This window comes from Agelaius tricolor, unplaced genomic scaffold, assembly GCF_023055355.1.
Source record: "Agelaius tricolor isolate 1412-34295 unplaced genomic scaffold, bAgeTri1.0.p SCAF_13, whole genome shotgun sequence".
Lineage (NCBI taxonomy): Eukaryota > Metazoa > Chordata > Aves > Passeriformes > Icteridae > Agelaius > Agelaius tricolor.
Window position 1 is genome coordinate 3,195,999 of NW_027269273.1, and position 139,865 is coordinate 3,335,863.

Genomic DNA, 139,865 nt, shown 5'->3' on the forward strand with positions numbered 1-139,865 from the left:
CCCCTTTGGTGTGTAAGGCAAGAGCAAAGTGAGTGACTTGCATGCCAAGTGCCAAGGGATGCCAGCAGGCTGGACCTGAGCTGGAAAACCTCAGTGGGGTGGAAAGCAGCACAGAGTAGCTCTGCTGTGCTACACAGGAGCTAAAGGGGTAGGTTTTGTGGTGCTGAGGCTCCAGGGAGCAGTTTCCTCTTTTCCCCACATATGTGCAGATGTGGGAAGTCCTTTGCAGGATTGCTCAGGCAACCCATAGCTTCTGGAAGCAGCAGTTAACTAAATTTGGAGTAATTTGGTTTGTCCCCAGCTTAATGAACCTTGCAATTACTATGAGGCTGAGAAAGAATCATCATCCAGACCTTCCAAATAATGGGGCTTAATTGTAAGCCATGAGGTTGGGGCTTGTGTTTATCTGCTTTCTGGTTTTCTTGGTTTTGTGGGGGTCATGTTCTTTGCACCCTCTGATGCTGAAGAACAGCAACTAGTTCAAAGAAATAAAAGCCAACACAGCTGACTGATGCTCAGGTATGGGGAGTTGAGGCACAGAGCATCTCCATCTGCCCCAGGAGTGTTCCCATGTGAATCAGGGGAATGTGAATTCCCCTCCTTTGCTGTCCTCTCACCTATGGCCAGGGTTGAGAGTCCAGACCTGGCTGTTTGTGATCCTTAGCTGCTTAGTTCACACCTTACAGAAGTACTGCCTTGTCTTTGGAGGGATTGAAGCCTGGAACCCCACTGGCCTGTGCAGTGTCTTCAGCCCTCAAATGCTCAGTGTGGTGAGCAGTGCTAAAACCTTTCCAGAGGTGGGGGAGTGTTATCCGTGCCTTGATGAAGGGATGGGACTATTGTTGGGCTAAAAACGATTTACTGCTCAGATAAGCATCAGCCTCAGAGGCTGTGGGATTTTAGAGGAGTAAGAAGTCGGCCATAGCTCAGAGTAGTCACAAATTCCTCGTTACAAGGCAATATATAACATTCCAATCCAATGGAAAGTTGCTACAAAGTTTATTTTGTTTTTCTAACCAATCGCCTTTCCTTAATTCTGCTGCATTGGGTACATTTTTATCCACTGGGTTACTACTACATGTACACACACGTTTGTATTTTAACTTCTAAACTCTTAGCTTACTCTATACAATTACATTACTACACTATAAAACCTTTCACAATTTTACTCAGTAGTTTCTTACTTAAGGCATACTTACAACTCTAGAAACAAAAGTTTATAGTTTTTCTGCTTAATGTTTGTGTACTTTTATTTGTGCATCAATCCAAGCTTCTCCCAAGGCTGCAAATCAAACCCTTCAGTGTCTGTGGGAGTTTTTATCTTTCCATTTCCTACAGGGGATTTCATTAAAAAGTAGCTCACCCTTGCCCTGGAGCATCTCCAGAAGAATGGGCCAAACCCCTTGTTAGTCTTCCTGCCTTAAACATCTTTTGGAAACACGCTCCGCTCCTGGAATGCTGTACCAGGAGCATAAAAATCACTTTTTTAAAGTGTACAGTGCTCTGTCCACGCATGGAATTGCCTTTCCCATGCATGGAATGAGCTCCCCTCAAGGCATTCCAGCTAATCTGGGTTTTTCATAGGGAAAACCTGAGAGAAAGCATCCTGGCTGGCTGTATGGTAGTGCCTGCTTGCTGTGCCCCCTGGCAAGGTGAAATTGCATATAATGTGGTTAAACTTGTTCCACTGAATTGCTCATCAAACTGATTTATCTGCTGCTTTTAGAGTTTCTTAGTAGCTTCTGCATTAAGTTCAGCACAAAGGAATGGTGATTTCTCCTGTGCAAGTACTTGGTTTCCTACTGGAATGGGAGCTTTCCCTCCTCAGTCAGAACTGCTGGCAGGAACTGGGAACTTAGTGAAAGAAAGCAGCATCTCTAATAAACACTTTGCTTTGAGGATTGTGAAAGGAAAATGCAATGTGGGAGAAAAGGGGATTGAGCATTTTCCAGACACCTAAAAATAACCCCAGCAAACACAACTACAACTTTTATTTTTTTTCCTACAAAAGTAGGAAGCATCTATCAGCTGTGTACATCAAAACTATGTGATAAGATTGAAACAAAAGAATCCCCTCATTGTACAGTTCAATCAGAATGCAGACTTGTACAGAGCAGTGAATATTTAATGAAGAAATTGGCAAATTGGGGAAAAAAATCTTACCCACAGCCAGGAGAGCTGATTCACCGAATTACTTCAGTCAGCTGAGACACTTGGGCAACGTTAAATGGGGCCAATAAGATTAGAGCTCAATCAAAATAGCTGCAAGTCATCAGGTGTCACGTTCAGCCTCCAGTAATTTGTCTTAAAGGACAGTGCCTTTCAAAATAGCCTGCTGAGATGCTGGTAATTAATTGGCTGCTGAATTGATCCCTTCCAGTAAAGCAGAAAGGCAAGCCCAGGGCTGGCTGCTGTGGCAGTGGGAGACTCACAGAAGTGCAGAGCTGCTTGCCTCTCCCTGGCAGCCTGTGCACAGCTCCTCCCAGGGCCCCAAAAACAGCACCTGGGCCTCGCTGCTGGCCTGGCAGGGCAAGGAGGGCTTGCCAAGGGTTGGGAGTCCATAGGGATGTCTGGCTGCCCTTCCAGCTCCCTGGCAGGGGGGAGCTCATTCATCCCAGTGCTGGTTACAGCATCAAAGCTGGTCATGTGCTCCTACCCTCGCATGGAGCACTTTAAAAACACCACACATTTAAATATTGCAGCTCTCTTGCCTTGCAGGGACTGCTACATTTTCTCCAGTGGCTTTTACTCTGTCAAGTTCATTCTTCCTGAATGCCGTGCTCAGCAACTGAAGACAAACCCAACTATTTGCAATACTTGTTTAACCATCTCTTAATTGCTCTTGACTATGTCACATGAACCCCCTCCTGCACCAGTGTAGACTTAATTCTTTAATATATTTGGGGGATTGTGATGTGTGCAGGTTTTATTTTCATTGCACAGAATGAAGTGTGAATCATAGGATATCCTTGTCTAGTGATGTTCTGAACTTACTTTTTTCTTCTTGTAGCTTAAAGGAAATCTGAGACTGTTGTTTTTGAGTTTGGAAATATGTTACAATGCAAATGACCAGGGAGCTAAAGGCCACTTCAGTGATCTATGACATTCTGAATTCACTCCCAAGTCACAATTTTAGCAGACAAAAAAACTAAATGTCCTACTCTTGCATATTCTTGCAACAGTGTCATATTAAAGAGCAGTCCACTGTGAGTATTTTAGCTGTCTGATTCAAATTCCTTGAGTGCCAGAGGGAATGCTTTGAATTCCTTTTATTTGGTCAAAGATTGGTTGAAAACCACTCAAGTTTGTGTCCAGGTGTTTTAAATGAGCAAGCATTCCCCTCAGCGAGGTAACTGAAGGGGGTATTGTGCATGTGGGTGGCGTTTGGGGTGTCTGAGCAGGAGGAGATAGATAGTAGCACTTGTAAACCACATGTAGAGGCAGCTCCAGTGACATAAATCCTGTGGGAATTGAGCAGTATCAGGCAGCATTCAGACCAAAAAGAGCGAGGTCTGTCTCACCTAGTGAAGCAAAAGCTGTGAATGTGTCGGGTTACTTCCAGAGTATTTATAGAAAGCCAGCACCCGAGAGTGAGGAGAGTGGTTTCAGATGAAAGACAGGGCTTAGCAGATGACAGATGGATTGAAAACAGGAGCAAGCCTGGCTGGGAATTAAAGATAGTTTCTGACCAGCAGCAGAGGAGGAGCATGACTGAGCAGGGAATTACATCTGCAGGAGAGCTCGGTCAGTCTGTGCAAGGGATTGGTGACACTGCTGGGCACTGGGATGATTCAGCTGAGCCCCAGTGCCTGTGCCACACGTGGGCTCCAGCTGTGAGCTCCAGCTGTGCTGGTGGCAGGGCCCTGTGCCTGCAGCAGGGCAGCCTGGCTGCTCTGGGGAGCACAGCTTGCTCCTTAGCTTGGCAAACAAATGAGCAGGAGTAACACGTGCAGAGCAGTGAAATGCGTGATGAAAATCTCTCTGAGCTTGGAGCCAGAGAAGGAAACCCTGCCCACCCTGCCTGCAGTGACTAGGGCAGTCTGAAGGAGGATGTGTCTGCCAAAACAGCTCTTGATTTTGGCCATTTAATTAAAGCAGCACTAAAAAGGAAGCCGGAAATTCAAGAGGCAGATTTTTAATCACTTCTAGTGTGGTAGACAATCTGTATGCAAATCACACCTCCTCCTTTGCACGGGTGTGTGTTCCTGTTCCTGTGCAAGGACAAGGTGCAGTCAAAAGCCCCCATGGGCTGCTGACAATGTGTCACTTGACAAAGGCCTTTAGCTTTTTTTGGAGGGGCCCTGTGTCACTTTGCTTATGTGTGTGTGGGCCCTCAGAGCCCTCATGGTGGTGGATGACTCCTTGGGGCGCAAGGAATGCGCTCCAACATGGCAAAGCTGTGGGGAGGAGGAGCCGTCTCCATCGGTGTATTATCATAGAATCATAGGATATCCTGAGATGGAAGGGATCCACAGGGATCAGAGTGGGATTGCTGGCCCTGCACAGGATCCCTGGAACAATCACCACAGTACACCCTGTGCCTCCTAGGTGTGACCCCGCCATGTCAGCCGAGGCACGGCATCCAGTGTCACGTCCAATCTTTCCTCACACCTCTCCAGGGAGGTGACTCCACCACTCCCTGGGCAGCCCATTCCAATGCCTAATCACCCTTTTGCTAAAGAAATTCCTCCTAATGCCAAACCTAACCCCCGCCCCCCCCCGGCACAGCTTAAAGCTATGTCCTCTCGTCCTGCCTGCTCCCCTCGTGGCCACAGCCTTCTGCCAGGGCGCTGCAGAGAGCGATCAGGTACCCTGAGCCTCCTCCGGGCTCAACACCCCGGCTTCCCCAGCCACTCCTGGCCAGATTTGTGCTCCAGACCCTTCCCCAACTCCGCTGCCTTTCTCTGGACACGTTCCAGCACCTTCCCAAATCCAGGGGCCCAGAACTGGGCACAGCACTCGAGGTGCGGCCCCACCAGTGCTGAGCACAGCGGAGAATCACTGCCCTGCTCCTGGCTCTGGTTCCTCTATCCTCTGCTTCCTCACACTATCCCTGGCACAGGCCACGATGCCACCGGCCTTGGCCACCAAGAAGGGCTTTTTGTCTCCTTTTTTCCCCTCAGGGAAGCCCTCAGCCGCCCGCCTCCATGGCGGCTGTGGAGCCCCTCAGGGTGACAGCGGGGCGCTGCCCTCCTCCTCCTCCACCTCCTGCAGGCCGGGCACAGCACGGAGCCGCTGGGCGCCCGCACCCGGGCGGGGCCGGGCCGGGCCGGGGCCGGGCGCTGGAGGAGGAGGAGGAGGAGGAGGAGGAAGGGGCGGCGCTCGGCTGGGCTGGGCTGGGCTCGGCGCGGCCATCCCCGGGCCCCGCATCGCTGCGTGCGCGGAGCCGCCGCTGCAGCCGGCAGGATGATCGCCGCCCAGCTCCTGGCCTACTACTTCACGGAGCTGAAGGAGGACCAGGTCAAAAAGGTCAGATGGACATCCCTCCGCCCAGGGCCGCCCCCCGCCCACGCCTCCTGTTTTTTTTTTTTTTTAATTTTTAAAATTGTTTAAAAAAAAAATTAATTTTTTCTCCCCCCGCACGGTTTCGTTGCTTTGTCCCCAGAGCCACCCGGCTGCGGGAGGAAGGAGGGATAACCCCGCGTTTAAACTCTCTAGAGCATCGCCGGTGGAGATGGCAGTGGGGTGTGGGTGATGGATGCACAGCGTCCGGTCAGGCAGGACCTGGGGGCTTTGGCAGTGAGGGATGGGGGCGATGGCTTTTCATGGTTTTCGTCGGCACCAGCATCCCCGGAAAGGGGATTTCCCCTTCTTTCCGAGGATGCCTGGGAGCATCCCCATTCCGGCAGGCGAGGAGCAGGCAGTTTTTGAATTATGTGCCGCTGGAGGATCGGAATTTACAGGAAATGGTTGTCGGCTGTGCTTAAAAAGAAGCATTTCTATAGGCTTCTTTCCCTCCAGCATTAGGAGGTTGCTGCTGTGTGGTTGGCACAGCGCTGGGATCCAGCACTGGCACAAGGAAAAGGGAGCGGGGAACAGGATAAATAAAAACATGGCAGTTAGGTCCTGGCTGAGCATATTGCAGAGCTGTAGGGAGCGGGGAGCCTGGGGCTAGGATGTGGGGACACGAATTGGGAAAATAATTGTAAATGTCGGTGAGTCGGGCTGACGTCAGGAGAGCGAGGCTTCCCCTCTGCCACCTCCTCAGGCGTGCCGTGTGACCCACCTGGGCGTGTGGCTGTGGGCATCCTTAAAATATTTCGGGAAAGCCTCAATGACGGCATTAGTAGTACTGATTTGTAGTGTTCTTGGGGCTTGAGCGTCTCCCCAGCAGGAGGAGAGCGCCTCATCCATCCCTTTGGGCTGCTGCCTGTGCCTGGGCTGACCTCAGCTCCAGTGTCTGGGTGACCCATCCTGCCCCGCTCGAGGTGGGCTCAGCCGTGCCCGCTCCTCCCTCGGAGAAAACCCAGCACAGCTTCCCATGGTTACTGCACTTACTCCCTTGCTGCCACACTGCTGGAATTTGGGCTCTCATGAGGAGCCAGAGGCTCAGCCTGCAGCATCCTGCACCTCCTGGCCGCACATCCATGCCTCTCCTATTGCCAGGCCCACTGTGCTCCTTTGCCTGCAGGATTTGTGAGTGCTGCTGCTGGTGCCAGGCGTGCCTGCCCGGCCAGGGCCTTCTCTGTCTCGCTGTGTGTGTTATATTTAGAAGGCCAAGATAAGCACGAGTGTGTGTGGTGGCCGAGGGGCGGCAGAAAGGCTGTGGGGAAGGCACAGAGAAACTCTGTGGTGTTCTGGGGGTTATTTATTGCAGGCTGGTTTGGCACCATGGGGCTGCTATTGTCTGACAGTATGGGAAACCATTTGGCCAGGGAGCTGTAAAGCATTCTTATGGATCAAGCTGGTTTTGTCTGGAAGAGCCAACTAAAAAAATAAAACCCATTTGAAAAGTCGAAAAAGCAGGCTACTGTTTTTAGAGGCTGTAAGACATCTTTTCCTGTTTGTGTCCTTTTGGAACGGATATTGAGCCTCCTCGGTTGTGGCTGTCCTGCGGGGAGGATGTCTGTGGCAGCCAGAGGCTCCGCTGCCCGGCAGCTGCTGGCAGCTGGTGGGCTCCATTCCCTGCTTCCCCGTGGGGCAAAAGTGCTCTTGCTCCACCTCAGCGTGCTGCTGGAGAGGTTTGTGCTCCATCAGTGTGCAGCTCCTAGGGATACGTGCAGGCACGGCTTCATTTCAGGTCCCTCCCTCTCCTCCCGGCTTCCGGGAGAGCAGCACTTTCTGCTGGTACGTGCCTGTGGCTCAGGGCTGCCAAGCAAGGCGTTGTCCCTGCTCTCCCTGCTGCCCCGTGGGGCTCCTGGATGCCGAGGCTGCTCCTCTGCCTCGCTGGTCTGCCACAGCCAGGCTCAGTGCCTGGTGGCACAGCTGGCAGGTCACCTTCAGGATGCTGCTGTGGCTCACAGGAGGGCTGGAAACGGGCTAAAAGTACCGGCGAGCCAAAGCTGAACCTTCTTCCTCTCTTGTGACCTTCTTTTCCTTCTTTTTTTTTTTTTTTTTTTGAATTCCCATCTCTGAAATGCTCTGCAGCTGCCTTTCCACGGTGGGAAGCCTGTGGAGGGGCATGGATGGGGCTGGTGGTTTCAGGCCCTGAAAGGGATAACCTGCATCTGAGAGCCAGTGCTTCTGTACTGGTTCTGCTGGGTTTGTGGGTGCCCCCTTAAGTTTCAGTGTGGTTTTTTTTTTTTTTTTTAATGTCATTTTTGGGATGTTTTTCAAGATGAGTCCTCGCAAGGTGGAGGTGTAGAGTTGAAGGAAGGGGTTGCTCATCATGTGAACCCTGTGGCCCCTGCAAGGGAGCATTTTCCAGAGAAACCACTCATAATGGCACTTCCATGCCACCTTAGTGTGCAGCAAGCTGGCAGTGTGTGACACCCTGTGCTGTGTGAATACACATGTGGTCCAAGCAGCTTAAATTATCCAGATGTTTTTGCAGACATCTGTCACCTGAATGTTTGTGACATTCTGAGGACAGCAGCAGGAGCTCAGCAGCCTGCCTCAGACAGGGGACTTGGCCCAAACTCAGCTGTGGCCCTGATTTCTCTGAAGGGCTGGATCCCATCCTGAGGGGTGAGGGAGACACGGAGGGTGCCTGGCAGGTGTGCCACTGCCCTGTGTGGGGAGAGCTTTGTAAAACTTTGTAAAACTGCCTTTTGTTCCCAGCAGGTTTGTACCTGCCGTAGCTGGCCCCGGCAAAGGGAGCCTCTAGGTGTTGCCTGGTTTCTGTCTGTCAGGGGAACAATATGTTTTTGTTGTCTTACCTGAGTGAAGAAAAGGATCTTGCAGTCCAGGAGGGACATGTAGATGTTTAACCTTGAAAAAATGTGTTGGAATGTAGTATAAAATGTAACAACTAGTATCCAGAAGATCCCTGTATTGGTGACCCGCCCCTATAAAGGCTTTTTAGGAACCGATCTGATAAATCATCAGTAAGCGCAAACAATTTCCAAATGTCTAAACTACTTGTTTTAACCTGCTTTGGCTCCTGATGAATCTTCCTCATGCTGAAAGGAGTATGATTAGCTCTGCAGAAAAATGTTTTCGTGGTGAAGAGTTTTGGCATGAAGTCTGTGTCGGTAAAATAGGTGCTAATGATTTCTGAAATCGTTCTGGGTGTGCTCTCTTCTTGGATACCACTGACTGCTGTCAGTGTCTGGGGATGGAGGCATGTGTTTAAGGAATGGCCCTTAAGTATAAACCTTTAGTGCTGCCTGTTTCATTTATAATTATTCACAACTGCTGCAGTGGCTGGATTTTCAGAAACTTCTTTTCCCCAAGTACAAACTGTGTCCTTCCTGTGTGACCAGGAAAAATAACGTGAATGTGGTTCAGACGATGAAATCCTATTTTTAAAAAATTGCTCACAGATTCTGTCTCTGGTTTGTGTTGGTCTCCTTTGAGAAAAAGAGAAAGAAAAGTGACTGATCTCTTGGAGAATTCCCATAGTGGCAGTCTGGGAAGATGCCCTTCCTCGGGAGGTGACTCTGAGGTGGCAGCTAAATAAAGGAGTGTTTCTGCTCCTTGTCTGGAATTGTTCCTGCCCTCTGCCATCCCCTGGGAAGGGCTGTACCTGTCTCCCATGGGAGCCTCAGTGGGGCTGCCCCTGTCTGTCCTGGGCAGCCTTTCCACAGCTTCCCCGTGCCCACGGCTGAGATTTGCTTTCTGATCGGCTTTTATTGCCGGCAGAGCAGGGAGTTATTAAACCTCCATCCCCTAATCCAGCCTCCAGCCCCCCCTCCTCAAGTTATTTATGGCTGTTTGCTGGGAGTTTTCCCTTGGAGGGCTGCACTTATTCCCTTGCTGCCACACTGCTGGAATGACTAAACCTCTTCCCGCCAGGGAGAAAATAAAAACCTGCCTCTTTCCCCCCCCCTTTTTTTTTTTTTAATTTTTTTTTTTAGTTTTCCGTGGTTTTGGAAGCTGTAACACGTAGGAGTGACTTTTTTCAAGCAGAGGCTCGGTGTCCCCGCCCCGGGAATCTCTCTCGGCGGTGGAGATGGATGGCCCGGGTGCCATGCAAAGCCGTGCAGGGGATGCTCCCTGCGTGCAGGAGAGTCCAGCCCAATTATGTAAGGGCGCTGGCAGCGCTCATTGGTCTCTCACGGCAGCAGAAAGAGCCCTCCCTCCCTTTTCCCTCGCTGCTGAGGGCAGCACAGGGGCAGAGGTGGGGAGAATGGGCTCGTCAGTCCTGACTGTGCAAACGCCACAACCTGCGCTCACAGCAGCGCTTTCGGTGAGCGGGAACCCTTCCGCCCTGCTTTTGGGAGGAGGATGCAGCAGTGGGGCTTTGTAGAGGGGTGTATTAGTCTGACTGTGAGTGGTGTTTACTGTAGCTTTCACTGGGAGAGCTGGGGAATCGTCCCTCTGAGCGGCAGCGTGGGCTGCTGAAAGCTCAGCCTGAAAAAGAGGTTGGTTCCTCCCCTCCTTTTAAAGGGAGTATCCTCATGCTCTGACATCATGGCTTTACACACTCTGCTAAAAAAAACATGGCAGGGTTTGCCATGAAGGAGAGACCTTCTTGCTTAGCCAGACTCCGGCCTCTGCGTCAATCCCCACGGCGTTTGGGGCTGCAGAGAGGGCACATCCCATCCAGGATTTGATTCTTGGAGTGAAAGGATGCCTGTGACTGGCTGTGGTTGTTGCTGTGAAGGGGCTGCTGGCCCATGAGGGCGGCACAGGACACAGCAGGGATGTGGGGATGCTGCCCTGGGGTCTTGCATTTGGCCTCTGTTGCAGAGAACCTGAGCTCAGCTCTTCTACCCTTCAGCTGTACGCCTGCACCGTCACGTCACCGGTTCGTGGGGAAAATGCACGGTCTCATTTCATCGTGGTGTTATCAATCATGGTATTGTTCCTCTGCAAGCAACGACATTGAAAAGTTCACAGCTTGTGCAGCCTCTGGCTGTGTCCCCTGTGGTCCAGGCTTGCCTGGCCCCCAGCCCTGTGGTTGGGGATCAGGCTGGATGCTGTGCCCAGCAGCACTCTCCATGCCTTCTTCCTGTCTGTGTAAATAAGTGCTGGGTCATGGCAGGAGGGTGTCTGGCTCAGGGAGATACTGTCTTTGGGGAGACCTTGAGTAGGGTGGGCAGGAGTGCTTTCTGTATGAGCAATTAGATTGGTGCTGGTTTTATGGCCAGTTTAGGCTGTAATGAGATTTTGATTGCATTTCCTTTGTGAAGGGCATTATTCATCGCTTCCCGTCTCAAAGTCCCTGGTATATGGAGTGCTTGTGTGCCTATGGTTTACATAAAGTGGTTTTTTGTGGCCTTGGTCGTGTAAGACACAAATGCCAGCTTGGAGATGAGCTGTTCTCAGGGCTTCCAGAGCAGCCAAGGAGACACAGGGAGCCTTGGCACAGAGCTGGCCTGGGGTTTAAAATGAGGTGGCTTTTCCAGTTTTGCTGAGGACAGAAAACATGGGCAGGGTTTTATTTTTTGTCTTGCTAAGCTGCAAGCAAAAGTGATCCCAAAGGTGTGGCTTCGATCTGAGCCATTTGAAGAACCAAATTTCCAAGGCAGGTAAAGAAACAAGGCAAGAATAGACTGGCAACTGAGGTAAAAAGGGTGGGAGGTGTGTTTGGCAAGAACCCCTCCAGGCCATGTTGTATTTTTCAGGCATCAAAGCATCTCTCAGTCTTCCTGACAGTGAAGGTGGTTGTAATATTATGGAAAGCAATATTGTTGGAAAACTAGAACTGCCTCCTTTTTCCAAGGAGGTAAAACAAGTCACAAAGGAGAAGTCAACAACTTTTAATTTGATGTTTTGTCATGAGAAGGAAGGTGCCATCTGCTCACAGTCAAGTCTGTCTTTCCAGACCCTCTGGTCATTATAGCTTTGGAGTGGGATAGGGATGGTGGTCTGCTACACCAAAATAATTTCTCAGCCTGTGATGTAGCCCCAAAACCCCTGTGGCAAGTCCTTCTCAATGTGAGGCTTTAAACACAAAACACCCCTGACACCCACATCTCCCCAGCTGGGACAAGGTGCCAAAAGAGGGATTTTTAGCTCCAGCTGTTCAGCTCGTGGACACTCAGGAGACCTGAGAAGTTGGGCAAGGGCTGGAGGTAGTGGTCTGAGGCTGTGGGCAGATGGTTTTGTGTGGGAGTGAGGAGGCAAAGTGATGTGGGGCTGTGTTGTGCCGTGGGGAGACAGTAGGAGGGAGCTCACCTCGGAGGCCTTAGACTTCTGGAGCATTCTCCATGACTTTGAGTCAGAAGGCATGAGGCTGTGTCCTGAGCTTGGCCAGAGCCCTGGGGCCGTGCTGGGGCTGTACACCACCCTTGCAGTGACAGAGAGGGCAGCCCTTGACGCTGGGGTGCTGTGTGTCCCCCCAGATTGACAAGTACCTCTACGCCATGCGGCTCTCGGACGAAACGCTGCTGGACGTCATGGCTCGCTTCAGGAGGGAGATGAAGAACGGCCTCTCCAGGGATTTCAACCCAACAGCCACTGTGAAGATGCTTCCCACCTTTGTGAGGTCCATTCCTGACGGTTCAGGTAAGCAGCTGAGGGTTTGTTTGCCATAGTAAGCACTGTGTGCTTTGTGGGAAATGCACAATGTCCTACCAAGAACAAGAGGGATTTGCTTCCTGGCAAGCCCAGACAGTATTTCAAAGGCAGCCTCCTCTCTGTGCAGGTCTGTTCCCACAGATGCTGGGAGATTTTGTGATTCCTTTGTCAAAGCCATTTTGATGCCAATGGAAGGGCCCTTCCTAGCAGTCATTCACTATCCCTCAGTACATTTAATCTGAGACCTGTCTGCCAACAGTCAGTACTTCACACAGAATGATTTTTGATTCATGCAGTTCACTCTCATGTGACCTAGAGTCCTAAATACAGTGGCTTTTAGTGATGTGCTGTTTCCTTTAACATCTCCTCTTCTTATTTTTTCCCCAGTGGAATTGTGTACCATTACAGGCTGAATTTGAGTTTCCAGGCATTAATTTTGCATTTTGTAGCTTCCTCTTCCAAACTGTCTTGGTGGAAAACTCACAGAACTTGAGGAGGATGTAGCATGTGACTGCAAAGCTGCTGCTCTGGTGTGCTAAGCTGTTTCCATCTGGATGCAAGGCTCGTTTTTTCCATGCCCACTGTACCAGATAAAAGTGGCACAGACACCAAAAAGGTGTTATGTTGGTAATTGAGACCAAGACTGCCTCTATTGCTTGTTACTTAAAAATTACTATGTGTTTGTAAAAAATACCATATATAGAGTATCTAAATGTATTTATAAACATTATATAATAGTGTTTATTATTTAGTAGTAACACTGGGTTTCCCTCTCATGTAGCATGAGTTGGTTAACTAGTGTGGTGCCTACCACAAGTTAACTGTGCAGAAATTGCAAGAACTGCATAACAGAGTTATTACCTATTTTGAGGCTTTATTTTTTGTTTGAGTTAAAATTGAGAATTTATTGGTGAAAGAACATGAGGCCAGGTGCTTTGTGTAAATTGGTGCTGCTGTCTGGCAGGTGAAAGTCTTTGATAGCTTTGCTTTGCTGTTGCTTTCTGCCATCTCAAGCTTTTAGTTGAGATGTTATTTGCTGTCTGAGGAAAACCAAAGGGAGAATGTATGTGAATCCTCTGTTTCCCTTAATTTAGCACTGCTGGCTGTTATGTTGAAATGTTGTGTTGAAATTTGTCAGCTATTGAGAAAACCAGAAGCTGCCACACACAGCTGGGTCACAGGCAGAGGTTGCACTCAGGGTTTGCACATGAGGTGACTTGAGGGCTTTTGTGTGGAATCCCAGCATTTCTACTGGCTCCAAAATCCCTGTTTTTTCATTGATTTGAGTTCATTGGAGTAGTGACTTGTCCCCAGTTCCCTGCTTCGTCAGGCACTGCACAGTACCAAACCTGAGCTGCTTGCAGTGAGTCAAATAATTTTGAAAATTGTTCCATTGTACGATCTGGGAATGCTTAGAGATGGCCCAGGAAAAGGGGGATCTGCACATGGCCAGAGAAGTGTGAGAAGTTGCTGAGCACTGCTGGGCCCCAGGAGGAGCCAGAGCAGTGAGCAGCCCTGGCTGTGTGTAGGTGTTTCTGTGTGCCAGGGCATTCATTTCAGATCATGCACTACACACCTACTTAAAAAAGAACCTTGTGTATTGTGTCCAGGGCACTCAGTTCCTGCTCCTGAGCCTGCCTGGCTCCTGCCAGCCTCTCCAGGCTGGGCACACTGCTGGCAGTGCTTTGCAGCATGGATTACAGCAAGGCAGTGCCTTGCCCAGGACAAGTTCTGTAGAACTCAGTGCTGATCTGGGTGTGTGGGTGGCTAGAGCCCCTTTGGATAGGTGTTAGAAAAGCAGGCAGAGCCATTCCATTCTGCCCCTGAAAGGGCATGTTCTGAGGCTGGGTATGAGCAATGTTTGCTTTGAGGGGGTGTTGTGGCATTTCTTTTCCTGACTCACCCCTGTGTGCCTGTCATGCCTGGCACAGCCATGGCACAGGTGCTGCCAGGACAGGTGTAGAGCCCTTTCCCTCTTCCTCCCAAAGGTTCTGGGGGGCCCTCATGGATGTGGCTGTGTTGATGTGCCCAAAGATGGCAATTTCTGCCTTCAGCTGTCCCTCCGGAAAAGCCAGAGGCTGAAAGCCTGCCCTTTTCTCTGGCCTGTCTCTAATTACTGCCTTGTAAGCTCTTTCCTCTGAGTCCAATTATTATTATGGGAGCTGACTATTCAGAAAAATACTGTTGTTTAGTTTCAGATCTGTGCTTGTGTTCTTTTTCAACAAGGAGTTTGTGAGCAATAATTCTAGAGACTCTGGAGGTGTTGATGTTAGCAGTTTTTTTCCCCCCTTCATTCAGAGTTGTTTAATTTACAAAAGCCATGAGGTTTTTCAGTCCCCAGTGCCCAGAATGGTACCTCAAGCTAATTCAAAATGCTTTCAAAGTCCAGATAAATTCACAGCAGGTTTTGATTGTGCCTTGGTGTTACAAAGCACAGATTAAATGCTGCTACTTGGGTTTAATTCCACAAGTACACTAAGACAAAACTCTAGTTGCATGCAGAATGCTTACACTCTAGTTCAGAGACCTTCTAAAGGGTGAAGGATGATTCTTCATAATTTTTTACCTTGCAATGAGCTTGATGGTGCTGGAAATCAAGCACCCTAACCTGTTAATTTATTTACAAGGAAGGTATTTCAGAAGTGTAGTGTTTGTTTGAGGTAAACACTAAAAAGGGCCATCTGGTCCAGTGTTGATTTTCCCATTAGTTCTTGGAGGTAATGGCTTGCACTCAACAGATGATACCCATAACTTAAAGCTTATTTGGGTATTTGGCTTTTAATGAGAAACTTGTGCTCAGTGTTTGACTTCCAGACTGGCTGTGGTGAAGTGGGTTATGAATTTTTTATGCTGAGCCAAATAAAGGGAACTGCATCTCCAGTTTGTGTGTGCTCATGTTTTAAATGACATTTGTACTGGTGCAAAGCAGTGTTTAAAGCCACACTGCTCAGAAACAGGCAGGGAAGCACTGCAAGATCTGTGTTTTGGCAAACTCAGCTTGCCCATGTCCTGAGCAGCAAGAAGGACAAGTTGCATTGCAGTGCAGTAAAATTAGGAGGTGTATTAGAAGTTGTGGGCTCCCACTGTAATTTTGCTGTGTTTTTCTGTATGGTGTTTATTGTTCTTTGTGGTTTCTCACATGACAGTGTTTTGTTTCTGTGTTACACTGCAGCCTTGGAAAACCAAAGGGACATTTGCAGTGTGTTTTTGCCTCTCCTGGTCTGTTTCTGTTAAAGATCCTGTCCTGAGGGCCACCTTGTGCAGTTCATCAGCTTTGCTGACTGGGATGAGGCTCCCAGAGGTGCATGGGGTGATGAGGAGGAACAGCTCACTAGGTCAGATTTATGAGTTTTGATATGAGATTGGACAGAGTAATCTCAGAGGCAAGTATGGCTCTAGAAATCCTCATGGATAAATTGCATACCTGGAATTTTCATGACAGCCTGGGGTCAGAAGGCTCTGGGAGCTGAGTGTGTTTGAGATAACATGTCACAACAATCATCCCAGCTGCTAGAGCTTCCTCCACTTTGAATTTAGGTAGAAGTGGAAAAATGGCAGTGTTAGGAATGGCCTTCAGAAAGTCACAGCTGATGAGGAAGATGATGAGAAAACACCACTGCCTTTGCTCTGCTGCCCTCTGAGCAGCCTCAGTCAGCCTGGGGATGCCATGCACAGACACAAATCCTTGCCAAGAGCCCTGGTGATTATCTGCAGCCTGGACACACGCTCCTGTGTGAGAAAGCTGTGCACTCTGCTTCCCTAAATATTATCTTTTTGCAGACTTTGACAATCACTGTCTTTGCTCCCTTTTTTGTAGGGCATGAGATAGCACGAGGAGGTCAGGCAAATATGTTTGCCTTGCTCTCCAGGGGTGCCAAAGGTGTCATTCCTCAGATAGCCAGGCCACGTGCCTGGAGTCTGTGACACTGGAGGTTCTGGATTGCCTTCAGCTCTCTCCAGCACAGGGGGAGATGGAGGTACCCCAGCTCTTTCCTCCTGGGCAGATGTTAGGAGCTCTGTGCAAGGCATCACACCTGCTGAGTAACTCCTGCAGCAGTACAGGGCTGCTGTACTGGGGTTAAAATAAACAGGGCTGTTTTTTTAAGCTGTCCCTTCTTTGACTTCTCTTATCTGTCTGCAGTTTGCAGGGAATTTCAGCCTTTCTGGACATGAGATGGGGAGTGATTCCTACTTTCATTACATCAGTGTGTAATTTGTTGATTTTAGAGCAGCCACCATCCACTGTTATTTGCCAAAATGACACAGGTTTATTTACAGCAAAAGGCAGCTTTTCAGTGGTCTGGCATCCCTTCATTTTACTGTCTCTGCTTTCAACATCTCTTTTGGGTCTCTCCTGAGATCTTTGCTCTGCCATCTTCATCATGAGATCTGGATACAGACTGTTCACTGTTTTGAATTCAACTTCATTGCAGTTGCCTGTGTATCAGTGGTGGTTGGCATTGCCATTGCACCAGCTTCCTGCTAAATTTAGGGAATCAGACTGATGGAATCAGGTTCAGGTGGGTGCCCTGCAGCTGGCACTGTAGGAACTGGACATTTGCTTCAGTGCTGCGCTTAACCAAGCTTGATATTTCCCAGATTTGTGTAGCATACGATTTTTAATCACTTGTGTCTTGTTTTCCACATAGAGAAAGGAGATTTCATTGCACTGGATCTTGGTGGTTCTTACTTCCGAATCCTCCGGGTGAAGGTGTCGCATGAGAAAAAGCAGACGGTGCAGATGGAAAGTGAAATTTATAATACCCCAGAGGACATCATGCATGGGAGTGGGACACGGGTAAGCACCTCTTCCTTGGCACATCTCTCTGCAGATTAGCTCCTTAGAGTTTAGAAAATCCCACGAGACTGAGCTTAGCCAGTTGTACCTGCAGCATGCAGACTGCACCTCAGTGTCAACACTGAAAAGGAATAAGTGAAACAGAGCATGCATGGGTGCTGCAAAGCTGCTGTCATCATGTGGGAGACTTCTGGATAAGAGAGGGGAAAATGGCTTAGAAATAAAAATTCTGGCTTTTATAATGAACTTACTTTCTGTTAGTACAAATGGAGAGCAGGAAAACAACTTAGTCTTTGTAAGCAATGAACATGACCAGCCCTGCAATTGTAGTGTTAGATGAGGGGTAGAAATCACCATGACAGCCACATCTCTGTGCTGGCAGTCTGAGCAACTCAGCATTCATGAAAAGTACAAGTACATTGTAAAAAAAATTACGGGAAGCTGATAGAATGTTTTGGCACAGCTTCACTTAAGTTTTGTTGAGTAATTGAAAGGTTTGTTTTTTGGTTTTTTTTTATGTCTTCCCTGTTCCAAGAGTAGAAAATATTTGTATCCATTCACTTGGATTTCAAATTGAGTTCTTTGAAAGTATTTTTTTTTATGAACAGGAAGTGGATTGCACTGGCAGATTTGTCTCTGTGTCAGCCTAAGGCAAAACAAGTAATTTTCATTGTTGGAAACAGCAAGGTTTCTACACTTTTTATTAGAATGAGGTGCTGTTCAGGAGTGTGAGACCTGTAGGAAACTTAAAGCTTGTTTCAGAAGAATAAGCAAAATAGGAGAAAAAGAAAAATTATGGGAACAGCATTTCTACCTTTCATATATTTTCTGTAGTCACATTAGTACCTTTATTGTCTGTACATAGTGAGTGTAAGATGGCACTCATGGCTTGTCAGTAGAACTGATAAAAGCATTGCTGTGATACCTGAACCATGGCAGTAAAATAACCTTCTTGCAAGGACTTCTCCTAACCTTTTTGCTTTGGTTTTGGGCCAAAAGGTCATGCAGTGGCTTTCCCACAGGGTGGTTTTGGAGCTGTGGCTGGCAGGGGCAGGGAAGTTGGGTGGGCTGCTCGGAGGCAGGGGGGCAGCAGGGGTTGTTTGGTTGTTTGTCCGTGGATGGGTGTCAGGAGCTGGAGGCTGACAGGCAGCAGGGATGTCTGCACACCCCAGTGTCTGCCCTGGGGAGGCAAGGCAGGCTGGCTTTAGGGGATTCTGGATGGAGACATGGTAAGGGTGCTAATGAGAAGCTGGGAAGGGAGACATCAGGTCTGCTTTCTTTCCATGTCTTTGTCATATCTGTGTTTTAATTTTTCAATATCCAAAGGCCATTTGGCTGCTGGGAAGCAGCAGTGTGGAGCTTAGGCTGATAGACTTTGTCATGGCTTTTAGGCTGAAAGAAAGGTGAGCAAGGCTTCTGCTGACCCCATGGGCACGGTATTGAAGTACCAGGAAAATAAGAGCAGAACTTGGAAGCATTATCAGAATAGCAGCTGGGTTTGAAATTGTTCTATGATGATATCCAGTGCTTGCTGTGTGCCTTCAGAGGGAAGCATGGGGGATGCCCAGGAGGCAGACAGGCAGCTGTGACTTGGTGCTTGTGACTGATGTCTACCCTTGAGGTTTTCTGAAATGTCTGAGCCAGATTTGTGGAATACTTGGACTGAGCTGCCTGTGTAGGGTAGGCTACTAATGATTTCCAGCAAGCTGTGTCATTAAGTTTGCTGAGTTACACTCCCAAAGCTTAGTGCCTAATCAGCTTATTGAAAGATTGTGATTTATGGCTTCACATCTCACTTACATGGTTCATTTTGATATTTTCTACATCACGGCATTCAAACTTCCATTTTTGTCCATCTGTCAGGCATGAGCTCACAGTTTTACCACTCAGAGACAGTTCCCCATCAAAGTCAAGGGCAAAACTCTGATTGACTTCAGCAGTGTAATAGCAAGTCTAAAATTTCTAAGAATCCTGTCTCCTGTGCCAGCTCAGTGAATGGGAATGTGCCTGAGACTTGATTTTGGTGTTGCTTTTTTGTGTTCTTCCACTGGAGGTAACTTACAGATTTGTGGCTGTTCTCTGGATCTGAAACTGTGGTTTCCTTGCTCCTTAAATCATCCCCATTGAGGGGCTTGGCTCTCCAGTTGCTTGTCCAAATCTCCTGTCTGACAGCCAAATGCATCCTTGTGGAGACCTCAGAGCCCAGCTTGAGCAGGCAGCTTCTTGGTCAGGGGAATTAAACCTGATCTGCTGCTCAGGGTCTCAGGCTGTATTGCCTCAGGTCTATAAATCAGACTGGTCCTTTCCTCGTGGCTGTGGCCACTCTCTGTCCCTATTTTTGACATATGATAAAATATTTGGCTCACACTGTTCCCTACTGCAAATCTGTGGGTAAAAGAAGGTTTTGATTTTTCCTCAGTGCACCTTCCCTGCTTTAATGAAATTTTACTGGATCTTTGTAATGTTGCCTCTACTGTCCAGTCAGAGTCACTTGGCACTGGTAAGGTTTGGATGTTAGTATGGGCATGGGCACACAGTGTGTCTTGAGTCTCCTTAGGAAAAATTTATGAGTGTCAGTGGTAGCAAAACTAATAAATGCCTGTCTTTTTTCTGCTTTTGAGCCATGCCATGCCTCTGTGGTTTATGAACAGCAGTAGCACAGCCAGACTGTGCATCACTGACTAGACACAGCTCCTGTAGTGTCCACATTATGGCTAATGGTTAACTGCATTTGCATCTCATTAGCTGCCCTCCCAGTGTGCTGCTAACTCACACAGGTGGTCTTCAGCAGGTCCTGCCAGGCCTGTGTGGGCAAACACAGCAGGTGCATGGAGCTTTTGGAGTCTGTTGGGAATGCCCAGGATTTTTTTTGCATTTAGACTTACAAAGCAGATCCCGTCTTTTCTCTGTGCATTTGTAGTTTGTTGCATGAGAGGGATTTTTGTAACAACACACACAGTCAACATTTCTGCTTCCTGCTCTCTGAACTCCCAAGGGGTTTGAGGTTGGCCCCTGGGTTTTGTTTGTAATCCTGGAAGCAGCTGAAAGTTTAGTAGGACTGAGTATTCAGCAAGATACTTTCAGATGGGAAGCATAATCAAAACACAGACTCCTGCTGTTTCTGTGTTCCTCCTGGAGAAATTGCCATATTTTATTATGTAACTAGTTCTTTTCCTAGTTCCTCTGTCTCTCATCTGGACAGCTGAAAATTGTCTTCCAGAAGTGCAGCAGAGTGCATTGCATTCCCAAGTTGTTTCTCTGCGTGGGCTCAGAAAAATGTCTTTGATTTGCCCAGGGCAATGAATGGCAACATTCTCCCTGGGAAACCACTGTACTTTTCCTTAATCAAATCTGACCTCATTTAAGGCATGAGTTTAAGGTGTTCAGTTTAATTGTAACATTACACACACTGCTTCTTGACCTGCTTTGAAGGACAAAATATTCCTATTCATCCTTTGTAATTGCTGCAGTCTGTCTGTAATACATTCCTGTCTCTCCAAGACTCTCAATTGTTCTTAATAAAGCTGTGTGGGCTAATTGGAACCAACAGATGTCTTTGTGTACTCCCTCCCAGTTATCCCCAGTCTTCTAGGCAGATTACATCCTCTCATCCCACCAATGCTGTAGATAGGATTTGTTTCATTTTCTTTGGGTTTTTGTTTTTCAGGGAGTTAAAATGTGAGGCACAGTTATATCCTGGGGCAGGCAGTGACTTGTTAATAGCTTGCCATCCATCTGTGGTAGAGGTCAGTTGAAGGCATGTCTGGCTTTCTGGTGCTGGTAAATACAAACCTGTGTTTTTGTTGTTTCAATTGCTCAGGCTTGATTCCAGCTTTGAGCATTGCACTCTACCTGAGGGGCTTCCAAGGTGGCTCAGTGTGTTTTGTGCCTGCCTAGTTCCTGGCCTGGCTGACAGGGACACAGAGTGCCATGGTCACAGGTGCCATCTGGGTGGGAGTTGGTACCCACAAGCCTGGTGCAGGCTGCCTGCATAGTTCAACCTTTCAAAAAATGCAGAAAATATCCCCATTTTGGGTTGTTTCTCAGAACATGGAAAATATTTAGATGAATCCCTTGGGTTTCCTTTTTGTTTGTTTTTTGTGTGCTTTAGGCTTAGATATGAGATGATGTTCTTTTGGGTGGCTCCTTCAAAGTGCTGGTTTCTCTGCTCTCAGCAATGCTTGAGTGAAGCAGATATTGTCTTCTCTACATCACTGTAAAAGTGCTCAACCTCCTCTGGGACTGGATCCCAAATGTTCTTTGGACTGGCTCCTTCCTGTTATAGAAAGGTTAAAAGAGCATTTTTGTTCTCATCAGATGTTAAGTGGAAGGGTTACAGCAGGCTTGAGAGCCACGAGCCTCTTGTTTCAGGAATTGTTTTTATATGGGTGTAAAAGATGCCTGCAGAATTAGGTGTGTAAAAGGACAGTGCTTTTCATAATGTATTAATTATTAAGCTGTTAATATACCCTGCTTGAGAGTACTTTCATAGCTATGCCATTTATACATCCTTTAAAATCTGGAGAGCTATTTTCCCCTTTCCCCTCACTCAGAGCAGTTTTCATATAGAGTTTGAAACATTTTCTCCCTGAAGCTGTATCTCTAATCACGGTGGTTTAATATTTTTCTTACAGCTTTTTGATCATGTTGCTGAATGCCTGGGAGACTTTATGGAGAAACAACAAATCAAAGACAAGAAACTGCCAGTCGGGTTTACATTTTCCTTCCCCTGCCGACAATCCAAGCTAGATGAGGTAAGAAGATTTCACAATTCTCTTAATACACAGAAGAGCTGCCATGTTATTAAAGCAGTATCCCAGACAGGTCTCGTTTTGGGGATAAATGAGTGTTATATTTCACTGTCAGACTGTGTTTGTGTTTATGTTTTTGCCTGGGTAACAAAAGAGGAGGAGACAGCAATGTTTTGTGCTGAGCTCCTCAGTGTTATGGCTTGCCCTCTAAACATGGCAGTGGTTTTCCCTGCCTCCTGTGCAGCCTTTTTCCCCTCTCCCCAGGGTGTGGTTGGTGTGAGCCAGCCCAGCAGGGTTTGCTGGGTTTTGCTGCCCCTCACGAGTGCACAGAGATCTGAATCCAGGTGTCTGTGCCAAGCAGGATCCTGATCCTGGGCACCAGGGCCACTTGGAAAGGTCACCTGGAGCCAGCCTGCTGCCCAAAGGGATGGGGATAAGCAGCCTGTGCCCTGACTGGTGAGATTCCCATGGCAGGGATGGGGATAAGCAGCCTGTGCACTCACTGGTGAGATTCCTATGGCAGGGATAGGGATAAGCAGCCTGTGCCCTGCCTGGTGAGATTCCTATGGCAGGGATGGGGATAAGCAGCCTGTGCCCTGCCTGGTGAGAGTCCCATGGCAGGGATGGGGAGAAGCAGCCTGTGCCCTGCCTGGTGCGATTCCCATGGCAGGGATGGGGATAAGCAGCCTGTGCCCTGACTGGTGAGAGTCCCATGGCAGGGATGGGGATAAGCAGCCTGTGCCCTGACTGGTGAGATTGCCATGGCATGGATGGGGATAAGCAGCCTGTGCACTGACTGGTGAGATTCCCATGGCAGGGATGGGGAGAAGCAGCCTGTGCACTCACTGGTGAGATTCCCATGGCAGGGATGGGGAGAAGCAGCCTGTGCCCTGACTGGTGAGAGTCCCATGGCAGGGATGGGGATAAGCAGCCTGTGCACTCACTGGTGAGAGTCCCATGTCAAGGATGCTGTGGTGTTTTCCTCCTTTTGCTCCTGTACCACAAATGACTCAGCAGGCTCCCGGTACAGCATTGCCATGGCAACAGTGTAGCAAAGAGTGCAGGAAAGTTAAATCTGCACAAAACATGCAGAGGTTGCCCTGTTAAAGCATGACCTGCTTTTCCAGCTTGCAGGTCTCTAGGTTAGCCTGGTGCAACAGCCCCTCAGATGCTGGTGCTCTGGAGGGCCAGGTGAGGCATGATTTTCATTACATTTCATACTTCTTGGGCAGTGCTGAGAGCTGAACCCAAGGGTGCTGACTAACTCAGGGTCTGAAAGCAGTTCAGAGCAGAGAGCTGCCTTTATCTGCATCAGATCAGAAGAGATGAGTTGATCTTGGGGCAGCTCTCCCACCTGGCTGTGGTGCATGGTGAGGCTCCGGCTCCTGACCACAGCAGAGCCGTGCTGGGGTTGTGGTTGTGAAGTTGAGTTGCCCTTGGGAAGGTTTGCTTAGCTGCATGATGAAAGGTGCTTGTTTGTGGGCTGGTTTGCTCCAGGCAGCTGGGATGGAGTCCTGCTTGTGTGGGGCAGGCAGCACGAGGGGAGCCATGGGGACACCTGAGCAGTGGCAGAGTGGAGTGGGGTAGTAACGAGACAGGGGTGGGTGTCTCTTGAGGAGAAAAGCCAACAACAAAAAAAATTACTGACAGTTATGCTGATGTGTTTTGAGTGTTTGAAAAATATGTTTTTTCTGGATTCTGTGGGCCAGGTTTGTTCTTGGATTGCTGCTTCTGTGAGGCTGTGCTTGCCTGGGTGCTGTTTTCTGTGCTTGGTGAGCAGAAGGAGACAAGGTGGTCCCTGTTTGCTCCAAGGGTGATAAGATGGGCACTGCATGGTTGGGCCCCACTTAACCCTGCTGCATTCCAAGGGCTCCTTTCTGCTGCCAAGGCTTTGCTGGTGAAGGAAAAATTCCTTCCAGCACAGTGGCCAGTCACGCTGAGAGGAGCTGCTCTTTGCCAGTGTGGTTTTACCAGTTTCTTATAAAAGTTTTGTGAAACAAGGTGCCCTTTTTGCCCATGAAAGCTGTGCCAGCTTTGCCCACAGTTTCCCTGCACAGCAGCACGGGGCTTTGCTGGGTTTCTAAATGGTGCCCATGAGGGCAGCACATTGGCAAAACTTACACAAACTGAGTTTGTGGTCGAGGGGTAGGAGAGTATCTCCTGGTCTGGAAAGAGCTGCCCTGACCCTCTGTTCCCTGTAGCTGTCTCAGTTTGGAGGGAAAATTTGATTTTGAAGCTGAGATATGGGCAAACATACACTTGGGCAATGGCTGCTTTTGCCTACAGGCTTCAGCTTTTCTGGGTTTTAGCTTCTTGGACTCCTGTTGTGGCAGATGTGAATATTGTGGTGGGTATGGAAAGCTGAGCTGGTTTGAGTTGTCTTTCTGTCAGTTGATTACTGTCAATACTCTTTTCTTTCTTTGATTATTATTTACCTGTACACTGAATGCTCTGATTCACACAGGAATTATGCAAATAGCAAAAAATCAGTGTAGTCATTACCTTGGGGGATTTGCAGGCTCTTCATGATGATTTTCAGACAAGGAGTTCAATACCAGGATTTCCTTTTTGATCTGTGCTATAAAGTAGGGACATGCATTGTTACATCTCCAGTTTTTTCATTTGCCTCAACCCATAAACACAATCCCACATTTAAACAAGCTCAGACAGATGGGACTCCAGGCAGTGAATGTGCAGCAGCCTGATCCCCACTGCAGCTGAATCCTGGACATGCCAACATCATATCCCTGCTCTGTAGTCAGTCCTGTACAGTCAGCTTTTTCTGAAAGCAGTCTATTTCCATGGCCCAAAAGGATTAAATGGTTTTCCAAGAAAAACTGTCGAGGAGTAGCAGGGAGAAGAGTAGGCTGAAAATACAAAATGCAAACACACCATTTTCTAGCAAGGGAGGGGAAAAGGATTTTCCATCTTTCATCTCACTGTAATTAGGCTCTAAGACCACCAATTGTCTCAGGTTGGGTTGTTGGAGGACATGTGAGAAAAGAGACCTGAACATTCATTTGAGGTATAAAGTCTTGTTTTTAAGGAAAAAGAAAGAAACCAGTGTGTGTTTTATGTTGAATGTTGCTGTGTTGCTTTCTCAGGGTTTCCTGATAACCTGGACAAAGCGCTTCAAAGCAAGCGGAGTGGAGGGAGCAGACGTCGTGAGGCTGCTCAACAAGGCCATCAAGAAACGTGGGGTAAATTGCACTTCTTCTCTTTTAGCTGTATCTCAGCTTTGGCAGGGACCACTCTTCATGTCACTCACTTGAGCAGGTGTTCTGAGTGGCGGTGGAGCTCTGCTTCCTTGCATGAAAATGCGTGGGTTTGCTGGAGAAATGAGGCGGCGGCAGAGTTGCCGTGTGGAAGCTGTGATTTTCCTCACAGCACAGAGCTGAGTTGCTGTGTCGTGGCTTTTTGCTGGCAACCTTCAGTGATTTTATCACTCTTCAAAAATTGAAGAGGTGCTGTGTAGCAGTGCTGTGGCTTTTCAGTGATACCAACACGTTCCATTCCTGAGGAACTTGTTTCTTGTGGACTGGACTCAGCTGAGTTGTGCACCTGCTGTGCGTGGGAGCAGGAAAGGAGCTGAGCAGAGGAGAAGGGGATTTCAGGCTCAGTGAGCTCTTGCTCCCTGCAGTTTCTCTGTGTTGACTTTATAGAGAGTGAAGGTGACCAGGTTGCTGATTTAAACAAATAAAAAGGCACTGAGCGTGAGAGGGAATGAATTTGGGTTTGCATAATGCTTGCAGCCAGGTCATATGTTGATTACTCAGCATCCAAAAATTCATTGGAAACTGTGAAGTATTTGCTTTCTTTGGGCAGTTGTGGACTCAAGCAAACCTGAATTTTGCCCTCACCAAACAACATTACTGGAGTCAGTTACTATCATTAGACTTGGCAGAATCTCACACACTGGAAAGGAATTTAATTTCATTATTTTTGTATTAAAATCTTCACTTGAAATAAAACACATTGATGTTTTAAGTGAATCTATAAGAAATATTTTCTAGATTGACACCTCAAGCAACTGCTTCAAATCATTCCATGATGTTTCAGTGCAAATCTCCTTCTCCCTCATGTATGGGCCTTTTCTTTCCTGCCTGTGTGAGAGCAGGGCTGTGCTCTCTAGAGTGATCCTGGTGCTGTTTTATTGCTTGCATTAGTCTGCTCTCACTGCCTTCTTGGGTACGTGGGATGGGGAGCTGGCAGACAGAACAGGGAATATTTTAAAAGATGAGCTGTGGTATTCAGACAGATTATTTGTCTCCTGTTCCTTGTGAAACTGGTGAGGAACAGGAGCAGCGTTTTCCAGAGCAGCCCTGTGGCCCAAGCTGTTGGAATTTGAAATGTAGGGAATTCTCAGAACTTTTGGTCTGTAAGTCAAAGTTTAAAATTAAACACAGGATTTGATCTGAGACCTTGAGAAAGGCTCCTAAACTAAGGTGCTAGAAGTGAGAATGTGGATTTATAGTTTGAAGCAGAAACACCTTAAGCTAAGTGGAGGAAAGTTTAGAGTTTTAGAGTTTAAGATATAAAATAAAAGTAGCTACAAGGGTAAAGAAGAAGTTTAGAATGCAATACTGTAGGTTTGTGTGTTACATGAGTCCATAAGATGAAATATTTAAAGATTGAGTCAGAAACATATATAGTGTTTTATTAGTCAATAAATCCTTAAAAGATCTTGTAACTAGGGGTCCTGTGACCTGAGCCATGCAGTGAAGATGTGAGCCTAACTCACCCTTCCTACCTACGTAGAAGATAAAAAAATAAACCCCATCATCAAAACCAACTCAGAGCTCCCATCTGTAACTCACTCTAAACTGCTTCCAACATGCCCCTACCCCTGTTGCTCCCCAGGACTACGATGCAGACATCATGGCTGTGGTGAATGACACTGTGGGCACCATGATGACCTGTGGCTTTGACGACCAGCGCTGCGAAGTCGGCCTCATCATTGGTAACGCTCCGGGCGGGCGCGGGGCTGCTCTGCTCTGCTCTGCCTGCCCGGCCCCCTCAGCACCTCCTGCTCTCCTTCCCCCCAGGCACGGGCACCAACGCCTGCTACATGGAGGAGATGAGGCACATCGACCTGGTGGAGGGGGACGAGGGCAGGATGTGCATTAACACCGAGTGGGGCGCCTTCGGGGACGACGGCTCGCTGGAAGACATCAGGACCGAGTTCGATCGAGAGATTGACCGTGGCTCCCTTAATCCTGGCAAGCAGCTGTGAGTCATTTGTGGACGTTTGTTTTCTGTTCTGTGCCCCATTTCCCTCTTGTGTTAGCAATTCTGCAGCTCAGTAAAGCTTTGCCTGTGGTGAGGCAAACCTCTGGCTGGGCTCTGCTTCCCAGTGTTGCCCATGGATTCGTGGGTGACTGCTGTCCTTTCCTGCAGGTTTGAGAAGATGGTCAGTGGGCTGTACATGGGGGAGCTGGTAAGGCTCATCCTGGTGAAGATGGCCAAGGAGGGGCTGCTCTTTGAGGGGAGAATCACCCCTGAGCTTCTCACCAAAGGGAAGTTTGAGACAAAGCATGTTTCTGCCATTGAAAAGTGAGTAATCTATCCCTTTTCACTCCTTGGGCTTCACAGTGACTCTGAATGTTAATTTTCCTGCTCTTTTTGCTTTGTGGGCAAGCATGCTGCACTGGGGGTGTCTGCCATTCCCCCAGCAGACACTCTGTGCCCTCGTCCCCAAGATTTCTCCCTTCTTCTGTGTTGGGAGAACTCTAAATTCTGCCTGCCCGTGCAGCTTTCAGGGTACGAGCTGCAGTACCTCTCTCACTGCTCACAGAGTTGCTACCCTGCAGCTAAACATGGGAGTGAGTTGGCTTAGTGCCTCCTAGCAAATGCTTGTGCTGCTCCTTGCTGTATCCCTGGGATTGCTGGGCAGAAGGAAAACAAGTGTGACAAGGCAGAGCATTCAGTCTTGTAGGCAGGGCCGGGTGCTGCACAGTGACCTCTGAGCTATGTGCCAGTTGGTTTCTTAGAGTGTCATCACCCCTTTGGTCAGTACTCACAGGCTCTTCCCCCCTGTGTTTTTAAAATTCACATCACTGGGATAATTTGTACCATAGTCATTGGGCTGGATTTTCTTTTTGAAATGGCAAGTACAACTCCAAGAGAGCAGCCAGTAACTTCTATAATGCCTGTTCCTCCTGCCACAGTTTACTCCTCTCCCTGCAGACCATGTTGTCTGAACAGCTTTTCATGAAACTTTGGCTTTTCATTTGTTTTAACCACAGAGGTCTATGTTATGGACCAAGGTAATGTTGAACAGCAGGGAGAAAAATGCAATTGTTGAGAAATTCAGTTATTAAGAGCAAAAATTTGCCCTGAAATCCCACCTTACTTCCTGAAGAGGCAGTTTGCTTATAAGTAGGGGGCACATGCCTATGCAGCTTCCAATTTCTAGCTGGTGCTAGCAAGATGCAGGAGTCCTTAAAAAGATGTATGGAGTGCACTTAGGGATGACAAGACCTGTTGTACTTTTGTCTGGGAAATGGCTGAGCTGGACAAGGAGAAGTTTGGCCAGATTTGCTCTCAGGCTGGATGCTAATGAGAAAAAAAAATGCAAGAGGCAGAGATTCAGTAGGGTTGTAAAAGCCTGAAAAGAGACCTGTTAGGATGAAATTGCTTAGGCAATCTTTGCTCAGGGTTTTGTCTTTCACACTGGGCTTAATTTATCAAGACAAGCAAGGGAATGAGTGTGAGATTACGTGTGTGCTCAGGCCTGTGCTGAATTGTGGGGCTGGTGCTTCATGCTTGAGAGAAGCCATTTGCAGTTTAAAGCATCACTGTAATAAAAACACATTTTAATTCCTCCAGGTCCTCCCCGTGGTGCTGCTGCTGTGGTACCTGGAATTGCATTGTTTGTAGGTGGCATGTTTGCACCAGGAAACATGCTTTAGTTGGAAACATGCTTTAGTTGGAAACATGCTTTAGTTGGAAACATGCTTTAGTGGAAAGCTTTTCCATCTGTGAATGAATGCACGTTCAGAGCGTTTTATTTCAAGCCTCATGGAGCGTTCTAGTCCAGATCTCTAAGAAATATTCTTTCTAACTTTCTCAAACCCCAGGCAGGCAGGGACACCCCTGTTTGGACGTTCCTCAGTCCTGCAGCCCACTGAGGAGTCCCCTTTTGCTTTGCAGGAGCAAAGAAGGTCTGAACAAAGCCAAAGAGATCCTGACGCGGCTGGGGGTGGAGCCGTCCCACGAGGACTGCATCGCTGTGCAGCACGTCTGCACCATCGTGTCCTTCCGCTCGGCCAACCTGGTGGCCTCCACGCTGGGAGCCATCCTCAACCAGCTGAGGGACAACAAGGGCGTGGGCCGCCTGCGCACCACCGTGGGCGTGGATGGCTCCCTCTACAAGATGCACCCACAGTGAGTGCCCCCGCTCCTGCCACTGGCACTTCTCCTGCCATGGGCTCTGCTTTGCAAAGGGGTCATCCCAGGGCATCACCCAGATGGGCTCTGCTTTGCAAAGGGGTCATCCCAGGGCATCACCCAGGTGGGCTCTGGTTTGCCTGTGGTCCCAGGGCATCACCCAGGTGGGCTCTGGTTTGCCTGTGGTCCCAGGGCATCACCCAGGTGGGCTCTGGTTTGCCTGTGATCCCAGAGCATCACCCAGGCAGGCTCTGGTTTGCCTGTGGTCCCAGGGTCACCCAGGTGGGCTCTGGTTTGCCTGTGGTCCCAGAGCATCACCCAGGTGGGCTCTGGTTTGCCTGTGATCCCAGAGCATCATCCAGGTGGGCTCTGGTTTGCCTGTGGTCCCAGGCCATCACCCAGGTGGGCTCTGGTTTGCCTGTGGTCCCAGGGCATCACCCAGGTGGGCTCTGGTTTGCAAAGGGGTCATCTCAGGACATCACCCAGGTGGGCTCTGGTTTGCAAAGGGGTTGTCCCAGGCCATCACCCAGGCGGGCTCTGGTTTACCTGTGGTCCCAGAGCATCACCCAGACAGGCTCTGGTTTGCCTGTGGTCCCAGAGCATCACCCAGGTGGGCTCTGGTTTGCCTGTGATCCCAGGGTCACCCAGGTGGGCTCTGGTTTGCCTGTGGTCCCAGAGCATCACCCAGGTAGGCTCTGGTTTGCAAAGGGGTTGTCCCAGGCCATCACCCAGGTGGGCTCTGGTTTGCCTGTGGTCCCAGGGTCACCCAGGTGGGCTCTGGTTTGTAAGGGGGTTGTCTCAGAGCATCACCCAGGTGGGCTCTGGTTTGTAAGGGGGTTGTCTCAGAGCATCACCCAGGTGGGCTGTGAGATGATGAACCCAAACTGTGGGCATGGGGGTTCAGGTCTGAGCTGGGGAGCTTGGGGGAAAGGAGAGAGGTCTTTTAAGTGAAGAAAAGAAGCAAAACCCTGAGTAACTGGATACTGCAATGTCTGAGATATCACCAAGAGACCTCTTGGGAGGAGAGTTTCTCTGTATGAAATATTACTTTGTGCCCATTGATTGGGCTGTGAGGAGACCTGCATTAATTCACCTTCACCTCCATTTCCAGTTCAATGCCCATTCCTAACCCTATTTCTGCCAGTCTTTTCTGAAGATACACTTGGAAACCAGGGGGGGAAAAAGTAGTGCTTAGATTTCTGTGGCCTTTAAAAAACCAGCTTTGTCCTGTTTTCCCCATCTTGAAAGTTACATTTTTAGATTTTTAGTGAAACAGCTATATAGATTTATGTAGAAATCAGAAAATTATGTTCATGGGGAAACTTCTGAAAGGAGAAGTATGCTTAATGTTTCATTTTCAGTTTCTCATTATTTATTGAAAAAGATATTTTCCTCTGTTAAAGAAAACCATAGAACAGAAAAGTTTCCAAGAGTGCTGTTCTGACTAGCTTTTCCAGACTGGGCAAGGTCTGGGGATTGTTAAGATAAGGAACATGGACAATTTTGGTTTCCTACACCATCTAAACCATCGAGTTCAGGAGAGGACCCCAGCAGAGGGAATTGGAGCAGCATTGCAGCCAGGGAGTTTCTCCATCCAAGATCAGGTTCAGGGGATGAGACTGATGCTCTCCCCTGCTTTTTGCTGGTTTTGCTTAGAAATCAGGGAGGAAGAAATTAGAAATTCAGGAGGAAGGAGAAGTGGGGAAGAACTGCACTTCCCTGGCAGTTTTCCTACTTGGCAAACTGTAGTTAGTTTGAGCATGGTGAGTTTGCCCGCTCCTCTTGCATTGGGTTGGTGTTGGCAGTGCAGATTTTGGGGGGCATGCAGTGCAGATTTTGGGGGCATGCAGTGCAGATTTTGGGGGGAAGGGCAGCACAGATTTTTGGTGGGAAGGGCAGTGCAGATTTTGGGGTGGATGCAGTGCAGATTTTGGGGCTGGGCAGTGCAGATTTTGGGAGGATGTAGTGCAGATTTTGGGGCTGGGCAGTGCACATTCTGGGGGGGAAGGCAGTGCAGATTTTGGTGGGAAGGGCAGTGCAGATTCTGGGGGGGATGCAGTGCAGATTTTTGGAGGGAAGGCAGTGCATATTTTGGGGGGTAGGGTAGTGCAGATTTTTTGGGGATGCAGTGCAGATTTTGGGGGGGGGGGTGGCATTGTAGATTTTGCAGGGAAGGTCAGCACATATTCTGGGAGGGATGCAGTGCAGGTTTTGGGGTGTGGGCAGTGCAGATTCTGAGGGCTATGCAGTGCAGATTCTGGGGGGATGCACCACAGATTTTGCAGGGAAGGGGCAGTGCAGATTTTGGGGGGGATGCAGCAGAGATTCTGGGGGGGCAGCAGTGCAGATTTTGAGGTGGATGCGGTGCAGCTTTTGGTGGGGAAGGGCAGTGCAGCTTTTGCGGGGGGAGCAGTGCAGATTCTGGGGGGGATGCAGCGCCGATTTAGGGACTGGGCAGTGCAGAGGCCGGGCTTGCAGCCTCCCCTCCCCTCCCCGCAGGTACGCCCGGCGCTTGCACAAGACCACGCGGCGCCTGGTGCCCGACTCGGAGGTGCGGTTCCTGCTGTCGGAGAGCGGCAGCGGCAAGGGCGCGGCCATGGTGACGGCCGTGGCGTACCGGCTGGCCGAGCAGCACCGCCTCATCGACGAGACCCTGGCCGAGTTCAAGCTCACCCACGAGCAGCTGCTGCAGGTGAAGAAGAGGATGAGGGCGGAGATGGAGGCGGGGCTGAAGAAGAAGACTCACGACACCGCCAAAGTGAAGATGCTGCCCACCTTTGTGCGCAGCACGCCGGATGGGACAGGTAGAGCGCGCCCTCGCTGCAGTGGGGATGCTGGCTCGGCTGCAGCCCCAAAACTGGCTCCCATTTGTCAAAGCTGAGCAGATCTGGTGCAAGCAAAGAGGAGCCTGAGCTGTGCAAAGGAGGAGATCTCAGCGATGGCCCCTGTGCCTGATCCTGTGTCCTTGCCTCAGGGTGCAAGCAAAGTCACAGCTTGAGGGGGGAAAACCACAGCTGGGATCATAAACCCAAACCCATGTGACCCAAACCCAAAGTACCCATTATTTGGGTACTTTGCATTTCAGGGTGGCTGGCCTTCAGCTCTCTCTCAGGGAACAGTTGTGTGAGTCCTTTTCCCCTTGTTGATTTAAAGGAAAACAAAATAATCAGAGCAGCATCTGAAGGCCTCCTTTGATGAAGATCTTCCCAACTGAGTTTTTAGGAGATTTTCTATCAAAAAACTTTGAAAGAAGCATTTCTTCAGATTTTACTTATGGTTCTTCAAATATACATACACATTCTTTTACAGAGAATGGAGACTTTCTGGCACTTGATCTTGGAGGGACAAACTTTAGAGTTTTGCTGGTGAAAATCCGCAGTGGTAAAAGGAGAACAGTGGAGATGCACAACAAGATCTATGCCATTCCCATAGAGGTGATGCAGGGAACAGGAGAAGAGGTATTTGTGTTTTTCTTTGGCTGCACTGCTGCTTTTTAAGTAACTCCTTAAGAGCACATAACATGTACAACTTCAAATATTATGACTTTTCTCTTCAAAGCTGTTTGATCACATCGTTACCTGCATTTCTGACTTCCTGGATTATATGGGAATAAAAGGAGCACGTCTTCCTCTTGGCTTCACCTTTTCCTTCCCTTGCAAGCAGACCAGTCTGGATGCTGTAAGTTCCTTAATATCTTTTCAATCTGCTTCTGTTCTTATGCCAGACCTGGTTTCTCTGCCTTCATGTCATCCACGTGACACTTACAGGAAGGTCATACAAGGGGAAGGTTCCTGTGCTGACCCTGACCAGTACAGCTGCTCCTATAAATAGTTCCTTTAAGGGTGGTAGTGCAAATGCTGCCTGTGGCTGTGATAGATAAGAGCATTTAAATTTTCCATGGTGGTCATAGCCCTTCTATAAGGCATTCTGTTTTTTCCAACTGTGTAAACCTGCTGGTCTGTGACACTTCTCTGATGCTGCAAGCAGTAAGCAAAAGTCCATCCCTGCTGCCAGTGCCTATTTCCAGATGATCTTGTCTCACTGGATGGAGTGGTTGCACCAGAGTCTGTGGGCTGTGTCACCCTAAGGGTGACAGTGTGGCCTGCAGCACATCCCTGACAAATGACCTTGTGTTCTTTGCATTTACGTGTTCCATTTCTTCACTGCCACATCCTTACACCAACCTCTGCAGCTGTTAATAGTTTCCTGTGTACTTAACTGGGGTTTCTTTTAAGAAAGGCACATTTTCTATAACACTTATTTGGGGTTTTTGAGTTTGTTGTTCCTGTCACCTCTTTTTTTATTTTTATTTCTTTTAGTTTGTTGCATTGCTCTGGAAATTTAGAGCCCAATTGCAATTAGTTGTTTTAGATGCAAATTCAACATACTGAGGAGATTGAGGAGATAGTCCTTTTCACAGAAACTCTTCTGTAAAACATGACACTAAAGTGATGCTTTACAGAAGAGTTTGAGTATTTGAGATGTTAAGTATACAGAATAACATCTGAGTCCTAACAACTTGATAACCTCTTTTCTTGCTTTATAGGGTATCCTTCTCAATTGGACAAAAGGCTTCAAAGCTACAGACTGTGAGGGAGAAGATGTGGTATATTTACTTAGAGAAGGAATTAAAAGAAGAGAGGTGATTTTTCTTTCTTTTTTTTCCTCATTCTGTTCCTGTCCAGACTTGACAGACCTTGTGGGTCAGGCTGGCTCCCTCTCACAGGATCTGTGTGCCTTGTAGACAGAGGCTGTGCCTCCTGTCTTGCACAGAAAATTGTTTTTCCCCAGACGCTTCTGACTTTCCACATTTGCCAGAACTTTCAAGGCTTCTTTCAAACTCTGTGGCAATTTCCCCATGCATGGAGAAAGCAGGAGTTTTCAAAGTGGTGACTGTAGGAATGCACCTTGGTGCACCCTAAATGACAGTTTTCTCCTCCTCTTCTTGATCTTGAAAAAGCCTCAACCTGTTTAGCCAAAACTTTCTAGGAAGGGAAGAAAAATAGCCTGAGAAAGGTGTTAATTTTGCAGAGATTTTATCAGCCAGTAAAAAGGAAGTCTTAAAAGCTTTGTTACTGGAATTGCCACACAACTGCTGTGATACTGAATGTTTATACCATGTGCCTATGTAAAAGATGTGTGCTTAAACATGCTTAAGCCAGGGATAAATTTCATTCTGAAGACAGTCTGTCACAGGTAGAGCACATTAGATTCCTGTTTTTGCATGTGTGAAATGAGGCTGGTGATTTCAGTTGTTTCCAGTGTGTTTCTACATCATCCCCTTTGGTGGGAGGGACTCACTGCTATTTTCTCACTGCTATTTTCTCTCTCCCAAAGGAATTTGACTTGGATGTGGTGGCTGTGGTGAATGACACAGTGGGCACAATGATGACTTGTGCTTATGAAGATCCAAACTGTGAAATTGGGCTCATTGTAGGTACGTGTTAGAGCTGCTTTTTATTAAACAGCACGTCCACACATCTGCCTGTGTTCTCATGGAGGCATCCCTGTGGTTAACTGAAAATAAAGCTAGGATTTCTAGGAGTAAAAGAGAGCAAAATTCCACAGCCAGCTTACTTCTGTCCACAATCAGCCAAGATGAGCAGAGGCTGTGATGCACAATAAATCCTGCCTGTTTTATCTGATAAAGGCACGGGAGGAGAGGGGAGGAGAGCAAATATGGGCTGAGGGAGCCTCAGTAACTCCTGTTAGAGTTACTGTCAGAGTGTCCCTGCTGGGGTGCTCTGGTGGCCCACAGCTTTCTTCAAGCCAGTGGTTGTCAATAGAGGACACAAAACAACACAATGTGTTCACACTGCTGTTTTCAAGGTGAAAAAAAGGAAGTTTCTTTTCTGACTCTAACATTTATAGATTTTCAGAAGTGACAGTGGATTGGAGGGTGAAAGTGCCACCTCTCGAATGACACTGGACAAACAGTCAATCAAATTTTTCCTTTTCTATAAAAGAATGCAAAACTATAAGTTATTTACAAAAAGTATGTGAAAAAAATTTGTTACAAGATCGTAAACATCAGAAAGCTTAGAAAATCTTAAAAAATCAGGATGACAAGTGGTCTCTCAGAATAAAGCTGCAGAGTGCAGCCACAATTCCCAGATGGCATATGCTGGAGAGCTGTGACAGCCTGAGCACAGTGACACAGCTCCCTTACCTGTCTCACAGCAGTGAGACAGCTGAAGGAATTCCATGGGCTGCTGCCTTTGCAAATGCCACGCTTGGGCAGCCTGAGTCATGGGGCAGTGATGAATTCCCAGAGCTCTCCAGAGGAATGAATTTTCCATGGGAAGGAAGGGGACAAGGCACCTGCAAGCTTTAGGAGTGCTCTCAGTTGGAAGGTGGCTTGTAGGAAAATCAAACCCCACCAATTTCTCCTGCAGACAGCTGGAAAGTGTCCAGGATGAGTCAGCAGGGTGCAGTGTGGGTAGGAAGCCGTGCCTGAGCAGCTCCACGGTGGCTGTTTGCAGGAACCAGAGCTCCCTGCAGGAAGGACAGCGTGTCCTTGGGGTGCTCACACACCCCCTGGGGACTGTCCACTGCAGCCCTGCCAGAGCTGCTGTGCAGCCAGCGTGTCTGTGTGCAGAGCAGGCTGTCACAGGGGCCTGGGCACCGCTGGGATAATGGCAATGAGAGCCCCAGGCTCTGACAGCTCCCTCTGCCCTGCCTGGCTGACAGCACCTGAGGGAGCCTGGGCACTGCTGGCAATCTGCAGTTGGGTTTGCTCTGGTTTGCTCCTGCAAACCTGGCTCTCAGCCTGCAAACCCAGACATTCCCCCTGCCAAGCCCTGTGCTGGGGCTCAGCTCTCCTGCAGCAGGGGAGTACTGTGGGAGGATCTATTTTAGCTCAGACTGTATTGATGTAATTCCCTAAAAACATAGCAAAGGAAAACAGACGTGCTGTAGCAACTGGTATATCATCTGGGATGCAGGATTTGATGAGAGTTTAAGTAACTTCAAGAGAACTTTTGCCCTGGTAGCAGCTAAAGCTGCCTCTCTTTACTAATAAAGCTTTTCTCCCTAAAGACCTCTGTGTATGTGGAGCACTTTGCCACACTCCTTAGGATCATTTTTGAAGAAATATCACATATGGCCTCATCTCAACTTGGAAGTAACCTTCCTGCTGGAGAAAATGAGCAATTAAAATCAGAAAACCTCCCAAGCAATCAGCTGGTAAAACCCCTGCTGCCTCAGAACTTGCTGAGGTTTCCAGTTCAGCATATTTTCCCCTGAATTCTGTGGATGTGTGGGCTTTGTGGAAGGTGTTCCCAATTGCAAAATCCAGCTGTCTGCTTCCTGAGGTTTTGGACTCAGAAGTGTGTGAGGTTTTGTGTGCTGAAAGGGCTGCCCTGCTCTTCCTCCCTGCAGTGTGGGACCCTCAGCCCAGCTGGCCTGGGTGAGCTTCCTCTCTGAGCCTCCCTGAGCAATGCACCACAGGAGTCCTGTTCTCCTTCAGTTTAGGGCTGTTGAAGAGTCGGGGTTTGGGTTTTTTTGTGGTGTTTCATATGATGATTCAACTACTTTTTTCAGAAAGAACCACATTCAAGATCCACCAGAAGGTTTGTCAGGTGTGGCTTTAGCATTGTTTTGTTCCAACCAAAGATAACCTGAGTGTGTGTTTGTTTCAGGAACGGGCAGCAATGCCTGTTACATGGAGGAGATGAGGAACATAGAGATGGTGGATGGTGAGCAGGGCAGGATGTGTGTGAACACGGAGTGGGGAGCCTTCGGGGACAACGGCTGCCTGGACGACATCAGGACAATATATGACAAAGCAGTCGATGACTTCTCCCTGAATGCTGGCAAGCAGAGGTACTGCAGCACAAATGGGTGCTGGGCCTGTCAGCCAGGCTGCCTTAAGTGCTTTTAAGACAGAACTGGTTCTCCCAGCTGAAAAAAGAGAGGTTGAGAGTGGAAAATGACTGCAGTCCTGCTATCCTATGGGATCTCCCCTTTCTGTGCTTTTCCTGGACACTGTTTTTTTGTGACTTATTTGCTGCCATGGGACTCCACAGCAGGGCTTTTGGTGAGGACTTCAAAAGTCTTGAAATTATGAAGTGACCCTTTTTCTTCTCATCCTGTGCTGTATGGAGGGGGATAAGATGGCTAGTCATTCTTTTTCTCTGGGTCTCAGGTTAATCTCTTTTAGATGAACTCTCTTTGTAGAGGGCTGTGCCTGTGGCAGTCCTGAACTCACACCAGCTGGTGTGGTTAAAGCTTGGAGCTGCTCACTGGAAAGCAGTCAGGAGCTCTCAAGCAGTTGCAGCCAGCTCTTGTTTCAGACAATTTTCTGGATGGGATAGGTCATGTTAGAGGGCCTGCCTTTTTTGCTTCTGGAGTTTGGTCCCCTTTTTGGGGCTCAGCTTTTGTTTGGGCAAGTGCTTCCCTGTCCCCTTCAAGAAAAACTTGACAAGGAGGTGTACCCAGTACCTAGCACTGATAAAACTGGGCTGAGACTGTTGCTTGCTAGGACTACAAACTTTCATCATTTCTTTGCAGCAGTGCTTTGATGCCAGGAGCTTTTAAAAAGATTTTGTGACTAGAATAAATCTGCCCACAAAAACCTGAGGAATACAGACAAGCTGGCAAGTCCCACGGGAAGCTCTTTAGAAGCTGAGGCTCAAACAGACCCAGAGGGGCAGACGTGGAGCGAGCCTGATGCAGCAGCAGAGTTGGCATGGAGTAAGCAGCCAAAGGCAGTACTGGAGACTGCCAGGGGAATAATTTATTCCAGAGATAGTCAGGCACTCAGGAGGGAGGACACTTGCTGGGTACAAGCGGGTACAAGCTTGAGAGAGCTCAGGGTATTAAATGGACTGCATGGCCTGCTTCCAGCAGGATGGCGTGCTGGGCTCTGCTCAGTCCAGGGCACAAACCCTGCTGTGGAGCTTCAGGAGGTGAAATAAAGGATGCATCACTGAATGCCCTTCTCAGGAAATTGGGCTGTTCAGTTCTTGTTGGTAAGGACACAACTTACAGACCCCAAAATGCTCCATTCAAAGCAGGAGAGGACGGAGAGCAAAACATAGCTGAGACCTTCTGACAGAAAAAGCTCAGTGGCTCCATACAGCAAAATTACAGGGAAACCACAAGGTACAGCCACTGCAAATGCAGTGTTTTAAAGGGAGTCCTGTGCTTAAAAACCATCCTTGTGCAAGATAAAGGATGGGAAAAACCATATCCAGCGTGCTCACAGGACCACTGACCTGCAAGTTGGCAATCTGGTGGTCCAGGGTTGGTTTATGCTCCTCAGTTAATTCAAGCACCTGGTTTCCAATAGGCAACCAGTTGTCCCAAAACTGTCTTGAACCCCTCTCAGCCTCCAACTCTGCACACAGGACCCAAGTTTCCCACTTCCAGTCTTGCCTCAGGGTAGAGAGAGGAAATCTCTTCCACCTGCAGACCTCTGTCTAGCACAGGATAAGGAGAGTCCCAGGAGTGATGCTTGGCCCTGGTACCTGCAGCCCTCTGTGCACAGGACACCTGGCTGATAATGATGCTGCCTTTGCAAACATGGGTAGGCTCCCTCTGAGCTGGACTGTTGTCTTTGCTTGCAGGTATGAGAAAATGATCAGTGGGATGTACCTGGGGGAAATAGTTCGCAATATTTTGATCGACTTCACCAAACGGGGTTTCCTGTTCCGAGGCCAGATTTCAGAGACACTGAAGACCAGGCATATCTTTGAAACCAAGTTCCTTTCTCAGATTGAGAGGTAAGAGCACTGCAGGGGAGGTGAAATAGTGTAGTAGTGTTCATCTGGTGATGCTGCTGGATGGGAAGGAGAGCTGGAGAGCATTGCTTGCTTCTCTGGAGAGAATTTGGGTTTCAGCCTGTGTGTGTGTGCAGGAGGATTCTTTACAATATCAGCTGAATTTCTAGCAATGCTCACTTCTAAACCCTGGGAAGGGCTGTCAAGGATTCCCTGATGCTATCATTTTATTTCCTTGTTTGGAAATCAAGCCATTTTCCTGGGCCCCTTGTGTGTGTTTAGCTGCAGTTGTGGAATTGAATGAGCACTAGCTGAGTGAGCACTGCTTACTGCATGTTTTTGTGCTTTTATTGCTTGGACTCTGTATTTTAAAGCAATCTCTGAAGCTTCATGGGGGAAAAACACCCCAAGGTCACTGCTAAAAGTATTTTCCTGGAATGCCCCATGGTAAGAAAAGAGAAGGGGAGGCAGTGCAGAGCTGGACTTGGAGCCTATGTTGCTGCTTGCCCCCCTGTCCTGCCCTGCAGCACAGTGCAGGGGTGACTGAATTTGCCTTCCCTGGGGTCACTTGTGCTGTCAGGAGAGGCTGCTGCCTGGGGTGGGTGCACCATCAGTGCTGTGGGGTTTATGGCTTGACTGAGGGAAAGCTGTGACACGGTGTTCTCCTCCCACAGTGACAGGCTAGCCTTGCTGCAGGTGAGAACCATCCTCCAGCAGCTAGGGCTCAACAGCACCTGCGACGACAGCATCATCGTCAAGACAGTCTGCGGGGCGGTGTCGAGGCGAGCAGCCCAGCTCTGTGGGGCTGGAATGGCTGCCATTGTAGATAAAATTAGGGAGAACAGAGGGTTGGAGCGCCTGGAGATAACGGTTGGTGTGGATGGAACTCTCTACAAACTCCACCCACAGTGAGTGTTTGCCTTCTCAGCTTTTGTTTGTGCCTTGCGTGTGCGTCCTTTCTCCTGATGCTCCCAACTGGACCCTCTCACTTGCTGGGATAAGAGCCAGGGGAAACAATGTCTTAATCAGGGGGCTCAGGGCTTTCTGAAGGGCAACGAGAGGATCAAGAATGGCTTGTGAAAGATTCTTGGGGTGGTGACAAACTGCAGGGGACACAGCTTGCCGAGTGAGTTGGAAGCTCTGTAGCAAGGAAGGGATCTCTTGGCTCTGGATAGGCAATGACAGAGCAGTGCTGAAATGCCTGGTGCCTCTTTGGAGGATGTCTCTGTTCAGTGTCCAGCGGAGAAGGGCTGCTGCAGAGCAATGCAGGTGAGGGCAGGAGTCTAAAAGAGCTGGGGGCAGGAGCAGAAGAGAACTAGTGTGCATGAAGGAAGATGGGTGGGAAGGAGAGGACTTATGTGGTCTGCTCTTTTCCCTTTGCTGTGGATTAGTGATCCCAGTTAACCTCACACAAAACAGGCGGGGCTGGGATGCAAGGGCTTTTTTCCTGTAACTCCTACTGCTCCCAGGCTTCAAATCCACCCTGGTTTCCAACATTTTACTTCTTAGCCCGATGAAAGGGGACGCAAATGCCCGTGGCAGTGCTTCACAGTTGCTGCAGGACCTTCCTCACTCACTGCCCTTGTTTGCTTTCACAGCTTCTCGAGGATCATGCACCAAACAGTCAAAGACCTGGCACCCAACTGCGACGTGACCTTCCTGCTGTCGGAGGACGGCAGCGGGAAAGGGGCAGCGCTCATCACAGCCGTGGGATGCAGGCTTCGTGAGGCTGAGCAGAACTGAACTCCACAACCCTGGCCTCAATTCTGTCTTGTGTTTCTCATAAAGCAGCGACTGCATAGTCAGAACTGGTAAAAAACTCAGAACTCACTGCTTTATCGGGGGAAAAAAAAAAATTACAACTAATGACATAAAAAAAAAATAGGATACAAGATAGAATGTGTGCTCTTAATAATATCTCCTGTTTCTGGACCCCAATCTGCATGTTTCTTACTCACCTTGTTGGTACCTTCCCCATCTGTAGGTCATGGAAAAACAAAACAGTCTATAATTTCTGCAGTTGTCAAAAATCAGTTGTTGTCTGAGATGAAATTGCCCCCAAGTGATGTGCGTTGAGAGCTCCCGTTGCATCGTACCAAATGTGTTCTTTGCAGCATCCCTGTTAAGCACACTGCCAGCACGCTGACCACCAGAGCTGGGTGTTGATGCTTTTAAGTGAAGGGGAAGCAACAGTTCCCTCCTGCATTATCTACCTGCTGTTGTTTCGTCTCAAGCGGTTGTGAAAACATTTTGGTGTGTCAGCACCGTGCACGCACGTAACTCTGTAGTGGGACTTGACACCACGACTTACTCGCTTCCTTGATGCCTCCTGTCATGGTGAAAGTAAACACCCTTGTCCCACAGACCTGGTTCCACTGGTATTCCCCATTGCTTCTGTGAGTAGTGTTGTGTTCCTGGGCGAAATCCGTCACGTTTCGGCGAGAAATCCCTAAAGAGAGGTTGGTGACTGGGGTAATCCAAATCTCCAGACCTGCCAATTCGATAGATCTGTGCTCCCTACACGGCTGTGCTGTGTTCTTCTGTCAAAGGGTTCTTAGAGAAAATAGTTCCTGTCTCTTCTTGTTAGTCTAGGTCGGGGCACTGCAGCTGCCCTTCCACCAAACCTGCAGCTCAGCCGCGTCCCCCGGATGCGCCTGCTTCCGTCTCTCGCCTTAAATGGGTATTTGCTTCCACACAGAGCTTTAATCTGTAATGCTGTCCAGCAGTCACTCAGAACACAGACACCCAGCCAGAGTTAGTGCACAGAAAGGAAGAGGAAGGTTTGATCTTGTGTTTTGATCTTGCCTTTGAGGAGCTGGGTGCGTAAACAACCCAAAAAGCCAAAATTGGGTGCAGCTTATTTGAAGGATGAAGGCAACAGCAGATCATTTACACATGGTGTACCCTGTCCTCTGTCCAGTCAATGCCATTATTATATTTCCATCACTTAAATTGAGAAGCAGTTAGGAAGGTACATCTTGAGTAACATTTGTAAGTCACGCCACTTTCTGCAAGGAGGGAGACCACACAGTTAGTCCTTAATTCCCACTCTTCTACCAAAAATGAATTTGAGATGTCCACATGGTTTTCCCTGCTGCCTTTTCCTGCAGAAAGTAGATGGAGATTTGCAGGCTGCTCTTCTCTGCTCTCGTTCCACTCCCTAAGATTTGGATTGCCCCTACCTATCGATAACATTTCAATATGCATTATGGTGCACCGTGAGTGAATGTTGTAAAGTAACCTGTAAGTCACAAACAGTCATTGCAGCTTTAAGTGTGTGTCTACCTGAAAAATTGCATGCCTAACTGGTTTTGCAAAGGTAGAGGGTCTTTTTACTTTGCACACTAGTAGCTCCGGTACTAGTGTTACGTGATACTTGTGAAAATATTAAACTTTTTTGATGTGCGTTAACTGGTGTTTAGTGGTTCTTTCTGGAAGAGGTGCTGTTGGCTGGTGGCTTAGTGCTTTGGGAAGAGCTATTGTGTAGGGAGAGCTGCAACCTAATCCCAGTGGTGCCTGTGTTTTGTGTGTGTGTTTTTATTCCCGGGCATTCGGGGTCAGATTCACACAGGTCCCCGTGCCTCGTGTTTCCTAACGTAGTTCAGCAGAGGCACAGCGCTGACAGCGCCCAAATCTTAGGGGCCCTGTGGCTTGTCTGGGTGCCCCTGTCTTGTGCAGGGGGATCTGTGCTGCAGGAAAGCCTTGGGGTGCTGCACTGAGGGCGGTGTGGTTTCACTAGGCTGTGAGGGACTGGTGAGCTCCCTGTGTGTGTAGGGTTAACGCCGGCTCAGTCCCGGTGTCAGGTGCTCTGCAGCCCTGGCTGGCACAGCCTGTGATGGGGCTGTGCTAGATGAAAGCCCCTATTGCGTACACTAAAGCTGTGCTTCTCCAATAACACGTTTTATGTTACAGCTTGAATAGTCTCTGACAGCCTTGATGTGCAGCTATGACCCCAAACAGGAGACAGAAGAAGGTGAGAAACTTTTTTGGGCACAGGGGACACGTTGCATTTGAATTGCTTGGAGGTTTGCAGATCTTGTGCCTGCCGCCGGCAGTGCTGTAGGGGTGGTGTGAGCCGTGCCTGGGGACCTGGCTCTGGAGCTCTTTGGCACCTGAGGGCCAGGCTCAGAGCAGGATAGAGGGTGAAGGAGAAGTGGAAGTTAAACTTGGTCTCAGGGTGACTGTGGATTTTGGAGATGCTGGCATAGGTCGTTTTGTTTATTGGATCCAGCTCATAACAAATAGGGAGTGAGTTTGTGTTTCTAACTTTTCCTACCGTGGACCATAGTTGATGTGCTTGGTAAGACAAGAATGGCAGTTCTTTTCCAAAGGGAGACATGGTGGGATTTCCATTTCCAGACTACTTCTTACCCCTAGGAAACTGTTCCAAGTGAATCACAAGCTATAACTGTCTGAAGAAATGTCTCCAATGTTACCCAATCAATGACTGAGATGTCTTTCTTAAAGCTTTTAGGCTTGGTGAATAAAATCACAGTCCTCTTAACTGTTAAGCTGTAATTACTGCAATATGAACACAAGAATCTTATATTTCCTGGGGAAAAGACCATTTGCATACCACTGTTGTAATGTCATCTGCTCCTTACTCCTCTGGGGTTCTCTCAGAAGCCTTTTGAATGGGTTTTAAAACAAGCAGACCTTGTTTTGTTTTGTTTTCTTAAGAAAATAGCAGAAGGCAAAATAAAGTGTTTCTGAACTTCTGAACCCCGTTCTGTGCTTTTTGTTCATTCCTTTGCCATATAAATGAGATTCTTCAAAGTGTTTTTCTTTACTGACTGCAGGGACTCTTTGCTACTTAGAGCACAAGTGAACATGCAGGGGAGGGATTTATTGCCAACCTGGAGGTCTTTACTGCTGTGTGGCATTTAACCCTGTCTATATTTATTAATGGAGAATTGCATGTACTTACCATGGGGCATGACTCATGTATCACAGGAATAACGAGGCCTGCCATGTAACAAGGGCTTGGAGCATCTCTGCTTCCTTAACTGTAGCTGTTTCTATGGGATAAAACCTCAGGATCTGCACTGTGAGTCCACCAGGGCACAGAGAATTCCTTTTGCAACCTGAAGAAATCATCCTCTGCTTTCTGCTCCCAACAAGAGATGCCTCGAGTGTCAGAAAACATCAGTGCCAGCCAGGGACTGCACAGGGATGCACTGGCAGCACGTGTGTGACTCTGGGGCATCTGGAACAGGCTCTGGCTGGATGTTCAGGTGTGATGGAAGAGGGAGGGGGAAGCTGGGATGCTCAGGATAGGCCTGTTTAATCTAAAAAGCTCTGCATTAGAAAGCTGCAGAGTTTAAAGGCCTTAGACTCACAGCAGCTGGGCAGGGGGAGTGCAGCTCACATACATCAGATACTGAGCTCTGTGAGTAGCTGTCCTTCAGTTCCCCAGAGAGGAGTCTCTGCCTGGTCCCAGCCATGTGTGCCTGGCAGAGCATCCCTCCCAAAGGGTTTTCAGTCCCACTGGCAGAGTGACTTGGTGACATTTACCAATTTTTGGTGGCTGGCCTAAATGCCACCAAAAATTGGCAACTGCCTCTTGCTGCTCTCCCTCTGCCCATCACACACTCCAGCTGGGCAGCTGTGGGAAGAGCAGGCTGGCCTGGGGAGAGGGCTGGCCAGGTGGACTGGAATGATTTAAAATTGTGAACCTTTTCAGAGGAACCTGGGCTCTCTTGTCCAAACTGTGGGACAAGTTTGTTGAAATAATTGTTCTCCACAGGGCCAGGGAGGTGGAGAAGTGAAGAACATATATCTCATACCTGTATTGGAACAGGCTTGGGAAAATCGTATCCCTGAGTACTCTTTAGTTCAAGCCATGAATGCTTTCTCTGGATTTACTGCAGAATTTAAGCCTCGCAGCACTTTGTAGTTTGGCTTTCACTGAGCAAAGCAGAATATTTCAAATAACTGGATCTTGTCAACCTCACAGGAGCTTTTTAGTTGATAAGGTATGGCTCTGTGATATTATTTACAAACCTGTCATGAGAGGTGAAGGTGCTAACCTATCACACCATTATTAAACGCTGTATTACTTTTACATAATGTTTATATTTCAGCTTCTCCTGGTTTGTGTGCCTGCACATAATGCCTCAGGCTGGGAAGATGACATATTCCAGCTTTTATTTTCATACCTGGGAAGAGCAGTGAGGATAAATATGGGGTAAGTCTGGAAAGGGAGGCGAAGGGACTATCTGGGAAAAGACAGCAATGGACCACTGCTGTTAGGGCTAAAATGATGTAAAGAAAGTGGATCCTGATTGGACCCATGAGCCCTGACCAAGCCAGTGGCCATCCCTGGCTACTGACTCTTCTGAGAGCCTCACTCTCCAAATTAGGCACCACAGTTAATGTGAAAGAGAAATCACTTTAGCATGGTTTAATAGGAAACCAACATCATATTTTGGGACAAGGGTTATAGAAATCTAATGACAACATGTTTCTGCTGGTGAAATTGCAGGCATGAAAATCCCAGAATGCAGAAAATTTTGAGGGCAGGCTGGATTTTTCAGTCTGGGTGTGTTAGTGTTTGCCTTTGTTGTAAACAGGCTTTGGTCCACAGTGCCTTGGGGCTGCTGAGCCCTGGGGCTTGGCTGCCCACACAGCCCCAGGGTCCATCCCAGCTGGGCCACGTGAGCCCCAGCCTTTCTGCTCCACTGCCTCTTTCCTGAATTCAAATGTCCTGGTGGAACAGAAATCAGGAGATCACAATGTAGAAGAGAATTTATATTCTCCTGATTGGCACTGCCTCAGATCTGCTTTCCTGATTCTTTGGCCTCCTGGGCCTGATGTCTGTTCTGTATTGCAGTTGTTGATGTAAGGGAGGGCTAAACTTGTACCTGCAGCTTGGACCTACATGGATGTAAGTGTTATCAACATGCTGCCTTCAATGCTGATGGCATCTAAAGAAGACCTGTAGGAAAGAGTTGCTCCAGAGAAAAAGACCTGATTTTCAGGCTTCTGCAGATCTGCTGCCTTGGCTTGGTGTATGGGATGGAGCCAGAACCAGGAGCAGGAAATCAGAGTGTTAACTGGGTGAGGGTAAAGGATGTCTTCTCTTTCTCATTCAGCTGAGTTTCTGTGTTGAAACTTGTTGTTCTTGACTTCCTGAGGGTTGTCTGGTAGAGAGATGGGGACATAAGTTTAAGTTTGTCTTTTTCAGTTGCTTTTATGCAGGGACACCACCGGAAGGCCAGCTTGAATCCAGAGCGAAACCTGGCAAAGGGAGAAAAGCAATTAAGTGGTGAAATGATCTTTCTAATTGTGCAGAGGATGAAAAAACTCATGGCTTGGTCCTACCTGTGAATGATTATGGAAATAAATATTTCTGCTGAAATCAAAGGAATGAGGTGAAAAGCCAAATGCATGAAAGCATGGAGGGAGGTGCACTAGGAGTTTCTGATCAGATTTCCCTGTATTTTAAGTTAACATACATGATCAGTGAAATGGCAGGGGGTTTGATGTGCTCAGTAGATGGTGCTGGCCATGCTGGTAACTGCATTTGTGGGACACAGATTTCCCTGTATTTAAGTAAACCTATAAGATCAGTGAAATGGCAGAGAGTTTGATGTGCTCAGTAGATGGTGCTGGCCATGCTATTTGTAACTGCATTTATGAGACACAGATTTCCCTGTATTTTAAGTTAACATACATGATCAGTGAAATGGCAGGGGGTTTGATGTGCTCAGTAGATGGTGCTGGCCATGCTGGTAACTGCATTTGTGGGACACAGATTTCCCTGTATTTAAGTAAACCTATAAGATCAGTGAAATTGCAGAGAGTTTGATGTGCTCAGTAGATGGTGCTGGCCATGCTGGTAACTGCATTTGTGGGACACAGATTTCCCTGTATTTTAAGTTAACATACATGATCAGTGAAATGACAGGGGGTTTGATGTGCTCAGTAGATGGTGCTGGCCATGCTATTTGTAACTGCATTTGTGAGACACAGATTTCCCAGTATTTTAAGTTAACATACACAATCAGTGAAATGGCAGGGGGTTTGATATGCTCAGTAGATGGTGCTGGCCGTGCTGGTAACTGCATTTGTGGGACACAGATTTCCCTGTATTTAAGTAAACCTATAAGATCAGTGAAATGGCAGAGAGTTTGATGTGCTCAGTAGATGGTGCTGGCCATGCTGGTAACTGCATTTGTGGGACACAGAACAGTTGAGGAAAATACATGTGTTTACCCACTGGGAGCTTTTAAAAAAACCCCTATTAATAATTAAATGAGGAAGCTGCTTTCTGAGAGAGGAGGGGGAGGACATGTTTGTGTGTTTCATGTTAAATGCAGTTTGGGTGAATGGGCTGCAAAACTCTTCTTTAGCCAGCTCACAGGACCGAGCCTTGCAGCATCACTCTGGAGTTAAGCACTGCCTGCTGCAGCCCCAGTGACACTGCTCAGGGCCTGTGCTGATAACCATTTATTACCTTTGAAGCTCACAGCGAGCCTGGAGAGGGCTGGGGAGGTTGGGGATGCGGGATTTAGCACGGAGATCCGCGGGCAGCCCGAGCAGCTCCCTGTGCTCTGCAGCGCAGAGCAAGAGGGACATCTCTTGGCACGCTGGGGATGTGCTCCCCCAGCTGCTCCCTCGTGGTGACACCTCCCCACGGCACCTCCACAGCCACCGTGGGCTGCTCCTGCTTCCCACCCGTGGGGTGAGCCCAGGGCTGTGCTGGGGCTGGCCTGGGAAGGGCAGGAGGCTGAGCCAGCCCAGCATTAGCTCAGCAGATGCAGTGCAGGGATTGCAGATCCCTCCCTTGGGAGCAGGATGGTCTGTGTGTGGAAACGGGGGCAAATGTGGCTGTGCTGATCCTGTGCCTGCTGCCTGGGCTTTATTCAGAGCCAGAAAATGCTACAGGCTGAGTTAAAAGCTCAGAGTTTATCCCATCTCACATTATCAGCACAGGGTAAGTTAAGTTGTCTCGTTGGCCTAAGGACTGCAGTTGAAAATCACAGCTGTTCTCACTCCAGAGATTTATGCTTTTTTCAGGCTGAGATTTTACTTTTCTCTGTGCACACATGCTCACACTGGCTCACCTCTGGTTCAGGCAGCAGTAGATGATGGGGTTGTACATTGTCGAGCTCATGGCAAGGAGGAAGACTGCCAGATACACCTGCTGAATGTATTTCTGCTGGTAGATGTCTTCCTTGAAGCTCCCCAGGATGAAATAGATGTGATAGGGCAGCCAGCAGACAGCAAAAATGATCACCACTACCACCATGGTCTTCACAAACTAGGAAAACAAAGCCAAGGGGATTATTCCTGGGCTCTGGGTGATTGGGCTTGCTGGGGCAGTGGGGAGTGCTGGTGTCACTTTGAGCCTGGTTTGCTCTCCCAAAGTGCAGAGCATGGAATGTAGACCTGGACTGCTGTGGCAGAGAAACCAGCCCTGGTGATGCAAACTGGGAGCAGGGAGGGAGGGAGTGCCCTGGCCATGGAAACTGGAGCAGGGAGGGAGTGCCCTGGTGATGGAACAGGGCGGGGATTAAAGCAAACCTTTCCCAGGGCACTGAGTGCACTCTGCACAGGAACTGCTTGGAGCTGCACCAGGGAGATGTGCAGGGACAGAAGATTGCTGCTCTTACACTGAGACTGCTCCATCCTGCCCAGAGTTTCACCCTGGTTTATCCTGTGTGGATTCTCTTCACTCTCTAAGGGCTGTGGGCAGCCAGCCTGCTGCTGTGATCCTTTCTTCCTTGAAGGCTGCCTGGTGCATGCCATCACCATTTTTTTTATACTTGCAGGCGTTTTGGGTCCCTTTACCCTGGTCCCAAAATATTTTGTGAACCTTTTGAGCCCAATCCCACAAGATTCTGTATGGAACACCAGCTCCATTTTGGAACTGGAGCCAGCAGGGCTGGTGTGCTGGGAGTAATGATACTTAAGTTTCACTTCTGACCTTTTTTTTGGCATTAACTTGGTGCTCATAGTGGACTCTGTTCAGGTGGCTGCCTGGAGCTGTGCTGCTCCACAGAGTGACTCCTATAATGCTGTATGCAACAAACATCACCATCAAAGGCAGTAAATAAATCAGCACAATCACGGCGATGTGGTACCTGAAAGAGAAGAACAAGCAGTTTTTCACAGTCAGTGTGGCTCCTGCAGAGCTCTTTCAGAAATTGTCTTTTGGATTTGTATGCTGGCTCCCATTAGTGAAACCACAAAGAAGAAATTTTGCCTATAGTTATTGTTACAGGGACCTCTGTAAGCAGCAAAATCTCATCTCTCTGGTGGTGTGATGAGGGGTCCTTGGGCTGGAGTCCCTGCTCCTTCAAGGCAGACTAACATCATTGATCTTTTGGCAGAGGGCTGCAGTCCAGAGCCACCTGCACTGAGCTTTGCTATCTCCCTGCAGCCAGGAGGGACAGAGAGACATGGTGGTAAAAGTACAACCCTTAAATCACAGTTATGGGAAAGGAATAGTCCAGAAACTATAGAGTAACTCCACGAATGCAGCAGTGACAACAATGAAAAAAAGGCAGACCAGGGACTGTGGAAGGCATCTGGCTGCTAACAGGGTGCACAAAATGCAGATAGTGAGGGAGGGATGCTGCCTGTGTTTGTGTAGCTGGCTGGTTTTGTTTGTGTGAGCACACAGAGTTAATGTAGCACCCCCAGCAGGGCACTCAGGCTCTGCTCCAGCTGGAGGCACTGGCACCCATCCCCTCTGCTGCATTTTAACCTCAGCCCTTTCGAGCTTTCTGTGCCACCCCACAGACTTCTGCAGGTTCCCTCCTGCTGGGGGCTGATCAGTTTGAGCAAGCACCATTTATGGGAAGGGAACAACCTGCTCAGTCCCTTCCAGCAGCTGCCAAATTAACATAAACACAGTGAAGAGCAGGATTAGGCAGGAGGGCTCTGGCACACGCTGCTGGCAGTGACCCCAAGAGACTGGGGGGCTACAAATGGTTTTTCTCAGTCTGACCAGGCTCTGGGGTCACTCCTCACATGAGAGCTTTGCTGTTGGAATGGGGTTTGGGGCCTGCAGTGGTGTTTGTTCCTTGGGGTGGCTGCAAATACCACACTGGTGGCTGCATAGAGAAAAATATTATATTTGTGAGATGTGGCAGTTCATCCCTGCCTGTCTTCCACTTTTTCCTGCTGTGCTCAGAGCAGTTCCTCTTTTGAAGGTCTAATGCTGTGTGTGGAGTGCAGCAAAGCCCTTTTAGGGGTCCCATCAAGGGAGGATGGGAGCCTGAGTTTGAGCACACGTAAAAAGAAACTCTCAGTCTTGTAGCTTTACTACTTTGCTGCAAAGTTAACCTGTCACCAGAAGAAAATTCCTCTGTGGTTAAGGTTCTTTACTCTGGTTAAACTTCTATATCCTTTATAGCCAATATTTTTCAGGCACTGGCAGCCAGTAGTGCATTGTTTGGGGTTTTAAAAATTATTATTAATATTTCTTTTTTTACTTCTTTCTGTTATAATTATGCACATCTTTCCTTCAGAAAAGGATTTTCCTATGTTGTGAAGTCTAGAAATTTTGAAAGATGGGTTTATTCAACTGCAAAGGATTCAGAGGGCACACAGTCAATACAGGAACCCAGCTCTCAATTTTTTGGGGGTTTCTTAATATTTCTTTTCCTTGTTATTTGGCCTGGTATGAGTGGCTGCACATGGCTTTTTCTCCATGGTCTGCATTGCAGGCATCTGTCTCAACAACCCCATCACTCAGTTTGATTTCTAGGGAGCAATGTTCCCCTCTTCCTTTCTAGGAGAGATACCAGAACCTGCAGATCTGAGGCTGTTCAGGGAGAGAGAGCTGGTGAGTGATGGATTGTGGTCAGGAGCTGCTGCTCTTCAGCTGGAGATCCCAGAAAGGACCTGCCCTGCTATTTGCCACGCTCAGGACCAGCCTTTGCAGCCCACAGGGACTTTGTCAGCATGCTGGGGAACTCAGCTGAATCCTTTCCATGCCATGGATGTGGCAGAGATAAACCTCATGCTTCTCATCTGAATGGAATAGTCAGCAGTGACTCATGTATTTGTGGTTATCTATTCTCCCTCCTCCTCAATCCACAGCAGCCTGGCACACTGTTCCCCAAAAAGCACCAGAGGGTACCAAAAAGGAGCCCCCAGGAGGAGGAACATCACCCAGCATGAGAGGTCTGAGCCTGATTTTACTCTTTGCTCAGTGGGGAACAACTGGCAACCACTGCCTGAACATGCTGCAGCTGGGGCAAAATGACACAAAGGTCGTGGAACTTGGCACATATTAGTGTGAAAATCAGTTAATTTGGTAATAGCTAAATTGAGGAGGCACCCAGCTGCCTGCCAGAGATGAAGAGTGAGCAGGGAAAATGTCCCATGTGCATGGAGCCTTCACAGTGGGGTTTGGTTTGAAAAACTGTTTGCACTTTGGTAATTGATTTGTTCCTTTTCCACTATCTCTTCCATTGCTTCTTTGTATAAATTTATATGTTTTTTGTTTGATAAATTTCTCAAAGGTGCATGGTGTGCTCTGACTGATGAGTAATCCCAGGAGATCCCCTGAATGCAAGGTATGGCTTGTTTCATCTGTTTGAACAATCTTGCTTTCAGGCAGGAGGAAATAATCTCTGTGTGGCTCAGGAACCCTCAGGAGTGCAGATGTGTGCCCAGATAAATATGTCTATAAAACCTTGGGATGTTTGAAACATGCTGCTCTCAGGTTTTATTTTCCTTTTCCCCCACAAAGAGCAGCATAATTTTTAACTAATTCCATTAGTAATTATGCTGTGCTGCTGGTGTGAGGAGGAAGCAGCCCTTTATGTCTTCTGCAGACAGGCCTTGCAAGCATTCCCCTTAGGGAATTTTTCATAGAATCCCAGAATGGTTTGGGGTTGCAAGGCACCTTAAAGATTATTAAAATCTGTTCCAGGTTGCTCCAAGCCCTGTCCAAGCTGGCCTTGGACACTTCCAGGGATCCAGGGGCAGCCACAGCTTCTCTGGGCACCCTGTGCCAGGCCTGACCACCCTCACAGGGGAAGGATTTCTTCCCAATATCCCATCTAACCCTTCACTCCATCAGTGTGAAGCCATTCCCCCCATCCTGTTACTCCAGGCCCTTGTAAAAAGCATTCTCGCTCTTTTATTTAAGTTATTTTTGCAAGTGCCTTACCAACAAAAGCCCAGCCAAAGATACTTTTTCCTCCTCCATTATTATGTCCATCTCTGATGCTTCATTATTAGCACAAGAGCAGACTGGGCTCTTTACCCTGATTTTTGGAACCCTCAGGAGTGCAGATGTGTGCCCAGATAAATATGTCTATAAAACCTTGGGATGTTTGAAACCTGCTGCTCCCAGGTTTTATTTTCCTTTTCCCCCACAATGAGCAGCATAATTTTTAACTAATTACGTGGCTTCTCAGCATTAGAGATGCCCAGTTTCCTCCTGCCTGACAGAGGAAGAAAATCCAGAACCTCTCAAACCAAGATTTACTGATTGTTTAGAGATTTTTGCACTGGTTTCTCTTAATTTCCCCAAGACCTGTCTGTATGGTTTCTGGACATTATAACCAGTTTTCAAAGCAGGGGAGGGTGGCAGGTTCAGGATGACCCTGAACCACCACCACCTGGCAGCTTTTTGCACATCTGGCTCCAATGGAGTTTGGATGGGCTGCCCCAGCCCCACATTCTGCTGCTCTCTCTCCCAGCACTCCCCACAGCCAGTTTGGAGCTGAAATGATTTTCCTGCTTAACTTTAGGCGGAATTGGGAGTTTCATGGTGTCTCTTACGCCAGCTGGTGCTTGGATCCCACATCATCCGGCCAGACCACGATGCATTTCATGGTGCCATTGTCCATGGTGATCTCAGCATAGAAGCATTGAGGGAAGGCAAGCCCAAATGCCACCAGCCAGATGATCCCAATGATGACTCTGGTGCTTCCAGCAGACAGCCTGGGCTTGAAGGGGTGAATGATGGCCACATACCTGCAACAACAGGTGCAGGGCTTTTACAGTGAGACTGGCAATCCGTACAACAAACCCAGCAAGTGTAAAAACTCACCAGGAGTGAGTGAGCTTTATTAATATAGACATTTTGACAGCTTCCAGGCTGTAAATAATAAGGAACTAAATCCTTTCTGGAGAGAATGATTGCAAGTCTTAGAGCAGGATTTATTAAACCCACATGGATGGATGCTGCTGGTGTGAGGAGGGAGCAGCCCTTTATGTCTTCTGCAGACAGGCTTTACAAGCATTCCCCTTATGGAATTTTTCATAGAATCCCAGAATGGTTTGGGCTTGCAAGGCACCTTAAAGATTATTAAAATCCCCAGCCATGGGCAGGACACCTTTCACTATCTCAGGCTGCTCCAAGCCCTGTCCAGCCTGGCCTTGGACACTTCCAGGGATCCAGGGGCAGCCACAGCTGCTCTGGGCACCCTGTGACAGGCCTGACCTCCCTCACAGGGGAAGGATTTCTCCCAATATCCCATCTAACCCTTCACTCCATCAGTGTGAAACCATTTCCCCCATCCTGTCACTCCAGGCCCTTGTAAAAAGCATTCTCACTCTTTTATTTAAGTTATTTTTGCAAGTGCCTTACCAACAAAAGCCCAGCCAAAGATACTTTTTCCTCCTCCATGATTATGTCCATCTCTGATGCTTCATTATTAGCACAAGAGCAGGCTGGGCTCTTGAATATCCTTTACCCTGATTTTTTCCCCACTGATTTTGAGCTGTGGAAAACTCTGCTGCTGCCTCTGTGACTGCCACTTGTGCTTGCAGAGCAGGGAAGGGCTGCCCCTTTCACCCACACCTGCTCAGAGCCCTCAGGCACATCTGACTATTGGATTACTCAGGAGCTCTCTGGTTTTAAGTTTCCTGTGTGGAAATGCACGGTGTTGTAACGAGTACACAATCAATTATGCATTTCTTGTCATGCTGTCCCCATTCTTTGTCATGGTTGTAACAAAGGCAAAGTAGGGTGGAAAATGCCAAAATGCCCATTGCTTCCTGGTTTTCATAGGAAAAATCTGACAAATTGTGCTGTCTCTTAGCCAGGCTGTTGGTAGGGAGCTCTGCCCAGGACAGGCAGCACAGTGAGCAGTGCAGGGCCTTATTTAGCTATAAAATACTCATGTCACCTCACTTTTCCTCAGCTTGCCATAGGCAGTGTAACACAGTGCTCCAGTCTGCTCAGGGAGGAATCCACTGGTGGATATTCTCCAGATTATTTGCCCACAGAAGTGTCTGAAATGATGATCTGTGACCCTCAGTGAATGGCAAATCCTGGGAAGAAATTATGCCAGCCACTGTGCTGTCCCTGCAGCCATCAAAGGTGTTAGAGGGCTGGGTGCAGGCTTTCCCACTGCCAGGGGTGCACCCTGTGGCAAGCTGTGATTTTAGGTGAGCTCCTGCAAGCTGGGGGATTTAGCAAACCTGCTGAGGTCTCCTGGCCCCTCTTGCTGTGGCAGCACAGCCTTTGCTCCCTGCTGCTCATGCTTGTTGTGCCCTCTCTCAATGCCCTGTGACATCCCAGGATGCTGGGACCACAATCTTCCTCTGCTCCTCATCCATGTAGACAAAACAAGCTGAATTTTGGACCCTCTGGAGCACTTTCCAGTGAGGCCATAGGAGACTTTGCTGAGCAGAGTGTGAAACTGGAGCTGATCAATCAGGCTGCATTTCTGCCTCAAGCACTGCAGTGGGAACAGCTGCTCTGGGAATGGGGAAACGGAGGGATCCTAAACCCAACAGTGAGCAATACCACCAGGGGCTTTTCCATCCCAGACAAAAGTGACTTAGAGCTATCACTTCTCAGTCTCCTTCCTTAAAATAAACCACTTCAGAAGATGTTGTTTTTATGGAAGTTAAACACTGGGGCTGGAGTGGACATAAGTTCTCTTAACAATAAATGGAAGCGTCGAGTTTCCAGGAGACAGTGTCAGGATCTATTTTAAGGCCAACCAAAGAATAGCTAAATATGGTTTGCAGAGAGGTGCCAAGTTCTCTTTCTGATCTGTGCCACATGACTAAAGAGATTTTGGCTATATAGGTGCTTTCACCAAAAATCCCTAAGGAACAAGAGTAAGAAGATGTTACAACAGGCTGAAACAGCTTTTTAAAAATATTTTTTGTCAACCAACATGTAAAAAATAGCAGCTAACAACAACCCTTGATTTACAGCCAGGAGCAGCAAAAGAGTATTTGAGTTTAAAACTGAGCTGCCATTGGTTCTAAATAGGGATTTGCTTCCATCTGGACAACTGCAGCCTGACAAACACGGCAGGGCACGTCCTGTGCCCTGTCCCCAGCTCCTGCACAGCTTTCAGCGGGCATTACACGTGAGAAAAGCCCTTTTCCCTCTCCCAGCCTGTTTATCCGGGCTGACTGGTCTGTGATTGCTTCCTGTGGCTCAGGCAGAAAAGATTTTTGGGGGGGCTCCAGGGGAGGCTGGATCCCTGCTGCCCCCAGGGAAACCTGAAGGAAAGTGCAAAGTCAACAGCAGGGCTTTGATAAAGGAGTGCCTTTATCTCACTCCTTTGATAAAGGAGTGCCGGTATTCCACTCCTTTGATAAAGGAATGATGGAATTTTGCCGGGTCAGGCTGCCCCAGGGAAGTCCTTGCCAGTGAGGCCGCAGCAGGGAGAGGGGAAGTAGGGAAGTAGGGAAGGAAGGAAGGAAGGAAGGAAGGAAGGAAGGAAGGAAGGAAGGAAGGAAGGAAGGAAGCCAGGAAGCCAGGAAGCCAGGAAGCCAGGAAGCCTAAAGGGAAATAACCTCCTCTGCTTCTTGCACACAGCATTGCCTTCAAGGGAGGAAACTCCCACAGGCTTTTGGCCACTTTCTAGTAAAAAGGAAAAACAGCTTCATGCTATTTAGCAATGAGCTGTAAACACAGTCAGACTCCAGAAATTAAAGCTTAAGTAAAAGTGACTTGGCAATTGGAAGTGAATTTTATGAAAATACCCAATTGCCCCAGAAGTCAAACAGAATCACTGTAATTTCTTCCCTCCCTCTCAGAATAAGTCATTCTAATGAACCAGGGGAGCAGACTCTGCCATTTCTAATCTAATTCCCATTATTTCTGGTGGTTTGCTGGACTCACAGCAGGATTAGGGCTGCTGATAGTTTCAGCAGCCTGCAGCATGTTCTCCTTTTTCTGGATATATCTGCCTCATGGTTTAAAAAAACCCAACAATGCCACAGGAGGGTTTTCAGGATGACTGGGAAACAATTTATGATCAGTAATGTGGGAACAGCAAAAATACCAGCCACTTCCACTTGTTACAGATTTGGAGAGGATTCAGACCAGGGGAAAAACTAGAGGATCATGCCATAAGTAGCATCAAACCCCACAGTCTGGCACTCCTTCCACTTTGCTGATAAGGCACCTTACAGACTGGGGGCCAAACTATTGCAATGATTTTTTTCATCATTTACAGGGGATCCTTTTGAACCTCATCTTCTCCATTCGCCTCTTACCTCTCTGCAGCCACGGCTGTCATGGAGTAAATGCTCACAAACACTGCAGTGATGGGGAACCAGTTCTGAAACCTGCAGAATTCCTCACCAAAGTACCAGACATTGTGGCTGGCATAAATGAAATTGAAGATGGTGTTGAAGGCGGACATCAGCAGGTCCGAAAGGGCCAAGTTAACGATGAAGTAATTGGTCGCCGTCCTCATCCTCCTGTGAGCCAGAATAATCCAGATGATGGTGGCGTTGCCAAGGATGGATGTGACCACGATGAAGGAGTAGGTGATGGCCCACAGAGCAATCCTCCAGCCTGGCTGGCTGAACTGGGTTGCTGCTGTCCAGTTGCTGCCATTCTCCAGGGAGCCGGCCTGCGAAACGTCGCTGGCGTTAAAAACAGAAAACACGCCCATGGCTTTTCACTTCTTGTAAGTGTAGAAGAAAATCTTCTGGCACCTGCTCATTTCCTTGCAGTGGATGCTGGTGTATGAATTTCCATGCATTTAACCAAGTGCTGTTAGAAGGACATCAGGATGAGCTGTCTCATGTCCTCTCCTCCTGTCTTCCAAGTGATGCAATGCAGTTCCAGGAGAAGATGAGCCATGCCAAGGGCCTCCTCCTTCTTCCCTGGCGTTTTAACCTATGCTTGAAGAGCAAAAAACTGAAGAACAACTCTCTTCATCAAGTTTCTTTTTCCTCTAAAAAAGGAAGAAAAAAAAGGGAAAGGAAGATGTTTTCCAGGCCAGCAGCAAGTGATGTCTTCCTTTAGATTACTTTTAGGGACAAGAGAGCATAAATGGAAGCCAAAATCCACTTCAATCCAAGTAGAAACTCTTTGGCAGGGCAGCAGTTTCCTAAAGCACCAGGTGTCTGAATCCCCTGCAGTGGGACTGAGGACATTTGCTGTTTTCTTTCCCTGTGCAACTATTAAGCACGAGGCAGGAGTTGCACTGGGATAAAATCTCAACAGGTTTTAAGGGGACTTTGAAAGGAGGTGGAGTCTCTTGCAGGGAAAAACTAAACAGCCAATTTGACATCAAATTAAATGTAGCAAAGTGGTATGTGAAGCTTCCCCCCCTGCTGCACTCAGTTTTGAATAACCTCTGCAATGGCCACGCTGCTCTCTCAGGATTTTACAGGCTTACATGCAGGGGTAGTTTCTTCTCCAGATTTACCAATCCTGAAATCCACAAGTTTGCAGGACCCTGCCTGAATTCCCGTGAGCTCTCCCAGCAAGAGAGAAACTATATTTAATGCAATTCAGCAAGATCCTTCCTTTTGGATGGCTACATCCCCTTTCCCAGTGTGTGCTGTGGGAACCTGGTGACCCCATGCAGGCAGAAATTTTGGGTAGGAAAGAGGAGCCCCTGGCTCTGCTGGGAGCACAGCGCTCCTGCTCGCTGTCAGCTTAAAGCAAACCAGAAGTGACACTGGAGGCTGAGATTTCCAAGAGTACTTGGCACTGACTCATGCCTGGGAGCTGAAGGGGTTGCAGGTATGAGGAGCTGCCTCCAGGACTCAGAGTGCCTCTAGTGCTGGGATGGCCGTGGTTTTCCTGCTCCTGCAGCTGGTGCCAGCTCTCCTGTAACAGGGCAGTGCTCATCACTTCAGGATCCTTTGCATCAGCTCAGCCCAGAATCTTTCCTTGCTTCATTAATTTCTGGAGGCAGCCTTGAGTTAACACATCACCAAACCAACTCTTTCAAGCAGGTTTTCTCTGCTTTTTGTGAAAAGTGCATATTTTAGGATTGGCTTTTTGCAAATATTCAAATGAATATTATATGTGTTGTGTTAGAAAGTTATGCTGTATTAATTCTCTTAAGCAGTGTGTTAAATACAGTTTTAGGTTATAACATAATGTTAAAATAGAAACCATGCTATGTAAGATAGTTTTTTTTTTTTAAAGAGAGGAATGAGGTACTTGTACCAGATAGCAGCCACAGGACACCTGAATCTCTCAGAGAAAGAGAATTTATTGCTCCATTATCGAGTTCTTCCTGCCTCACTCAGCCCTGAAGACTCAGTCAGGATTCAGAGGAAGAAGCTGACACTGCCCAGACAGAATCCTGGGTTTGAATGGAATTTATGCATCATGGATGAGGTGGATGAATATGCAACAGGCTGTTGCTTTTAAGGGTTAATCCTCTGTTAATGTGGGTCCTTTTTCGGGCTTATTTTGCCCAGAAGAGGTACCCAGACCATCCATAACTTTGTTTCTATTGTCTCATATTGTCCTAATCCCAATTGTTCAAATTTTTATTACTCTAATTATATTACTATTTTTATAACCATTTTATCAGTACAAAACTTTAAAAATTTTAAAAAACAAGTGATTGGCATTTTTCACACTTTTAAAGAAATCAATACCTGCAATCCTGTATGTAATGTCTCCTCCTCTTCCCTGCAGGTAATCCCTCTCACTCCCCTACTCAGAAACTGAAAATGCACATTTGAACCTTTCTTCTTGAGTGCATTACAAAACTCTTCCAGGTGCTTCTTCCAAGTCTTACACCTCATTAAACAGCTTAGGGACCTTCCACTTTCTGTACACAGTTCAGGAGGGCTGTTCATGACTTGCAATACCAATTCAACACCTAATAGTGTTCTTCACTTGTTTTTTTAATATGCTGTCTGAAATCCCTGCAAATTTGAAGGAGAACAGGAGCAAAAACCTCCCCACATTTCACTGGGAGTGCACCAAGTGGTTTATTGCTTACAGAAAGTAGAACGGGAGCAAGTGCTCAGAAAAAGGGCTGCACTTATTGACCCTTCAGTGGGGAAGCTGTAACCTCTCTTGGCTGGCTTTGAAGACATTCAAGGTGCTCAGGTTTCTTAGGGACCTTCTTGTGACCCATCTGCCCCGGTCCCTGATCTGTTACTCAGGTGATAATCGAGGAGCAGCCACCCTTTGGTCAACATTTCATCTTATGAGTCAGGAGGGATTTGCCTTCCTGCATCCACACCCACTCCTTTTATTCCTGTGCTGGTTGTGCATTGACAAGGTTATCATCCTGGAGCCTGGCCAGCCCTTTAGTGTGTGCTATCAGCCTTTTGACTTGGAAACTGGAGCAATTTTTGACACAGGCTGGCTCCAGATTCCTCAGGGAAGTCACATTTGCCTGAGACAGTGGGTAAAACCTCCTCAGCAGTGGTTTTGGAGTTACACCAGAGGAAGGGATTACCTGAGAGCAGGGGGTTTGGCTGGTTTCACTGTTCTTTTTATTATGGGCAGGATTGTCAAGGTCAAACGTTACCGTGCTGAGTCACCAGCCCCAGGTCTGAGCAAAGGGTGAGAGGTGCAAACAAAAGATGTGGGTCTGCAAGGCCAGGAAGGGTGATTGAGGGGGGTTTTGTGCTTTAGAAACATAATGCAAGGTAATATAGGCAGCGGAGGCTTTAATTGTGTGGAGGAAGAAGCTTTGTCCAGGGAGCAGCTCTGAGAGCAGGACAGGAGGACCATGAGCATCCACCTGGGGTGGGCAAAGTGCAGCTCCCTCAGCCAGAGCTGGGCTGGAAGGAAGCAGCAAAATTGCCTCTGGTAGCTCTGAAAACCTTTGGGTCCTTTCTGACATGGTTTGGTGCAGGGCCTGCTGTGGTTCACTTCTTTCCACAGAGCTCCTAAAGCCCTGGGGCAAATGCTCTGCAGTCCATGGCTCTTGGTGTCCTCAGGACAACCCCTGGCCATGAGTGAGGAAATGTGGAAGTTACTGATCCTTAATATTGTGAAAAATGCCAATCACTTGTTTTTTTTAAATTTTAAAAGTTTCATGATAATAAAACGGTTATAAAAATAGCAATATAATTAGAGTAATAAAAATTTGGACAATTTGGATTAGGACAATATGAGACAATAGAAACAAAGAGTTACAGACAGTCCAGGTACCTTTTCTGGGCAAAATAAGCCCGAAAAAGGACCCACGTTAACAGAGGATTAACCCTTAAAAGCAACAGCCTGTTGCATATTCCTACACCTCATCCATGATGCATAAATTCCATTCAAACCCAGGATTCTGTCTGGGCAGTGTCAGCTTCTTCCTCTGAATCCTGACTGAGTCTTCAGGGCTGAGTGAGGTGGGAAGAAGTTCTGGAAGAAGTTAGTTTCTTCTGATAAGGGAGCAATAAATTCTCTTTCTCTGAAAGATTCAGGTGTCCTGTGGCTTCTGTCTCAGTGCAAGTCCTTTCTTTAAAAAAAAAAGTATCCTACATAGCACAGTTTCTATTTTAAAATTACATTATAACCTAAAACTATATTTACCACAGTACTTAAGAAAATGAATACAGCGTAACTTTCTAACACAACACATATAATATTCATTTGAGTATTGGTGAAAAGCCAATGATAAAATATGCATTTTTCACAATATGAGCAAAACCACTGCTAGTTGTGCTCTTGGATGGTCCCAGGGGCAGATGCTGTAATGAACAATCTGCCAGGCTCTTTTTTGGCAAACTGCAGCCCTGTGCTGCACTGGGCTCAGGGGCAGAGAACCCAATCCTGATGGACCCTTAGGCAGTCCATAACATCTTACTTTAACCACCATTTGCTGCCAAACTATGTACTGTGTCCAGAAATCTTGCCATTTGTATAGACAAAGTCTGGGATTCAGGAAAAGAAAGGGATTGCCCAATTGTGGTCGTGCAGGTTCAATTTTTGTCGAGCAGTTTCAAAACAGGAACCTGTTTTGATACATTGACTCAGTTCTGAGGGAAAACAACAGGAAAACAGACACTCCTTTACTCAACTTCCCCATCCAGCAGGATGTGCCCTGAAATTTTACGTGCAGGAATCAGCACAAAGGACAAGGTAAGGTATTAAAAAGGTCAAATCAGAACAATAAATTTAATTAAATAGTCAAACAAGGAAGATGCCTAAGTGACAAGAACATGCTTGGATGTGAATGACACCCCTGAGACATGGAGAACATGTGACAGACACTAATTCCCAGCAGCTACATGAGATGGGATTTCCAGCCTGCATGCCATTGCTGAGTGTCAGGGATGTTTGCAAATCTCTCTGAAAATGGAGGCTGTTGATACTTCAGAGGATGACTGCTCTAGGACATTGTGTTTCTGTCAGAAACATTAGAGGTGAAGAGCTGTTCTGTTGCTGGGAGTGTCCTGGGCTGGATTGTTTTCCAGAAGCAGGATGTAGTAGCACTGCAGGCAATAGCAATAGTACTTTTTATAACAGAATTATCCAGGGAAATTTTTTTAGCCTTTAGAAACAAGACTTTGGTGCATTGTGTGACCTAAAGAAATGACGTGTGACAATGTTTACACAGTTCTCATAGGCAGCTCAGAGGTTTCCCAGTCTCTTTGCCGGGTAACTTAGGGATAAATGCTGCCCCACTTCATCTCCCCTGACAGCAGACACTGATTTTCAAAGCCATCTGTCTCTGCTCCGGGCCAGGCTCAAACAACCGACTCTGTGACAGTTCTCTGCCGCTTTGAATGAGACTGTTTTCCCTGGGGGGAAAATAGCCCTTTGTGGGACAGCAGTGCAGCACGGCGGGCTTGAAAGGGCTGATTTCATCTCGGAGACACGGATGGCGTTTGCAGTTCATGATCCAGCTCGGAGCCGGCAGGATGGGGATGGACCCTGGAGCAGGGAATCTGCTGATGGACCTTGGTGCAGGGATCCTGCTGATGGACCCTGGAGTGGGGAATCTCCTGATGGACCCAGGTGCAGGGATCCTGCTGATGGACCCCGGAGCAGGGATCCTGCTGATGGACCCTGGAGCAGGGAATCTGCTGATGGACCCCAGAGCAGGGAATCTGCTGATGGACCCCGGAGCAGGGAATCTGCTGATGGACCCTGGAGCAGGGATCCTGCTGATGGACCCTGGAGCAGGGATCCTGCTGATGGACCCCGGAGCAGGGATCCTGCTGATGGACCCCGGAGCAGGGAATCTGCTGATGGACCCTGGAGCAGGGATCCTGGTGATGCACCCCGGTGCAGGGATCCTGCTGATGGACCCTGGAGCAGGGAATCTGCTGATGGACCCTGGAGCAGGGAATCTGCTGATGGACCCAGGTGCAAGGAATCTGCTGATGGACCTTGATGCAGGGATCCTGCTGATGGACCCTGGTGCAGGGAATCTGCTCTGCCAGTTTTGGGATGCTCCACCAAAAACCTTCCCACGGGCGGATTTTTGTCCTGGCTGTTCTAATGGCCATGGCAGAGCTCTGGGGATGCGTGTGGCACTGCCAGATTCCTGTGGGAGCAGCCAGATCTGCTTCTCCTGCAGGGATAAGCCCGAGAGAGAGAGAGGCTGGGCGTTTGGTTGCCGAGGGAATTGAAAGAAAGGGGGAAAAAAAGAGAGGGAAGGGAAGGGAAGGGAGAGGAGAAGAGAGAAGAGAAGAGAAGAGAAGAGAAGAGAAGAGAAGAGAAGAGAAGAGAAGAGAAGAGAAGAGAAGAGAAGAGAAGAGAAGAGAAGAGAAGAGAAGAGAAGAGAAGAGAAGAGAAGGAGAGAAAAGAAAGAAAGAGATAAAGAGAGGAAGTGGCGGAAGGAAGGAAGGAAGGAAGGAAGGAATAGAGAAAGAGAGAAATAGAAAAGAAAGAGAAAGAGAGAGAGAAAAGAAAGACAGAGACAGAAAGAAAGAAAGAAAGAAAGAAAGAAAGAAAGCGAAAGAAAGAAAGCGAAAGAAAGAGAGAGAAAGAAAAAGAAAGAAAGAAGAGAAAGAAAAGAAAAGAAAAAAGAAAAGAAAAGAAAAGAAAAGAAAAGAAAAGAAAAGAAAAGAAAAGAAAAGAAAAGAAAAGAAAAAAAAGAAAGGAAAGAAAATAAGAAAAGACAATTAGAAAGGCGACAGGCGAAGGCGCAGCTCCCCAGCCGCTCCCGCTGCCGCTCCCGGTGCCGCCGCTGCCGGAAGCGCTGGCGGGGCCCGCCCGTCGGGGCGGCCGCTCGGGCCTGGGAAGGGGCGGAGGGCCCGGGAGGGGAGGAGGAGGAGGAGGAGGGGGAGGAGGGCCGGGCAGGGGCGGCGGGCCCGGCAGGTGCCGCGGGAGGATGGCGGCGGGGGACCCGGAGCAGGCGCGGTACTGCGGGCGGCTCTCGTACCTGTGCCTCAAGCTGAGCCTCATCACCTACTCCACCACCTTCTGGGTGAGCAGCGGGGCCGGGGCCGCTCCGGCAATGCAGGGGTGTCCCCGGGGCTGTCACACCCGGGCTGTCACACCCGGGGCCGTGGGTGTCACAGCCGTGGCCGTGACACCTCGCCGAGGGACGGACAGACTGGTTCTGGCGGATGGGGCTGGAGGTTCGGCAGGTGGAGATCGTTCAGGTGCCCAGGGAACGCGGCTCTGCCTGCGGGGCAGGTGGGCAAATGGAGCCTTTGCCCCACGGCGTCGCTCCCGGTGTGTGGGGATGCCCTGAACTCGGCAGGGTGAGGCTGCCGGGCTGGAGAGTCACAGGTGGGTGGCACTTGCTGTCCTCATCCAGGTGAAGCCAGAGAGTCCCGGCTGATGGGTCCAGACTGTGGGCACTGAGTTCTGAGGTGTGGTAAATCCACACCAGGCATCCCCCGGGCTGGAGGAGCCCTTGGGGCCCTTTGCAAGTGGGTCTTTCTTTCTCTCTCTTCCTCCCTTTCTTTCTTCCTTTTCTCTCTTTCTTTCTTTTATCTCTTTTCCTTCCTTCCTTCCTTCCTTCCTTCCTTCCTTCCTTCCTTCCTTCCTTCCTTCCTTCCTTCCTTCCTTCCTTCCTTCCTTCCTCTCTCTGTCTTTTCTCTTTTTCTCTCTCTTCCTTTTTCTTTGTAACCACTGTGATTTTTACAGGTGCTTTTTTCAGGTGCTGGGATACTGGGAAGATGCTGGTGTCAGAGGTGCTCAGGCAGGGATTTTTCTGTCTGGCTTTTTCACTTGAAACGCTGCTCAAGTTCTAGTTTGGCTGGTCTGTTTTTGTCTGACACAGTGTTTACCAGCTGGGAGCATAAGGCTTTTTTTGCTTTGCTGCGTGGGAGAAGAGGCTTAGATCCATCGGGTTTGATAGTGAATGTCAGATTCACCCTGGGATTTAATGAACAAAGACTGAAATGCAAAGTGTTCGGGTGTAATTCAGGCTTTTTTGGGATCTCGGATATCTTTTGTCTGTTTAGCAGACAAACCAACCCCTGGGTTAAGACTCCTGATGCTCCCTGTGTTCCTCCACAGCTATTCTGCAGTTGTGAGTTTCAAAGAGAAAAGGGAAAATTCAGATTTATTTATTTAATGCTGTGTTATTTTTCAGACCCTTTTTTGCAGCATGTCCCTCGCAGAGGTCCCTGCTCGTTGTCTGCTCTGCGTTTTCTGTCGGCAGCAAGGCCCTGGCTGGTGGGATGTAAACATTCATCTGGGGGCAGAGAAAGGGCCCTTCTGAATCCATCCTCGGAGGACAAAGCCTCTTTCAGGCAGCCTGAGGATTTTATTTACTCTTTGTAGTCGCTGGCTCTGGATTTTCAATGCTCTGCCCTGGTTTATAAACAAGAGCTTCCATTTGTTGGCCGGGGGAGATGGTTTGCTCTGGGAGGGGGGAGGATGGGGGCTGGGAGGGAGGAAGGAAGGATGGGGGATGACAGGGGGGTGTTTTGGGGTGGCTGGTGCTGGGCAGCATCCTGCTGGTGCTGTGTGAGGCGCGTGGGCATCGCCCGTGGGGCTTCCTTTTGTTGCAGCTTAGCCAAGCAGATCTCATCGGCTGGAAATGTCACTTCTCTTCTCAGCACTGCTGAGTTTGTTGGTTTGGGTTTGGTTTTTTTCTTTAATCAGTGTAAATGGAAGTAAAGCTGTGGGAGTGTTGGCTTTCTTGAGTGTTGGGTGGTTTGTGGTGTTGTGCTGCTGTTTGGGGCTTTGACCCGCTGGATGCTGAGTTCATTCAGTTCCCTCCCTGCTGCTGCAGTTCCTCTGGTACCTCATGAGTGATGAAGTCCCAGATCTGAGTCCCCAGGATGGATTTAAACCCCCAGGAACTAAATACCAACATTATCCAAAGCAGAAAGGAAATTAAAGCATTGCTGGGAGTGCCAGGGGGGATGTTTGCTACAGCCTTGTGGTCTTCCCCTGTCATCCAGGGCTCTTTTAAAACCTGCTGGCACTGTAACTCTTCCAGACACCTCTGGAAAAGGTGAATGGGGCTGTGATGTAATTTGGGGTGAATGGGGCTGTGATGTAATTTGGGGTGAATGGGGCTGTGATGTAACTTGGGGTGAGTGGGGCTGTCATATAAGTTTCTTGCCCAGCTGAAACAAAATCCAGCGTTTTAAACAGAAGGTGCTGTTGTTGAGCTTTATTTAAGAGAATGAACTGTAAACACAGGGTTAAAGCTTCTGCTAATAAATGAATTCTTCTCCTTTCTCTTGGGAAAGCAGCTTCTGTGTGTGCAAAAGCCCCAGAGAAATCCCCTGGTATTTGCTGGTGGATGCTCACTCAGTGTGAGTCAGGGCAGTTGGTTTTTCCTGTGCTCACAGCTGGAATGGCCAGGCTGGAGCTGTGGTGAGGGATGCAGGATTTTGTGAACAGCCCCTGGCTCCTGAGGGAGGGGTTGTGTCCCCAGCCCAGGCACAGGAGGGGACAGCACAGGATGGGATGGCTGCTGGGTTTGCACATCTGCTTGCCTCCAGTAAATGCTGCTGTTGGTTTGACCAAAAGTTGGAAATATTTTTATTAAATGCTTAAAAAATAGAAGATAATGAAAGCATAAATCTGGGAGTGTGTGGGAGCACAGATGGAAGTGAAAATGGGTGAAGATATGTGTGCATAAAGATGCTATATTTATGTATCTTAAGTTCTTAAAGTAGGAAGTATCTTGTCTTTTACTTACAGGCACCTTTTAGTCAAAAACTCCCTGAAATTTAATGCTTTGATGAGAAAACTATGGTTAAGAAAAAGACATTTCAGTAAAAAGTTCAAGTCTTGAAATTGAAAATTCTGATAATTTTAATATCATTGAAATTCTGATAATCCCCATCAAGCTTTAATACCTGTGGTTTATGTCCAGTGTTTCTTTTTTTTTTTTTACTTTTTAAACAAGGGCTCTACCAGGCAAGAGTTATTGCTGTTAAAGGCACCTCAGTGTTTGCAGGAGAATCTGATTTTGGGGTTGCTCTCAAAGTGGTCAAATTTTAAGTTGCTTTTTTAATAACTTCAGTAAATTTCCTTTTTATGGGTGAACCCTTCTGAGAATTTTCTCTCTTTCAATGACAAACTGGTGGCACTCCCTACATATTGTCCTTTGGTGTCAGTATTCATTTCCATAGAAAATCAAGAACTTCCAGTAAGTTGCTATTTATTTTAAGATATCCTATAATTAAAAAAGCATTTCAGCTGTTTGGCTCATGGACTGGTAACTCACACTGTGAGTCCCTCTAGCCCCCACTGTGTCCCATCCGAAATGAAGAAGTGAAGTTAAAAATTAAGAAGTACAATTAAGAAGCCTTGTTGTGCAGAGAGCAGGCTTGTGTTTCCTGTGGAAATGTCAGGTCAGGAAAGGGGAATGTTGTTTATCACATTGCCAGAATGATGGATTTGTGTCTGCTCTCTTCCCTGATGATGTGTCTGGCTGTTGGAGTCGGCAGCAAAGTTTTTCCACTGCAATTTTTGTAATTAAGTATTGTGGGTTATTTTTAATTTTAATTAATTCAGCATAATTCAAAGTGATTTGCAGCACACTGTAGTTTTAATGCCAAATGATTTAGACTTAACTAATTATTTTGACTGAAATATCTTTACCTTGTTAAATTAAATATGTCCCTTCCTATTACCAAATGATTTAGACTTATCTAATTATTTTGATTGAAATATCTTTACCTTGTTAAATGAAATATGTCCCTTCCTATTTCACGTGTCAGCTTTATCAGGTAGTTGCTCAAGGAAGTGATATAATTTCAAACTTGGTTGTTTGGTTTTGTTTTTTTGTTTTTTTTTTTTTTTTTTTTTTTTTGTAGTTTTTAATCTGGTGCCTTTCTCCTGCTGGCAGCAGGAATGGAGGTATAGGAAATATCTGACTGTATTTACTGAGCCCAAATACAGTAAGAGTTAATATGAAGGGACAGACAGGCTGTTTGCAGACCAGCCTAGAAACTGGGTTCTGTTAGAGGCACATACATATTTCTGTATATTTATACACACAGAGAGAAGGACAGACAGACACGCAGAGGAGGGTCATTAATGCCATGGCAATTGCTCATATGTGTAATATATGTGATCTCAGATGGGTAATAAATTACATTTCAGCCAGTGATGTATATTTTGATTAGTTTAACTACCAGAATGTTAAAACATGATGAAATATATTTTTGAAGTGAACAACTTTCATTTTTTTTTTCAACTCGGCTCCTTTTCTTCTTTAATCTTTGAAGTTTCTTTTTTGTTTTTAAATCCAAACTTCTGCTTTGGATGTTTCATTGTTTATAATGAATCCTGAAGTGAGCAGTGGCAGGTTCCTGTGTACTCACAGCCTGTCATCTCTGTGTTTATTTACTGGCAGAAAAAATAACATGTTATTGATGTTAAATAATCTGTTTCTCTTCCAGGTGATTGGAGCCCTCGTCCTCGCTGTTGGGATTTATGCAGAAATTGAAAGACAGAAGTACAAAACTCTAGAAAGTGCCTTTCTAGCCCCAGCAATTATTTTAATACTTCTGGGCATTGTAATGTTCCTGGTATCCTTTGTGGGTGTACTGGCTTCTCTGAGAGACAATTTATGCCTTCTGCAAGCAGTAAGTGTTGGATCTTTATTCCTAGTTTCTGAGGCTTGTTGCTTTTGCTTTCCACTGCCCTCTGAATTCACATCCAGAACTATGCCTGCACTGAAAAAATATTTTAACAAGGTTTCTTTTTTTATATGAAATCTGAATTTAGTGGCTCCCTCCCTCAGGGAGCAGCAGCATTGGGTCTTGCCAGTGACAGGAGCAGTGAGGGTCTGAGCCCAGTGCTGGGAAAAAGGAGCTTCCCAGCAGTTGAGGTGTTATGGAAAATGAGCAGGAATGTGAGTTATTATCAGTCAGTCTGTATCTTGTGCAAACTCAGCTGCTGTCGTGCCTGTTGATGCTGGGTCTCAGCCCAGAGGAGCAGCTCTAGGGAAAAGCCCTGGCTCAGTGGCCAGAGTCTGTCTGTCCTCCCTGGGCAGTGCAGTGCAGAGGGGAGATGGAGAAATGTGTGTTCAAAGTTAGACCTGGAGCTTTCAGAGGGTGAAATGGAAGGCACAGGGTTTTTCTCCCCAGTGGCTCTGAAAAGGTGAATTTTAGGGAAATTCCTGTGGTTGCAGATGGAAGCTCCACATGTGACTAATTGAAATTAAGGTGTGCAAACTTCATTTCCACCTGCAGAGAATCACACAGAATTTGGGCTGGAAGGGACCTTTTAAAGGCCACCTGGTCTGACCCCCTTGCAATGAGCAGGGTCACCTTCCACCAGACCAGGCTGCTCCAAACCCAACCCAGCCTTGTCACGTCAGTTCAGTCTAACAAAATGCTAAATCTCTGGTTTGTTGTGGAGGGCAAGGCCAGAAATAACCATGGATTTTGAAGTTATACTGGAATTTTACTGAGAGCCCCTCCTGAGGCTTCTTCCCCACTGAGCATGGTGGTGTGTCAGATGCCAGGAATATTTTCTGTCCCCATCCTGGTGGCAAACCCAGCTGGGCAATGAACAAAGCAAGTCCCTGATGCCAGCTTCCCAGGCAGATTCCAGATTTAGCAGGAGAAAAGACACCTGTCTGGTGAATTCCTGACACTGAGCACACAGGAGTTAAAGCAGCTCTCAGGGGAGAGCATGAGGGATTATTTTCAGACAAGGGATCTGAAAACTTCGCTCCTGATGAAGCTCATTGTTACACAGCAGACCTAAATTCACTCAACGCCTTTTATGCCTGAAGAGTTGGAAAAACATTTCACATACTGGCATGCAGCAGCTCTCTCACAGTGCAATGGATTTTTTCATGTTTTTCACATTTTGCACACGCTTTGTTGGGCAGTCATGGATGCACACGTGGTTGTGTGTGAGTGCACTTGTGAGCACATGTATATACACAGGCAAATAAATGTGGGAAGCAACACATAAAAGCTACTAAGCCTGGAATTTTGCTTTGATTTAGCACTGGCATTGTAGAAGAAGGTGATTTGGATTATCTTAAGGTGTGCTGCTGCTTTATCCACTAATTGAAAGCTAACAGGTAAGTGCTGGTTTTGTAGGAAGCAAACATAAAAAAATGAAATGTGGTGTGGTTTGCAGCAGCCCATCAATGTGCTTCCCTGGGATGCTGGTGTGGAAAGGAAAATCTTGGCAGGATAATTTCATCTAATGGTTTTGAGTCTGTTCAGAGCAGAAAAATAATGTGCTTGCCAATTGGGCAAAACCCAGAATAATTTAAGTGAGGAAAAAAGGCTTTCTCGTGACACTGACAGTTTCATAAGAACAAATCTATAATTTTGTGTTTTCCTTTAAAATGCCATACTGAAAGCCAAGTCTATTGGCAATAGAATGCTAGATTTAAAGGAACTAATTGCAAGAGTAATTGGAGTTGTGGCTAATGACTCACGTGCACTTGTTTGCCTGCAGTTCATGTACATCCTTGGAATCTGCCTGCTGATCGAGCTGACAGGGGGAGTGGTGGCCCTGATCTTCAGGAACCAGGTGAGCTGCTTGCTTCAGGTGCTGGCATGATTGAGCTCTGCTAAACAACAGCTGCTGCCTTGCTTTGGAAAGCCAAGAGTCTGCTGAGGAAGGCAGGAGCCTCCCCTGAAATGGAGAAAATGAACCCCCCCTCCTTGGAATTGCTATGGATTTTAAATTAAGGGGCTCTCAGGCAAAAATATGGGAGCAGGAAATAACAGTTCTTTAATAGGAAAGAAAATCAAAGGATAAAATAAACAATGCAGTGAACCAAAACAGCACTGCCAGAGTCAGAACCCAACCTGACACCCTGTGGGTCAGGGTGCTGGCAGCAGTCCCATTGGAATTGTGGCTCAGCCCTCCTGCAGTGTCAGGGGTGGCTCTGCTGGAGCAGGGATCCTGGAGAAAGGTGCAGTCTCTGCCTCTGAAGATCCAGGGCAAGAGGCTGCTGCTGTTCCTCTGGGAAATCCCGTGGAGAAGCCGTGCTGGTGTTCCAGAATCTCCAGATTCTATCCAGGTAGCAATGCTTGGCTCCTCCCTCTGGGCTCACATCTCCCAATGGGATGCTGTAGTTCTTATCAGCCATGCAGGGACATTCCATAGTCTGTTATCAGCAGATGTCCCATCCCAGGGAGGAGTGGTTGTGGAAGAGATAAGGAAAGGCTTTTCAGGGCTCAGCCATGGGCTTTGCCACCATTGTGGAGAGGAATTCCAGGTTAAGGAGTTGGAGGAAATCTGCTGGCTACAAATGTGCAATACAGGCAGAATGAGTTTCCAGCTCTTGCTGGATGACAAAATGCTTTCTTCTGTTTTGCCATCTGGGTCTGACTGCTGATTTGGGATGTTTCCAGAAGGATTTGGAGGCTGTTTTTTTTAATGGCCCAAATGTTTTGCCTCAGTTAAAGGACAGCTCTTCCCTGCCCACATCCATAAGCAACATAACAAATTTATACAGGAGACTCCATCATTGACAAGCATCCTATAACTGTACTCAACCCTTCATTTTTTTGCACAGAAAGCAGCAGACTATTTTATTCAGTTAGAAATGCTTTAAAACATAAATGTATTCACTATGGCAAGTACTAGATGCCTGTGCTTTGATTTATAGCAGGACAGCTACACTTAGGGACAGCTTTCTTCCCTTGTTTTTCAAGGTTAGTGGAGAAGTTTGGGTTAGTATGGGGAGAACAAAAAAGTATTTATGGAAGCCTAGTGTAGTAGCCTCTATGTATGTCCTGTTTGTTTTGTTGTCATGTGCATTTTCCCCATTTCTTTTTCTACTTCCTTTGCAAATCTGTAGAGTCTAAATGAGGTTTTAATGAGGTTTTTGACCTGTTAGGAGGGTCCTGTGTTACTTCTCATCACTTATGTGATAATCCTTTTTGTTCTGGTTAGTTTGTGGGTGTTGCAGTTTGTAATACTGAGAAGATGAGTGTGTATTTCAGATTTTCTGACCTGTAAGGCTTTAGCTTTGTCATTTCAGCAGCTGGATTGAAAGGAAAGTTGTTACATTCTGGTAGTGATTAGTCCCTGGTTTTGCTGTGCTGAGATTATGCTGGATCTTGAAAACTAAATACTCTTTTTTTTTTTTTTTTTCCTTTTCTCTCATCTTCTGAACTTTAAAAACAGTTTGTTGATTTAATTTTAGTATGCCATGCTGAGGAGACACCATTTTATATCTGCTGTCGCCACACTGCCATATTTCTCAAAACAACCACTGTAAAACATACAAACACACCTTTTTTCCACTCCATGTGGAGCAAAGCTCTCTATCTGGCAATTAGGAACTCTTTAGAAAATCAAATTAATGGAAAATTCACGGAAAATAAAATTCCTGGATGGTGGTGACACAGCCAAGTCTGGTTGCTCAGGGTGTGGTGCAGACCAGGGGCCAAGATCCACCACCCAAGGCCACTGCTCTGCCATCCAGGAGATGATGAGGAGGGTCCCCAGGGACAGCATCTTGGGCTATCCCTGTCCCAGGGTGATGGGACCATCTCTGGAGATGCTGGGAGGTCTCAGCAGTGAGAGGTGTCACAGTGCTGGAGCTTGCCAGCCCAACCCAGCAGTGAGGCTGCTTCCCTGCAGGAGAACAGATGGTTGGTCCCTGCAGGATTTGCTAAAATTTGTTTGTAATGAGTGTTTTGGGTTTTTCCTCTAAAAGAAAGGAAAAAAAGCCTTTTCCTTTGTGCTCATCAGTTACACTTGTCACTTTAAGCTGCTCTTCTAATTCTGTTCCAGCCCATGTGCCCATTGTGCAACCCATGGATCTTGTTTTCCTTTTGCTTTCTAGACAATCAAATTTTTGAATGATAACATTAGAAGAGGAATTGAGAATTACTATGATGATTTAGACTTCAAGAACATCATGGATTCTGTTCAAAAGCAGGTTTGTTGGGTTTTTTTTTCCCCTTGGGACTAATTGAGCAACAGCTTTGATTTTTTCCAGTGGTGTGCCAATCAATTTGTTACTGATGAGAGGGATGAGATCTTGTGTGTCATCTCTTTTGGTGTTGCTGCTGAGGTCAGGGCTCATCCAGCATTCCAGCTGGATTTAAAACCATTTAAATGGTTTTAAAATTTAAAGCCCTCTTACATCACTGCAAAAAGAGAGGCCCAAAATGCAGCTTTTGCCTTGGCAGGTGCAATTCTAATGCTCAAGGTCAGATCCTACAAACCTGTAGGTTTGTAGTGGCCCCACAGCTGGATTGAGGTGAATTCAGCCTAAATTGCAGCCATGCCTGGCACTCAACACTTCTGCTGGCTGGTGCAGGAGATTGAGAGGCATTGGAAAAAGAGAAATAAAGAGGAATGAGGTGGCATTTAGGCTGCCACAGTTGTGTGGCTGCTTGAGGGCATGCACAGAGCTCTTTAACAAGGTGGTTATTGGAGGTAAATACCACTGGAAGGGTATTTACCTGTCATTAAAATTCAGAAACTGTGCTGAGCCCAGCTGGGCATTACTTAATGGCACGTGGCGTTGACTCACAGCCTTTTTTATGTTATTTTTTTAATAAGGCTGATCTGTTGAAATGTTTATTGGGTTACTGAAGAGCTCTGCCATGCAGCTCAGAGGCTGTAGGAGAAGCAACAAGTGTTCAGCAAGGTGATGTCAGGGCCCATGTGATGTCTGTGACCATGCCAAGCAATGGTTATTAAAAAAATTGACTTAGGAAGTGATCCATATGTTCTAGGACATGGTTATGGAGCTGGCAGCCTGCTTTGAAAAACAAAGTTAGCATGGAAAGTCTGTCAGAAGCAGAGCATCCTGAGGAAATTTGGTCATTAGACTTCATAATGCTTTAACTTTTCCATGCACTGCCCAAAATGATGGCTATGTTCATGTTAGTGATTAAATGAGCTCCTCCTTTCCCCTTCGTTTAAATTATAAAGGGAATATTTATATTAAGTCAGTGTAAACTTAAGAGTATTTGTTTGCCAGCTTTCAGTTGTTCTAAATTACACCCACAATGTTTTGGTGAGATTAATTTATGCCTTGGAGCAATGCTTTTGTCTTTTAGATCCAGTTGGAAATGTGGTTGGAACCCTTAAAACAGCTGCAGAGGTAGATTGCAGGTCAAGATAGAGTCAATATAAAAGCACTGCTGAATGATGTCCAGAGCTGGAAAGAGAATTTTTCAGCTCAGAAAAGATGGGAGGTGGAACTTGGCACTGAGTACTTTGCTCTGGCACCCTGGGCTGTAGTTCAACAGGTGACAGAGGAGAATTACCTTTATCTTTAATTCTTTTTAATTGTATTAATCATGTACATTCATACATGCCATGCTGATAAAATGACAGGATTTTTTGGTAGTTTTCAGGGCTTTTAAAATTGTTTCATTCTTACTTTGTTTTCTAACTTGTTCAAAGAGTTTAAGGTAGAAATTTTCTTTTCCTATTCCTTTTGTAATCATAGAACCATTTGGGTTGGAGAAGACCTTAAAGATCATTGAGTTTTGTGTCTTTTTTAAATTTTATTTTTATTTTTCTCTCCAGTTCAAGTGCTGTGGTGGTGAGGATTATAGAGATTGGTCCCAGAATGTGTACCACAACTGTGAGGCTCCAGGACCACTGGCTTGTGGGGTGCCCTACACTTGCTGCATCAGAAATAAGGTGAGTCCTGGCACCTCAGCATCACTGGTGTTCACCCAAAAAAGAACCTGGCTTTGGGAAATCTGGGGCAAGAAGTGAAGGAAAATGGGTCCTTTCCTCCCCTGATGGATCTGTGGGTCTTGACAGCTTGAAAGGGAGGAAATAATGGATTTGATGTATTGGATTTGGTGTATTGGCTGTGGTCCATTTTACTGACCCACTTCCCAGCCCAGAAGGGATGTTGGGAGCTCCACTAATCTCATGGCTCACCTGAACCAGAGCTGTTTAAAATTCAGTTTTGCTGGTGTTTTCCCCAGGGTTTGCTGCTCCAGCATTGCCAGGAATCCTGGGACCTGGTGGCTTCCATGGCTGGGGGTTCAGAGTGAATTAAGAACCACTCAGAATGACCTTGTCATCTCCAGAATAATCCAAAAATGTGACCTCAGGGTGAGGGCATGCTTGTGGGCACAGGTCTGCCCAGCCTACCCTTGAAAACCACCTGCCTGTAAAATCCTGGAGGGACTGGAGTCTGGACCAGTCTGTGATTAACTCAGGAGCAGGAGTTGATTTTCATGCAAATGTGTTTTAATTAATTCTGTAATTCGCTGTTCTACATCTGAGGGATGCATGTAATGCTGAATTTGATAAAGAACAATTCCTCAGCTACTCCAGTACAGGCAGCCCCTGCCTCTCTGGGGTTTGGTCTCCAGTCTGATCATGAGATAGAGAGATTGAGTGTGTGTAAGAGCAGAGTTTGTGATGGATATCCTGCTGTGCCTGCTTTGGGCTGCCCTTTCAACATCTGCCTTGAGCATGGCTGTTTAATTAAAAAAAAAGGAAAAATAGATGCAGTGGTTGTGTAAGTAATCCTGCTAGGTGTTGCTGAGAGATGTCTGTCACAGGAAGGTGTTTATTACATGTGCACACACATTTTTGGTGTGTGGGAATGGGTCTGTCCAAACCTGTGATGAGCTTTGATTTAGTCTCAGAAACCAAAGCTGAACATCATGCTTTGAGTCTTAGCTGTTTGAGAGCAAGAGCCTGCAGCTGGATGGAGCAGAACAACTCAGCATTTTGCCTTCAGGAAAGGGAAAGCACTAAAATAAAAACTTCTCCAGGGAAAACCACTGAAATAAAAACTTCTCCAGGGAATATATTCACTGACAGCTGGGGAAGGGAGGATTAAGCTGCTTGTGTCCCATGAGGGCAGGGAGAAGCCCCAGATGGAAGAGTGCTCCATGCATGGTGAGGGCTGGTGGCTCTGGGCAGGAGATGCTGCTGCTGAGCCCTGTGTGGAGCCAGCAGCAGGGCTGTGCATGGCTGCCCCAGGAAAAAACAACCAGAAGGTGCATCAATCTTACTGTGTTTGACAAATCCTTCCAAATACAGGCTGGATTCTGTCCTGGAAAGCTGCAGATATGGTTTGTGATTACTCATGGGCTTTGTAGTCATGGAAAACTCCAGCTAATGTGGGTGCCTGGGTTCTGATCCTCTGTAAAAGCCTCCTGCTAACAGCAGCCAGCGCTGGGGGGGCTCTAAAGGAGCTATCTTCATGTCAAATTATTTATTAAAAACTTACACTAGTGGAGCAGATAGAAATTATGCTTATAATCCTGTTTCCAATGTATTTATATCCTCTGTGTGCATTTGCTTATGCCACAACATCCTGTTACAAATTATGTGTTTAAAGCTACAGGATGGGGCTGCCCTCCTTGTGGTGACATATTTTGGGAGTGACCACGTGTCTGTCAGTCAGGCCTCAGCCATTTGGGGAACATGAAATCACTCACAGCCAACACAACACACTGGTGCCCAGTTCTGATACTGACTTCCAAGTGGATTTATTCCCTGTGCTTGGCAGAGGGGTGCCCCACACAGTTCCCAACAGCCCTGTGGAACAATCTGAGCTTTTTCTTCTAGGAATGTGCTGAACAATTGTGAATTGTTTGTCACACAGTTGTGTGTTCAAGGTGAGAGCCCAGCTTAAAAACTTCTCATTCTCCTCCATGCCTTTGGCTTTGTTTTCTGCCTCCTTTGATGCCAGTGGTTTTTTACATTGGATGATTTTCATTTTCATGATTTTCAGGTTGGTTTTTCCAGGCTTTCAAGGTAGAGCCTTGGAACCCACAGAAGGCATTACATGGCTGCAGAAAATGTGTTAATAATCTGTAATGAATGCAAGCACTCAGTCACTTTTGAATATATGAGTTTTATATTCATGTGTATAATGGTATTGTATGGATATTGTAATGAATTTAGTGTTGTAAACAGCATTCATAGTATAGGAAGTTATTTGGACCTGAAGATATTTCTGAGCTTAAATTTGTCATCATCTTGGCATGAAGTTAACCCCTGGTTTTAGTACTAAGGTGTGTTAAGTTCTTAAGGCTTTAAAAGGAAATCCAGCTGTTGATTCTGTGGAAGCAGCTGTGTCACACAGCTCTGTCACAGCTTGGTTTGGATAGGAATGGCTCAAATTGTCAGTGACACACTGACAATACTTATTGCTCTAAAATCATGTGGAGCTCTAACTAACTCTGGCACTGGGATAAAATGGTGTTGGACTGGCAAATAACCCTCTCATTGCTTTTTATATGAGCTGGGTGAACACAGGGTAAAAATAATATTTCTGTGATTTTAGTTTCCTGCTGCAGTTCATATTTGTTGTTTTCTTTTCAGACAGACATTATCAACACTATGTGTGGATACAAAACCATTGACCAAGAGGTAACGTAGCCACTGCCCACCCTGGCATGGCAGAGGGTGCTGCTTCTTTTTTGGTCTGTTATAAAAGTGTTTTCTGTGTGCTTTCATCTGCCAGGCAGTTAAATTGGCAATTAAAATGGTTCTTTTTGCCTGGAATAATTTCCAAATATGAGAAAAGCCTCATATTGTTTGATTTTTGTATCTTCCCTTTTCATTTTCCTCGATTCCTTGTTTGTTGACAACTTCCCCGTGCTAATTGCACAATTAATGCACAAAAAGCTGCTTTCAAAATTTGGAGCAGTGACTTGAGTTGGGGAAAGCTTTTAGTGCATAAAAGTCAGAGTTTCTTACTGAGTAAAATTGGCATTGATAAAAGCCAACTGAGCTGTTTTTAAGTATTTTATACCCCAGGAGTGGGTGTTTTATTTTCAAGCCTGTGGTGGCACACCTGGAGGGGCAGTGGGATTTCCCTGGCTGCCTTCTCCTCCCTCCAGGAGTGGGATGGGGCCTCCTCCTTCACCCTTCCCTTTTGGGAAGAAGCCCCAGAGACCCCAGAGGAGGGGCTGCCAGCTCAAGGCGGTAATTGCAGAGTGATTAAGAAGGGGAATTGGTAATTGGATCTGCCCTGAGTTCTCCACCGCTGGCCTTGGAGTGCTGGGAGGAGGCAGGGCGGGGGCTGGTCTGGAAATCTCCTCTCCCCAGCTCATTTGAGGCACTTGGAGCACAATGCCAGCCCGGGTTGTTGGTTTTTGGGATTACTGGTTATCTTTAAATACAGCTTGTCTTCATTCAGGTTCATTGATTTGTGGCTTAATCACCTGAACGCTGCAGCCAGGCTCTAACACGGAGCACTTCAGCTTCTTCTTAACTTCATCCCATTCACTGCTTAGGACCCTCTGCAGCCTCAAGTGCTTTTATATTATGGGTTGGGGTCAGGGAGCAGCACAGCTTGCAGGACTGAATCCGAAATCCTCTTGTTCCTGTCCTTTATGGGGTCTTTTTGCAAACAATTTATGTTTTTCCGCTGATGTATTTTCAACCTGGGAGCAGAGATGAAAGCTGAAGAGAGACCTCTCTGCTTGCCAAGTGGTTTTAAATGAGGATTGGGTGCATTTCTTGTTGAAAAATAGCTGTAACAAACAGGTTTAAGGCAATGAAGTTACTTACTTGGGTGTGGAATAACTTTTAAAAAATAGAGTGATTTGTTGAGGTGTGGAGCAGCTTAACAACAGATGGAAGAGTTACTGATGAGGTTTTTGTTAAACTCGGTGGGTTTAAAGAGGTGGGAAGGCAAACCACATCTGGCTGCCTGAGTTTTGAGGTGCCCCAAGCATCTCCCAGCTCCTGTTGAACCCTGCCTCTGGTGTTTTGCAGCGCTTGAGCGTTCAGCACGTGATCCACGTCCGAGGCTGCACCAATGCTGTGCTCATTTGGTTTTTGGACAACTACAGCATCATGGCTGGTGTGCTGCTTGGCATACTGCTGCCCCAGGTAAGAGGGTGTCCACTGTGAGGGGGAACATCTGGTTTGTCACTATGTGAAATCCCATCTGACCATAATCATGGCTTTCTTTTTGAATTTAATGTAACTGATAAGCTGGGGTGGCATTCTGGCATTTGAATCAAAATCTCATTTGTCAGTAATCCCATTTGACCATAATCATAATTTTCTTTTTGAATTTGACTGATAAGCTGAGATGGCATTCTGGTCATTTAGTAGCATCACTGTTGCAGGGTTTGGTGAAGCAATTCCCTTTAATGTAACTGATAAGCTGAGGTGGCATTCTGGCATTTGAATAATTTGTCAGTATGTGAAATCCCATTTGACCATAATCATAATTTTCTTTTTGAATTTAATGTAATTGATAAGCTGGGGTGGCATTCTGGGATTAGAATCAAACATCTCATTTGTCAGTGTGTGAAATCCCATTTTAACATAATAATAATTCTCTTTTTGAATTTAATGTAATTGGTAAGCTGAGATGGCATTCTGGCATTTGAATCAAACATCTCATTTGCCAGTTTGTGAAATCCCATTGAATTTTGAATTTAATGTAGCTGAGAAGCTGAGATGGCATTCTGGTCACTTAGTAGCATCACTGTTGCAGGGTTTGGTGAGGCCATTTGCTTTTTCTTGGGTGGTTTTTTTTGAGTCCTCCCCTATCCATGACAGCTGTGACTCCCTAAAGCTGCAGTGGGGCAGGCTGCCTGTGCTGCCTGCCTGGGGCTGGGCCAACATCAAAAACCACCATTAAGTCCTGTTCCCTCAAAAACCTTTGTAACCTAAAAAAAATTACACTCAAAAACCTAACAAATACACAGTTACTTAATTAGCCCATCTTTAAAATACTACAAACAAAGCTACAATTTTCAACAATAACAAAGCAAAACATTTAAAATCCCTGTCACATAATCCCATTGTTTTGCAGAGATAAACAAAACTCCACAACTTTGTGAAAGTTTCTGTTTCTTACAGTGCTGGACACATGTGGGGATTCCTCTCCCTGACAGACATGTGCACCTCTGGGAACTCTAAGATTTTTTTTTTTAATCTCTCTCTCAAATCCATATGCATGCAATTTCACAATAGGTATATACATGTTCATTTTTACAAATTTCATGTGATATTTGCCGTTAATTCTTCTTCATCAGAAAGAATTTGTAGGTCAGGTTGGCCTGCTCGCACAGCAGCTTCTCTGTCTCTTTGTCTTCCTCTCTTTATCTCTGTCTTTTGGATGAAGTAGTTTTTCTGAGTTTAGGCTTTTTATGAGAACAGGCAGTCAGACTAAACAGCTATGTTTTCAAACTACAGACTTAACTCAAAGATCTACATTTCACTTAATCAAAATGGATTTCTGCTCTGGAAAATTTCTTCTGTTTCACCATCATCAACCAAAAAAATAATAAAAAAAGCTAACCCTCACAACCTCTAAACACAAATCCTAAAAGCATAACACAAAAACACCTACATACAAAGAATCTCTATATACAACAAACCCAATAAAAAACCATAAAACAAAAAACGCAACGCTTTAAAAAACCCAATAAAAATAAAATAAATGCTCAAATAATCTAAACACTATAAATCCAAACTTAATACCATGTATGTGGTGGTGTTCACAGGGGTCCCAGGACGAGGGAAGAGATGAGAATCTTGACTCCATATTTCAGGAGGCTGATTTATTATTTTATGATATATATTATATTAAAAGAAAATGTTATATTAAAACTATACTAAATCATCAGAAAGCTTGCAAGGAAAGGAATGGAATGATAACAAAAGCTCGTGACTCTCAGAGAGTCTGAGCCAGCTGACTGTGATTGGCCATTCATTAGAAACGACCACATGAGACCAATCCCAGATCCCCCTGTTGCATTCCACAGCAGCAGATAACCATTGGTTACATTTTGTTCCTGAGGCCTCTCAGCTTCTCAGGAGAAAAAATCCTAAGGAAAGGATTTTCATAAAAGATGTCTGTGACATCTCACCATCATCAACCAAAAAATAATAAAAAAGCTAATCCTCACAACCTCTAAACACAATTCCGAAGAAGTACTACACAAAAATACCTATATACAAACGATCTCAACAAACCCAATAAAAAACCATAAAACCAAAAAATTAACACTTAAAAAAATAACAACAGCGAAAATTGTCTTCTCAAATAATGTAAACCTATAAATCCAAACTTAATACCATGTATGTGATGGTGTTCACAGGGGTCCCAGGATGAGAATCTTTACTCCATATTTCAGAAGGCTGATTTATTATTTTATTATATATATTATATTCAAAGAAAATGATATATTAAAACTATACTAAAAGAATACAAGAAAGAATTTCATCAGAAGGCTTGCAAGGAAAGGAATGGAATGATAACAAAAGCTTGTGACTCTCAGAGAGTCTGAGACAGCTGGGCTGTGATTGGCCATTGATTAGAAACAACCACATGAGCCCAATCCCAGATCCCCCTGTTGCATTCCACAGCAGCAGATAACCATTGGTTACATTTTGTTCCTGAGGCTTCTCAGCTTCTTTCCTAAGGAAAAGGATTTTTTAACGACAGCAAAAATTGTCTTCTCAAATAACGTAAACCCATAAACCCAAACTTGATAGCATGTTAACCCTAACCCTGATCTAACCAGCCCCTGTTGTGGTTCCTTGGCAGTTCCTGGGGGTGCTGCTGACGCTGCTGTACGTCACCAGGGTGGAGGACATCATCGCGGAGCACAAGCTGGGCCAGAGCCTCTTTGATGGGGCTGCTCCTGAACCCAGCCTGGCCGGGGCCGGCTGCTGCAGGTGCTACCCGGGCTGATGGGAGGGAGCCCGGCGCTGCCAGGGCAGGCACACCCGGCTGCTGTGGGCTGGCAGGCACTGGGGGCTGCAGCAGCCAGAGTGGGGAGAGCCAGGACACGGCAGAGGGGCCCCGCGGGGCTCTTGGGGCATTAATTCCTTTGAGTGATTGCTGGGATAACACAGCCAGAGAAACTGGAGAAGAGCTGAACTTCCATTTCCAGGACGTGTCTTTCCATCTCTGGATGTCATATTAGTGTTTGTCCTTCTCCAGCTTTGTTTCCTTACTCCTTCCAGAGAGATTTCTTGCTGATGCACACGGTGAACATGAAAGCTGTGTTTAATAGTGGGGTTTTCTGCTAATCATGATGAATTTACTGACAATAATGGATGTGATGCTGATCGCTTTCATTGCTCAGTGCCTTTCGATAACGGGGCAAATGCCAGTGTCAAATCAGTCAGGTAATGCTTGATCTATTTTTTAATGCAGTTTATTACTGTGTGGCTTTTGTATAAACTTACAAGATGTTTGAGTCTTGGATGTACTGTATTTTTCCCCTTTAGTAAATTAACTAGGTGATTTATGACTTTATATTTTTTTGGAGTTCTGTATGTCAAGATGTTTCTAAAATTTACTGTTGAAATAAAACCAATGAGTCGGTTTTTCTTAAAAAAAAAAAAGCACACGGGTTTTGTTTAAAATGATTTTTATCTTCTTGTGTAAGTTAAGGCTGTCCCTCAAATGCTGAATCAAAAGGTAGAAGTGGCAGGAGCTGTGATTCTGGCTTGGGTGCTGCCTGCCTGGGCTTTTGGAGAGTCACTGAACATCTTCCCTTGCTTCTCTCAGTCCACCAAGAGCTCTGGGGTTTTTGTTGGTGTTCCTTTGTCCTCAGCATTTCTGTGCACTCTCTCCAGCCCCAGACAGGCCTGCAGGCAAAATGCAAAACCTAATTATCATTAATATTGCAATTAAAGCAAAGTCCGCATGAGAATAAAGCAGGTTTATATCCTGAATATAAATCTCTTCTCTTCCAAACACTCCACTAAGAAAAACAGGGCACCATCTGATTTTATTCTCTCCTTGCTGCTTTTTGTTGTTGTTTTTTAAAAAAATTTTCTTGTCCTGGACATTTTTTTTCTGCTTTCTTCAAAACTCAGCGTTTGCTGCTTAACTCTCTGCCTTCACCAAGAGTTTCTGAGCAAATTTTGTGCATTTCCAGGACCAAAAAAGGATTCACCCATTTCCTGGGATGGTTTCTAGGGACAGAGATCCCAGTGCAGCAGGGGCAGTGCCAGGTCCACAGCACGCTCTAGTGGCTACTACTTAACATGGCTACTACTTAATATTTAATTGCTCCTTTTCACCCAAAATGTCCTGGGCTCTGTCTTGAATAATGTGTTCTGGTAAGTTAAAAAGCAAGGTGTGTTTTAAGGGTGGGTTTGTGTACAAGGAGAGGGAGGAGGAGCAGCTTGGGAGGATGGCAAAGTTGAAGCTGGAGTTGGTTTGTAGCAGGGACTGGGCTGGGAAGGTAGGAATAACCTTCCATCAATGAGGAATTGGTGACAAAATTAAGGGGGTTTTATTTTAATAATAATAATAATAATAATAATAATAATAATAATAATAATAATAATAATAATAATAATAATAATAAATGTAAATGTGGGGGTGCCTTGAAATACAAGATAGCCCGGAAACCAGGAGGTGGCACAAGTGTGGTTAAACTTCAGGTGGTTTAAATGAAATGGGGAGAGTATTTTGGGATACAAGAGGGCAATTATCCCTTACAAAGAAAATTTGTGGGCTGTACTGAATTTTCAGCCATCCTTCACGGTGTTTGGGTGGGAGTGATGTCAAGCTGACAATCCCCAAGTAAACCCTGTGTGATTTTGTTTAAGAAATGATTGATTCAGAAACTCCTGACCCTTCCCATTCCCTAGGACCTGAGGGAATGAACTCTTGGCTCACAGGCCATGGGGACTGGAGGGAGGGAGGGGGGGATGATGCCTGTTGGGAGGTGGCTGGAGGACAGAGATGCAGCAATTCTCTGCTCAGCTGCCTTCTCACAGAGCTGATGAGAAAATTGTCTTCAGGTGGGTGAAGAATGCTGATCTAATTTAATCCCTGTCCTCCTGGCAGGAGCAGCCTGGACTGCTCCTCACAGATGCATCCTTAACCTGATTTAGGGAAATGCTCCTTGGCTGCTCCCTGAAAGCCTGAGACAACTCCACAAAATCCCAGAACTATGGATTATTCTGTGTGTGTGATTTTAAAGCGCTCTGACAGCTGTGAGCTGCCCGTGGTTCGTGCTCCATGTGTTCCTGCTTTCCATCAGGGCTCAGAAAAAGAGATTTACCCCGTTATTCCATGAGGCCACAGAGGCACAGACTTGGCACAGCACCTGGGTGAGCTGGGTGCCCATGCACAGGATCTAAAAAGAAGAAATAAAAATCAATAGAAATCTTTAATTAGCAGAGGAGAGATGCCGGGCAGGTCTCCCTCTGGTGGCACTCATTAAATCCCTGCTCGCTGGGAATGAAATCTCTGCATCCACACATGCAGGGTTTCTTCAGTGGCCCTTTCCCCTGCCCTGCTTCGAGAAGCTCCTTTGGGCAGGCACAGCTTCCAAGGAAATCCCTGCAGTGATCATCATCTGCTCCTGTGACACTCAGGATACAGCTGCTGTACTTACAGCTTCACCTTCATTCCTCAGAGCTGGGATGAGCTAAATTCCCTCTGATGGGGAAAAATACCAGTGTTTAGGATGTAAAACTGATTTAGCTAAAAGTTGGTTTGTAGATTTGTGCTCCTAAAGCTCTTTTTTCACTAGGGCTTCCCGGCATGCACGACTTTTCTGCACCAGCTGACTTTCCAAAGGTTCTTGTGTGGGTGCAGGAATTGAAATAATGTGGAGGGTGCTGAATGCAGAGGGCAGGTGCTGCCACTTGCTGGGCCAGGGAGATATCTCCACCACAGGAACACCCGTGGCACAGGAGCTGCTTTGGGTTTGCATCCTCATTTAGTGCCTGAAGAGGGGGCAGCATCTTCATCCTTGCTGGGAGAGCTGTGCTGCTGTTTGTCTGTCAAAATTGCTGCTTAAAACTGACCCAGCTCCATCTGGGTTGGCACTGGGGACGGAAGAACTGCTTGGGTTTGGGTTCAGCTCCTGGCCTGAAGTGTCTCTGCAGCTCCAAGGGACAAAGCTTTGCCCTGCAGCAGCACCCAGAGCCATCGGCAAAGGCAGCTGTTAAATGCCCTCAGGAAAGTGAGAGACCCCAGAAATTCCAGCCTGCTCTTTTGCAGGAGGTACCTTTTTTTCCCTGTGGAAAGTTTTATCCTTGATGAAGAGCTGAAAGCTGCTGTGCTGGGAGAAGAGGGGAGCCCACCTGCCGGGGATGTGCACACCAGGACAAAGCCACCTCATCCTCCTGGGCATTGGGGACTGCTTTTCTGATCCCAAGCCCACCACAGTGCTCAGCCCTGCTTGGAGATTCAGCAGCAGGGTCCTGGGATGGGGGTTTTGCCTGGGGAAGCACAAGGAGCTCCTGGCTCCTGTTCCCAGGATGCTGGAGCAAAGCAGAGCAGCGCTGCCTCCTCCAGCTTGAGGCTGCACCTTCCTGGGTTGAAATAAAGGGAGGGAGCTGGGGAAAACCTGCTGGGTGCAGGGCAAGAGCCAGGGGCAATGGAGCCCTCTGAGCTCCCTGGAGCTGCGTGCAGGCCCTGGCAAAGCTGAGCTGCTGTGGAATATTGGTTCTTGGAGAAGTCTGTGTGTAGAGCTTGGAAGTTTCTGTGATTTTTACAAACATAACTGGGTTTTGCTGGCTGGGGCAGGTGCCTCTCCCCCTCTTTCCCAGCAGGGGTGTTGTGCTCTCTGGTCCCATGCAGCACAGTCCTTTGCTGGATGGGAGGTTCAAATTCTCAGAGCCTCATGCTGGTTGCTTGGAAAGGTGGAGCAGAGGTGCAAACCATGCCTGGAGCTTGGCTGGATGAGCTGGGGAACATGGTCCTCTGGAGAAATGGCCAAGTCCATGGTGGAAGGGGAGAAGGTGCAGGTAAGGAGCATCTGTGTGAGTTCCAAAAGCCTTGTCCCTCCTGATCAGAGGAGCATAGAGCCTGCAGGAAGTGTCCCTCAACCCAAGGCCATTGCTCAGGCAGAGCTGGTCCATCCCATGATGGTCTCCAGCTTCCCATCATTTGGTGTTTCCTGAAAGAGTGTGAGTTCTGCAGGAAAGGGAGGTGAAATATCCACTCCATCTCTGGGATGAGGTCTCTAGGGATGAAGTCTCTGGGATGAGGTCTCCAGGGATGAAATCTCTGGGGATGATGTCTCAATGGAATGAAGTCCCTAGGGGAATGAGGTCCCTGGGGATGAGGATGCCTTATCCCTGAGGATGAGGTCTCTAAGGGATGAAGACTCTAGGGATGAGGTCTCTGGGATGAGGTCACTGGGGATGAGATCTCTGGGGAATGATGACTCCAAGGGATGAGGTCTCTGAGGATGAGGTCACTAGGGATGAGGTTTCTATGGAATGAGGTCTCTGGGGATGAAGTCTCTGGAATGAGGTGTCCAGGGATGAGGTCTCTGGGGACGGGGTCTCTAGGGGATGACATCTCTAAGGGATGAGGTCTCTGGGGATGAGGTCTCTGGGATGAGGTCTCTAAGGGATAGGGTCTCTGGGGGATCAGGTCTCTATGGAATGATGTCTCTAAGGGATGGAGTTTCTGGGGATGAGATCTCTAAGGCATGACATCTCTATGGAATGAGGCCTCTAGGGATGGGGTCTCTGGGGGATGGGGTCTCTCATCTCTAAGGGATGAGGTCTCTAAAGGATGAGATCTCTATGGAATGAAGTCTCTAAGGTATGAGCTCTCTGGGGATGAGCTCTCTGGGGATGAGGTCTCTAGGGAATGAGCTCCCTGTGTCTGCACACATGTGTGCCATGGGGTCATCCCCTAGCCCCATCCCAGGAACAGGAACAGCCCCAGGCTGGCTGGGATGTGCTGTTTGAGCCTCCCCAGAGGAGCAGTCCCCTTGCCCAGCAGTGGAAGGAGAGGTTGCCTGCAGCACCCCTGTCACCCCTGATCCTGCCAGCCCAGCCCTGTGAGCGGGGCAGGATGTGGCCCTGCCACCCCCAGCCCGGTGACAGCAGCGGCGGCACGCCAGCCCCCCACCCCAATTATAGTTGGGTGTCGCAAAGGACATTGAAAAGCAAGGAGGAGAGCTGTGAAGAGGGTCATTTCAGTGGCTCTTTCTCTCTTCTTTTTTTTTCCCCCCCGAGAAGGAAGTTAGAAAAGCAGAGCCCTCAAAGCCGCATTGAAAGGGTGACAGAGACGGGATAAAGCGTAAGACTGAGGGAAGGAATCTCAGAGCACTCGCCACGGTGTTTTAATGATCTGTTAACAATTGCCCCTTTCAGGGGAGAACATATGGTAGATGGTTTGCTTTTTTTTAAAAAAAAAAAAAAAGGACAAAAAAAGAAAAAAGAAATTACTTCAGAAACTTAAATGATGGTGGAAAATGGTGGGGATTGCGGTGAAGAGCTGGGGGAGGGAGGTGTAGCCCCCGGACTGAGGGGATGTCAGATGATGGGAGGGTGTCAGATAATGTAACCCTGAGCACGGGGGCTCTGCTGGAGCCAGAGACCCCAAAAAACCCCAGAACCTGCTGGGGGGACTGGGGCTGGTTGCCTGCCAAAGAAGGACAATGATGAGGGAGCTGATAAACCCCGGGAATGCTGAGACCCTTCAGGACAGGGGCTGGAGCATCCCTCCCTCCCCCAGCCCAGCTGCGGGGCAGGGCTGCGCTGCTCCTCCCTGCAGCTGGGGCAGATGGTGACAATGCCCCGGCTGCACGCAGGTGGCCAAGGCTCCGAGCTTTCCCTGCTGTTACCTGCCTTGAGATCATTGCCTTCCTCCCACTGCAGCCTGCTGGCACGAGTTTAGATCGAGCCTCACCGAAATCACACACACAGGCTGCTGGTGACTGCTCTTGCTGCAGCTAAACTGCAGTTCGGCTGCAAATACAGGGATTTTTAAAAAAATAAATTGCAAATACATGATTTTTAAATTGAGATACAGGAGTCAGGCTGGGTGCTCAGCTTCACAGAGGTCCTGGCATGGGCTGGCAGGAGGGGCTGTGCTGCTTGTGGCCTCCCCAGGTTCATGACACACCTGGGCTGGGGGAAGCAGATGGTCCCATCTGGATATAAAATCCTCTCCTACTCAGCACTGCGGCAGGGCAGGACAGGAGGAGGCTCCCATTGAAAGGTTGGGAGTTTGGCAGATGGAGCTGCATGAAGGGTTGGGAGTGCAGATGGGCAGGAATGGCTGGGGAATGCTGCAATGGGGACTCCCGGGCAGGAGGCACCGGGAGAGAGGTGTGGGATGTGGGGAGGGAGCAAGGGAATGGAAAATTAGGGAAACTAGCAAGGGAGCAAGGGAATGGAAAATTAGGGAAAATAGCAAGGGAGCAAGGGAATAGAAAACTGGGGAAAATAGCAAGGGGGCAGGGGAATGGAAAACTGGGGAAAATAGCAAGGGGGCAAGGGAATGGAAAACTCGGGGAAATAGCAAGGAAATGGAAAACTGGGGAAAATAGCAAGGGAGCAAGGGAATGGAAAACTGGAAATTAGCAAGGGGGCAAGGGAATGGAAAACTGGGGAAAATAGCAAGGGAATGGAAAACTGGGGAAAATAGCAAGGGGGCAAGAGAATGGAAAACTGGGGAAAATAGCAAGGGAGCAAGGGAATGGAAAACTGGGGAAAATAGCAAGGGAGCAAGGGAATGGAAAACTGGGGAAAATAGCAAGGGGGCAAGGGAATGGAAAACTGGGGAAAATAGCAAGGGGGCAAGAGAATGGAAAACTGGGGGAAATAGCAAGGAAATGGAAAACTGGGGAAAATAGCAAGGGAGCAAGGGAATGGAAAACTGGAAATTAGCAAGGGGGCAAGGGAATGGAAAACTGGGGAAAATAGCAAGGGGACAAGGGAATGGAAAACTGGGGAAAATAGCAAGGGAATGGAAAACTGGGGAAATTACCAAGGGGGCAAGGGAATGGAAAACTGGGGAGACCAGCAAGGGAATGGAAAACTGGGGAAAATAGCAAGGGGACAAGGGAATGGAAAACTGGGGAAAATAGCAAGGGAATGGAAAACTGGGGAAATTAGCAAGGGAGCAAGGGAATGGAAAACTGGAAAATAGCAAGGGAGCAAGAGAATGGAAAACTGGGGAAACCAGCAAGGGCATGGAAAACCAGCAAGGGATGATGCCTCCCGAGCCTGAAAGAAGGGAGAAGAGGGAAGGGTCAGGGAGGGGATGGGGTCATGCACAGGCAGTGTGGGTGTGGCTGGGGTTGCTGTGGGGCTCCAAGCAGGTTAAACCCTGCGGGGCAGGGATAACAGCACTGTGGGGATGAGGATGGGGATGGCACAGCCAGGAATGGCGATGGGAGGAGCATGAGCGGCGTGAGGCCAGTGGGGAAATGTCCACACCACAGGTTTGAGTCACATCCCTCTGGCAGCCGGGTTTGGCTTGAGCAGGGACCACACTGGGCACACCTCTCTGTGCTGGCAGCGACCTGGCACCAAATTCAGTTGCAAAGAAAGGGTTAAACACCCCCCTCGCCCCCAGTCTTGCTCTGTTCTCATGTTGAGGGCTTCGATGAAGCTCTCTGGAGGGGTGGGTGTGAGTCCATCAGGGCACCTCTGCCCCTTTTCCAGGTTGGACAGGGTATTTCCTTTCAAACTCCTGGTTTTTAGCAACTTTTTTTGCGTCTCAAAAGCCAGCTCTGGTGGGTTCTGGTGTGATCAAAGTCTGACCAGTGGAGCCTCTAAACCAAGAGAGGAAAGCACATCTTTAACCATTTTTGGAGGCCATTAAGGACCATGTGTCTGTTTGATGGGCAGCTGGGGAGTGAGGAGTTTCAGGGAGAGCCCACATGACCAGTTTGCTGTGCCTCTAACCCCATCATGCATCAAAATGCCAGAAGTCATCTTTTTATCCTTACAGGAATGAAGGGCTGGTCAGGAAGGTGGCAGTCTGAGCTCAGCATAGCCATGGCCTGTAATTATTCACTGGTGGCCAAAGCAGAGTTGGTGCAGATGAGCTCTGAAGCCTCGAGTCTGTGTTGCCCAGCTGGTGGCTGGCAAATCGACCTCTGAGTGCTGCTGGATTCTGTCAGAGCTCACCAAAACTCGGTGTAAAGCCTAAAGAACGTGGAAAACCCAAGTGAAGGAGATGTGTAACCCACCCTGTCTGCCTAGGCTGCCAACAGAGTGCAGGAGAAACCCTTTTACCCTTTTTTTCTGGCAGGTGAGACAGGCAAATGGAGAGGGGAGCAAGCCTGGCAGAGCTGGGAATGACAGGAGGAGGCTGGCTGGCTCCCAGAGAAGTGAGGACCATCCTGCCCTGCCTGGGTAGATGCTTGGATGGTTGAATAAATACCTTAAGGTGACAGGTTTCACAGGACCCACCTGCAGCATCACAGACTGACCCTCGTGTACTTGGCATTTGTTTCCTGCCTTTCCTCTCCATGGTATTTCTTTTCCTCTCTCCTATCCAGAGATAATCCAGGTTTTTTTTTCTATGCTAAAGACTGTTGCATTCTGATCAGAATGGCTCAGAACAGCTGTCTGCTCTTGCAGCCTTGTGAAGCCAGCTCCTGTCTGGCTGTTTTGAGGGCACATAAGCATGGAGAGAGGTTTATTGTAGAGTGAGAGTGAAAGCCCCAGTGAAAACTCTTGGGCTTTCTATCTGGGTTTCTCCTCTTCTGGTGAAGTGACAGCATCCCTCATCCCAGGGCTTATTTATCCTTGCACAGAATCAAAGAGTTATGGAGTGATTGGGATAGAAGGAATATTAAAGATCACCTAGCTCCACTCCCCCTGCCATGGGCAGGGATGCCACACACTAGCCCAGGTTGCTCCAAGTGTCCAACTTGGCTTTGGACACTTCCAGGGATGGGGCAGCCCCAGCTTCTCTGGGCAACCTGTGCCAGGTCCTCACCTCCCTCATGGTGAAGAATTCCTTCCCGATATCCCGCCTGTCCCTGTCCTCTTTCAGTTTGAAGCCATTGTCCCCCCTGGTGCTGTCACCCCGTGCTGTCCCAGGTCCCTCTCCAGTTCTCTTGGAGCCCCTTTAGGCACTGGAAGGGGCTCTGAGGTCTCCCCAGAGCTTTTCCTTCTCCAGGCTGAACACCCCCAGCCCTCTCAGGCTGTCCCATAGCCGAGCTTCTCTCATCCCTGGAGCCTTTTTGTGTCCCCAGGGGACACTTTGCTGTGTGATAACAGCTGCTGAGGGCTGGTCACATCGGCCGGCTCTGGAGCTCCTCAGCCGCCCATTGAACGGACAGACCGCGCTCTGCGGTGTCCAGGGCAGCGCTCGGGAGGTACTGAAGGACTCCCCGAGGCGGCTCCTGCCATCCCGGCGGGCATTCCTGGCCCTGCCCGGGGCCGGCTCCCTCCCTCCCGCCCGTGCGCTCCGTCGGGCGGCTCCGGGGGACGCGCTCCGGCCGCCTCTTGCCGCTGCTCGCCTTTCCTCTCCACACTGTTTATATATATATATATATAAAATTCTTTCTGCGCCCCTTCATCTCCCACTCTTGCAGGAAAAGGAAGGAGCGGGGGGAGGAAGGGAGAAATATTGTTTGAACTGACAAAGGGGGGCATCTGGTGCACCTTGCGCCTGGCATCTGTGCTCCTTGTGTCCCCAGCAGCGCGCTCGCACCGGGGCGAGGGGCAGGAGGGGCCGGCGTGCATCTGTTGGGCGCCACAATAAAGTCACAAAACAGCGGCGAGGGCCCGGCCCCGCCGCGCTGCCCTCTCAAAGGGGGACGCGGGGCTCGCAGGTATAATGCCCCGGCTAGGTAGGGCCGGGGCGGCAGCTGCTCCGCCGAGCCGCCCGACATATGGCAGCGCAAATCACGGTTCCTCCTGAGCAGCCCGGCCGGAGGGAGCGGGGCGAGGATGGCGAGGCCCCCGGGGCGGGTGCCTGTGCCTGTGCCGTGCGCCCTGCGCCGCCGCAGCCCCGGCCCCGCGGGCGCGCACCGCCGGCCCCGGCGTGGAGGCGGGCGCGGAGCGGCCGGAGCCCCCCGGACCCTGGGGTCACCCCCAGCATGGAGAGGGGGCCCGGCCTTATCTGCCCTCCCCTCTCCCGAGCAAACAGCCCCCGGAGGGCGGGCGGGCGGGCTGCGGCCGAGCCCCGGCTCGCCAAACGTTCCCGACGCCTGGCAGGCGAGGGATGCGCCGGGGCCGCTCTGGTTACCATATGTTTTCAATAAAATAAGACAAATAGGGCCGGGAGATAGGGATTGCAGTAAACCTGTTATAAAGCAGCATAAACCAGGCCAATGTAAACGGCAGCAGGGCCCCTCCTGGAAGGGCCGTTGGGTGCCAGCTCCGCACCGGGCGGCCCGGCCAGGTGTGAGCGGGAGCCCGCAGCGGTGCCCCCGCAGGTTTTTATCACGTTCGTGGTAATATGGTGCTTGTTATGCTAACTATGAGTAAACATCCCCGGCCGGGCTTTGTGGCGACGGGAGGGAGTTATCGGAAAGTGGCAGTGGGAAGGTGATTTAACAATAAAGTTGTCTTGTTTGCCAGCAGGTGATGTCTGCCCCCAGCCCCATGATTAATGCTTCCCAAAGTACTCCACTTTACAATCTCTTGTAATTATTTATTAAACGAAATCTATTTATTATTATTTTAGCAAACAGCGGTACCAGGTGGGGCTTTCTTTTCCTCTTCAGCTTTTGTTTGAAGGACGTTTGAAGTGGGCAGTCTGAGGCTTGGAAACTCGCTCGCCAGATTTTTTTGTCATCCAATTGCACAGGCACAAAAAAAAAACCCCAGCCCCTCCGGGCCCTTCCTATTCATCCTCCGCTGCCCTCCGAGCCGCCCCTCGAGAAGGGGCGCCCGAGCCGCCGCGGTGGCCGCCCCCCCTCGGCACCCTCCCCCGCCCTCCCAGCGGGGCCGCCCGCCCGCCGCACCGCGCTCCGGGCCAGGCGGCGCGCACGGCCCCACAGCGCCGGCAGCGCCCGCCCGAGGCCGCCCCGCGGGGCCGGGGAGCGGCCCGGGCAGGGGGAGCTGCCCCCAGCCCCGCCGCGGCCCGACGGGGCCGCTCCGGCCGCTCCCGGCCCCGGGATCTCCGAGCGGGCTCCGCCGCGCCGCTTTGGTGAAGGACAGGGGGGACTCCCGCCCCGCCGGGGCTGCGCCCTCCCGGCGGCCCTGCCCGCACCCCCGGGGGCGTCGGGCCGTGCAGGGGGAGCCCGGCTCCAGTCCTGCCGGTCCCTCGCCCTCCGCCGGGGAAAGGTGCCCCGGGCCCGGACCGCTCCCCGTCCCCGCCGCCGCCGGTGCGCAAAAATCCCCGGCACGTTTTGCGCACCGAGCTCCCGGGCCCAGCGCCGGGCCCGACGGGGCCAGGGCGGCCTCGGGCCTCGGGAGGGCTCTTCCCCCGCGGGATCCAGCCCCCGCTTCCCTTGTGGGAGCAAAGTCACGGCGCGAATGGGGGCTGGAGGAGGCGTTCGGTGCCCTCCGGTGCTGGCGCTCGCCGCCCTCAGCGCAGCGCCCACAGCTCCGCCGGTCGGTGCGCGGGGGGCGCGGGGATGTTCCCGGCGCTGCAGGGGCCAGGACAAGGGTGACGGGGGGAGGCTGGAACATCGGAGGGGATGTTCCGGGACTGCCCCGCGGCGCCGGAGCAGCGGGAAAGGGTTGTGGCTGTGCCGAGAGGAGCGGAGCCGGAACGGTGCCGGCTGGACCCTCACGTCTGGCACCGGGTGAGGCAGCGCCTGGCCCGGCGGTGCGTCCCCGGCCACTCCGGGGGGCCGGAGGTTCCCCGCGTTCCGCAGCCGAGCGCTGGGGAGCCCTCTGTCACCGCTGGGCCCCTGTACCCGCCCCGACCCCCGCTGCACCCCGGCGGAGCCCCGGAGCGTGCGGCCGCCCCGGCCGTGGTGCAGCCCCCGAGCAGCACGGGCTCGGCCCGGGGGTCCCGTCCGGGGAGGGCTGGCGGGCAGGGCCGGGGGGTCCCGGCAGGACGCGGCGTGGAAGCCGGCGAGGTCTCTCGTGGCGTGGCCGGGGCAGCGGGCGGTGCCGGAGCCGGCACGCTCCCGTCGGGCTGATAAGATAAAAGCGTGCCAAGGGGTGGGTGCGGGCGGGGGGGCGCACACGCCGCCCGGCCGGGAAATCCCCATTGTCTGCCGGCCCTATATATAGGGGCTAAACGGCAGTCGTGTGCCGGCGGCACAACCTCTCCTGCCCGCACTCGAGGCACCGCGGGGAGCGCCGCGGAGCGCGCAGCCAGAGCCGCTCTCCTGCCCCGCAGCCTCGGGCGTGCTCAGCACGCACAGCCGCGGGGGACACGGCTCTGCCGGGCCGGCCGACGCGGGGTTGGCTGCTCAGCATGGCCCCGCAGAGCGACCGCTCGCCGGACGAAGGGCAGCCCTATTTCGGAGGCGCAGAGGATCCCTCCCCGGCGGCCGGCGGGGCCTCCGGGGGCAGCCGGGGCGCCTCGCCCGCCCGCACCGCCCTGGCCCCGCGGGACGCGGCCGCCCGCAGGAAGGGGAAGGCGCGGCGGGGCCGCGGCAAGGCGCGGAGCGAGGGCTTGCTCAGCAAGCAGAAGAGGAGCCGGCGCATGAAGGCAAACGACCGGGAGAGAAACCGCATGCACCACCTCAACTCCGCCCTGGACGCTCTCCGCAGCGTCCTGCCCACCTTCCCCGACGACGCCAAGCTCACCAAGATCGAGACGCTCCGCTTCGCGCACAACTACATTTGGGCGCTCACGCAGAGCCTCCGCCTGGCCGAGCAGGGCCTGCCCGAGCCCCCCGCGCCGCCGCCGCCCCCCGCCGCCGCCTCCCCCGGGCCCTGGGACTCGCCCTGCGCCGCGGCCCCGCCGCCCGCCGCCCTGCGCCGCGGCCCCGCCGCCTTCCCCGCCTTCCTGTGAGCCCCCGCCCGGCCGGTGTCCCCCCGGGGTGGCCCTCAAAGAGCCGGGGGGCGGCGGGACCCCCGCTGCCCCCGCCCCGTCCCGTCCCGCTCGGCTGGAGAGCGCAGCGGGAGCGGGCGGACAGAAACAAATCACGGTTTTGTACTCGTTAACGGTAAATTATATTAATTTGTCGCTATCGGTATTTATTGATTATATTTCGTAACAAATATGTATTTTGTATATAAGAGTATTTTCAGCAGCGGTGGTCCAGCTGTCTGTACCCGCAGCTATATTTTGAGTTTTCTGAAGAAAAAAAAAGAGGAAAAATAAAGCGTGTCGCGGCCAGACCTGTGCCAGGCCGTGTTTTTATCACCGAGGGCTCTCCGGGAGTTCCAAAATCGCGCGCAGCAGCGCCGGGAGGGCCGCGCCGGCCCCGCGGGGCTCCCTCGGGCCCCGGGCGCTGTGCCCGGTGCGGGGTCGCTCCCGTGCGGGGCGGAGTGGCGATGGAGAGCGGAGCAGAGGGGTCCCGGGCGTGTGCCCGTCCAGGCCCACGCTCGGATTTAAACCCGGCCTCTCTCTGCAGGTGCCTTTTCCCGCAGAGCTGCGGCAGCTCCCGTCTCCAGGTGAGGCGTGCCCGGCTGTTTTAAGGACACGGCGCTCCTGGAGCGGCGCTGGTGCCCGGGGGGCAGGATCGCCTCAGGGCCACCCCATCCTCCCCCGGGGTGAGTTTAGCCGGAGCCCGGGGGCAGCAGCCGGAACGCGAAGCCCTGAGCGGGGGCAGGGGGAGCGCAGGAGATGGCAAAGACGCTGGTGGTGAGAGGAGAGCCCGCATGAATTCCGTCAGCCCTCGCCGGCCCTCTCCTGCCGGGACTCAATTTGTAGCTGGTGGATTTACGGCCAGGCCGCCTCCCCGCTCCGCGCTGCCCCGCCGGGGCGGCCGCCGCCAGACAAAGCGGCCCGCGGGGCCAAAAGCCCATTGTGATGCTAATTGTTCTCAGCGGAGCCCGTTTGCCCGCGGCAAAGAGACGCTATTGAGGCAATTTGTAGAACAAAAGAAATTTGGTTACTGGAAACAAAGCTGCACGCACAAACATCTCCCCCCCCCTCCCCTCCACGCAACAACCTCCCCTTCCCGCACCGCAACCAAAGCGGCGGAACCTGAGCGGGGACGGCAGCCCGGGCTCCTCGTCCCGCCGATGGGGGGGAAACCACGGGGAGCCCCTTTCTGCCCCTCTGTCCCCTTCCTGCGCGCTGCCCCCGCTCCCCGGGGGCTGGGGCGGGCTGAGGGGGCAGCCCCGGCGGGGAAGGGAGCGCTGAGTGCGGGTGGCAGCGCTGGGTGCGGGTGGGTGCGCTGAGTGCGGGGAAGGGAGCGCTGGGTGCGGGTGGGTGCTCCGGGTGAGGGTGGGAGCGCTGAGTGCGGGGAAGGGAGCGCTGGGTGCGGTGACAGCGCTGGGTGCGGTGGGTGAGGGTGGCAGCGCTGGGTGCGGTGGCAGCGCTGGGTGAGGGTGGGTGCGCGGAGCGATGCCCGCAGCAGCCCCGGTCCGCACCGGGCTCTGGCCATGGTGCTGAAGGCACGGCGCGGTTGTGCCCTGGACGAGGCTCAGCCCTGCCCGGGGGATGAGGAGCCCTTCCCGGTGTGTCTCTCCCGGGAGATGCTGGGGTGCTGTCCGCTCAGGTGGGGTGTGGGAGGCATCGCCTGGTGCTGCGGGGAAGGGAGAGGCCGGCACGGCCCTGGCGCTGAACCAGACACTGCAGATCAGAGAACACACGGGGCTTGGTGGATTTTGGAGAAGCAGTGGCCTCTTACTGGTGCACCTGATCCAGCCTCCTTCAACAAACTGTCCCACGGAGGTGCCCCCCACAGCCGGGAGAAGGGGGCAAGGGCAGCACGGTGCCAGTGTTGGCAGGCAAGGTGAGCAGATCTCACTTTCTGCAGGAGCTTTTTTGGAGACCTGCACCTTCTGCTGCCTCCTGGGACCCGCCCATCTATGCAGAGGCCCCCTCCTTTGCCTGTTCGCTGCTTTGAGAAGAAACACCCGCATGGCTGGAGAAACACGGCCGTGGGGCAGGGCTGAGGGCTCGGAAAGGGCCGTGTGTGCCCATCTCCGTGTGTACTCATAGCCCTGAACGTGATCTATCTGTGTCGTGGATCAGATAGGCACAATGAAAGACCTAATAGTATTCCTGCCCCTTCCCCCCGCCCTTCTGGCTGAATTGTGTATTGTTTTCCTACTCTAACAGTCTGCAAAGTGCTCCAAGGCCTCCGTGTGTGGCCACAGGCGAAAACACCGTCATTATTTGGGTGATAAAATCATTTAATGTTTTCCCTGCTAGGGCAGCTCCATTCCGATATCTCCCCACAGGAGGTATCACGTTGCCCTCACTATCTGCATGTACCGTGGGGCTGAGGACGATCTCAACACTTACCAGCAAAAGCAGCATTTTTTGCAAAAAAATGGCAAAATAGAGTTTGACGTGGACGTGGGCAAGAAAAGGAGCAAGAAGAGCACGAGAGTCCAGTGAAGGGCAGGTACTACAAAAGTTCACAAAGATGTCTGTACTGCTGTATTTTCAGAAAGGGGTCACTAGAGTGGGGTTTACTGCATTGCTGATTCCTTTTTTCTGGAGACTTAGGATGCTTCTGGTCTTCCAGCCGTGGGGCTGTAGGTTGGGGGTGGATGGAAGGGGAGGGGGGGCAGATTTACTACCTCTGGAGAACTAGTGACTTCTTTAGGGGCTTGAATGCATTTTTTTTTCTTTGCCTCCACATTATTAGGTTAATCATTGCTTGAACCGGTTGCTATGGTTTTAGCAAACCCATGGAAACTTGATAATGAAGACTGAAAGACTCCTTTTCCATTTATCTTTTCTCTATGTTTAGTGCATGATGGTCTCATTTCTCTTGACGGGGCTGTCCCAGTGCCAGTGCCCGGCTTTTATAACCACGGCTGCTGCAGTGGCCTCGGGACTTTTTGATGTGGGGGAAACAGGTGGCTGCTGGGACCGTGGCTGTTTCAGGCTTGTGCCCTCACATATTTGCAGGCAACAGGATGAAAACCAACCTAACCCGGGCCCTGCTTGCTGAAATCCCACGCCAGGTGAACTCAGCTTTTGTTTTTGCAGCCAGGGAAGAATGCTTCACCACGACCTGATGTTTTCATGCCCCCAAAACTCAGTTTTAGCTGTCCTTCTGTTTAGACAAGACTGTCTAAACATCAGTTGGACTTGATGATTTTAAAGGTCTTCTCCAACCTTAACAATTTCCCAGTTCTATGATTCTTTGGATACGTGATATTATCATTTATTACAGAAAGAAGGAGGTTTTATACCTGTCTCGTTCTGAATCTTCCCTCTCCTCTGTGGCTTTACAGGTATTCAGCAAACCCTGTCTGTGGAGTCTCCTACAACAGTCTCACCACTGCTCTGCTCTAGTCAAGGTTAAAATGGGGGGGTTGAGGATACCAAACAGCTGAAAACAGAGGCTGTAAATTATTTGCACGGTTCAGAGAGGCCAGGCTCATTGTCAGGGCCAGGAAAGGGGAAACACCCCGGTCCTTTCCTCAGCAACAGACTCATCCCCCTCCTCCTTGCTCTTGGTCGGCTCCCTCGTGTCTGAAGGCTTGGCAAGAAAATGAAGGTGATTCCCATAATCCCAGGGCAATTCCTTTGACCCCAGCCTCCACTCAGTGCTCTAAATAAGCCTTTAAGTGAGTTGCTTCCTGCCCTCTCACATTGTCCGCCTCTGACACCGCAGTCAGGTTCCGAAGAGGAGGAGGAGGAGGCTGCAAAGCGCTGCCCGTCCCTTCCACGGCTCTGGGAACCAGAGGGGGCTCCTGCCAGCAGAGCAAACCCCCTCAGCTCCTCCAGAGAGCCCGGGGCTCGCCAGGGCGCCCCAGAAGCGCTCCCGGGCCAGGGCAGGATGCTGGGCTGCGCCTGCACTGCCCGCACGTTTCGGGGTAGCCGTGCCTGCCGGCAGAGAAAAGGCGAAGAATCGGGATTCTTTCACATGATCAGCCTTCAAAAGTCTGCCTTTGCCCCCCTCCTCCCGGCTATAATGACAATCCAAAGAGTTCCTGATAGGGTTTTAAAAGATGCTTATTCATTCACCGTCCACCAAGCATGAAAATCCAGCTCATTTGTTCATTTGTAGCCATTCTTCGCCCAAACGACCCCACAGGGGCTGAAGCCTGTTGCCGAAAACTTGTCACTCACACTTTTAACTTCTTTTTGTTGTACTTCTCTTTATTTCATTCTTCTGGGTCCCCACCTCCGCCACCACCCCACCCTCTCCTCCGGTCACAAAGGCAAGTCTGGGAAGCTCTTTAAAGCCGCAGTGCCCCCTTTTAAAAATCAATACAAAAAAAAAAAAAAAAAAAAAAGAGAGCAATGGCTGAAAGGAGATCCCAAGTTTGTGTAAGGAAGGGGGAAACTCCATCCTGTCTGCACAGCATAGATGGGGAGAGCAGGAGGGGGTGTGGTACTGGGTGCCAGCACCTCTAAGCCACCTTAAGCCTGGCCTGGGCTTCTTGTGGCGCCCTCACCATAAGAATTTTGCCTTTCTGTGCCAAGGGAAACATGACCTGAGGGTTTAAGGGGCTTTTAAGGAGAGGTCAAAAGCATCGACCAAGCAGTGAGCTCCCTGAGGAGCCTCCAGTGCCATGGCCTCTGTGCCAGTGTCCTCTGGCTGGGCTGATGTGACAGCAGGGCTGCCCTGCACTGCCCTATGGGAGCTGGGGGCTTTGCAGTGCATGTGGAAAGGGTGGAGCAGTGTGCATTTACATTTTGAACTGCTCAGGTGCTATGTGCTGGTGAATCCAAGCCCTTGGCTGGCTAGTTGGACTCTGCTCAGCTCAGTGATGCTCCTCCTTCCCATCACAGGAGGTGTGTGACACCACCCCCAGCATCCCTGCCAGTCCTGGACACACAGTGTCCTTTGGTGGGTTTTATGGAAAAAGCTCAGTGTTGCCTTTGCTTGGGTCACTCTGGCCCCCATTCTCCTGCCTGGAATGTCCCTAGAAAAACCTGGGGCAAGCAGGAGTGTGTGAATTTTCCCACTAGGAGCTCCCTGCCCCTGTGAGCTCTGTACAGCCCATAGTGGTGTTTGCTGGGCCACAAGGGACAGCAGAATTCTGGGGATGACACATTTGGAATCACCTCGGCCACCCCATCGTGGCTGGGTATTCTGCCTGCTCAAAATATGGGGCTGCTCTCCCTTCTGTGTGAGGGACAAACAAGTTCTGTGCTTAATGGTCCCCTCTGATATTTCTGACTGCATTTAACCCTTGAAGCCAGGGGTTGTGCAGCTGCAGCCATGAAGAATCGCTGCCTTTTGTTGTCGTTTCAGGCAGAGCTGTGAGGCTTCACCTCCTTTTCCTGGGGCCTCAGATGTGATTTGGCCTGGACTTTGTGCAGCTCTGCCTGGAGTTGGCCCTGGCATGGGGAATCACATTTCCACCTTCAGCCTGCAGGCTGTGGATGGAATGTGGGCTGCTCACCCAGGTTCAGCTTGTTATTTCAGATTGAAGTGCAGGGAAATTATCTCTCCCCTCCTTCCTACCCCATGCTCATGAGTGGAGCTCATTTCCTCTCCTCCTCAAGGCACCACATCCCCACTCCACAGCACACAAATTTCAGCAGAAAAAGTTGCTACCAATATGCCCTGGTATAAAGGGTGGTCCCTTCTCCAGGGCAGGGGCAACAGCATGAGCTGAAGGGGAAAAGAGAAACCTCTCCTGTCATCTCCCAGGTACCAATCCATCATCCCCAGCCCCAAGCCCTGCTGCTCCCTCGCTGGCCAGGCTGTTTCAGGCACAGACCTCACGCCTGCAGGACAGGGGGAAGATTAATGGGGCAGGTGCTGGTGCCCAGAGCTGGCTTTAGCCCTGATAAGGTGGGAGCTGAGATAGCACTGGGTCAATACTCAGCGGTGGCCACCTGGAGCTGTGGCTGGAGCCACCTGAGGGGCTGCAGGCAGGAGAGGGCACAGGGGGTCCTGGGGCAGACACAGCTGCTGTAGCTCAGCACAGCTCCTTGCCTGTGCTGGGGGAGAGCCCCTGCTCCTGGATGGACCCCAGGCCTCTCCCAGCCATCTGTTCCCCCTGCCCATCAGCTTTCCCCACACAGCCCAGCTCCTGGGGCAAAGCCAAGGTTTCAGCCTCCCCCACCGTTAATAATTCCCGAGGGATCACAGCATTCCCATTTATCACCCTTCTTCCAAACCCCAGCTGTTATTTATGTGTGTGCCCCCTCGCCTTTCCCAGTGCTCTGCCGTGCCCTCCCTGCATCCCCTGCTGCCCCAACATCCCCACGTTTTGGCAGGGGAGGGGTTTGCACCCCATCAATCCTAAAAACGGCACTGCTGGCTGCATTCTGACAGTGCAAAAGGCACCTGTTGCTGGAAAAACTGCAACAGGTTATCCCAAGCCTTCTGTGGTTCGAAAAAACTGCTGTGGTAATGAACCCTGATGTGGATCATTCTCACCTCCTCCTGGGATTTTGGTTTTGTAGGATGTTTGGTGGTGGGTGGGTGCCATGAGAGGAGTCTGCCAAATTTTATTAATATTTTCTTTGAGGAGCAGCATGATTCTGGCTGCAGGAATCTGTAGCTGTGAGGAGATGTCCCTGCCTTGCCCAGCTCACTTTGGGGCACTTTCTCTCAGTGACCTGGGACACTGACAGATGGGACCCTGGGGGTGCACAGAGCAACGCTATAAATCCAATTTTGGAGTGCACTTGCCATCCTGCAGTAGGACAGGATGAATCTTTTGCAGATTCACTATCACAGGAGGAATCTTTTGGAGAGTTTCTTGTTTTCCCATGGTCTGTCCCCGCTGGCTTGTGGGATGCTGCTCTGTCCCGGCTGCCCCACGCCGGGCTGCACGGCCGATTAGGGACCCTCTTTGTCACCTAATTGGATTTTTCTCCCCTTGTTAGCCCGCAATGAAAATGTCACGGGCTGCAGGGAGGTGCCCATTCATCTCAAATGAAATTCGGTCCCCTCTCGGCCGAGCCGCGCCGCTATTCACCCCGCAGCAGGCAGCTGGGCCACCGGGGGATGCAGAGGGGACGGTGGCCATGGTGCCAGGCAGAGGCGAGGATGCTCGTGGTGCCAGGAACAGGGGAAGATGCCCATGGTGCCAGGCACAGGGGAAGATGCTCGTGGTGCCAGGCACAGGGGATTTGTGCCCGTGGTGCCAGGCAGAGGCGAGGATGCCCATGGTGCCAGGCAGAGGGGAGGATGCCCGTGGTGCCAGGCAGAGGGACGATGCCCATGCTTGGCCGGACAAGACTGGGGTCTGGCAGCCCCGGTTTCTCTCTCCAGGAGGTTCTGTCCCCAGGCCTGCAGGGGGATTTGCATGGCTCTGCTTTACCAGGAGGTGGTGCTGGGGCCCTGCGCCCTTGGCCTTGGCCGGACCCGGGCTCTGGGCACGCCGGGCTCTGGGCACGCCGGGCTTTGGGCACGCTGCCTTTTCCAGGGAGCCATCGGTCCTAGGGGGCTGCGAGGGGCCGGGGGAGGCGATGCTGGGTCCTGGCAGGAGAGCAAGGAGCCCTCCACGAGGTCCCGATGGAAAAGCAGGGAGCTGTGGTTCACACCGGGAAGGAATCTTCCCCAGGGGCAGCATGCCTCAGAGACGGACAGACCACAATTTCTGCCTGAAGAGCAGGATTTTGGGGAGGTTTTCGGCCCCCTGTTGCTCGCTCATGAACCCCCAAACCCCGCTGCAATCAGGGGAAGGTGATGCTTTAAGCTTTCGCTCTCCTATTTTTTCGGTTCTGTACAAACGCAGCAGATGATGCTGCAGCCAGCGTGTGCCAGGGACGGCTCCTGAGCTGAGCACCGAGAAGTTCCTCACACCCCGGGTTGTGGAAGGTGTTTCACAAGCGGCAATCACGGAGCTGGCACCCCCCAAAGGCAGCCGCAGAGGGGCGGCTCGGTAAAAGCGGATCCCAGGTTTCGGCCACCAGGAGCACGGCAGGGATGGGGAGGGGATGGGAAACAGAGCCCGGGGCGAGCTCCAGCCGAGCCCTCGGGGCCGGCCGGGCTGAGCCCACCCCCCTAAGGGCCACGCAATTGCCCCGGTATGAGATGTTAAATAAGCAAGAGCAGGGCTTTTTTAAAATTCACGGATGACTAGAGAAGGTGAAATTATTTGTGGCAAACAATGGCGTTGATAACTTTTTCCGTTCCTCGCTTTCCTGCGAGTAAACATCTATTCTTACTTGTCTAAAAGCCTCCAGCAGCCAGGATTGTTTCTGTCCTGACTGGATGCCTCCCAGCCGGGGAAAGAGCTTTCCTGTTGCCTGCCCAAATTCCTCCTCAGTGATCTGCTAAAGCCCAGAGCGCCTTTGCCTTTCCCTGAACCACACTTGCACCCGAAAACCTCTGACCTAAACTTAGCAAAAAGCAGATGAAAGAACTCTGGGGCTCCCCAGGGAGGATTAATGATCTGCAAGCAGACAGATAGTCACAAAATGGTTTTCTTTCTTGCTCTCCTCCCCTCTCTGCTGCTGACATATATATATTTGGAAAATGTACCCCTGGGTGTATGGTCCCCAAGGGAGATTTGGGATTTTGCAGGGGATCACCAGTGCTTGGAGCAGGCGATGGATGGAGAGGTGAAGGAGGAGGAGAAGGGGTCCATGGGAGCATTGGGAAGGGAAGGCCAATTATTTCCTTACTCAAATGACTTCTGCTGGTGCTGCCTGGAAATTGGGATCCTCAAAATCCCCCCTGTGGACAAGCAAAGCCAAGTGGTGTAGGTGAGCTCCCTGCTGCCTTGGCACCTGAAAACCTCTGTGACCTAAACTTAGCAAAAAGCAGATGAAAGAGCTCTGGGGCTCCCCAGGGAGGATTAATGATCTGCAAGCAGACAGATAGTCACAAAATGGTTTTCTTTCTTGCTCTCCTCCCCTCTCTGCTGCTGACATATATATTTGGAGAGACACTTGGAAAAATGTACCCCTGGGTGTATGGTCCCCAAGGGACATTTGGGGTTTTGCAGGGCATCACCAGTGCTCAAAGCAGGTGATGGACAGGGAGGAGAAGGAGAAGGAGAAAGAGAAGGAGGAGGAGAAGGAGAAGGAGGAGAAAGAGAAGGAGGAGAAGGAGAAGAGAAGGAGAAGGGGTCCATGGGAGCATTGGGAAGGGAAGGCCATTAATTTCCTTACTCAAATCACTTCTGCTGGTACTGTCTGGGAACTGGGACCCTCAGAATCCCCCCTGTGGACAAGCAAAGCCAAGTGGTGTAGGTGAGCTCCCTGCTGCCTTGGCTCACAGCAGGATTGTGTCACTGGCCAAGCTGTGAAGCCAGGGCTCCTGCTCCAAGATATTTTTATTGCCTGGGAACCAGGCTGAGGAAAGGTGTGGCTTGTTTTTATTTGATTTTTTTCCTTCCCTATCTTTATTTGACCAAATCCAGGAAAACTCAGGGGATGGCTTACATTTTGGAGCAGTGCAATGGGCTCTGCTTTGCAGACAGCTCCAGACAGTTCACAGGGCTGCTCACAGTCCTCCTTCCCCCAAACTGTCCTTTTTGCCTCAATGGTGTTAAAAATGCCTCAGTGATGTTAAAAATGAATGCATCAGGTTCCCTGGGCAGAGGGTGGGGGAGCCCTGGGGGGCCCTGGCTTCCAGCTCCCTCAGGAAGGAGTGGCTGCTGGCCACCTAAAATGGGCTGGTGCGTCACAGCCAGAGGTTTCTTGGCACTCACTGGGAGCCCCCGAATGGGCTGCAGGACAATACATCAAGAGGGTGAAAAAAACCCAACAATACCTCAGGAAGCAGCCCAGGACACTGCAGGGAAGAAGCCTGATTTAGACCATTTCCTGGCCTGAAGGTCCGTGCCATGGCATGGCTGTTCTGTCCAGACTCATTGCTAGAGTGGCTGAATGAGATCGTTTGCAGCTCCTCAAATATTTCTTCATCTACTTATTTATCAGTTATTTATATTTAATCACAATGCTCAGATTTTGCATTTGCACTGTTCCAAGCAGGCTGGCAGAAACAAGATCTGCTAATGGTGGGTGGAGAAACCTGGGGGAGGTTCTGAGGGTGGGGGGAAATGAGTATTTCTTATAGCACTGACCAGTTTTGCCTCCTGTGGCCTGACTTTGAGCCCTGACAATGTTTCCCCCCTCTCCTTCCCCCTCTCCTGGCTTTGGTGTGGGCATTCTCATGGGAGGGTGGCATGTCTGTGTGTCTGTCCCCTCTGCCACTGGCATTGCTGCTGCTCTGTGCTCATCCCTCCTCCTGCTGTCACACCCCTGGTAAGGCCACAGCAACGACCTGGCTTTGCTGCACTAAGGGGGGATTTGCAGAAAGCAAATTAGAAATCCCAGCAGCTGGGAGAGCAAGGGGCTGCTCTGCCTTTCCCACTGCTCCCCCTGTACTTTTTACCCCAGCAAGGTCAGCCCTGTGAAACACAGACAGGGGAACCCTGTGGCTTCTTGATTACTGTTGCTGTAAGCCCTCCCAGGATAAGCTCACCACTGGAAACAGAGTTTGGGAGAAGCAGGGTTGGGGAGCTGCTTTTTTGCTATTGGGTATTTGAAGTAAAGCCCTTTTTTCACCCCCAGAATCCTCCAAGACCCCTTTGCCCTGTAGGACACCTTGGAAGGGCATGGTATGGACTGACCCAGCATTTTCATATTCCTAGAAGCCAGATTGTTTTCCTAGTTATTTTTATGTCTTTATATATATAGACCAGATTTTTAAAGCATCTATTTTCAAATAAAGCCTTGGCCACAGGACTCATCTCTCCAGACCCAAACTGCACAACCTCTCAGAACAACCTGCTGGGTGTACTTCAGCCACTAATGCACAGCAATCTACTTTTGCTTTAATATTTGTGTCAAAATAGAAGTTAAAGGGCCCCTTCTCAACACTATTACTCTTTATATGGCTTTAATGACTTCATCAACTCCAGTCAACATTCCTCAGTATTTTTTTTCTTACTTTTCAGCTGAAAAGCTTTTTTCAGCTGGACTAAGTGGCCATGCCCCTGCTCTGTGTGAGTCTGGGGGTTTATAAAGGCTCTGACAAATCGGTGAGCTGGGTTTTGGGGGCAAGCAGCCCATGGCAGCCTGTTCCAAGCCTCTGCTAAGGACTCCCCACCTCACCTCTGCCTTGGGTCTCTGCACAAGGGCTTCTCCATGTCCCCAAAAGGCTGAGAAATGCTTATTGACAGCCAGAGCTTTTCCTGCCACAGTGAGAGGGGACAGAAGCTCCTTTCCTGTGGCAGGGATGTGTCTGGAGGGGCCTTGCACATTCCAATAATTCCCCCCAATTACTTTAATTTCCCTCCCGCTTTCTCCAGCTCCGCTCTGCTGTGCGGGATGACGAAAAGTATTTTAACTCCCAAAGAAAAAACCATGGCAACAAAAGTCTCTTTTTAGAGCTTCTGGGAATCGGAGGGGCTGGAGGGGCCAATAAAAGCCCGGGTTCCGAAGTGCGGCGGGGGCCGAACCGCAGCGGGGGCGGAACAGGGAACGGGCAGAGCCCTGGGGGCAGCGCCTGGGGCACCGCGGGGCAGGGCAGGAACAGACCCGGCTTTGTCACAGGTGTCACAGGTGTCACAGGTGTCGCAGCCCGGGCTGGCTGCAGGGGTGCCTTTGGTGATGCTGGCATGTCCCAAACCCGGCTGGCACCGCTGGGGAGGCGGGGAACAGACCCGGCTTTGTCAGAGGCGTCCGGGCTGGCTGCAGAGATTCCTTTGGCGATGGGGCTTTGTCAGAGGTGTCCCAGCCCGGGCTGGCTGCAGAGGTGGCTTTGGCGATGGGGCTTTGTCAGAGTCAGAGGTGTCCGGGCTGCCTCCAGGAGTGGCTTGGGCGATGCTGGCATGTGCCACACCCGGGCTGATGGGGAACAGACCCGGCTTTGTCAGAGGTGCCCAGGCTGGCTGCAGAGGTGGCTTTGGCGATGCTGGCATGTGCCACACCCGGCTGGCACCGCTGGGGAGGTGGGGAACAGGCTGGGCTTTGTCAGAGGTTGTTGGAGCTACAGGGGTAGGACGGTCAGGATGGACGGAGACGAGAGATCTCTGCAGCCAGGTCAGGAACTTGGGGTTTATTGCAAAGGGCCTGGGGGCAGGGCCCTGCTGGGAGCTGCCAGGCACAGCTCAGAGCAGGGCTGAGAGAAGAGAGGGGAGAGAGGATGGGAGGGTGAGAGAGTAAAAGGGGTAAGAGCGTAAGGAAGTAAAAAGGGTAAGAGAGTAAAAGGGTAAGAGAGCGAGGTTCCTGTTACAATACAATAAATCTTCTTCTGTGTTGAATATTCTGATTCTCACTAGCCAATCTAGTACAATATACAAATCCTAGAGCATTTACATATAGTCTATAAGAATCATTACATTACCACACTGTGTTACATTTAAACCCTAAAAACTCCTCTTTGGGCCCCTTCTGCCAAGCTGGTAGGGTCTGCTCTGACCCTTGGGCCTGTCTGCAAGCAGAGGGTGTTGTTCCATCAAAAGGGGATCACCTTCAGCTGGCCACACCATTGTTTTCCCATTGTTCAGTAACCGAGGGATCTCAAAGCTTGCTTTCATTTCCATCTCACTTATAGTTTCTATATTCTCAAAATCTTTTGCCAGGCAATCATATTTATAAGGCTTTCCTGTTTCATCTTCCCCAACAAGAGGTGTCAGAGGTGTCCCAGCCTGGGCTGCCTGCAGAGGTGGCTTTGGTGATGCTGGCATATCCCAAACCCAGCTGGCACCCAGGCTGGCAGGGAAAGGGCTGGGCTTTGTCAGAGGTGTCAGAGGTGGCTTTGGTGATGCTGGCGTGTCCCAAACCCAGCTGGCACCCAGAGGAAGGTGCCTGGGCTCTCTGCAGCAGGAAGTGCAGGCAGAGCATTCCCTGTCAGAGCTGAAATGAGGGATGTGGGACTCCAGGCTGTGCTTATAGAGCACGACACAGCACAAAGTACATGACTCCATCAGAAGGCTGCAAGAGAGATTTATTATAGCAACATGTTGCTTTTATACTCTTTCAAGATATTTACATTCATTTAACATGCACATTCACTGCCCATTGGTTGTAGGAAAGAAACAAAGTTCTCAGTGGGTGATGAGGGAGCCACGGCATTCTGTGAGCCAGCTAGAGTCCAAATCTCTTAACTTTCTCTCTTTCATCACATCTCCATGGTGGCAACCTTGGTGTCTTCCTCAGGAGAGATATGGGGCTTTCCTTTTCATCAGGAAGCCTTTGCTGGCTCACAAGAACAGCACAGAATGTCTTTCCTACACCAGGTGGCTCTCCAAAATGCAGTTTATTCCATCCAAGAGGTTACAGCAGTCCAGGGTTGTGGGTGACAGAGCTGTGCCTACAGCTGTCAGCTCCAGCTGCAGGCAGGCCTGGAGACCCTTTGGGTTTGGTTACAGTGCATTATAGACTTTTCTTTGGTTACAATGCATTATAGACTTTTCTTTTGGTTACAATGCATTATAGACTGTTCTTTTGGTCACAATGCATTATGGACTTTTCTCTGCTTAATACAGTAGGACCAATCTATACCTTAACTATTACCTATAGCCTATCATAACTACTATAATTACCATATTCATGTCACTGTTCTCCAATCACTAACAGTCAGTACATTACAGTTTCAGCTAGAAGTTGTTTTTCAGTTTTCTTGCAGTGGAAAATTCTGAGACCTTTTTTCTACTTACCACATTTGCTGACTTGTTTGCCTGTGCTATCTTTGTGCTTGGTAAAAACAGCTTGTTTGGGGTGGGTTTATCCTTTGCTCTAAGCCATAAAAACCCCTTCTAACTAACACATCCTTTGCCTCTTTGGTTATCCAATAAAACTGGCTCAGCAATTATTTTCTTCTATATCAAAACTTGCTTTCATTTCTATTCCTTCTTCAGATTCTACATTTAAAAAATCTTTCTGCTAAGCATAGATATCTGTGAGACTTTCTTGTCAAACTTTCATCCTTCCCAACATTTCCCTGTGCTTCAGGGCTGGGCTCATGCCTGAGCTGAGCTTTATAAGGCCTGGCAGGGCAAATAAAGAGGCTTTTTGCCCTGAGCTCTGCCCAGAGAACATGGCAGGCTCTGCAGAGCAAGGGTGACTTTGGGCTATGCTTTGGGGATGGGCAAAGGAAGTCTGTGAGCACTAATCCTGCGTGGATCCACCTGCCCAGAGGGGCTGGGGGTAGGATTAGCCAGGGCACAGTGAAAAAAGTGCAAGGGCTATGCACAGCTTAGGGGCAGACAGATCTGTGAGACCCCCAGGGATGAGCCCCAGCAGGGACAGGACCCCTGGGACAGTTAATTGTCATTAATGATGCCCTGTGAAGGCTAACCTGGAACAGAGACTAGACAGAGTTAGAGAATAAAGTAGGGATTTATTAAAAGGCCTCAATAGATCCACGTTGGGCAGCACAAGAGCCCAGCCAGGGCTGCACCCAAGGGGAACCAAAATGGTCCCAAAATGCACAGCTGGTCATGGGGTCTCTCACTTTGATCAGTTCTGCTCCATTTGCATCTTGCAGTTCATTGTCCCATTCCAGCTCCAGCCCATGCAGTCCCACCCTGCTTGTTTTTCTCTCTCCAGCCCATGGTGTTTGTGCTCCTGGGCTGAGATTTGGATCATTTGTCCTTGGTGCCCAGCTGGAGCAGGAATTGTTTTGTCTCCCTGCTCTGTGCACAGAGCTCACCATCCCATAATATGAAGCTCAGACCCACACACTAAAGCAGCACAGAATGTGAAAAATAGAAAAGCTAAACCCTGAGGCCTCATAATGACCCTGAGCAGCCTCACCTGGAGCCTCCCACACCCATGGTCTGGCTCTATTTAAGCCCAGCCTGGGGTTGTCACTCTTTCCCTTCCTCTGAGTGGGGTAGGAGGGTGCACATCTGGGGACAGAGCTGAGCTCCTGCTCCAGGCAGGTGAGGCCAGCTGCCACACTGCAGGTCTGCTTCACAGCTCCCTCTGGGCCCTACACCCTGGCTGCTTTGGAGATGAACATCCCTTCCTGGATTGTTGGTACACACCTGATGGAGGAACAGCTTTTTGGTAGGAAGAGGCTGGGTGGGAAAAATTCATCACAGTATGGGGAAGGAGAGGGTTTCATCCAGCAGATGTGGTTTTGGGAAAGGTGAGCTGTGCCCTGTATGGGAATGTGAGTAGGTCTGACTGTTTGGCTGCATCTTTGTCTTGGTTTGAATGGACAGGTGTCTGCTAAGGAGGGCAGGAGTCTTCCTTGAAATGGACAATGTAAACCTCCTCTTTCTGAATTATTATAGTTTTTAAATTAAGGGGTTCTCAGATAAAGATATGGGAATCGGAATAACAGTTCTTTAATAGGAAAATTAAAAATACAAATGTAATAGTACAAAAAAAAGAAGAAAACAAACTGCTAACAGAGTCAAAAGATGACCTGACGCCCTGTTACTCAGGGTGTTAGTAGCAGTGTAATTAAATAGTGGCTGTAGTCTTAGATTGACAGCTGCAGTTCTGTTGAAGTAGTAATTTTGTAGAGGGGTATGGTTTTCCTCTAAAAGTCTGGTAATAGTGTAGATAAGTTTAGTCTTCTTCTGGAAATCAAGTAAAGAAGAGAGCTGCTCTTCTGGAAATCTAATAGGAAAAAGCTGTTTTAGTACTCTAAGTCTCAGATTATATCTAAATAAAAATGCTTAGCTCCTCCCCCTGAGTAGAGCATCTCACAGTAAGATGATGTAATTTTATCAGTCATGCAGTGATACTCAATAGCCTATTAACAGAACATATTGCCAAGAAAGACAATTTGTTTGTAGAAGAGATAAAGAAAACTGTTTAATTAACAGAAAAGATGTCCCACTTCTAACAGATAACAAATAGAATACACACTCCTAATTAAATCTTTCAACTTGAGACAGTCTTCCACTTCCCACTCCTGGCTGTGCCTGTGCAGGCCAAGCTCTGTGGTGAGGACACAAGATCCAGGCTTTGTCTCTGCTGGCCTGGCCCAGGGAGGATGCAGGGAGGTGGGGGAAAGTTGTTCTTTTATCCATTCCCTGCCATCTGCATAAATACCCAGGAGAGATTTCCAACTTTTCCTTCGGTTTCCTGTGTGCTCCTGTGGGTGTTGCCCGGTGGGTGAGGAGCTCAGCTTTGGAGGCAGAATGTGGAGGTAAACTAAGGTAACATCATGGCAGCTGGGTCAACATGATGATTCTTAAGCTGCTAAATTACCACAGGTTATGATGTCCCACTTAATTCAGGAGATTTACAGCACATTGGTTCTTATAAGTGCCTTTCCAGAGCTTCCCCATCCACCTCTGCTTCCCAAACAAATCCATTCCCATATATGCACGGCCACGCCCCAGACAGTGCATATATGGCAATAGGTTTGCATGGGAAAAATGTTTTGTGCAATTGAGAGCCCCGTGGGGTGTTTATTTGACTTCATTTTTAAACTTTTAGGTCATGGTATTTTTCTATATTCTGTTTTTTGGAAATTTGGCATTGGGCAGGGAACATTGCCTGGCCATGCTTTGCAAGGCTGAGTGTGTCTCTCCTGGCACAGGCCTGCTTTCTGCAGTGATGCTGGACGAATCTGTTGAGCAGAAGGTGGTAGAGGAGGAATTAACTTTAAAAACATACAGACAACACATATGCAAAGTATTCCTCTCTAATGCAGCACCTGGGATTTGAGCAAATGGCAATAACAGAGTGGGGCTGCGTGGGATGCAGGGCTGGCCTGGGCTGAAGGCAGCAAAGGTCCAGCCAAACACAGGCAGGGCTGAGGAGCTCCTGGCAGCCACTGAGGAAATGTTGAGAGTTTTTAAACATTGTTATTTTTGCCACTGTGTCTCTGTTTTCCTGATAGTTCTCCCCGTCTGGGTACCCTGGGTCTGTGCTCCCCTATGGCTGAGCTGGATGTAGGGATTTCATGAGCAAAATGTTCAATTTATGGACTTTGAAAACATTTTCTCTCTACTTATTGCATTAAAAAATTATTATTAAAAATATAAAAAAGTAAAAATATTTAAATATAAATAGAAAGAGAAATTGAAATATATTGAAATATAAATAAAATAAAAATATAAATAAATTAAGAAATTAAATAAATTAAATAAAAATAAATTAAAACAAAATAAAATAAATAAAAATAAATTAAATAAATCAATAAATTTATGAAAATAAAAATTAAAATATATTAAAATATGTATTAAATTAAATAACATTAAATGAAAATTTTAAAAATTATGTAACAAATAAATTAATTTAAATTAAATAAAAATAAAAAGAAATTAAAATATATTAAATTATGTATTAAAATTTATATATATAAAAGTTTGTTTGTGGTATATTTAAAAAAAATTGTTTAAAAATTATATATTTTTGCTAGCAAGAGGGGAGCCTTGCCTGGCTGAGCAGGGGCTGCTCTATGATATGTCCACTACCAGCAAAGCCCATCTGCTGAAGAGGGTTGGGGCAAAATTGCCTGTTAACACATGGATGTGCAAACCCTCACCTTGCAGGCAGACTCAGCCCTGCCACACTGGGGACAGTGACTTGAGTGGCATTTGGGTCCAATGACAAGGACAGGAATCCAGGAGCTGCTCTGGCGAGGGGCAGGTGCAGGGAAGAGGCACCATATGTTAAACAGCCTGCAGGAACCTTTCAACCTCCGTTGTAAAAATCCCCCATCTTTCTCCCTGTATTTAATGCATCTTTGTACGGACACTAATTCCTCAAGTATCCACGCCAGGGTTGACTTTTAGTGTGTTTGTCCAGGCAGGCTGCCAGGGAGCAGTTCCTACAAGGCTCCCGAGCTCTGCCGTTTGTTGAGGCAGCCGTAAATCACAGCGCCCCTCGGGGCAAGGCTTTTCCTGACAAAAACGGCGGGGACGAGCAAAAGAGAGACAAGACAACAACAAAATGCAAAGGGTTTATTTACACCGGGGAAGAGTAACTGTCCTGAATGAAGCAGATGGGGGACAATGAGGGAAAGCTCCATCTCCACTCCCCCCATCTCCCCTCTTCGTTGTTGGGCAATACAGTGAAAGGGGAACAGTCTGAGGCTGATGCTGTCAGCTGAAGAAGGTGATGAGGAAAGCCCAGCTGGCCAGGTCAGGCAGGGAGACACTTGCTGAGATGCCCAGGTCTTGGAAGCCTCAGACTAAATTGGAGCTTTGGTAAATGTTGGGGTCTCTGTTGCCGATTCCCCAACTTCTGGGACTCTGTCGGGGGAGACCCTCCTGGAGTGGTCCTGTGTCAGGAAAGAGAGATGCACTGAATCTTTTTGGTCTTCAGGTTCTTGTTTATTGTTATCTTATCTAGAGTTTTGCACACTGTCCACACCAGGCTCAGCACACTGGAAAAGCAAAGCAAAAATGGCCAACAATCTCTTGTTGCAAGGTCTTTTAAGACTAAACTATCCAATTAAGAACTGACAGCTAGATTATTTCCATTTTTAACCCAATAACTGATCCCCAAAAGCCCACAATGAGGACTTTTCCACCCAATTACAAAATGCCACCCAAAGAAGGAGAAGAAGCATGAAGAAGAAACCCAGGATGACACCCTGTGCCTTCCATCTTGCTTCCATCCACAACATCCAAAAAATCCCCAAACCTAAATTTCTCACCAAGTGATACACCTACACTGCTCTCTACAATCTACTTCACACCTCAGTGGGTTCTAATTTATTCTGGAGCTGGAGTTTAGGAAACTTTCTCCATGAATGAGGGTCAAAGTCAGTATTCCCCTGGGGGCACCCCAGAGAAGATGAGGAAATATTCCTGGTGCCCTGGGTTTCCACAGGTAATAGTGGGATTATAACCCTAAAATCCCTTGTCCCAAGCCCCTTTGGTTAATTTTGTCCCCCTGCAGTTTATTTTGTGGGGAGGACGTGTGACACCCCTGCCCTCCCCATTCCCACTTGGCAGCTGGCTGTGGTTTTGAGTGAAAAGATGATTTGGGGAGGAAACAAACTCAGTGTTATCAGATGGGGAGACCTCACCCCAAAACAGCCACTTCTGAGGCAGCACCTCCATCCCAGTGTGGGCTGCATCCCATTCTGCTGCTGCAGCCCTTCCTCCTGTGCCTACCCCCAGCCCTGCTGCAGCATGAGTATTTATTTATCCCTGCCAGCTTTCTGTCTTCCCTCTTTTTCCCAGTTTATTTATGGCTGTTGCCTTTCAGCTCCTGGCCAGTGCAGCCTGAACTTGGCCATTATGTGTGGTTTGTTGCAGAGGCCATCAATCTGTGGGGCCAGCACGCAGCCTGATGCACTTCCCTCATCATCATCAATTTTCCCCATCGTGCTGGTGCATCCCTTTGGATGTGGGGCAGCTGCTGATGTGCCCCTGGTGGCCTCTGCACTCCCAGCCCTGGACACCCGCTTCACCCTCACAGAAGCCTTTTGTCCTGGGATGCTCACAGCCATCAGGTGGGCCTGCAGAGTCCACACATTCAAGCAGGGCTTGAGGTGGCTTCAAAGAGGTGACAGGAATGCACTGCACAGAAAAAAAGTACATAATTTTGCTCTAAATAACTACTGTGGTGTCCTGTATTTAAGCCTGGTATTTAAGCTCTTTAAGTTTAAACTCTTAAATTCTCTATATTAATTGGGCAGTAAAGTTTTGCCTGTGCTATATCCTGGGTGCAGGCAGAGGTGGGCTCTGCTGCCTTTGAAGATGACCCCCTCAAAGAGCTGCAGCTGCTGCCTTTTTTGGCCCTGGGAAGGCTCCCAAGGTGTTTTGTCCATCTTGCTGTGTGTGGGTGCCCCTTGCACCTTGATCTGTGAGGGAGTGGCACTACTTCAACAGCAAACGGCAAAGCTCCCCCTCATTTTAGACTGATGTCAGCAGAACTATGTGGGTACCACCAGCTGCAGGGATCTGTTTTGGAGGGGAGGCAAGAGACACTGCTGAGCTCTGCCTGCTCAGTGCCAGCAGTGTGATAGCCCTGGATTGTGCCAGTTTTTAGAGGTGCAAATGTCCCAGAGCAATAGCTCAGGCTGCAGGGAGATGACACCCAGCTCAGCCCAGTGTCTAATGCCTCCCTGAACTGTCCCAACCATCTCTTCCTGTTAGGGGCATGAAAGCAGCTGAAAATGAGAAGGTAATTCTTAGTGACATCCATGGTTTTATCCTGATTTATCCTGAATAAGTCAGAACTGGAAATAAAGCACTGTTCAGTTAAAAAAACCCCAAAAATCAGGAGAGCTGCTTTGTGACCATGTTCACAGGGGTCTTAGGATGAGGGAAGAGACGAGGATTTGACTCTATGTTTCAGAAGGCTTGATTTATTATTTTATGATATATATTACATTAAAACTATACTAAAAGAAGAAAGGATTTCCTCAGAAGGCTGGCTAAGAATAGAATAAGAAGGAATGATAACAAAGGCTTCTGTCTTGGACAGAGAGATCGAGCCAGCTGATTGTGATTGGCCATTAATTAAAAACAACCACATGAGCCAATTAAAGATCCACCTGTTGCATTCCACAGCAGCAGATAACCATTGTTTACATTTTGTTCCTGAGGCCTCTCAGCTTCTTAGGAGGAAAAATCCTAAAGAAAGGATTTTTCATAAAAGATGTCTGCGACATAGCTTCAGGTCTGCTGGGTTCACATGTCTGGAGCTGAGGAATGATTTTTGTGCCTGGATGTTGATGCTCTATGTGGGTGCTCCATCTCTCTGAGGAGTGGGTTTTGGGGATGCCAGCAAGGTGCCTGGCATCTTTTGCCAGAGGGACCAACATTTTTTGGGCTAAAGCAATGCAGGGCTGGCTGCTGGTCAGACAGGAGTGCTCAGGAGCTTAATTCCATCAGAAGCACGGGTCGGAGTCCCTGGAGTGCCCCGTGGATGCCGAGAGCAGCGCCTGGGATGTCGGCTCCTGCCAGTGTGAGTGTGTTACCGTGGCTCTGCTGCTGCCTTGTGGTGGGTGATGCTGGGCTGTCACCGTCTGACCCGTGGGGAGGAGCAGAAGCCCAGGCTGGGCTCGTGTTGCTGCCTCATTTGAACAGAAGCGTGCGGCTGACATCTCTCCTTCCCGGGGGTATTTTTAGGGTGGCACTTAGACCTGGCACACGTACAAGCAGCTGGAAAATGCGTGGCATTTCCTCTTCCTGACAGGCAATCCGGGGAGGCTGGGTGATGCCTGTAGTCCTGCTGTGCTGGCTGCCTGCAGGTGACAGCTATGGAGAGCAGGGGCACTGAAATAATGTCACCCCTGGCCCTGCTGCCCAGCGGGTTTGGCGAGGTTGGTGCTTGCAGGTCTGGCTGAAATACAGGCAGGGTGCAGTGCCTCTGTGCAACTGAAACACTGCTGGTTCCCAGTGTGGGCTGGTGCTTCAAATCACCAAAACATTGCTGTGTGCACAAGGAGATTTTCCAGGGGGCAACTCCATCTGCTGTGATGGGGATTTCTGCTGTTGGTCTGGTGTGAGCTGAGAGTGCAGAGCCTGGGCTGGCTTTGTGCACGTTGTTGAGCCTGACATCTTCTGCTGCCATCACAGCTTGAGAGGGAATAGCAGCCTGGCCCCTTGCTGGTCCTTCTGCCCTATGTGCTTGCTGTGAGAAGAAATGTGTGACCTGTGGTCTTGCCCTTACCCATCTCCCCACCTCTCCTTCCCTCCTCCTCTCTCCCTTCACCTGGAAAAAAAATCCGCCATTGGAGACCCATCTGGAGAAGTCTTTTAGGAGGGGAAGCCCATAAATTTCCCTCTGGCTCCCCTGACCTTTGGTTTCCCAGGGGAGGTGTGTGGAGGGAGAGGAAGCGTTTTCCCCATGGCAGTGACACAGAGGACAGGGTCTCCCCTTGCTGAGCCAGATGTTAGATAGATCTGCAAACCCAGGCTGTTGGGGTGGAAAGGTGCCCTGAGCTTGGCCTTGAAGTCAAGGAGGAGGATGCTGGTAGGTGGGCTATGAAAGCTTTGCTCTGCTGGGGATGGCACTGAGGGAAATGGAACCCTCCAGCTTTGTCCAGCAACAGATTCCCCCACCACACGTGCAGAGGGGAGCGGAGGAGGCAAACTTGATCTTGGTATTTCCATTTCATCCATTACCAAGTGCATGGCTGTTCTGAAGCCATGTGAGGCTCGGAAGCACAATTCCCTGGAGCCTGGGAGGGAGGAAAGTGCAGCCCTTTGTCAGGGCTGGCTGTCACAGCAGCCTGGCCCACGGCACACGCGTTTGGGTTTCGGCGCAGACGTTCCCCGCGGTGTACCTGGCTCTGGCTGAACAATACCTGCTTTCTTCCCTGCACCCTGAGGGGGGCTGCCCTGCTTCCAGAGGGGAGATTTATGAGGTGCTCGGCTGCAGGGGACTCTGATATTGATCCCCCCTGCTTGGGAAGAAAGGGAAGGAAAAGGGCTCGTTTTCAGTACAGTAGTTGTCACAGTGGCACCTGGATTTATCCTGCTCTGGAGTAATGCAGTATGGGGCAGCACTGGGTAATGTCTCTACCCATAAAAGCTGGGTTTCAAAGCTAAACTCGGCTTTGGTTTCTAGCAGTGAAGTATTAATGCTGGATCCATTAGTCCAAGGCTTCCTGTGTCCTTCCTGTGAAAAGCAGACAAGCTGAATCCAGGTGCTTCCACTGAATTCTGCTGCCCAGCTCACTGCTGCCCCAGGCCAGGCAGGCTGGAGCACTGGGCTGTTACACTGTTAATCCTAATGCCACCCTTCATCCTTGTTAAGGAAAAATGAGTGTTGGCCAGCCAGCTGTGAACCTGAAGGTATCACCCGGTGCTCTCCCTTGATGTGTTTTTGGCTGGGCAGGTCTGGGAGGTGTCCCCAAACACAACCCAAGTTGTGGCACTGCTGATCTGCTCAGTGAGGGCACTTGACTCTTCAGGCTAAAAAACTGCTGGTCTGGTGTCTTCCAGTTGTCCCTTAATTTTGCCTTGGGAAGGTCTGGGTCAGGTTCATTTCAGGTTAGATGGTGACACTCTGCCTGGGGTGAGGGCAATAATGTACCCATCCCGGGCCATGCTTCTGTTCTGGTTCCCTGGAGGATGCTGTGGCTCCACTCTGGTTTGGAAAAGGGTTTTTCCTTGGAGATTCCTCGAGGAAATGTGCCAACTATCCTCCTTTTAAGGAAGATGATGTGTAGCTTCCAGAGGCTCTCAAATGGGCAGAGCCTGGGCTGTGTCCAGAAGAGTTGTTTTATTCTGAAGGAGACACCCCAGCCTCTCTGCAGAGGAATGACAGATTGACCACTGGACTGCTGGCTGAGAAACATGGTAAGAGGAACAGCCCAAGCCCTGTGTACCCCACAAATGGCCTTTCCACCCTGTTCTGGACACCTGTGAGACAGCAGATACCCTGGGACTGCACTCCTGCAGTGGCAGTGGAAGGACAGCAGTGATTTATTTGTTGAAGAAGCCAGAAAAGATTCCCTTAGGCACTTGGGGGTATCTCCAGCTGACTGTGACCCCTCTGAAGCACTGCATGGGCTGAAGCAGGGTGTCCTTGCCAGATTAATTGTGTTAAATAGACCCATCATCTCTTTACTGTGGGTCCTCCTCCTGGACTGATTTCATCCATGATTTTGGCACTCAGTAGGGATTGAAAAGGTCCAGCTCTGTCCTCCCTTGTGTGTGTGTGTCTGTCCTGGTGTATATAACAGCTCAGGGCTTGAGAGGGGGTAGTTGATGGCCACTCTTTCACAGACAGCTCTGCACCTGTTTCTCCCCAGTGGTTTAAAGTGTAATAAAAGGATATAAATACTGCAGTGACGTTTCCTGGGGCCAGCTCAGAGCTCCTGGGCACCAGCAGCCCGTTGTGGGGCCATCAGCTGTGCCTTGCTCTTCAGGGAAGGCCATCCCAACTCCTTGCTGTAGCAGCATCAGGAAGAGATGGCTCAGATTTTTTCCTTTTTAGGGGACTGTTTGCCAGATGTGTTTATGAAAATGCATATCAGCACCAGAGAGAGGCTTCTGGGACTGCCAGTTATCTCAGTGTGGAGCTGTGGAAGGGGTGGGTTATATTTTGGGCAGTTCTATTTTGCATGGCCCATGAGGTGCTGCAGAGGGAGAGACCCAGGGAGCACAATGATTTCCCCCTCAGCCTTCTGGGGGTGATGGGGTCCTGATGCCTGGTATGGGGGGATCATCTTGAGCTGTTTCCTTTTCTCAAAAGCTCTGATTTTTCACTCGGGAGGAGGAGGAGGAGGAAACCCTTGTTTGCCTCGAGTCTTGTTTGTGCTGGTTGTTACTGGGAAGGAGCGTGTTCCTGAAGGCTCTGCTAACACCAAGGGTGGCCCCAGCCCCTGTCCCCACGGTGCCCACCCGTCCTCTCTGTGGTACCAGCCTGTAATCCCGCTCTCTGACATCCCCCTGGGTCAGCGGGCAGTGCCATGGGTGGGAGGATCGGGCCATCCCTGGGGCAGCAGGTGTCGCTGGCCGCAGGTCCCCGTGCCGGGTGTCCCGGGAGCGCTGCCGCCGCTCTCCAGGGAAGGAGCCTCTTTCCAGGAGATGGCAGCAGCTTTTCGGAGCTGGGACCGCATTTCCAGCCTGTTTCTGAGGACAGGCAGCTGCGAGGCAGGATGAATGAACAGTCGGGAGAGAAGGCCAGGCTGGGTGACTGCAATAGGGACTCTTGTGACAGTGGGGACTCCGGGTTGATGGCAAGCCTGTCCCCAGTGATGCTCAGCGCTGCCTTCCAGTACTTAAAGGGGGCTTATAAAAAGAGAGAGTGACTTTTAATAGTGGTAGAACAAGGAGGAACATTTTCAAACCAAGAAAGGAGAGATTTAAATTAGATGTTAGAAAGAAAATCCTCCCTGTGAGAGTGGTGAGGCACTGGCCCGTGTTGCCCAGACAAACTGAGAATGGCCCATCCTGGAAGTGTTCAAGGTCAGGTTGGATGGGGCTGTGAGCTCATCTGGTGGAAGGTGTCCCTGCCCATGGCTGGGGAGTGGAACCAGATGATATTTAAGGTCCCTGCCATCCCAGACCTTTCTGTGATGATTCTCTGCTCCTGGGGCATGGTCACCCCCTCCTGTGCACATCCCTGCTGCTGTGGTGGGATCATTCATCCCTGGCTCCCCATTGCCTTCCTTTCACCTGGGCCACAGCACCCTTTGCTCCTACTCCCTCCCTGTTTTGGATATTTTACTCTTCCATGACAAGCAGGTACCAACAGCCTGGCTGCTTCCCATGGCTGCCCTCCTCATCCTCCTCCATCCCCACCAGTTGACTGTGCAACAAGAGCCGGGCAGGGAGGGCTCCCCCAGCCCCAGCTGACACTTTCTGGCCTTGTGGCTTTGCAAGCAGCTCCAGAAACAGCTGGAGGCTCCCTGGGGTGCAGAGACACGGGCTGCTCATAAAACCCCCTGTCTGTCAGTCCTGGTGCCTGGATGCCTGTCTACTGCCTGAGCTGGGGAAAAATGGGGATTAACAGAGGGCTGGGGGCTGGTTCCCAGCAGAGTCCACCACAGTTCTTCCCTGGGACACATCCCTGTGTGGTGCTGGGCTCCAATGCCACTCTAGGCCTCCACTGTGAGGGAGATTGTGCCATGAGAGATGGTTTAATGGGAAATTTCTCTGGGCTGAGTCAAATACTGCGTCATGGTTGGTGAAGGTGGTTTGGTTTCTTTGGAAGTCCCTGCAGATGTGAACAGAATGGGCTTCAAGTGCTGACAGTGAGGAATGTGAAGGGAGGTGAGTGCTCTGTGAATCCATGGGTCAGTCACTGCTGACCTGCTCCTCTTGATGCCTTACAAGCTCAAAGGCTTTGGGATCATGGCTTCTGAGTGTTTATGTGCAGTCTTTTGATTCCGTTGTGCCTCTGGTTTTCTGCCTTTTTATAAGTGGGAATAATGATACAGAAATTCTTTTAAAAGGACTTTGATATCTAAGGCTATGCAAGCAGGCATGGCTGGAGTTCATTGTGATGAATTTTATTTAGTGCCCTGCCTTAGGTACCTGTCCCTATAGGACACAAAACAATACAAGTGCACACACTGCTGCTCTCAAGGTGGAAAAGGGAGGTTTATTTTCTGACTCTAACATTTATAGATTTCTAAAAAGTGACAGTGGATTGGAGGGTGAAAGTGCCACCTCTCCAATGACACTGGACAAACCAACAGTCCATCAAATTTCTCTTCTTCTATAACAGAATGCAAAACAATAAGTTATTTACAGAAAGTGTGTGAGAAAGTTTGTTACAAGAATGTAAACACTAGAAGGCTTAGAAAATCTTAAAAAATCAGAGCAACTTTTGTAGCAGGAGGCATCAACTTCTGCATGCCAAGAATGAGATGAAGGCAAAGGCTTGGATCTTGGGATCTTTGGCAAATCCTTATGCCTTTGACAAAGAAGAGTGAAGCCCTGCCTTTTAACCAAACAGTGCCTTGTGATGATATTTTTTTTTTTAAACAAAAACCCAGTGAGTGGGAAGGGAGCAGCCTCCCAGGCGGTGGCAGGGGTGCTGTGGGCTGCCAGGAGACAGTTTGCAAAGCGAGGGGAGATAAGACACCAAGTGACAGCCGCTAGTGAGCTGCTTCCAGAGGGCAGGGTATAAATAGACAACAAAGAGATTTGGTGTCAGAGCAGCTCTCGCACCTTTCTGCTGCCCAGCCTGGCAGGCGCGAGCGGGGCAGTGCAGCTGGGGAGCCAGTGAAATCTGCTCCAGGGTTTAAGTGCACATGGATAATGGAATGACAAGATAAGGCATTTCTCAGCCTGCTATGGAGCTCTGTCCATCTGCAGTGGGCTCGCTCTGCGGTGCTGACTGGCCATAGCAGGTGGCACTGGGATGGACCCCCCAGCTGGAGCCTGGAGCTGCTGGCTCCAGCCTTGGCTGCCCAGACAGCTCCTACACAAGGCTCTTGCTGTCCTAAAAAGGTGCCCTGCTTGTCTCAGCTCTATCCCTTGTAGTTTAGGGTGATACCTGCCATGTGTTGCCCCAGGTTGAGGCTCATCCAGCCTTATCCACTGTTCTTGGATAAAGGGCTCTCTGTGGGGTCCTGCTCACTGGTCATTCTGGGCAGCCTCACCTAGGATTTTCCTCCCTGTTTCCCTCTCTGGCTGGGCTGTGCTTCCCCCTCAGGTGCTGCTCTGCACATGCTCCATTTCCTACTTGCTCTCAGGGTAGGAACAAAACCACCAACCTAATGATGCTATGGCTTTGATGAGGTGTTGCAAATATTTGCCATAGCAGCACTGGCAGCCCAAGGGTATTTAAAATACCGAGAGTGGCACACCACAAGTCAGCAGGTCCTTTCCAAGCTTGCTGGCTATTTTCAAAACTACCATAACTTTTCATAACGTTACCTGTGGAATAATTTTGATGCTTTTCAGGCAGCTTTGTGCTGTTTGGGGTCTGGGTTTGTCTCCTAGCTTGCTGTCAGACTTGGCAGGCTTTGGCTCCTATGATGAGCATGTCCTGCCCTGAGCAGTTTGTGTGGATGCTGTAAAGCACCACCATAAGGACTTCAATGACTTGGTGAAAAGAACAGATTTAGGCTGAAGAAGGAAAAGGAGCAGAAAGACCTCTTCTATGGCAAATCAGCCCAGGCTGTGAGAAGGAGAAAAGCCCAAGTTTTTATGTGCTGGTGTAAATCCATGCTGGCTTTCTCAGGGAGAGGCATCTGCGGGGGTGTGTGGGGCTGCTGGGGCTTGCAGCGAGCTCAGCTGTGGGGATGCTGCGGTGCTGGGCAGGGACAGACAGACAGACTGACAGTGGTATGTGGGGCACAAAGCAGGGCTGCCCCCCTGCCTGTCAGCCATGTGGAATTCCTGGGAGACGGAGGGCCCTTTGTGTGGGGATCAGCTGTCGAACGGGTGCCTATTTTTAGGTTGGCAAATCCTGTGCTATGCGAGGGGAAGGCTGATGGTGAGAGAGGTGTGTGCTCCTGCACCCCAGGTAGGGTTTTCTGCGGTAACTTGTACCCCTCTGCATCCAGATGTAGGTGCAGAACTGAGCAGAGACTCAGTATGTACACATTCTGTCTGGTGATGGGTTTGCTCAGCTTATTGCAGAAATGAAGTGAGCTATAATGGCAGCACTTCCATGCACAGACATCTGATGTGTCTTCCCCACTGGCTGGCTTCAGCCTGAGCTAAGGGCAAGGAGGGAGAAAATCCCAAGGCTTCTCCCTTCTCTCAGAGTTTGAACAAAATGGGTGACCTTATAAAAAGGTTAAAAAAAACCCACAATCTTTCCATGTGCTTGAGGGGAACACTGTGTGAGTACAACTTGTATCAGACACCGGAGAGGCTAAGCCAGATGTCTGAGGGCGTAGTAAAGGGGTTTCACAAACTGCACTGCTCCACAGCTGTGTACAACAGCGTGGATCTTCCTGTGCCAGTGGCTCTGCTCTGCGTAGATGGCTCTGTTCTTTTATCACCAGGTGGATGGAAGTGCATCCATGTGTACAAATACAGCTTTTGGAGGTTTGTTCACTCATCTCCAGATATGACCTGAAAGCTTTGCTTAAGTGCAGCTGAAAACAAGTCATTCATTGAGCAAAACCAGCCTCTATGTAGTTTTTTTTTTTTAGCTAATGTATAGAATAATGAAGCTTTTTCCACTGACCAAGCTCATGGATTCATCATCCCCACTGGTGATGCTGAGGGAGAGGAAAAGAGCCCAGAGCTGCTCTCTTTAATAAGAAATCCTTGCAACTGCTCTGACAGAGAAATAACTTTGCCAACAGCCTGCACACTTTCTTTACATGTGCTAAACTGCTCGAGATGCAGCTGAATTTCTTTAAACAAAAGGCATTTGTTTAAAAACATTCTGACAAAAGTGTTACAAATGTTTTATGTTTGGGGTTTTTTTTCCATGGGAATGAACTTATGGAAGTATCTTTACCTGAAGTAGGGTTTTCAGTTACATGAAATTTACACGTACATGTTTCTTTCTTTGCCATTTTTCTTACAAATGTTTGGGTTTGTTTTGTAATTTTAGAGAAATTAATATTGTCTCTATTTTTCTTGTCTACTTTCTAGTAGATAAGAAGAGAAAATTAATATTGTCTCTATTTTTCTTGACTACTTTCTAGTAGATAAGAAGAGAAAATGAGTAGAAAGGAAAACCTTGCAACAATTCCCTGGACAAGCGGGAATGGCTTTAAGCTGAAGGAAAGTAGATTTAGGTTAGGTATTAGAAATCTTGACTTAGAAGCACTTGTGCAAGTTGCTGAGAGAAGCTGTGGATAGCACATTCCTGGAAGTGCTCAAGGCCAGGTGGAGCAATGTGGTTTAGTGGAAGGTGTCCCTGCCTGTGGCAGGGGTTTGGAACACAATGATTGTTAAAGTACCTTCCAACCCAAACCATCCTAGGATTCTATGAACAATTCACCTGCCTCCCAGACTTGCTGCTGAACATTTTGGAAACCTTTTTGAAGGCTCTTTCCTGTGGAAGGATCTTTTCCTCTGCAGCCAGACCTGATTAGAAATTAGTATTCTTGGAAAGGATATTTTTTCTTCCCAAAAAGGAAGACAATTTGACATATTTTCTAAAGTTTTTCTAAAAATACATAATCAGAGGTCTGGGCTGATCAGGGTGTAAATGTAATGTGCTACTGAGGTGTGGTTTGGAGAGCTGCTCAGTGCCACTCAGGGAAAAGACAAGGAACACTGTGATTGCTTTGCTGATTCCATCCCTTTCCTATCACGGCTGGAAAACCACAGAAATCAGAAATCCTCTGCTCTCAGGCTGCAGTAATGCCTGCAGCAAGTGAGCCCTTGGTTTTTACCTGGTGTAAAGCAAGGGTGGTTTATAAAAGGAATGACAAATGCCTGCACTGCTGGGCTGCAGCAGGGCTGGGTGGGTACAGCTCCCTGCCCTCCTGCTCTGGTGGCAGCGCTTACTCTCAGTGCTCCTTGAGGAAATCCTCTGCCTTTGTGGAATGGGAGAGGGGATGTGCTCTCCAGAAGCTGCCCTCAGCTGAGGTCAGTGTGTCTGTGCATGTACCTGTTCCAGTTCTGGGAGGGTGCAGTGTCTCAGAGGCTCTGAAGCCTCAGCCTCCTGTCAGTTTTATTTTCTTACTGATTTCTGCCCCTATCCTGGAATAAACATCTGCATATGTACAAGCCTTGGAAGAGGAAGCAGAGTCTGTACCTAAACCCTCTCCTGCACTGAGCCAGGAGCTCCCAGCCCACACAATTTTGGGGTACTTTCTACAAGAAATGAGACTGTCTGGGTGTCCCTTCCAAGCAGATGTAAGTTAGCAGTAAAGCACAGAGCACTTTGTCAGCCTGCTGCTGAAACCTTGACATGTGGGGATGTGATAGTCTTGGATCTTAGATCACCTCTGAATAATGTCAGCAATCAAAAACAATAATGGGGGAATGAGAAATTCAGGACACCAACTGTTCCTCTTTGAAAAAAACCTAAAAACCAAACAAAAAACAAAAAAAAACCCAAACCCCAAAACCCCAAGCAAAGCAATAAAAAAGCCAAAAACAAACCCAAACCTCAGCCTTGGTCTGGGCAAAGAAACAGCAGGGGCTTGCCAGCACCAGTGGCTTGCAGCAAAGTCTCAGTGTTTGCAGAGCAGTGGCCAAGGTGTTACGGTTTTGACTCTAAATGAGGTTAATGAAAGTTGCATGTACTCAAATCCCTGAGTGCCACTTTGAAAATGCAGGAGCTAACAGTAGTTATTTATTGATTTCATTTTGTCCCCCTGGCTCATGTGGGAGGTTGGAGGAGGGAGAGCAGTGGCCTGTATGTGTATGAAAAGGTGGGGGAGAAAAAGTGTGTATGGATCCAGGGAATGTGGGGCTGGCACTTGAAATTTGTTTTTGTTTTTTGTTTTTTTTTTTTTTTTTTTTCCCCTCAAGCACCAGTTCAGATGGTCCACAGGGGGCCTTTCTTTTGTGCCTCCATCCTCAACTAGGCAGCCATCCTGGCCAGCTCCTTCTACCTCGCCTGCAAGCTGCAAAAACTGGCAGGGCAAGGAGGAGTGGAGACCCACTGGGAAAGCTTCACCCTACAGGGACAGCAGGTCAGAAACCCAGGGGAAAAGCAAACTTGACTCATATAAAAAGGTCAGTTTTAAAAAATATCTTTTTTCTTCCCTCTCTTTCTAGTTTTTCAGAATCTCAGCCCATAAAACTTGGCAGTTCCTCAGGGTGGAGGAGGGTGACTTGGTTTACATGCAGCCATTGGTACCCCAGCATACCCAAAACATCTGTCACTGGGGGAAATGAGCATTGCTCTGGCAAGGCTCTTCTTTCTTTGCAGTAAAGAACAAGCAAATTTGCTTATTTGTGGTTAATGCTTCTTCCAGATGGACAGAAATAATACATGACACACAGCCCCACTGTTGCCCAAACTGTTGAAGCACTGTGGAACATATTTGCAGCACAAAGACAAGCTGGGGAGATTGTTTAACTTACTGGTCTCCAGTTTGGAGCAGCCCTTCAGCCACAATATAAATGCAACCTCCCAGCAAGACTAAACTTTCTCATAGAAATGAGCAAAATTCTCAGAGGAGAAGAGCTGTTCTCCTTTGTCCTCCTCCACTGAGAGGGCAACCTCTGTGACACCTTCTTGGTAGCCACTTTCAGGCCAGTGTTTGCTGTGAAAGCAGTTACAGACCCCTTGTTTGCCAGTGCAGACAGTGGTTTGCCTCTTGTGCTGATGCTGTGAAAAGGTGGCTTGAATGTATTTTGTATGTCACACCAATATGCCACAGATATGTGGGAATTTTCCTATGGAACTGAGGTTCTTGGTGAAGCTTGACCAATTTTTCCAGCTGTGCTCTTGCTAAAATTTATGAGAATGGGGGTGTCCTACCTTAGTGCCCTGATACTGGTTTAATTTACCATTCCCTTTTGCCAATTTAAGGTGGTTTGGGGTTTTATGGTGCCAAATCTTTCTCTGTGAATTTTACAGGAGTTGAAGAGAGGCTTTAAAAGGAGCAAGTCTGACGTTTTGCTCTTCAGTTCACCTGGCAGATCTGCTGTGAGGTGAGAGACCTTCTCCTGCACTTGGAACTTCCTTTCTGGCAGCAGTGATGTGATGCAAGTAGTGTCAGTCAGTGTGAGGAGCAGAGGAGCTCTGGATGTGCAGCTGTGGAAATGACTCAGTGGCTTTTCTGGCCCTTGTTTTCCACTGCAAGTCTCTTCTGTCTTGCCCTGCAAGAAGTGACCAGGACAGGAGTCAGTTTTCATGTTTCAAAAGGGGCAAAGCTAAGTATCAGCAGTGCCTTATGCCTGCAGTGTAACAGGCACGTATGATAACCCCTCTGATACCCCAGTGTCTGTAAAATGCAATCAGTCTCGGGAGTATCCTTAAATAAAAAAGCATTTTCCTACACCCTGCTAACTGGAGGTGACACCCAGCCCCTCTGCCTCTTTCACAAGCTTGTTTCTGACTTCATCTTTTGTGCAGTGCCCTCTCAGGTAAAGGGTTACTGATTAGGGTGCAGCTCTGCCTAATTAAGAGTAGCAGCATCTTTCCCTGCAGTGAGGTTTGGGTTTTTTTGAGAATTCATCACTTTGGAGGGAAATGCTGAAATAACTGCCTGGGCTGGACTTGGTCCCCTGTGCATTAACCCTTTGCTCCAGCCTGGCTTCTGAGACCTGCTGCCTTTTGCTCCTGCATTGTGCTGTGGTCCAGAATTGCAGTCTCACATGTGCTTGCAGGTTGGAACAAAAATGAGGTAAAGCCTTCATGTATCTTATGGTTTTGACCCCAAACAATGCACTGACTGCATAAATTAGGAGTTGGCTCAGGCTCACTTGAAGCTCAGCCCAGGTTTGCTTGAAACTCAGCCTAATTTTTCCTGAAAGCAAAGCTGAGTGGGAGAGGAAGGGGTCAGGGAAGGGGTGCTTGGCAGGTCACAGCAGCCTGAAGAGCTGCAGTTTATCAGCTCACAGCAATTATCAGCCCACAGAAGCAGGGCTGCCTGTATTTCTAATTTCTTGCCTGTACAGAACCCTGCAGATGATGGGCAAAAATGCCTTTGGCACTTTAGAGCAAGCTGGGGATTGCTTCTGGCTGCTTGTGGATCATTAACACAGTTAGGCCCCTAAAAATCCACCCTGCTCAACCCCCCTGGCAAAAAGCTTTATTTCCCCTGCTGCTGCCTTTCCATGCAGGTGCTATGTGTCCTGGCTGATGACTGCACCAGCTCCTGGAGGCAATTCACATCCTCAGCAGTGCTGCACTGGGAGAGAGGCAGGGAGCCCTGTGGACCCCAATTCCCAGAAATGGAGAAGACAAATGATGGAAAAGTTTTGAGAGGGGCTTGCTGCTCTCGTGGTTAGCAGCTGGGCCCTAAAACAGGCTGTAATTTGGAGGGCTGGTCTATAATTCCATGACAAGAGCAAACAGCCAAGCTGAGGGAAAAGCTTGCAAGCTGAAAAACCAAGTAGAGCAGGTAAGCTTCCTGTGTTTTGGGCTGAACCCAAAACAGGCACAGTGCTGCTGGGTGCTGAGCAGATGTGGCTCCCTAAAATGTGGGAAAATGGTATTTTTTAAAGGGTTAGGGTTCAGCCTCCAGGTTCCTGTCGGGTTGGGACTTTCAAGTAGAGGCAGAAGGAAATGCATGGATGGGAAGGCACTTGAGGGAATAGGGAGCTTGTCTTGTACTGCTCCAGTGTTGTGTGAAGGGCTCTAGTGAGATCAGGGCTTTTGGGTGCTTGGGGCAGAGGGGTCCAGCAGTGCTTTTTGGCAGCCCTCACCTCAGTAAAGCCCCTTTGAATTCCAAGCAAGCAGTTTCTACGTTCTGCTTTCTGCAGTAATTTTGGTTTTATTGCCTAGGGGTGAGGGTTCCTGCAAACAAGTGAAACACAGGCGGGGGTGATAAAAGGTGCAAATTGAACTGGCCTCATGCAGTCCCTGGGAAGCAGCAGTGGATGAAGAGACTTCCAACTCTTTTACAGCTCTCTCTTCTTTGTTGTAAATTGAGCTTGAGGTGTTACTGTAAGGAAAACAATAATTTCTTGATGGCTCCATTACAGTTGTGAGCATCCCCTGTGGAGAGCCTTATGGACTGGTGTTTTCTGTTCATTACACCTCACTTTGCCAAGACCTGGTTTCCTGCTGGCAGTCTCATATCCTCCATCTTTGTTTTTCCTTTATCTCCCTAAAAAAATAGGAAGTTAATTATGTTTTCCTTGCACCCTTGCTTACCTCTCCTTACCAAGGGAGACATGGAAAAGTGGTGTGGGCAGCAAGGAACCCTTGAGCTCTCACCCCTAGTGCCTATGGACCCCCTAGATTTAGCCTTTCCCCCTTTTTTTTTTTTTTCTGGAGGAAGATTTTAGGAAAAAGGAGGGAAGGAAGAAGAGGATCCTCTATCCATCCCTACCCAGGAGACCCAGGATCTGCTGCTGCATCACATCTCTGGCAGGAATTATAATCCTAATGGGACATCTATCCCTGCTTGCCTTTGGCTTATCTTCAGCTTCGGGCCCTAGCAGATGCTTTGCAGCCTTTCCACAAATGTTTGGGAAGAGAAGCCAAAGTTAGGCTCTTTTGGCAGGGTTTCCACAACAAACCCCTTGCTCCCAGGGAAGATGGATGTCATTAACCCAAGCTGAGTCCATGGAGGGGTCCTGAGGCTGGTGCCAGGGGCTGCTGCTGGGGGCTCGCCTCCAGCCAGTGGTGTAAACTGAGGAGGAAATAAAGGCTCTCCTCCATCCCTGCCAGCTCTTGTTCTCCACAAAGAGCTGGAATCCTGGCTGCTCTGACAACCAGACAGAGTAGCAGGAGATCCCTTTCCTCCAGCACTATTTGCTTTGCATTCAGTGAGATTTCAGGTCCACTGTCTGCCCCTGCTCGCTGTTTGTTTGGCCTTCCCTCTTTTGGCAGGGCTCCTTGCTACTTGTTTCTTCTCTTTGAAGGTCTGTGTTCAGCCACAACGAGGGGCTCCTGAATTTGGAGTCAAAAATGACCTTACTGAGCCGTGCAAGGCTAACATGAGACAACAGGGAGGTGACTCAGTCCTTTCAGTACATGTTTCCATGTTCCCAGCTGCTGTAGGAAATAAACAGTAAGTGGTTAACATCAATAGTAAGACACATATAGAAGAAAATGTTGTCCTAACAACGTTAAATCTATGGTTTAAATTGGGCAATGGCAGGAAATTTGGAATTAAGGACGGACGCTTGTCTCACGCTTCTCCATTTGCCTTGGGAAATAAAAATAATTCAGGCACAAAGTGAATGAAATGGCACTGGAAATGCCATATTACTGCATTTCCTGGCTTTTATGGCAGGGAACGAAGAAGTAAGACTAAACGAGGTCTTTTGTGTCCTTCAGTTCAAAGTGATGGCAACAAAATCCATCCAGGTCTCAGGAGTCAACAGAGACCGAGACCAGTTTTACTCAGTTTTATCACTGTGTTGTGTAGCTGTGACACTGGAGAGGTTCTTCCTTTGGGGGCAATGATTTCTGTTCTTTTAGTTGAGCAGTTTATTGAAGTTCCTTTTGGTTCAGATCCACTGGGACTACTTGGATGCCAGAGGACAAGTTCAGTCCAAAAAAACCCCCTCACATTTACTGAGGTAGAGAGCCTTCTGAGGAATAGAAATATTTCTATTTCAGGTCTGAAACCAAGGTGAAGCTGTTGCAGTCTATTTGTGAGCACTGTCTGGGCAGAAGGTCTGAAAGTACTGCACTATCTCAATAGGTCTGTAAGTCCCATGTGTTCCTACAAAGTCACCTTCTGATGCTCTTGTTGACGGCAAGGAGTGTTTTTTCAATGATCAGCTTCATGGAGGTCAGTGGGACTGTTGCAGAACATGAATTGCAGGATAAAGGCTGAGAAAGTCAACGGAATGACTGAAAGATTTGGCAGCTTTAATAACTGAGTCATTTGCATATTTCTGGAAGAAGGTGCTGCTCCAGAGGTGTTAAGAAATCCTATAGACAAAAATCAGAATTCAATTCTTTAGACTGGAAATGCCTTATTTGTCTCCTGTTCAACAGCTAACCTGGGAGATCTCTACAAACAGCCCATTTCAGGGCGTGTTTTAGGGTGGTTCCTAAAACCCAAGAAAGGGAAAAATCAAGTTTGAAAAGTATGTTGGCTGTGCCCTGGGTCAGAGATACATAAGGGAGAAAACACCATCTCAGGATGGAGTGGTTTGGAACACAGACAGACAGAAGTACCAGGAAGGCCTTTGGACTGGAAGTGTGTCATGCATTTTACATCCTCTGCTCTTTATCCTCCTTCTTCTGAAGAACTGTCTGTGGACATTTGGAGATTATGCTGTTAGCTGAACAAACAAAAGGGATTAAGGCTGGGCTGGTTCATTTTTCCACCCTCCACCCATCTTGGAATTCATTACCATTCATTTCCACTAACCAAAATAACAAGGGGACCAGCCGTGCACAGCGCTGCTTCCTGTGTCCCAATCTCCATGTAATGGCAGATTTGTCCATGAAGACCACCAGGCTGGCACAGCCATAGGAAAGGAGCCAAGCTCCCCAAAATGGCTTGGTCACACCAGGCTCCCAGCACAAGGCTAGCTTGCGTGCTAATTCCTTTCCACTAGAATCAATAAGGGCTGAGGGATGTTAAATTTATGTTTGCCTGTGTGTATTTAAATGTGTGCGTGTGCTCACATTTAAATGCACATATGTCTGTGGGAAAGGCCTGAGCTTGGTCTTGTCTGACTTTTGGGCACAAACTTAGTTGAGTTGTTACCTGAGTCTGCCACAGTCCTCAAGACAGCCTTTCTGTGACCTGCTCTTCCTGCTGGGGTCAACTGCAAGAGCCACCCCTGAGGTCCTTTTTTCTGCCTCCACACATGGAAGGTATGAGCCTGAAGAGGAGCAGATGATCGAAGAGCGGCTGTTACATTTCCAGATGCCAGGAAGGATGAAAGCAGACCTCCTTCCACTCTGCCTTTGTGGGGGGTATCTGATGGGATGTGACATCTGAGCCTGTGGATGTCTGGTGAAATAACTCCAGGCAGTGCATGGAGACACTCATCTCCCTCTGCAACCAGTGGGAGAGCGAGGGAGCTGCTCCTACACGAGGTGAATCACTCACGAGCCCAGCAAGAACCTCAGGGAGATCCTCAACATGAGGGTAATGCACGTTTTTAATGTGTAACACCAACTTCCCTCCATGCTGACCCTACCTGCAGCTGGGCTGGGTTGTGATCAGAAGACTGGTGAGGTCCTGGAGAGCAAAACCAGCATCTGGCTCCCATGCTGGCATTCCATGGGGATATGTCACAGTGCCAAGGCCTCAGTGTGTTTCCTGCACCACTCACCAGTGTGAAGATTTTGGTATGCCACTTGAGGTGGTCTGGGAATTTAGCTGCCTCTTGGCCGTGGTGTCTGAAGCAGGGGTCCAAAAATTTGGTGTGCATTGCACTCTGTGACCACTCAGAAAATGTTGCCGATGGAGCCAAATTCCTTCCTCCAACTCGCATGCAAACAAGCCACTAATTTCACTGGCAGTTGAATGTGCATATCTGAGGACAAAATGTGGCCAAAAGCCTTTGAGCAGAAGTTTTAGCATAATCACCCAGAAAAAAAAAAGGAGGTGGGGGGGGAGAATTGCAAGTGGAATTTTGCAGAGAAAAGAAGGATAAAAAAAGTAGAAATCAAAGTGTTGAAAAGCTTTCCAGTAACAAAAATCTTCTGACTTTTTTAAACAGCACAATAGCTACTGATGAGTAAAAAATAAAACAGGACAGTATATCCTCTTGAATTTATTCTGGTCCCAACAGGCTGTCCTTGGCATTTTTTTTGGAAGAAACCCTTGAGTAAACATGTTGTCCAACGTGGAGAGACACGGAGCGTGTCATAGAAGCAATTTGTAAAATGTTCTGGGAGACACACCAATGTTGTCAGGGCCAGGGAGCTGCTTAGCTTCACTTTGATTTACAGATAAATACAGCGTGTCTGGGGCTTCCAGTTGCCGACTGTGCGGGCGAGCTCCCGATTATGTGCTGTGTTCTGACTCCATGGGATTAATTGGGACCACCAGGAAGCGTGGCAGCAAGAGGAACCTTCCTGATTGCAGGCTGTTGTAAGGACTGAGGAGAAGAGCTTGTGTGGCAAGGTGGGGGCTCAGCTTCTCCCACCATGAGCGTAGCATAAGATGAAAGGTAAAGAGGACATTGTAAAATTAGGATTTTTTGGGTGTTCCTATGCAGGTAGAGTATTGAATGTGGCTGGCTGTGTCTGCCCATTTTTTAACTGTGATGCACATTTTAGTATATTTGGGGGTTTCTGCAGGATATTGAAGTGAAGCAAGTGCCCAGTTGAGATATTTTGGTTTTTATGGCATGATGAAACCTGCATGGGACATTTACCCTTCAAGCCTATGGTGCAGCAAAGTAAATGCTGGAGTGGCCTGGAAAGGGCTGGTTGGGACCTGGCTTTTATGGATGAGGGGATCAATAGAGGTGGGATGGTGCTGTCTGAAAATCCAAGTACAAATATAACTCATGCAGAGTGATTAACCAGGGTTATGATGTTTGTTAATTACTGGACTTTCCCTCTGGAAATGACTACTTCAGCATAGGGGCTGGGACAGAGCAGGAATGTGTTTCAAGTGTAAATAAATGTCAGTTTTTGGTACAAGGTCCTAGAAAAACTGGGATTATAGAAAGGAGGAGGGAAGCCAGGAAGTTATGCCATGAAAAACAGCTTTGTGCTGAGTTGTTTATTAATTTCTTTTTAATGTGTCAGCAAGGTTATGAAAAATAGTACAAGTGGATCAGCTGGAAGTGTTATAATATTGAAGAGAACCTCGTGTACTGCAGGAAAATAAGCACTATGTGTACATGGGCAGAATGGAGGTGAGGTGAAATTGCCTGCTTACAAGTGATACTTCTCCGTATTGCTCTTGTGGGGCTGGACAGTTCTGCACAGGAATGTGATGTCATGAGCCCCTGTCCCCAAAGAGAAGCTGTAGAGTTTTTGTCCAGCTCCAAGAGCTCCTTGATAGTCAGCAAGTTTGGATCATGATCCTCTACATTGTAGTCCCTGATTTTTCTAGTCCTGATCTTCAGCTTGCAACTGTGAATAAAGCCAAGATAGCATGACTTTCTACCCCTGCTGCCAGCAGGTTCTACACACCTCATGCAGGAGATTGCCAAATGGGAAGAGGAATGTTAGGGACACTTCAGGTTTCCAAGGCTTGGGAAGTGGTGAGTGAAAGCACCCCCTCACCCCTAAGACAGCATCTTTACCATTGTACAATTTCTTGCAGTTGGAGGGATTTGTCAGTGGGTTCCTATTCCAGACAGGTTTCTGAAAAGTTTCTCTACCTCTTATGAAGATCCTCTGACCCCAGCCATGGAGACTCCTCTTGGTGCAGCTGCAGCAGGAGCTGTCGTGTGCAGGGTAGATGGACGCACAGGCTTTGTCATCAGAACCTGAGGTGATGGGGCTGGTATTCACTGCCTGCCTTCCCCATGGCTGTCCTTAGCATCACTGACATCAAAACTGAGCAATGACACCTTTCCTTCTCCTTTTCCCTTTTTTTCTTTTTTTTCCTTTTGAAGAGGCTTATAGAGTGGGTCCTTTCCACAGGTCTCCTCTCCACCAGCTCACCTCCCTCCCTGCCCTCAATTGAAGACAGCTGCCAGGAAATATTTCTGCTGTTTAGCTGAAGTGAAAACACATGGAGGTGGTGGGGGGGAAAAAAGGGCAGTGTTTATAACGTAATTAGTGTCATTTTGTGAAACTTAGTTTGAGGTGGGGAGAGGGGTGTGTTGAACATGGGGATGCATCTGTGCACAGGGTGAGACCCCCCCAGAGATGGCAGCTGAAGGGAAGAACTCAGTGGTCCCTGTGAGGAGCAGGCTGCTCCTTGAGCACTGGCATGTTTATCCCAGGTATCCAGACCACTGAGGCTGAGTAGGTGCCCTCTGCCCAGGGATGGCATTGGGGATGAGGGATCTCTGAGGGGAGGCAGGAACTGCCTGGGGATGGCAGTGGGACTGAGGGGTGTCTGTGAGGACAGGCAGGAATGTCCAGGGATGGCAGTGGGGCTAAGGACAGGCAGAAATGCTCAGGGATGGTGGAGGGGCTGAGGGGATCTCTGAGGGGAGACAGGAATGTCCAGGGATGGCAGTGGGGCTGAGGACAGGCAGAAATGCTTGGGGATGTTGGCGGGACTGAGGGATCTCTGAGGGGAAATAGGAATGTTCAGCGATGGTGGTGGGGCTGAGGGGGGTCTCTGAGGACAGGCAGGAATGCCTGGGGTTGATGGTGGGGCTGAGGACAGGCAGGAATGCTCAGCGATGGCGGTGGGGCTGAGGGATCTCTGAGGGGTGGTGGGAATGTTCAGGGATGGCAGTGGGGCTGAGGGGTGTCTGTGAGGAGAGGCAGGAATGCCCAGCGATGATGGTGAGGCTGAGGGGTGTCTGTGAGGGCAGGCAGGAATGTCCTATGATGGTGGTGGGGCTGAGGGGGTCTGTGAGGACAGGCAGGAATGCCCGGGGATGATGGTGGAGTTGCGGGATCTGTGAGGACAGGCAGGAATGTCCAGGGATGGTGGTGGGGCTAAGGGGGTCTCTGAAGACAGGCAGGAATGTCCGGCGATTATGGTGGGGCTGAGGGGTTCTGTGTGGACAGGCAGGAATGTCCGATGATGATGATGGGGCAGAGAGATCTCTCTTTGAAAGAAGGCGGGAACTGCCCGAGGTACAGCCGGTTCCAGCCGGTTCCGGCGGCTCAGCCTGCTCAGCCCAGCCCCTCCGACCGGCTGGTGTGACACCTTGGGCAGAGTGAGGTAAGGACGGGGGAAAATGCTGGAAAAGAGAAATGAGGGGGGAAAAAGTGATGAACAGCCCAGGGGGCAGCAGGAGGATGAGGAGGAGGTGTGGGGGTCCTGCCCCGTCCCACCTGTGGAGATGCCGTGATGGGGCAGGTACGTGCCCCCGGGTTTCTCCTTGTCCTGCTAAGGTGAGGAGTGTGGGTGACCCTCTGAGTGACAGCTGGGCACCTCCAACCCGACACAACCTGAGTTTGGGTCACATTTATGTGAAGAGAAGGTGGAAAATGAGCCTAGAAACGTGCATTTCATCTGTATGGCTGTGGGTTCAAGTGGCAGACCCTGAGGGGTCAGCTCAAGCCCTGCAGACCCCACTGCTGGGTCTACACAGAGCTTTTTAGTTCTGTTTTCTCATTTCAAGGGAAGTATTTGAGTGGGTTTTCAGTTTCAGAGTACTAGATGTTGTGATGACAACACAGGTTTCTGTTATCATGTAAAAAACCTGTAATGTGCTCATTTTCTGGGGCAAGAAGGTGTTTTGTCTAAGCAAAGAGGAAGAAAAGCTGCTTTGGCACTTGCAACTGATAACATGTATTTTGTGAGACAATCGGTTTTGACTATAGGATAGATTTGATAGATTTGTGCAAAGTTAAATGAAGATAACATGATTTTATTGCAATTGTGATGTAAACTGAGACACAGCTCTGCCAGGAAAGGTATCCCTCCCTCTGGTATATTGTAGAATTGTGTATAGTTCATGACTGTGCAGATTAGTTGGCTTAGGGCTAAAAGGGGATGTTGAAGACTACTTCTTTGGATCATTCATTGTGGTTTTGTCCTTGTGAGGCTGGGAGCATGAGGCAGCTTGATGGACTGATTTGCTGCTCACACAGAAAAAATACTTAACTGCTTAGTGTCTGGCTTCAAATTGAAAGAGGAGAGATCTAGATTAGGAAGAAATTCTTAGAGGGTGATGAGGCTCTGGCACAGGTTGGCCAGAGCATCTGTGGCTGCCCCATCCCTGGAAGTGTTCAAAGCCAAGCTGGACAGTGCTTGGAGCAACCTGATCTAGTGGGAGGTGTCCCTGCTCATGAGAGGGGGTTGGAATGAGCTGATCTTTAAGGTCCCTTCCAGTCTGAATCATTCTGGGATTTGTTCTGTGATTCTATGCACTTTCCAGCACCGCTCCCCACAACAACCCTTGCATGGTTCTTTGGAAGGGTAGCCCCAAGAAATCTGCCAGATGGGAGTACTTAGGAAATTGATTCCCTGATGGAAGGAGGCTTTGATCCCCAGCAGGTGCTTCTTGGCACAGTGGGGTGGGAGTGGAAAAACCTGCAAAGTGGGCTCTGTCTAGGTGCAAGCAGAGCAAGAAGAGGGGGCTGGTGACCCTGGCATGTGGTAGGCAAGAGCTTGCCATTAACAGATTGATAAATGTGCCTGCTGTTGGGACCATACCATTCCCAGAAACTGCACATAATTTATGAATAGAGCTCCAGGCCAGAGTGGGGATTTTAGTGGCTCTTGCCAGCAGTGGTTGTGAGGACTCTGGTTTATTCTGACATAGACACAGCAGTGCAGCTAGGCAATATGCTTTTGTCAAAAAACAATATTTAATTTTCATTCTTTCTTTCTGCATTTGGGCTTTTCTTTTCATCGAAGCCATTGCTATTTTCCTTCATTTTTCCAAAGGCAGCAAACAAACAAGGCTTCAAAGCGAAACAAGCCTGAGTTTTGTTTTCCCTCAGGAAACTTGTTTTCCTTATTTTCAGAAACCAGTTTTCATAAGTCCCTGCTGCTGGGCCTCCCAGTCCCGTGCAAGGGGAGCATCAAAGGGGACAGGGCCTGGTGGGAGCTGTTTGCAGCCTGAGAGTGTTTGGTGTTGCAGTCTCCATACTTTGCAAAATGCCAGTTTTTGGGGAGAATTGCCTGAATTTGACTTGGGTTCTATTGTATAGCTGCCTGGTCCTCCAGACTTTTAATGTTTTTTATCCAGTGGAGCAATGAGCATCAGCCCTGGAGCTCTCTTGCACACCTGCAGTTATTGCTTATAGTTTAACATGTCAGTTCTTCTGCATATGTTATTTTTTTCACATCTGCTTCTGCACACATTATTTGATTTACTCCACAGAGGAATCCAGGACTTGGCCACAGCAGCACAGGAGTCAAAGGCAGAGCCTGTTAGGACCACAGTGTCCCTTGTGAAGTCAGCCAGGAAAACATTGCATGCCTGCAAATATCCCAGGCAAACAGAGGGCAGTTTCAGAGAGGTGTGGGCAGGGAAGTGAAACCAAAACAAACTATTCCTTTCAAGAAACACACTGGCTCGGTCTTTGCAAGTGTGGACTCCCGTGCAGTTGTTTGGGCCTGAGCTGAAGTGGCTGTAAAGTGCAGCCACTCAGATTTGATGGTGGTTTACACTTGTTTGCTAAATGTGTGTCCCTACGAGAGGTTCTGGGAGGTGGAGACTCGGGAGGTGCGTGGGTACTGTTAGGTTGTGTCGTGGACACCTGGTAGCAGATATGTGCCTGTCTCTGCTGGGTGTTGCTCAACACCTTGGCTCTCCCTCACAGAAAACGTGCCTGGCTGAGCCTCTCTTTGCAGGCCAGCCACTGTGGTTGTGTTCTTGTGTAATGCAGTCTCATTACAAGTGAGTCCACCCACTCAGCTGCAGTGTGGGGCTTCACTAAAGCTTTCAGGAGTGACCTTGCCCATCCACAGAATGACTGACAATCCTCTGACCTGCTTCACAAGCTCTGGCTGTCCAGAGACAATAGTCCCAAGAAAGCTTGTTCGTAACCTTTTCCCAAAGAGCTAATTTTGGTGCCATGCGTGCTGCTAGGCTGACAGAGCCCCTGAAAACATGGAGGAACTTGGGAAGGGCACAGAGTCATTGCAATGGAATGGTTGTTCTTCTATCAGCTTCAAAGCATTAAGGGTGAGGGAGGCTTACTCACTGGTGTCCCTGAGGGCTTCTCAGGTCACCCTCAGCACCACTCACTGCCTTTCCCTGGATGACACATGGCACATGTGTCTTGGAGGTGTGAGTTGAACATAAGCAGGCTTTTAAGTGATGTCCTGGTTGACAGGAACCTCTCCAGACCTGGAGGAGGATGCCTTCGTGGGCACCATGAGATTCAGGACTTGCAAAGTAAGGGATTGATAACTTTGCCTTGAAACTCCTGGTGGCTGACTGGTCATTCATCTTTCTTTCTTTGACCCTTGTCAGCAGTTTATCTCAAGACAGCTCAGAGTGGCCTTGTTTCCCTGAGGAGGAAAGGGAGGAATACTCCAAGAATGAAAAGCATTCATTGATCACCAAAGGCCACCAAGCAATAGAGTGGCAGAGGTGGGAAAAACACCAAGGTGTCCATCCATCAGGCCACAGAGCCCTAGAATTATATGTGCCTTGCAACAAAAAACACTTAAAGGACAAAAAATGCCACAGGGACTGAGAGAAAGCCACAGACTGTCTATCTGAGGCCAGCCTCTTATGCAGATTACACCTGGCTCTGCTGCAGACAGTGGGCACTTCCAGTGCTGCTTCCCCGCAAGTGCTCAGCCCCTGGAACTGCTCCTGCCTGCGTGCTACAGTTTGTGTCAACCTGGGCTGCTGCTGCCCCCAGCTCCCCAGTTGGATGTGTGGAGCAGTGCAACTCAGAGTCCTGCTCCCAGCCACGTTTGGGGGCTGCCTCAAGGCCCTTGCCACCTTGCCTCAGTGGTGCCTAACAAAGCAAAAGGCAGCTCAGCCTTGTTGCTGTCAGTGGCAGGATTTTAACACCTGGTGGCTGTCAGCAGAGTTAGTGTCCCATGCACAGCGTGCCACTGGCCATACTCTGGCTGTAACCCAAGCCAGCCTTGAATGTATCCTTGATTTTGTCTTGGCAGGAGACCTGAGAATCCAAACCCAAAGGCAGCATGGCGTTTGCTTTCTTAAAACTGTGTTTGATGTGGGGTAGTGTTAAACAGGTTGACCAAGCCTAGGAGAGAGAGTCACTCTTGGAAAAGACAACCTGAAAGGACTTTCCCAGGAAGACCAGTTCTGAATCTGGCAGTTATAAAGCTGCTGCAGCTGTCAGATAGGCTTCTAGGAAAAATAACAGGACAGCAGGGCAGAGCTGACAGCTGAACTGGTACAGGTGACAAAAAACCATGCTGCCTCACCAGGGACTGAAGTGACCATTAGCCTCTCATAGGGTGTAAAAAAAATCAAATTGCATGCCAGAGAATGCTTTGGACAAAGCTGATTTGGGACCTGAATGTGCTGGGATATTTGCTGGTGAGTGCAATTGGATTTTCCATCTGGAAGGCATGACTGTCTGGCCTAGAAGCCAATTTAAAGAACAAATTAGATCTGGCTGTTTGTCAGAGCCTCCTCCTCAAAATGCAATAAGGACAGGGTGGTTATATAATGTAAACCATTCTTGGTAGTTTAGTGGTCCTGAAACAACAAACAAGCCAAGGAGGGAAAAATTGGTTTGTAGAATTCAAAGCCAAAGGAGTTCAGCTGAGGAATTCAGTCCACATGATCCAGCAGAGATGTGTGCTGCTATTCCTGTATGTCTTGAAAGGAAACTGCCACCAGATCCTCTGCTATTTTCTGTCCACAGGGCCCTACTGATAGGCGTGATATTTCAGCCTGTGCACTAAAGCCCCGTGCTCCAAATATGCAGGGACAGTTGTGTGCAGAGCCAAGCAGTGTTCCCCACTGCTGGGGCGCCAGTGGGAGGCAGCTCCTTCCTCACCAATGCATATCAGAGCCCTCAGGAAAGGCAAAGCTCTGTGATAAACATGGGTTATGGTGGCTTTGCCCTGATCCATTGCAACATCCACTGACACAGGCAGGATGGGCACTTCAGAAAGAATTTCTTCACCTACAGGTGAAGCACTGGAATGGGCTGCCCAAGGAGGTGGTGGAGTCACCATTCCTGGAGGTTTTCAAGGAATGACTGAGTGTGTCCCTTAGTGCTATGGTTTTGTTGGCAAAGAGAGGTGATTGGACAAAGGTTACACTCCATAATCTTGGAGGTCTTTTCCAACCTAAATGAGTCTGTGATTTGCAAGGTGTGTGGTAGGCAGCAGTCCCTGCTCACAACTGTCTCCTTGCTGACCCCTCTTAAAGCAGAGAAGTTTATTTTAATCACTGTATTGGTAGCAGCATCTGGCCAAATTAAAGAAAAATATTTTTTGAGCCTGAAGCAGGTGAACCACCATTTCAGACTGATCTCCTTCAAGGGCTGCTGCAAGGGTCTATTGACTACTTAATACTGATCTAGTAATTATCTGTGCTTCACTTCCTGCTGTTTGCAATCATGAACAGGCCTCTCAAGCTTAAAAAAATACGAACTGTGCACGTGAAGTGGACAGCACTGATTTATTGAGGAGAAAGAGGAAGAATGCTGCAGTGCATCAAGATGAGGTTTCAGATGCCTGAGGTAAAAAAGGAGTGCTTGGCTTAGCCATGTGGACAGGGAGTTTGGTAGTGGGATGACCCAGATCTCCCCTCTTCTCACTGGGGCCTGTCACAACAGA

General features: G+C 48.9%; 4 protein-coding genes across 5 annotated transcripts; 3 read left to right on the forward strand and 1 right to left on the reverse strand.

The window, feature by feature from the left end:
- The first annotated feature begins 5,311 nt into the window (after positions 1–5,311).
- On the forward strand, positions 5,312–43,448 carry HK1 (hexokinase 1). Its single transcript, XM_071438429.1, has 18 exons — positions 5,312–5,469; positions 11,892–12,054; positions 16,716–16,864; positions 21,499–21,618; positions 24,720–24,815; positions 26,476–26,575; positions 26,661–26,844; positions 27,013–27,168; positions 28,768–29,001; positions 31,504–31,808; positions 32,314–32,462; positions 32,563–32,682; positions 33,551–33,646; positions 34,342–34,441; positions 36,645–36,828; positions 38,574–38,729; positions 39,401–39,634; positions 40,325–43,448. The coding sequence occupies exons 1-18, from the start codon at positions 5,407–5,409 to the stop codon at positions 40,467–40,469; spliced, it is 2,754 nt and encodes a 917-aa protein (XP_071294530.1). The 5' UTR covers positions 5,312–5,406; the 3' UTR covers positions 40,470–43,448.
- A 2,321-nt stretch (positions 43,449–45,769) lies between these two features.
- TACR2 (tachykinin receptor 2) lies at positions 45,770–56,584 on the reverse strand. Its single transcript, XM_071438326.1, has 5 exons — positions 56,166–56,584; positions 52,476–52,670; positions 48,658–48,814; positions 47,795–47,991; positions 45,770–45,965 (listed from the first exon to the last, which is right to left on the reverse strand). The coding sequence occupies exons 1-5, from the start codon at positions 56,567–56,569 to the stop codon at positions 45,770–45,772; spliced, it is 1,149 nt and encodes a 382-aa protein (XP_071294427.1). The 5' UTR covers positions 56,570–56,584.
- A 6,534-nt stretch (positions 56,585–63,118) lies between these two features.
- On the forward strand, positions 63,119–81,472 carry TSPAN15 (tetraspanin 15). Of its 2 annotated transcripts, none has more exons than XM_071438430.1 (8): positions 63,119–63,256; positions 67,653–67,838; positions 69,679–69,753; positions 72,026–72,121; positions 73,729–73,845; positions 76,504–76,551; positions 77,905–78,021; positions 80,699–81,472. In XM_071438430.1, exons 1-8 carry the CDS (start codon positions 63,161–63,163, stop codon positions 80,843–80,845), a joined length of 882 nt encoding a protein of 293 aa, XP_071294531.1. In that variant the 5' UTR covers positions 63,119–63,160; the 3' UTR covers positions 80,846–81,472. The 2 variants fall into 2 exon arrangements, with proteins under 2 accessions (XP_071294531.1, XP_071294532.1); XM_071438431.1 differs by lacking the exon at positions 63,119–63,256 and adding an exon at positions 63,605–64,312.
- An 11,742-nt stretch (positions 81,473–93,214) lies between these two features.
- NEUROG3 (neurogenin 3) lies at positions 93,215–93,757 on the forward strand. The gene has a single exon (XM_071438327.1). The coding sequence runs from the start codon at positions 93,215–93,217 to the stop codon at positions 93,755–93,757; it is 543 nt and encodes a 180-aa protein (XP_071294428.1).
- Positions 93,758–139,865: the final 46,108 nt, after the last annotated feature.

Bases quoted from the DNA above. Each gene is read 5' to 3' on its own strand.
- HK1 (XM_071438429.1), top strand. From the start codon at position 5,407: ATGATCGCCGCCCAGCTCCTGGCCTACTACTTCACGGAGCTGAAGGAG. The intron at 31,809-32,313 runs GTAGAGCGCGCC...ATTCTTTTACAG, and splicing joins CAGCACGCCGGATGGGACAG to AGAATGGAGACTTTCTGGCA. The intron at 32,683-33,550 runs GTAAGTTCCTTA...CTTGCTTTATAG, and splicing joins AGCAGACCAGTCTGGATGCT to GGTATCCTTCTCAATTGGAC.
- TACR2 (XM_071438326.1), bottom strand. From the start codon at position 56,569: ATGGGCGTGTTTTCTGTTTTTAACGCCAGCGACGTTTCGCAGGCCGGC. The intron at 47,992-48,657 runs GTCAGAAGTGAA...TTGTTTTCCTAG, and splicing joins AAGTTAATGCCAAAAAAAAG to TTTGTGAAGACCATGGTGGT. The intron at 45,966-47,794 runs GTGAGCCAGTGT...TCCCTTTGCCAG, and splicing joins TACTGCTGCCTGAACCAGAG to GTTTCGCTCTGGATTCAAGC.
- NEUROG3 (XM_071438327.1), top strand. From the start codon at position 93,215: ATGGCCCCGCAGAGCGACCGCTCGCCGGACGAAGGGCAGCCCTATTTC.
- TSPAN15 (XM_071438430.1), top strand. From the start codon at position 63,161: ATGGCGGCGGGGGACCCGGAGCAGGCGCGGTACTGCGGGCGGCTCTCG. The intron at 63,257-67,652 runs GTGAGCAGCGGG...TTTCTCTTCCAG, and splicing joins CCTACTCCACCACCTTCTGG to GTGATTGGAGCCCTCGTCCT. The intron at 69,754-72,025 runs GTGAGCTGCTTG...TTTGCTTTCTAG, and splicing joins CCCTGATCTTCAGGAACCAG to ACAATCAAATTTTTGAATGA.